Source organism: Mobula birostris, chromosome 3 (genome assembly GCF_030028105.1).
Source record: "Mobula birostris isolate sMobBir1 chromosome 3, sMobBir1.hap1, whole genome shotgun sequence".
NCBI classification, from domain to species: domain Eukaryota; kingdom Metazoa; phylum Chordata; class Chondrichthyes; order Myliobatiformes; family Myliobatidae; genus Mobula; species Mobula birostris.
In genome coordinates, this window is record NC_092372.1 from 92438595 (window position 1) to 92582773 (window position 144179).

A 144179-nucleotide genomic window follows, 5' to 3' on the forward strand; every position below is an offset into this window, starting at 1 on the left:
TGATATTTACTACTTTGCATATGATGGTTTTCTTCAGTTCTTTAACTACAGCAAGGTACACCTTTGTCTTGGGTAAGTTCTTTTTTTATGTCTCCAATCTGGCTGCTGACATCAGTGATTTAAGTTAAAAATACTGCTTAAAAATAAAATCTTCGAATAACATGTCCCTTTGATAACCATTAGGTTGAAGAAACAGTGTCTCATTCATAAAAAAAGATACCACAGTTCTGAAAGGAGTTTAAACAGGGTATCTATTTCTGCCATAAGATGGCTTCATTCACTGCCAAAACTTTTGCATTTAGTGTAGAATTGAGACTTTAAAAGGGCGTATGTATGAGAGATATATCAGCAAGGACCATGCAAAAGGAATAAAAATGGCTGTGAGGTCTGTTCACCAGTGCTCAAGGTCGGTCTCACACTAGGACCATCCAATTCCAAATGTTTTACAGCCCTGGCACAAATGTGGACAGAATACTTTCATATATGAGGGCAGACTGGCTAGCTTTGTCATCAAGGCAGTATTTGATTGAATGAGGAATCAAGGTGACTTAATAAAGATGAAGTCAATAGAAATAAAGAACAAAATGTTCATCTGGCTGAAGTTATAATTGGAACAACAGAAGATATTTATGGTACTGGTAAGACAATGTTCTAATTCAAATTCCTTAATATACATGGAATTCAGTAGCAATTGATTGTTGGTAAATAATGTTACTGCTAATCATGTGCTCTGCTTTGAATATTTTCAACAAGAGAGAGTCTAACCACTACCCTTTGACAGTTTATGAGGAACAACAGACCCCGAGGTTGAGACAGTGATGGGAGTTTATTCATAATAATTCCAAAAGAACATCGGTAACTTGACCAACTGACACTGCAAGAAGTAACATTCTCAAAACTATGACCATGCGGTTAATACTAATTGGGTGTCCACTAAAGTAATACAAATAACACGGAATCCTGGGCCTATCAAAATAAACTTAACAAGCTTAAACAGAAAGTATCAGGAGACTGCATCACAAAGAGCAAATCACTCGAGAAAGACACAAGAAACTCTAAACGATTAACGATTCTTGTTAAACAATAATTAACCAAGTCAGGTGCTCTATAAACTTTGGGGCCTCAGTGCTCTCTAGTGCCCCACACAAGCCCAAAGAACTCATTGCACAATTGTATTAGCATTGTATAACCTGACTGTGAACATCCCACTGACTAGAAATTTAATTGGACCACTACATAAATACTCTGGCTACAAGAGCAAATCAGAAACTGTGTATCCTCCAAAAATTAACTCATTCCTTGCTTCTCCTAAACCTTTGAAACATCTACAAGACACAATGCAATAAATCAGGACTGTAGTGGAAACCTTTCCACTTGACTTGATTAGTGCCCCTTCAGCAATGCTCAAGAAACCCGACACCATTCAGGAGGTAATAGCCTACTTAAATGTCTCCAAATCTACAGACAGAACATTAATAATCCTCCACCAACAGCACAACATGAGTACAATTTGCATAAATCTGTAAAATGCACTGTAACAGCTTGCCAAAACTTTTTCAAACTCACCATCAAAGAGCCTGACAACTCAGGTAGAGGAACTGAAGGTGTTGGATATTTGATATATGATTGGGGATTTTACGTGGTTGTTATCATGGAGATGTGTTACAACAGGGGCAGGACTAACAACATTGCAAGTATAGAATCTGCAGACATTACAAGGGATGTAACAGAGAATGAGGTATTACAGTTTTAGTCAATAAGTCCATTGATTAATACTGCAGTAAGGAGAGGATATCATTGAAGTTCCTTCAATTGAGCAGGAAAAAAGGGGACTAATCACATTGCTGGGACTGCACCTAAGATCTCCCAGTTCAGGAGACAGAGGAGCAGAAGTGTAGGTAACTCACAGAAAAAAATATAAAATAATAGATTATTAATGTTAGGGGATTTCACATTTCTCAATATTACTTTGGAGTCCTTAAGTGTGAAAGGATTGGGGAGAGTTTTTTGAGCCAGTATGTAGATAGTCCAATCCGAGATGGGTTAGTATTGGATCTAATAATTGACAGCATTTTGAAAGCAGGTAGTGGGAGAGTATAGTGGAGATAATTACCTTAACTTGAAGGTAGAAGACAGTTATGACAATTGACAAGACTGGACCAGAAATTAAGTACCTCCCTCTGCAACTGATACACAATTTCCTCATTGACAGATGTTAATCAGTGAAGATTGGTAAAAACAACTTCACTGATCATCAATACAGGTGTATTTCAAGGCTGTCTGCTTAGTTCTCCCACTCTGCTCTCTATATACACATGATTGTGGCTAAGCACAGCTCTCCTGGCATCTTTAAATTTGCTGATGACACCACAGTGGTTGGATGAATCATGGGTGGTGATGAGTCAGCTTATACAAATGAGATAGTATACTTGGCTAGTGATGGAATTGAGTTTGCTGACAACGAAGTTCTAAAGTCAAATGAAGGACTTAAGCCCTATCAGATATAAATAGCACAAGCACTCTCACTAAAGAAATATTATACTGTAACTACCTAAGCTTCAAAGACCAGTTCCCTGTATATTCTCCACAGGAAGTCAAACAGCCAATACTTACTATCTGTCCAGTGGCTCCCTCCTCCCTACAAAGAAGATACTCCCAGCTAACAGAGTATTTTAAAACACAGTTGATTTATTTTCAGCGATACACATTTAAATCCTATCAACATTCTTAAACCACTTTTTAAACTCACAATTGACTTCCAAGGCACAAACCATTTCCAAAACACATGAACAATTCCTATAAACTAAAAAAAAGACATATCGACAATGCAAATTGCCTGTTGCAAAAAAAAAATGAGGAATGCATTCCAGTTCACTTTTTGTTTCATCATGCTTTTTGATATTCTTCATCCCATTCCTAATAAGCTTGAACTGTTCCCTACATTTGTACAGTTTCTTTGCCACTTGGGCATGTCACACATATATGATATTTCCTCATATATCCTTTTCACACAAAAGGTCCAAAAGCTTTCTGGAGACACAGACCTCAGCTACCCATAATTAATGTTGTAAAGCTAACTTCTCTGAGTACATAAAACTCCAAACATTAATAGATTAGCAACTGATATGCTAAATGCTTGTTTCCATCTGGTCTGTAAGCTTCCTTGAACTAAACAACTTAGTTTATCCGTTTTAACATGAGTCAAATTAAATAACCCATTGTCTTATACTGCACATTTCGAGCAGTTAGCCTCGTGGTAGGAGCCAGCAAGTCAAAGCCTCTATACAGAGCTTGTTTGCAAGTTATGTTTTTAACTTCAATCTGATTATGCTTTCCATTTGCATTTTAAGCAAGCCTTGCAAGAAACCACGTGGCCAAGTGGTTAAGGCATTGGACTAGCGACCTGAAGGTCGTGAGTTCGAGCCCTAGCCGAGGAAACGTGTTGTGTCCTTGAGCAAGGCACTTAATCACACATTGCTCAGCGAAGACACTGGTGCCAAGTTGTATGGGTCCTAATGCCCTTCCCTTGGACAACATCGGTGTCATGGAGAGGGGAGACTTGCAGCATGGGTGACTGCTGGTCTTCCATACAACCTTGCCCAGGCCTGTGCCCTGGAGAGTGAAGACTTTCCAGGCACAAATCCATGGTCTCGCAAGACTAACGGATGCCTTTATGCAAGAAACCAAAAGGCCCACTGGCTGAGGAAGTAAGTATTCATCACAGGCTGAGTAGTGCCACAACAACAACTTCTCACTCAATATCAGCAATATCCAAAAGCTGATTGTTAACTTCAGAAAGGGGAAGGAGGGTGAACATGTTCACTTGGTGGTGGAGAAAGTCAGTAAATTTAAATTCCTGGATGTTAACATATGAATGACTTAACCTGGACCACCTGGACCAAGCACACAGATGTAACCATAAGTAAAGTCCACTAGTGTCTTTACCTTCCAAGAAGGTTAAAGTAGTTCAGCTTGCATCATGGTCCGACATAACAAGTCAAATGCACAGGAAAGTAAGAAGATGCAGAAGTTAGTGGCCTCTGCTCAGTACATCCAGGCACATCCCTTCCCAGCAGTGGTAGTATCTCCAGGAAGCAAAGCCTCAAAAAGACATCCATTAACAATCCCCACCATCTGAGCCATGCTACTACTTACTGGTACCATCAGACAAGAGGTACAGGAGCGTGAAGCTCCACACCACTAGGTTCAAGAATAGTTATTTTCCTTCAACCATTCAGTTCTTGAACCAACCAGCAAAACTCTAATCACTTCAGTTCAGCAACAAAAGTAGAAATGGCTAAATTAGCATCCTATATAATAAAAGTGTGGCAACCTGAATTGTGCAAATAGCAGTTATACCAAGACTCATTGCTAGAGTATGGGGAAACTAAAGTAGTATGAATAAGGAAAAGTTTTATTAATTTAGGTTGGAGTTTGGATCAACACAAATTATTTTTTTAAAGCTGCAAGTCCTGGAAAACAGAAAGTACTGAAAGCACTCATCAGCACGTACAGCATCTGCTGAAAGAGAATTGAAGTTATTTTTTTCAGTCTAAAGACATTTATTTCAGTTTCACAAAGTACTTTTGACCTGAAATTTTAAATTCGTTTCCCCTTCCTGGATGCAGCCTGACTAGCTCGGTGTTTCCAACATTATCTGCGACAGTATTAGATTAAAATGAATGATGCCTGCAAGAGCTGTTTCATCATTAATGTCACTTCCAAGTGTAGCAGCTACATGGATTAGAAATAACAGACTGGTCAGAAGAAGCTCAGGTATGTTTCTTCCCTTGCAAGGTAAGTGTTTCTTCAGGTTCCGAGAGCTCAGTATTGGCTAAGAAAGGAGAATAAAGAGGTCCAGTTGATCTTAACGAACCTACAACAGAGGTGGTTGCCAAGCTGGGTTTGAATCAGGGTTGTTATGGTGAAGGTCCATATCTTTAATCAGTGAACTACTAGAAGAGACTAGATTTAGATCAAGAGGGTCCTATTGCAAAGGAGACCAGGGATAAGGATGGAATTGAACAAAGAAAATTACTTGTGGTTTGGTTAGCAGAGAACACAGGCTAGGACTCCAGAATCACTGCACACAAAGCTGGGCAAAGATGAAAAAAGCAGAGGGAATTTAAATAAAGAAGCAAAACAAAAAACAGATGTACTGACAACTAAACCAAGACTCAGGTGAAAATAATCAACTAATAATAGGTAGGGGGGGAGCATTGGAACTTAGCGGACTCTGGCACCCCCAGGTGGTCAGAGTGAGGCATGACAGGACTCCCCCCTACCCTACTGCTGGCACCTGATGGCCCAGGGAAATTTAGGGTGGTGACAGTAGAAGTCTCCGATCAGGTCCTTTGTCCAGGATATCAAAGGAGAGAACCTATGACCTTTCCTCTGGGCTGTAACCCTCCAAATCCACCAAGTATTGGAGCCGGCTGACTGTTAAAGATGCGAGGAGCTGAGGCAATCTTGAGACAGGACCAGATGACTGCGCAGAACGGACCTTAAATGGGAGGTATGGCATGTGGCAACTGGAGATGGTAAGTAACTGAGTTGACCTAATAGAGAACCTTGTATGGTCTAATCCAGTGTGGCACCAGTTTCCAAGACAACCCAGAGAGGTGGAGAGCTTTGGTGGAAAGCTAGACCCTTTGAACAGGACAGTATGAAGATCCCAGCCACCTCCGATGGTTGGCTTGCCTCTGTTGTCGCAGAGGGGCTTTCGGCAGGGCAGTCCACACTTTCCTCCATTGCTGCTGGCAACGACAGACAGGGCTCCCACTCCTGCTCTGGAAACAGAAGGGGTGGATAACCAAACTGACACTTGAAGGGAAACGTACCTGTAGAAGAGTGGCACCAATTTGTTATGAACAAACTCGGCCCAGGGCAGGAGATCACTTGAGCTGCCTGACACAAGGTACCTCAGGGTCTTCTCCAGGACCTCTCTCTGCCCATTGGACTGGGGGTGAATTCCTGACGAGAGACTGACCATGGCTTCAATGAGCCAACAGGAAGCCTTCCAGAACTGGGAGATAAACTGAAGGCCTCAGTCAGAAACAATGTCTTGGGAAAAGTCAAGCACTCTGAACATGGGTTGCAGGATAAGATTGCCCACATACTGAGCTGAGAGAAGCTTGGGTAGGGACACAAAGGGGACAGGCCTTGGAGAACTGATCCACCACCATCACTGCAATGGTGGCAGACCAGAAATAAAATCCACTGAGATATGGGACCAGAGATAGGAAGGAATGGGCAATGGGTGCAGCAACCCCTGTGGACAGGATCTGGGCTCCTTGTTCTAGGCGCAGATAGGCTGCCACCTATAATTTTAAATCCCCATCTATGCCCAGTCACCAGAACCATCTCTTGATGAACTCCACAGTTGAAGCAGTTCCCAGATATTCTGTGATACATGATGCATGCCATCAATGTAACATATCTGAACAGGCAGAGTTAGGGTTGAAAGGTCCATTTACCTGCGTCAGTAGAGGCAGATACAATAGAGTCTTTTAAGAGACTCTTAAGATAGGTACATGGAGCTCAGAAAAATTTAGGACTATGCAGTAGGGAAATTCTAGGCAGCTTCTAGAGTACTTTACATGGCCGGCACAATATTGTGGGCTGAAGGGCCTGTAATGTGCGTAGTATGTCATATGTAGTGTGTGTAATATGTTCTATGAACTTACAGTAAAAATTTTCAAACCCCAGAAACCACTGGAGCTGCTTGATCATAGTGGACTACAGCCAATCCCTGATGAACTGGATCTTGCCAGCAACCATCTGCAGTTTCTCCTTTGAGTCAATACACCTGACAGGGAGACTGTGGAGACATGGAGCTCACCCTTCTCCAGCCTGATGAATAGTTGGTTCTGGAGTAAACATTGCCAGACATGATGGACATGTTCATGATAGGTCTTGGAGAAGATGAGTATATCATCAGAGAACATCATTCATAAGATCCTGGAAGACAGCACAGATGTTGACTAAACTCACGGTCAAACGTGCTATACATCCTTTTGGAAGGGTGGGGGGAGGATGAAGCTGGCAGCTGAAGAAGGCGGGCGGATGCCATATGTCTCCGAACAACTGTTCATGTGCAGTTCCTACAGCATAGTCTCAAATGTCAGTGGTAATGGCTAGTAAGAGGGAGCGCGTGCACCAGTAGGGTCGCGTTAGAAAGAGCTCATCTGGCACCATCAAATACCCTGGTCATGTCCACTGATCAGTCAAGCATTTCATTAGGGGTATTGCCTTTAAGCGCACTATACAGGGGAAGCATAAGTTCAGCTGCTCGCGGAATGAAGCAGTGATAGAAATTCACCATACCTAAAATCTTCTGTAGGTTTTTAGTAGTGCGGGGCAGTGGGAAATTCATAATACCAACTACTATTGATGCAAGGGACTTTTCACCTTCTGTGGAGATGCAGTGGCCGAGGAAGTCAATGGTTGACAACCCAAACTGGCATTTAGCAGGGTTAATTTTCAACCCATGTTGGCTTAAGTGCTCAAAAAGTTTACAGAGGTGGGATCTGTGCTTGGATTTGGAAGCATTGTTGACAAGCATGTCATTCAGGTAAATAAAATGAAAATCTAAGTCTTTTCATACAGAGTCAATCAGCCCTTGGAAAGTCTGTGCTGCATTTTTCAGCCCAAACGCCATACGCAGAAACTCAAAAAGGCCAAATGAGGTTATCACAGCTGTTTTGAGAATGTCCTCTGTGCACACAGGCATCTGATGGTAGCCCCTAACTAAATCAACTTTGGAAAAAGTTTACTTACTCTGGCTAAATATATTCAAAAGTCTTGGATGTGTAGGACTGGGTAACAATTGGGGGTGGTGGCCTCATTAAGGCATCGGTAATCATCACTTGGGTGGCAATCACCATCGGGCTTAGGGACCATATGGAGGGGTGAAGCCCAGGTGCTATTTGACCAGCGTACAATGCCAAGCCTTTCCATGTTGGCAAACTCAGCCTTCACGGTTGCTAGCTTTTCTAGGCCCAGTCTATGCACGTGGGCATAGACAGGTGGGCCAGTTGTGGAGAATGTGGGCTTGCTGAGGTTTTGGAATTTGCCCAGTAGTCGAGTAAGCTCACATGTGGTGGTGCCTACGCTTGACAGAGTCGTTGTAGTGAACCTACTGAGGAAGAAGGCTAACTACACAATCCTTGATATCCATAAGGCAACAGTTCTTATCAACCATCAGTCCTTGGGCACACAGGAATCTGCATCAAGCAGGTGTCTAGCCACTTTAGCCAAGATGAAATCCCATGTGTAACATCACCCACTGAAGCAGAGCATCATCTGTCGTGTCCCTTAAGTCTGGATCTTGCTGCCACTAGCGGACTCCAGCAAGGTTTCATAACTCTTTGCCTTCTCATCAATATGCAAGGCTGGCAGCATGCTCACTTGAGCACCCATGTCTCTCAAGAAGCGTCGCCCTGAATGGGTGTCTGTAATGAATAGTAGATGACCCTGGCAGCTGGAGACAACAGTGTTCACAGACCTCTGATGTCCCGATGTGCTGATATTGTTAAATCTGCAAGGTGGTCGGCACTTCCTAGCATTCCTACTAAAGCATGCATGGTAAAAGCACTGGCCCATCATTGTCCTGTTGGGAGCCTTGCTGACCAGGCTTATTGGGGTAGACAGAGGAGGAGGCCTGCGTGTAGACTATCAGCCATTTTAGTAAGCTCCCTATAGTCCTTCACTGGTGCATTACCGAGGGTTATGAGAACTTGATCAGATATTTGCTGCATGAAGAGTTCTTTAAAAATAAAACAAGGACAGTGATCTTCCAGGAGAGAGCATGTAGTCTATTAGCTCCAAAGGCTTACAATTGCTGTGGCTGGGCCAACTGTATGGTGCACTAGGCATTAGTTTAAAAGTCTGTAAGAGATTAGTATTCAGCAATTGGTATTTATCAAGTTCAGGCGGGTGTTCTAGTAGACTCACCACTCTCACAGTCGTGGAGTTGCTGAGCGATGCAACTACATAGAAATATTTGGTATTGTTGGTGGAGATTTCTCAAAGTGCAAATTGAGCCTCCGCTAGTACAAACCAAGTGAATGCACTTTGCTCCCAAAGCTCCAGCAGTTTCAAAGCAACTGCATCGGCTGACATATTCAATAACTCTAGAATCCTCCTCGAACATCAGGATCACCACTGTAGGTTTTAGCAAATAAAACAGCGGTATTTTATGTTTCAGAAACTTATTATACCAAAAAAACAGAACTCAAATCACACTAAAAACCCTTTACATAATTACATCATCACGTTTAGACCAGCCTTTTAAAATGAAACCCCAGCTCAATGTCAGTGGTTATGAATTACGCACATTTCCACCAACTACGTTACCCTACAGACCAGTCAGTTTGTGGGTTGTGGAGTACTAACCAGGGGTGTCTCTATATCAACGGGAACTCGAAGGAATGAATAAGGTGAAATTGGAGAGTCTCTGTATGCTGTTCTAAAAGTAGACAGATGGGGGCAGTGAGGCAACAGATCTTCCCAGAGCTGCAGCCATGACCATTTGGTCTAGACAGTCCAGGGGAACTTGAAGATGTTTTGCTAATTCGAGATCCACGAAAATTGCTTGCTGCGCCAGAATCCTTGAAGGCTCCAAGGTCATGTTTTTGTTCTCGTTCTCCCAGCAGATGGAGGTAGACAGCATGACCCCAATGTAGATGACCTGGTAGGAATGGTGGAACCCATCACAGATCTCCCTTCCCCGAATGGGTCTGGATGTTCCCAAACAACTCAGCAGAGGCAGAATGGCAACGGCCTGGCTCACCACAGTAGAGGCATCACTTTCCCTTCATTCTCTGGTCCAGCTCAGCTAGAGAAATTCAGACTCTGCCCAGTTGGTAGGCAGACATTTGATGTCAAATATATTTATTGTCTAGCCTTGGCCATCTTGCAGTAATGTCATGGTAATTGGTGAAATATACCCACTTATTTCTATTTAAACCATCAGTTATACGTTATAAAAGCTACATGCATTCAGACGACAAGCCTTTAGCATGCAGTTAAACGGCATCATTCCATTTTCCATTCTCAGGTTGTTGAAACCTTGATGCCTTTACACTGTCTGAATGATTTCTTCTGCAAAAATAGAAGCGTGGGAAGAGAGAATTGTTGAGAAAGGGAATCCATTGATTTGGAATGAACTTGGGCTTTGCTGTACTTCACTAAACTGAAATATGCTCTTTCACAGATGGCTCTACATAGGCACTGAGAACTTATGTAATTATAACTTCATTTATAAAGTTCATTTTATTGTAAGAACATTTCTAGTGGGCCATAACAGAAGAATATATTACATACCCATTTTACATACAAGGAATTTATAAGCAGTACTGAGAAACTTGCAAATAACTACAGGATATACAATATATTAAGGCAATTTATGAGAAGATCATGGGGGGGGTGTTATTGGAAGAGGTTTTCATTAAAAGAATGGTGAGGATGTGGAACATGTTATATGGAAGAGTAGTAACAGTAAACACCATTATCACATTTAAAATAAAGATATTCACAAGCACTAAATGCAGTAACCTACAGGGCTATGAATGAAAAATTAAGTGATTGAATGAGCAAAAATATCTGCTTTTAAACTAATGTGACACAACTAGCTGAGCAGCCTCCTCCCGTGCTGGAAATTTCTGCAATTTCCACCACCCTACACTTACATGTAGATTTACATATAGAAAGAATAGTTCAAAAAACTGTAATGAAGTGAAATTTAGCTTCAATGGACTGATTGGGGAGGCAGAAAATTACCAAATGGATTTCCACTTGAAGGGTGTAGTAATTGTGGTGACAAACCAAGTTATCAAAAGATTGATGCTAATGAGAGAGAGATAAGGGAGACAATGGAGAAACATTCAAAATGCTAATAAGAGAGAAGAGAGAGATTAACGAGAAAGAAACACATTTCAGATATTGACAGACCGATTGCTATGAACCTGAACTGTTTGAAGTTTGATGGACAGGCGATACCGCAGCAGGTGGATAAAAAGAACAGGTTCGCTAAGGCACGACACACACAAGATCACGAGATAACCAGACCCTGGAAGAGTGGTGTGCCCCCACAAGTTGGTGGGAGTTTAGAGGTCTGGTTCGAGGGAACTGACCATAGACTGACAGGGTGAAAAGGTACGATCGGCGGGAACCTGGTGTGTGTATCTGCCCTTGCCTGGATGCCGGGTTCACCGCGGAAGAACGGTCGTGTCCGGAATGGAGGGGTCACAGTCGGTGACCACAGAAGACATAAAAAGGGTCCGCCCGAAAGCCAACTGCGAAGAACATCAAAGGTCTGCTTGAATCAAAATTTGCATTCTCTCTCTCTCTCTCTCTCTCCCCAATGGCACAGCAACAATTACTGTGAACTGTACTAAGCTGAACTGAACTCTGTATCACTTAAGACTGATCATTTTACCCCTAGACTGCGATAGAGCTTGGTTGATTCCTATTACCTTAGTTCTGTGTACATGTGTGTTTTATCGTTGCTAACCTGTTGCATTTATATCCTTACGATTAGAGTACTGTGTTACTTATTTCTTTAATAAAACTTCATTAGTTTCTGTTAAACCAGATTCCAACTAGTGGTCCATTTCTGCTGGTTTGGCAACCCAGTTATGGGGTACGTAACATAATATACATGGAGAGGCAAACAAGCTGAGGGAAAGTATATTAAATCGTAGAAATCAAGGAAATGTGGAGGAGCAGAAGGATTTAGGTACATATGCTACACAGAAGAGCAGAAGACAGATGGTGTTTACCTTCACCACTGCTAGCTTATTGAAACATAGTCATGGTCACTGTAAACAAGCTCCCCAAAAATTAGATATTTCCAAAATACCAGATGCCTGAATGTGAAGGCAGTTTATTCATATATTTAGAATGCTTGGAAAATGGTAAATGCACTCAAGGACAAAGGAAGGGAATTCATGCATGGAGCCAGAAAGGGTGAGCAGGTCCATGAAGAGTAACTCACATCCGTATTTACCAAGGAAAAGAACATGGATGATGGTGAGATTATGAAGGGATGTGTTGATATGCTAGGGCAGTAGTTCCTAAAACTCTTTGGGTTACTGGAGCCCTGGTCCCCAGTGCCCCCCCCCCTTCTGACCATTACATAAAAACTATGAAGAATTTTGATTTATGATGCACAGGGAAGAAACTGCAAATTCAAAGCAGTGACAAATAATTACAAAAATTATTCAAATCTTTTTTAAAGCTACAAATTAAATTATTTATTTATTTGAATACAGTAAAAACAATTTTCATCAACAATTTTAGAGTGTACATTAGCAGTCCAACTACTCACTACTTCATAACTCCTTCACCCTTCAAAGAGATGGATGGGCTTGGTGCAGTGATATCAGTTTCTCAACATCAGGCTGACCGTCACTCAGAAGGAGTCTCAGATCCCCAGCATTCAGTAATTAGCAGTATGTTTCACTGCTTTGAAAGAAGTTGGGTGACTATACTGAAACCGCGCTCCACTGAATATGATATTGGAAAGGCAATAAAGAACATCTTCACCTTTTCCACAATACTGGATAGCACTCAGAGATTTCTTCCTGCAACTAATTATATTTTTTTTGAACTTCTGCTTCAACTCAAAGTCATTTTGAAGTGAGATCAGTTCTTCCTCCATCCTTCCTGATAATTCCTCATTATAAGTGTTCAGGAACGGATTTACTACCCAATATGGAATTTGGACCAGAGAAGATCCTGAAATCTCTCTGACATGTCGATATACAGCTCACCCAGGTGGGCACAGTACACTTGATGTTCATCATCTGGTTTTCTTTCTTTCACTTCCAACTTGGAGAGGCTTGGAAATTGTAACAGGTTACAATGGCCTATGTTGCACTTAAATAGGATAATCTTGGATAGAAATGTGGAAACATTTAATTTGACTTTGATAAGACTCACATCATTTCCTTGCAATTGAAAATTGATTACATTAAGCTTTGCAAATAATTATGACAAATAAGCAAAGTCTTGCCTAGTATTATTGAGTTTGATTACAGAATGTAGCTTTCAGGTCTTCAAAGAATTTTATCACAGTTTCAAAAAGCACATAGAAGTATCACAGGCTGTTTCCTTTGCGAGCCATCTGATTTCTATATGTGTAACAGCAAGCGTACAAACTGGTCATCATTCTCAATACAAAGCTCTCGAAATAGTTGAGAATTGAGAACATGGAACTTGATTTTATTTACCAACGTGATAACAATATTTAATGATTAGTGTAGCCGATCACTTAGGTATTTTTGTGCCAAGATGTTGCCTGTGAATTACAGAGTAAATGGTAAATATGTTAGGTACAACTACAGTATTTAAAGAAAATAATAACTCCAGTGTGGTGTCCTGTCACTGATGTTGCCCTATCTGTTGCACAAACAAGAATGTTGGTAGCGGAATGTCCCTCTTTTTTAAAAAATTGCTCAACAACCCAAAATATTAACTTCCCCTTTGTATCTGTTTCTAGTTTCTTTGCAAATAGCAACTCTTGAGCCATGCTTTCATCTTTTATGAAACAAACATAACCAAGAAGCAAAGATCTTTTGCCTAGCAAAGTCGATTCATCCAACAGCAGAGCAAATTCTGTTGTCCTAAGTACATTGCACAATGTGTCTTCCACACTCTCAGACCTTTCATCTAGTCAACTTTGAACAGGTTTGTTATTGAGAAGAATTGCTTTAATTCTTTGATCTGGTGTCTTAACCTCCCCTCCTGCTGGTAGATTCTCTAATTGTATGGGGCTTTCCGGATTTATCAATGAGCACCGAAAAGTTGTATGAAGCACACAAATCATCGCAGCTTTGTGGCGAGGTGCTGGAAAAAGTGTTTTGAAGTTTTTTCCTGTTTCTGGAAGTTTTCACAAAGTGACTGAAAATAAACCAAGTTCTTGTTTGCTTTATCAGAGTATATTCTCTTGAAGTGTTCAATGAGCCTGGACAGTTTTGTTGCCTCAATTGAAAAAGCTTTTTCATACAACAGACACATTGGCTGCTGTCGGTTGCTTACTGCTGAAATAAATCCATATTTCAGATACTCCACACGATACTGTCTACAATTCTTTTTCATTTGCTCTGCTTATGCCATTTTCATTATAGATTAATGACCATGGTCAATTACCTATTGTTTAAGTCCAAACTCAAGTACTGCACTCAATAAAGGGTAAAGTTACGATGTCGCCATAGCTCAGACAAAACCAGACTGTCTACCTGAAGGTACATAAAGCGGGGCAGTGATATCTCAGTTGGACCATGGGCTAGAGAAATTCCGTCAAGACTGTTCAAAAGGGCAGATTGTGAGCTGTACCTGATTGAATGCCAAATCGTAATTCACAAGAATTGCATCACTGTGTGATTAGACTGTGAGAATTTGCTAGCTAACACTGTGCTACAGTAGTGAATGGCTGAATAGTTATTTGTAAGTTTGCAAACAATATGAAAATTTGTTGATTCAGGATAGTGAGAAATGTTGCCAAAGGACAGAGCAGGATATACAGTAAATCAGTTGGAAATCTAGGTGGATTAATGGCAGATGGAATTTAATCCAGACAAGTGTGAGGTGCTGTCTTTCGAAAGGTCAAATGGAAAGGAAATTAGACAGCACGACAGAACACTTAGAAGCATTTTGTATACAGAAGAATCTCAAGGTGACGGTCAATAAAAGAGCTAGCACAGGTGGATAGGGGCTTAAAAAAGAGAATTGAGAGATTCCTCAGGTGCTGGAAATCTTGAGCAACATACACAAAAGCAACTAGCATAAATAATGACCACTTTTACCCTGGTTAATGTCTGTCATCCCCAGACAGAGGATACCACAGTATGAAAATGTGTACTATTAGGTTCAAGAACAGCTGCTGTTAATAAACCTCTTAAATGGATCCCTTGCAGATTAAGGGTGAACTCTAGGTCTTTCAACCTACCTTGCCGAGGCCTTGATTCCTTTCCTGAGGCAGTAGGACGTGTAGAGTCCAAGGAGGGGAGGCTGTTTTTTTTCTGTGATAGATTGGGCAGCATTCACAACTCTCCGGAGTTTCTTGCAGTCACGGGCAGAGCAGATGGCAGACTTTACAGTGATCCAAACAGATAAAATGCTTTCTGTGGTACATTTGTAAGTTGTGGTTAGGATCATCAGGGACATGCCGAACTTCCAATATACCTATGTATGGAATGATCTATCTGGATGGCATGCAAAACAGATCTTTTCACTATGTCTTGGTACACAGGACATTAATAAACAAATTATCAATGACCAAATTTTAAACAGCCTCTTCAGCTAAACTAGATACTGAACAGTCAAACCCTAAGCCTTTCTGGGGATGAACAACTTTGGTTATTTATAACTATAATAGGCCATTCATAAGTTTTTTTTAATCATAATCACATTGCATTCCTATACAGTTACAGACTCATATGAAAACAAGCCCTTCGGCCCATCAACCATGTCACCTATCTAGGAATGTAGGTAGAATAAAATCATTTTCACACTCATCCCATTTTATTCTATCTACATTCCCACCAACTATTCCCATTACCAAAACTTAAGGAACAGCTTTCCATAACCAATTAACTGACTAACTTACACATCTTTTGGAAACTGAAGGACCCAGAAGCAAACCACATCGTTCTAGGGAGAACATGCAAACTCCGAGGTCAGGTCACCTCATACACATCCAGCATAATTTACAAGAAAAGGCATAACACTCATACAATACACTCATATACAATTGCTTGAGCACTAGCAAGACATGCTAGCGTGTCAACTTTGCAAATAGTCAACTCATTCAGGCATAGTAATGTTTAGAAGTCCTAATCTCTCTCTATCAGGGTCCCATTGTCACAGCTGGTCTAATTTGGCTTAGCACATTGATATTTGGCATTTCTTTTTGGGGGGCTATATCTTACTCTTCTATGAGAGAGCTGATAACACTTCACAAGTAAAAAAAATTAACACAAATAGATGAGTAGAACTGGTCTGCTGCACTTTATGTGCAAAACTGTTTATTTCCATTTCATGCCTCATTAAGGGCCCCTGTTTGATGCAAAAATACTTCAAATGAACACCTGGCACGATTTTCCAGGATCGAGCCTGGGTTTTCTTTTTATTTCCTGTGCATTTGATTGAGATGAGAACTATAAACGGTATATGAATGACACAAGTCCCATGATGCCATGGAATGCTCTCTGCAATTTTTTTCTTCGCAGTGTTTATAGAGCCTTTTATTTTAGAGAAGTATAGTTTTTGGGCACATTTTTATGGAGTAATTTCTTAAGAGGCTGGCCCAAAATTTCATCAGGGTTATTTGTGCTACCATTCAGCTGGAGTTGGACACATATGTTTAACTCTTTGTCTACAAACTGATAAATTCGAATTTCTTTTCTCGTGACATCATTATGAGCAATTGATACTGCAGGAATTTTGGTGTGATAGTGGTGCAACCGTTTAGCTATCCTGCACAGTTCAGAAAGTGTGCTTACTGCAAGTTTTCACTCTCCTCTGTGACAGGGAGGAATAATATTAAAGGCTTTGCATATAACACATGGTCTATGTAACACAGACTGTTTGACCACTTGAGGAAGTTGGAGATTGATTTTTCATTCTCTTCCTCTTTGGTCAGCAGGCTTTTTAAAACTTCCATCTCCCAGGAAGTTTTGATTCATGTCTGGTCACAGGTTCTTTCATCTTTTCCCTGCTATTAAGGATGGATTTTGTCCATTTTAATTTTGTACGTTCTTAGTGGGTGATAAAAGCCAACGAAGCAACCTAAACTTCCCCAGAGAGGGCAGGATCAGGCTGATAGGGTGAATAGCTGTGAGGTGGTGCACTCCTTCTATCACTGAAGGAGGGCACTGAAGTGTGCTCCTAATGCATGGTTTCAAGGTTCTCAATATAACCCAAATGCTCCTTCTCTACTCTGGGTGGTCATGGATGTCCTAAGGTTGGTGAGGATCTTACTATTTCAATGAGGTTTTTGAGCATGTCTTTTAAGTGTTCTTCTGCTTGTCAGGTAATCTCTTCCTGTAACAGAGCTTGGGGCATGCAAGTGCTTTGGCCTCCCCAAGGGATCCAACCAAGTGTAAATTGGTTCTTGAAGAGGATACTCATGTTGCTTCACTGATTCTTTCAGTGAATTTTCTGGATTCTGCATTCAATGGTCAGCAACATCAAGTACACACTTTCAGGATGCTGTGGCTCAAGAGATTCTGCAAATCTTGAGCAATACACACAATATGCAGGAGGAACTCAGCAGGTCAGGCAGCATCTATGGAGGGAAATTAACTTTTGATATTTTGGGCCGAGATCCTTCATCTGGACTCAAAGGAAGGAGTTCAACCCATAACATTGACTGTTCATTTCCCTTTAAAGATGCTGCCTGACTGGCTGAGTTCCTCCCACATCTTGTAAATGCTCTGGCTCCCTCTCAGAAGCTATTTACTACAAGTCAATAGCTACCTTCATCCCATAATGAATATCCAAGGACCTCTCAAGCTCCAGGCCATCAAGGACACGATTAGGAGCATGCGGGCAAAATGCTGAATCAGGGGTAATAGGTTCCACAGATGAAATTAAGATGCTATATTACTGTAAATAAAAGAAAAATCTGTCTTTGTCTCATGTGCAGCTAACCTGTGTGTTTATGCATTTTTAGGACAATCTGTAAGAGACCACCCATTTTATGTGAACATTTTAATCTGCCAATCAAAAACCCACTGTTGGTTCCTGTGCTAAGGTGACTGGACAAAATAAAATGGATGTGCTATCAATTATAGTTGATCGGTCAATGAAGGTATTGTTATGAATCCGCTGTCTGAGAATTCCTTCAGTAATGAGTAAAGACAGAGACGGTATGCATCACATATCAAACAAATATCCTGCCTAACAGAGCCTCATTTGATACCTAGGCACCAACAGCTGCTCAGCTACCCTAAAAAAACTCTCAGTGTCTCTGCTCTCCAAGTGGAGAATCCGGGTTTCTCTTTTAATGTGCCCACCTCACCTGCCCTGACAGTACCCTTCCTACTGTTGTATACATCAGCTGTCACAGCCAGGAAATTGGCCTAGGGCATAGAAGTCAAGAAATGTCACCGGAGGTATCAGAGTGAATCTATAAATCGGGCGTAATTGTTTCACATTTCCCTCGGGGTTTCAAAACTGTAACAGGAAATATTAGACTCACATCAAGCATACAGTATAACTAATTGCACAATGATGACAGTAAATATTTAAATTATTTTCCCTAAAGTAGACATCGCCACTTTATAGCCAGGGTTATAAACTAAGAGCAACGACACTGGTACCTGTGAAACTGAAGGGATTTTTCACTTTGATAACTTTAGTTTGATCTCTACTTTAGTGTGAACAGTGAAGCTGAAGAATTTTCAGTGATATTTGTGTGTATTAAAATAGAATTTTCTGGTATAACTAACTTATATCCTGAACTTCTAGTTTGCAGCAGCAGATCTTAACCCCTTTCTACTATGAGCACTTTAAATGTGGCTAAATATAATTTGCTTATAACAGACCTACTGTTGATCTTTCGAACAAAGTGTTGCAAATTTATGAGGAGCTATATAGCAAATTATTGGGGAGGCTGGTCCTTAACTCTTAATTAGAATTAGCTATAGCCTTATTACTAACCCACCCCACAATGATCAGAACAAACGAGAGTTTAAACATTGAAAATCTTCAATTCCTTCTGATTCTGGAAAAGATATCCAACAGCATCTTTTGTAAAGTATAGATTCTCAGAGCATCATTATGACCTGCACACAGAGTTATTGCTGGTGGTCTCTGGTTCTAAAATGTTGGCCCAAACTGGGCATGTATCTATTGCAGTTTTTTCTCCTACATGATGAGGCGGTTTGCCAAAGGAGAAAAATCAGTCCTTTTATTTTATGGCCTAAATGTTGATTTGTGGCTGCAGGATGTTTGGTCCCAACACTTTTAAATGTGAAGGGAGGGATCAAAAAAATTCTCTGTAGCTAGAATCAGTAAATGAGATAAGTGAAGGTTTTTTTCCACTTAGTAATATGGGTTCCTTTCAGATCCTTTTATTTTGGATGTAAACTTATTTCTGCAGTAGAACTGAACCCCACGGTTCTTCCGAGTTCTCAAGCAGTGCATTTCTGCAAATCATCCCAGAATGACTTTAATGTACTAATAAGTTGCATTTTTAAAATGATTAAAGAAATTTGCACCAAAATGACATAAAGTAGAATCAAAACAGTAATTTTCACATTTAGTTCAACCCAGTGATGTCTCAGCATTAGAGAGCATTAGGAGGTTCAGTGCCTTTATTTATAACATGCCTCATAGTCAATAGGGTAATTTTGATTTTCCACTTTGGAGGTCAAGTTATTATTACAATTCCAAACTGTTGCATTCTTTCCCCACTATAGTTCCTGCTTTCCACAAGTACCTTTCATGACACTAAGTATCATTACCATCACTGGAATGCTAAGCAAGGAAGCCTTCCTCAAGTAATCTCTCATAGGAGCCATCAAGTAAGGTGCTGTGCCTTCCAGTGTTCTATTACTTTACTTGGACTCGCAGTATTTAATTTTTCACTTGATTTTATTTTTACCAGTTTTTCTTCCATTCTGAGACTTTAAAAAACTCTGAAGTATCCCCTTATAAATATTTTTGTTTCCTTCAATCCCTTCCAAAGCAAATTTTAAACATAAGTGATCCAATCACAAACAAGAGAAAATCTTCAGATGCTGGAAATCCAATCAACACACACAAAGTACTGGAGGAACTGGAAACACTCAGAGTTCCTCCAGAATTTTGTGTATGCTGTTTATACATAGGTGGCTGTATTCCTTCAGTGATCCTTCATCTCTTCTAATTTCTTCCTGTGCCAGGATCAAAGAGTGCAAAGAATGTATTTGTTTAAATTACCTTGATGTTATAAACTCAGTCAAAGTCACTTTATTAAACTGAGCATAATTGGTCCCATGCTTTGTAATTATTGCTTCCTACAATGAAAGGTTAGTTTCATGTCTCAGTAATGCTTTACTTCCACAGTTCAGATGTTTAAACACTTTTGGCCAAGTGTCAGAGGTACAGTAAGTTTCTTGCCAAAATGTACGGTTTTACCAGGATGACGTACTGCTAAAGCTGCTCAAGCCACACTGGAGATAATTAGACAGAGGTTCAACTATACCCAAAGTTGCCTTTTGTTAGTTTTTTCAAGGCGAGGTAGACTGATTGTTCCAGCTGTCAGAGAAATTAGAGTTGCTGAAGCACCTACCTAGCAGCACGGTCAGAGTGTCTTTGGTGTTCAAGTAGCTATCTCGCTACGACCTTTGCAACAGCAATTAGGGATTATAATAAATGTTGCCCTTGCCAATAATACCATATCCCATAAATAAAAGTAGATCCATATCTCAGCTATCCCTGTTCCATCCTTCTCAATGTGAACAAATCCAGCACATCCATTAACCGTGCTCCACTTGTTTGATGTCATTGAGAATGCGTTTGATTACCTGTCTTTAGTGCATTGATAGAGAGTTCAATTTTAGCTTTCTCCAATGTCAATCCAATAACAATAATACCTGATTTCAAGTTTCAGCTGTCAGGCCAAATCTGATATTTTTGAGTTCTCATCAGTTGTTTTACAATTTTAACTCATGAGGCGCTTTGTTACCTGGCAATTCTCTGCTTGGATGTACCCAATGAAAAACTGTTTTTGCAGGAGTTTTGATTGAAATATTATGAGCAAAATATTTTGGCGTTTCTGATCTATTCTTTTAATTTTGTCGTGGGAGTTTGCAAATCATTATATGGTTGTTAGTTTAAATCTTTAGTAGAGAGGGCCCAGGACTTAAGTACCTTTACAAAGAAGGCATGACAACTTCTTAGAAGTTAGCAAAGTTTCGGCATGTAATCTAAAATTTTGACAAGCCTCTAAAGATGTACAGTGAAGAATATTATGGTTGCATCATGGCCTGGTATGGAACCACTAATGACCTTGAAAGGAAAAGCCAACAAAAAGAAATGGATACAACTCAGTCTATCACAGGTAAAGCCACCATTGAGCCCACCTACAAGGATTGCTATTGCAGGAAAGCAGCATCAATCATTAAGGACCCTCATGATCCAGGCTGTGTTCTTTTCTCATGGTTGCGACCAAGAAAGAGGTACAGGAGCTTTAAATCTCACACCACCAGGTTCAGGAATAGTTATTACCCCTCAACCAGCAGGCTTCTGAACCAGAGTGGATAACTTCATTCACCCAATTACTGAACTGAGTCCACAACCTATGGACTCACTTTCAATGATTCTACAACTCATAATCTTAATAGTTATTACCTATTTTTGGTGTTTTTATTATTATGTTTTTTCCCATACTTATACAATTTGTTGTCTTTTGCACATTAGTTGCTTGTCCAACTTTGTGTGCAGTTCTTCATTTATTCTTTTGTGTTTCTTACCATTTACTGTGACTGTCCACAAGAAAATTAATCTCAGGGTAGAATATGTACATTGATAATAAATTTGATGAAGTGCAATATTTTAGCTTTGCTTAGCAAATGGACTACAAGATGCATACAAAGCAGTTGCAAATTGAGCTGATGTATTTATGTAAATGAAAGGTTGGCAAATCTCTCATGCTTTGAATTGGGCATTTTTGTTACAACCACAACTTTCTTTTAATTGATACAATATTTGAAGGCATTTCAAGAAGTCGCATTGGCACATATTTCACTTTGGCCATTGACAGAATTGAGTATTTGACAATGATAAAAATCATTAAGTGTTTTGTAGTTGGTCAGGTTCTCTCTTTCTGGAGGTTGTCAATGCTTGGCACTTCTGTGGCACAAATATTACTTGGCACTTTTCAGCACATGCCTAAATGCTGTCAAGATCCTGCTGCATGCAAGTATGGATTGTATCATTTGCTGAAGTACTGTGAATGTAATTGAATATTGTGCAATAATCACTGGACAGAATGTAATGAATAGGGGAAAGTATCCTTTGATCTACTTAGAAGTCAACAGTCCGTGATCTGGCACAAGTATGAAGGGAAACCTGTGTTTGGTAGACGTTTGCTGAGATATTATTAGAAGTTGTTCCATTTTTAACAAGAATTACCCAGTGGGGCTGATTGCTTAAAATAAATTATTATGATGCTGATTCAGCCTGAACAGTGTTAATGAGTATAGTTTTATTAGTCTCTGACAAATTTGTTTACAGCTATATATAAATTGCCGGGACCACCTCCTGCAGTTAAGTTGATGTTGTGTTATTCAGCTGTGAAGTAAAGTGGAAATTATTTTATGTGAACTCTAAAAAGTAGATTCGGGAAAATTGTGATAAGTGTTTTTTTTTCATTTTGTGGCACTTTTGAGTTTGCAGCATACAAATAATGTTGTTAAATATAAACAAATTTTAATCGAGAGAATTTGAGTCGGCTTCTCCAACATGCTTTAGAAATGTGTCTGCGCTAAACAACATGGATAATAGCTTCACAGCCAAAGGAAAACAGCTAATTACATTAGTCTCAGGGGTAATATTCTGACTCACACAGCAGGGAGCCTTAAGCACCAAGTACATTATTGGAAATGTGGGGCTATGCTGGCCAAGTTTTTCTAACTACAATCAACAAGATATCATGGGTCATGGGCATAAAGCTGATGGCTGACCCTCCTGTCAGAACTATCAGCTCAAAAAATTAGCCCCCCATTTTTGCATTCTTCATGAACTGTGAGATGTTGAAAATCCACATTTATAATTGACACATTATTATTTATTTGTGAATTGTTTGGAATTAAAATTCTTAAAATTGAGATGTATTGACTCAAACGTTAACCAATCACTTGCAGTGCACAAAGTTACATGAACACTTATCACTCCTAGAGATTATTAAAAAGTTGAGCCAAACATAAAATTCATTTTTACAAAACAATGGTACATTAAATTGCTGTTATTATAGTATTTTTATCATTTAAAATCATCCAGATAACTTTATGGAAAATATACTATATATCTACCCAGGAAACATAGACTGAAAGCACCTTGTAAAGAACACTGAGTTCTGTAGGACTTGCCACAAGATAATTGTATCCTAAACTCCGACCACATTGCCAGAAACACACGAAGCTGCTTTGTATATTATTCAAAATAGGAGAGAGAGTAAAGACATTGAGTTCCATCCCTATAAAATTTGAGAATGAGGCATATAATATTTATGTGACTCGGACTCCGGTGTAGATTGAACAACCAACGTTTATTCACCAAACTTCCATTTTTCCTGACGTCCTGACGTCATACGCACTCTGATGCTACGAATACTCACACAATACATTACAAGGCAGTTGTAATCATTGCAAGGGTATTACTGATCAATTCTGATATTTCAGTACATTTATTATCAAAGAATACATAAATTATACAACCTTGAGGTTTGTTTACTTACAGGCAGCCGCAAAGCAAGAAACCCAAAGGAACCCAATACTAAAAAATGAGGACCAACCCCCAATGTTTGCAGAGAAAGAAAGAAAAAACACAAATCATGCAAACAATAAGAGTGAGCAACAGCAGCATTATTCCAAACCAAATTGAGTCCTTAGATCCAAATCTCTGGAGCAGCCTGGAGAAGGCCCAAAGCCTCAGTACTCAGTTCATCATATTAGTGGGGTAAATCGCTGCAAAGTTCGCAGGCACAAAGCACTGTAGCTGGGGGCAGTCTCACAGCCTCAGCGTCGTGTAGAGAGGAGCCCCTAGTCTATTTGGGCCTGCAATGAAATTGCCCAACCAGCTGATATCCATTGTTACTCTAAATTATATTTGCCTCCACTGAAATGGTCTGTTAGTTGGGTATTGAATCACTGACCATGTGAGGAAAAAATCATTTAGATTAGACAAGAGGATAACTTTTTATGAGTGGAATTAATGGGCATATGACACAGAGGAATAGGATTGTTCTGGGAGCCAGCAAAGATTTTGTGCACCAAATGTTTCTTCTATGTTGTAAGGAAATATAATATGCCAAGTATCCATAATACAAAACATTTTTTTCAATATCTCTTCATATTGCCTTATAATCCTTTTAGTATTTACCATGCACGGCCATACCACAGTTTTGATTAATTGCTGGTACAGTTTACACCAAAGACATCCTTAAGAAGTTATAAGGAAAATTCCTTGCACTGGATGCTTGTTAGTGCATACAGCTTGTGCTGCAAGTTGGACACATCCCTACTCGCATAAATGCTCTGCAAATCTACAACCTCTTAGATTATTTATAGGTTGAAACAAAAGGATGTGGTATCCCAAAGCAGAAGTAGTCAGTAATTGCAACTTCCTAATTCCTTCACAATGCAATCCTTCCACAGTTCAAAAAAAATCTTCAAAACACAACAAAGAAGTTAACCAAGTATTGTTCCTCGTCATTAAATTCAGCGTCTGTTCCATAGTTTCACTAGCGTTCATTTTTGGCTACCATCCTTATTATACTCTCACACCAACCAGAGTAACTATCTGCTCAGTCTGCCCAAACAGGATCTTATCAATTTCCAATCATTAATACAGAATTTTTAATGTAATATTTGTCTCTTTGGAACTTTACAAAAATTTAATATATGAAAACAGTGGCAAGACTAAATATGTAGGCAGAGAGATGGAGTTTGAGATGGACCTTGAAGAGGAAGGAGTTGAAGAGGTTCATGTGGTAGAATAGACTTGACAGGTCTTTGGTCTAAATTGATTTACTACAATAGAGAGTTGGAGTTGATTTTAGCTGGAATGCGAATTACCTCATACAAAGCAATAAGAAAACTGCCAGTGAAATTTTCAGAATGAGATTTACCCATGATTGAGGGAAGAATTATTCTGAGAGCTTGATTGTGTTGGCATCACAATTTAACATGAGAATACTGTCCCATTAGCTTAAACAGCTGAGTGTACCATCAAAGGGCCAAACGGAATGAGGGAAGTAAAATTCCCGGATGTCGGATGGTTGAATAAGATTACTGGTTTAAGGAAGAGAATGGGAATGGAGGAAAATAATTCTAAAGTGTTCATAATATAGGCCTAAAATATAAATTGATGATAGCAGGGAACTGAATGCCAATCTAAGGCTACATCCACACTAGACCAGATAATTTTGAAAACGTCGGTTTCGAGTAAAAACGGCAGGCGTCCACACAAAGCGTTTTTCAAAATATCTCCGTCCACATTAGAATGGATATTTGGGCTAATCTCCTCCTACTGGGCACGCGCAGGACACACAGAAAACAAGCGAAGAGGAAACGATATACTTGGTGCGCGTTTGTCCAGTTACAGACTAGAAAAACTTTAAAGGAATTGATGTTGGCTCTCGCGCAGGAGGACTTAAAACTGAAAAATGACAAATACTGGAGCGTATGGAGGCAACCGACAGGGAGTTCACGGACAGTATGACCCAGCTGACGACGAACATTGAAAAACTGACCAACTCTGTTGCATTAATAAAGCACCTTGTTAAATGTCTAAAACATGTCTGCATCAGTGTTATCTTGGATTTTCATATGTTACATTAGGTTGTTGCACATCTATTGTCAGAGAAGTACTTGCATAAATGGGTAAACCACCTTCATACAAGCAAGGACAGAAAACAGGGCAAAGTGAGTTTGCTTATTTATTCAGTAAACTATGGGTCAAAGCATTTGGTGAGTACATTTCTAACTCTTCTGGCTTCAACCTCGTTGCCGTCTGTTCTGAAATTGTTAGGTGATTGCGTTCAAGAAAACAACGAAATGGCGCACTGCAGCCATCTGTTCCGGCACGTCATGACAGCGTTTTTAAATAGTCAAAGAAGCTCACTTTACAATTTAACTCTCACGCCATTCACACCGACTGCGCGTTATAACAGCCGTCCGGCAGTGCTTGCACAGTACCAAGCAGAAGCAGAAAAAGCATTGTTGTTGTGGTGTTGTCATGACAGCGTTTTAAAATATTTCCGTTACCCCGTCCACACTACAATGCACAACAATCGTTTTCAAATTTACACACTCTGGGGAGTGTTTTAGAGAAGCTCCGTTTTCGGGGGATGAAAACACCGTTTCAATGTGGACGAAGGGTCAAAACGAAGAGAAAAGGCTTTGTTTTCAAACTTATCCGGCATAGTGTGGACGTAGCCTAAGTTAATGGGTAAGTGTGATTTCATGTCAGATATGATACAGGCAGGAGAGTTCTGGATGAGCTTAAATTCAGGAAGTATGAAAAATAGTACGCCAACCTGAAGAGCACACCTATGTGAAATGATGCACATGAAAGGAACATTCCTCATTAAATTGAGACACTGTCACAATACACTCCTAACCCTCTCTGAACTGCCTAATTTCTGGGAACAGTTAATAAAACTCTCAATAATTAAGGTAATAGTATCAGAAAACTCAACCTCCTATCATGCTGATCTAATCTCATCCTGGAGATTTCAATGAACGTTTACCTATTTCTTTCTATGAGGTGATTCTCATTCCCAAAACTGAGTTGGTTGATTCTTATACATCAACACACTGAGAATGAATTATCATAATGGTGTACTATAATTGCTGTAATTAGTGAACTTCTGTTTTGATCTCACTAAGGGAGGGTGTCTTGGCTCTGAAATATGAACTGGTTCGTTTTCCGTGGAGGTTGGGTGCTTCCAGGATTTTCTGAGTCCTGATGAATGGTCTCAGCCTGAAACGTCCACTGTGTATTTTTTCCATAGATTTTGTCCAAGTTCCTTCAGAATTTTGTGTGCTGCTCAAGATTTCCAGCATCTGCAGATCTATTGAATCCAGCATTTTCTGTTTTTTTTCCCCAGAATACCTGTTTTTGTTTTAAATTTTCATTCAAAGTTTTAGTTCGATACTTTCATCAAGACAGATGTAATGTCAACACAGGTGGTCAGGCTCTCTCTCTCTGTGCTGACACTGCCTTGTCCCATTATGTTCTGAACCCCTATTATGAGATATCCTCATCAAAAGCATCCTCAGAGCACTTAGTGACACAACTCAGTAGTTCCTGAATCGTCAATAGTGATTTAGAAGTGAGGCTTTGTTTTCATAAGAATGACCACAATATATAATTGGAAAAAGCTTTGAGCTAAATGAATCTGCAAACCCACACACTCCCACAGCCGCTGCCGATATTCGGGTGATATATATATAAGTTTTATATATATAAAATTTGTATGGAAAATGGTTTATTCGCTGCACATGGGAATTTGCACTGATTAAGTGGAAACTGCATCCCATCTTGTTGCTAATCGGAGACAGAGGACTTCCTCTTTGACCAGGTAGCTGACAATGCAGGGCGACGGAAAGGTCGGTGTAAGGTCGATCAAGGACCCAGAAAACGAGCACTGTCCGGTTCTGTAGGCGTTCCACCGTTGTCCTTCCCCAATGCGGCTGCAAGGTTGAATTTGCAGGTGTCGACATGGCGCGCTGAGGCCATCCAGTGGCTGTTGTGCGAGCTAAGCAGTCTAATTTTCTGGAACGTTACTTAGTGTCTTATCAGCGGAACAGTAATAAATACCTTGACTCCATTCTATCCCCCTTGGTTCAGTCCCTTCCCATCCACATCCGCGACGCTTAACATGTTCTCGATTTCCTCAACAACTTTCAAATCCCTGGCCGTGACTGGCTTAGTTTCAACATGGATGTCCAGTATCTATATGCTTCTATCCTCCAGCAAGAAGGCCTTAGCTCTCCACTTCTTTCTTGACATAAGACCCAACCAGTTTCCTTCCACCATCCCCTTCTTCGGACTGGCGGAACTGGTCCTCATCCTCAATTCCTCCTTCTGTTCTTCCCACTTTCTTCAAATTCAAGTTATAGTCATGGGCATATGAGCCCCAGCTACGCCTGCCTTTTTGTTGGCTACGTTGAACTCTTTCTGAGCTACATTGACATTTGCATTGGTACCACTTCATCCATCCATGCTGAGCTAGTCAATTTTCATCAACTTTACCTCCAACTTCCACCCTGCCCTTAAATTAATTTGGTTCATTTCTGGAACTTCTCTCTCTGGAAACAAAGGATCTACCAATACCGATTCCCAGGGCTATCTTCACTATGTCTCTTCCCACTTTGTCTCCTGTAAAAAATGTCATTTCCTTTTCCCAGTTCCTTCTCTGCTGCATAGGTTGCCAGGGTAAGGGCTTCCTTTCCAGGACATCAGAGATGTCCTCCTTCTTCAAAGAATAGGCTTTCCCTTCCTGCGCTATTGATGCTGCCCTCACCCACATCTCCTCCATTTCATGGGCATCTGCGTTCACTCCATCTTCCCGATGGCTTAACAGGACCAGACTTCCTCTTGTCTTCACCTACCATCCCATGAGCCTCTGCATCCAACACACCATTCCCGGCAACTTCTCCCATCTTCAATGCAATCATACCATGAAACACATCTTTACCTCCACCACTCTCCACTGTCCGCAGGGATTGCTCCTTTCATGATTCCCTTGTCCATTCATCCCTCCCCACTGATGTCTCTCCTGGCATGTATCCCTGCAAGTGACAGGAATGCAACACCTCTTCTCTCACCTCCATTCAGGGCCCCAGACAGTCTTTAAAAGTGAGGCAACACTTCACCTGAGAATCTGCTGGGGTCATCTACTGTATCCGTTGCTCCTGATGCAGTGTCCTTTACATTGAAAGACCTGACATATATTGGGTGGCCACTTTGTTGATCACCTTCGTTCCATCTGCAAAGAATGGAATTTCCCTGTGGCCAACTAGTTTAATTCCTACCTCCATTCCCATTCCAACATGTCAGTCCATGGCCTCCTCTTTTGCCATAAAGGGGCCACTCTCAGGGTAGATGAACAACACCGCATAATCTTTCATAGTAGCCTCCAAACCAATGGCATGAACATTGATTTCTTCAACTTCCAGTAACTTCCACCTCCACCTTCCCTCTTGTTCAACTCCTCCACTCTGGCCTCTTAACTCTTCTCCTCTCACCTCCCCCTGGACCCTCTCATCCTTCCCCTTTCCACCATGCTGTACTCTCCTTCCTTCTTCTCCAGCCTTTTGCCTTGCCACCTGTCACCTGCCAGCTTCTTACTTCTTCCCCTCTTCCCCACCCACCTGACCATAACATCATCTTCTAGCTTGTCCTCCTTCCCCTCCACCCACCTTCTTATCTGGCATCTTCCCCCTTCCTTTCTAGTCCTGATGTTGGAAATCCAGAACAACCCAAGCAAGATGCTGGAGGAACTCAAATGTTTATTCATTTCCACAGATGATTCCTGATCAGCAGAGTTCCTCCAGCATCTTGTGTGTGTTGCTTTGGATTTCCAACATCTGCAAAATCTCTTGTGTTTACAGTAATAATGGCCATTTCAGAAGACCAGTTTACACAATTAAAGACCATAAGCTATGATTCCTAATTTTAACTCAACTGAAAACCACTGACTAAATTAATCACATTGCATTAATTTATATTTAAAACAAAATTTGACATACTTGGTCAACCATTTCTCCCATTTCTATTTTATCAATTACGACTTTAAAATGTAAAAGACAAAATCAAAATGGGATAAATGACTTTTTTAACTATTTTACACAAAAGGTTAATAAAATAGACACAACACTGACTCTGCTGAAGGACAAACTTCTAAATGTGGCATAATTGCAGATATAGTGAATTGGATAATGTAAAAAAGTTTATTAAAATGGTGCAAGGAATGGACATTAGTTTCAAAAAGTATAAGTTCAAAAATAGGTTGTGACTAAAATAAAACCTAATAGCTTTGAAGATAGTGTGCCAAAAACAGAGAAGTTCTGGCACAGTTAATATGTCTTTAAACAGCTGCAGATCAATCTCCACTCCTTATATGACAATCTTGGTTTAGGTAAGCTGGGGTCCATGCAAGTAACACTCATTTCAGCTGGTTGGATCCTCAGTGAATTATACCAGTGCAACTTTCAACTCCTTGGTTCTTCTTCCAGATTTGTTGTTTTTTCTCTCTTTTACATAATTTATTTCCAAAGAAACATCAAAACAGACTCTTAAACGGCTAAATACAGTACCAAACACTTGATACACCCAAGTCATAGTTGACCTTGATCCAAGGGCTGACAGGATTGTTACAAGTTCTTTAAATGGATAAAGATGCCAATAATGTCAAACAACATGGAGAATTTTGAGGAGGGAGATAAAAGACGTAATATTTCAGTTTGATGGGCTTTCAACAGAACTCTGTCCTGCCAAAGAGTTTCGGCCCGAAATGTCATCTGTACTCTTTTCCACAGCTGCTGCCTGGCCTGCTGATGTCCTCTAGCATTTTGTGTGTGTTCCTTGGATTTCCAGCACCTATAGATTTTCTCTTGTTTAACATTAACTCTGTTTCCCACCATACAGATGTTTCCCACCAAACAGATGGTGCCTGACCTGCTGAGTATTTCCAGCAATTTTGGGTTTTGTTTCAAACCTTTGGCATCCGCAGTTTTGCTTTGCTTCTGGAGGAAAAAATCCTTTTAACTGATTTGTTTATTGGATTTCCTTATAAAAATCATAGTAAGGATGTTTTATTTCTGACAAACTAGAACAATACACATTGATTGGCATGCCCATAGTGGGCTGAATGGCCTGCTTTCATGCTATTTGACACTGCAGCAGTACCTTTACTCTCCAATTGTTATTGGAATAGGGCAAGCCCCAAGAAAGTGCAGGAAGTCATGCAATACATTCACAAAATGATAATTACATTGTACCTAAGGTGAAGTAAGGTTTGGTGAACTGGAGGAAAAAGAAAGTGTGGTGGTTCCCTCGGAACATAAAAGTTAGGGACAGGTGTAGCCCAATGACGGTGCTCCATGAATGAATATGATCATGGCTGCTGTGGTCTTCAGTCTTAAAGCTTCTTTCTTCCTTAGTAATCAGAAGTCTTGATTCTCCTGGCATTCAAATAAGTCCTGACATTGCTTACTGACTCAGTAAACATAGTTCTCTGGGGTACAAATTTTCAAAGGTTCACAGCTGTCAAATATTCCTCATCTCAGTTTTATATGATCAGTAGACATACGAAATAGAAGTATTTTATCCCCTTGTACTTCATGCCATTCAGTGGGAAAATGGCTGATCCTTATCCCAGCACCATTTTCCTGCATTAACCCCATATCCTTAGTTCTCCTGGTATATAAAAATCTATTGATTTCTACTTGAATCAACTGAGTCTGCACACATCTTGGGTAGAGAATTTGAGATTCAGTGCCCCTTGGAAAAAAAAATATTTTTTTTTCTGTCCTGTATAGCTGATCCTTATTTTGAGATGGTGAATCCTGAGTCTTGGCACCCTATCTCCCTATCTATCCTATCAAGTTTCAATGAGATCACATCTCATTCTTCTAAACACATGGGAGTGCAAGTCTATTCTGTTTAATTTATCCTCACACAGCAAACCCACCAGCTCAGAGTTCAATATTTTTCTACTTTAACTGCATGTACGTCCTTTTTTGGGTAGGGTGACTGGATCTGTACAATCAGATTAGTTGCGATAATAAATGCGGAATAGACTTGAGGGCCAAGTGGCCAAATCATGCTCCCAGTTCCTATTTTCATAGAGATGAAAACAAATTCAGATCCAACCTCACCAGGACTTGACCTAATTGGAGTTAGATACGTCATATTAGCTTGTCCTGCTCTTACTTGCTGAATTTCCTTGTTAACTTTGAATGATTTACATACAAGTACATCCATTCCTTCGAAATTTTCTTCTAAACACAAGCACCATTCAATTTCTCATTTAAAAAAAATAGCATCCTTCTATTTTTCCATATTTTTCCTATTCCATATTCAAGATGCTATGTCCTTGTCCATTCATGAGCCCGTCTATATCCACCCATAGCTTTTGTGCATCCTCCTCACATCCCACACTGCCATCTACCTTGTATCATGAAAGCATTTGGATGTATGAGATTTGAATTAATGCTGCAAATTATAGATACGGATTGTGAACAGCTGAGGCGCAGTATGAATCTCTGCAGCATCCAAGCAGTCTCAACCAAAAGTGACCTATCCATGTTCTGTTTTCTGTCTCCTCTGTTCTCCAATATCATGCATCTCTTGGGCAGCACCCTGCTACAGCAAAGAGTGCTGCTTTGCGCAGAGCTCCAGCAGCCCAAATTCAATCCAGACCTCAGGTACTGCTGTCTGTGTAGAGTTGTACATTCTCCTACTGGCATTGTGGATATCCTCCAAGTGTTTCGGTTTCTTCTTGCATCCTTAAGGCATGCATGTGGGTAGGTTACTTAGATGCTGAAAATTACGCGAGGTGCGTAAGGAAGAAGTACAGTAGAATATGGAGGAATTGAAGGGTATTTAGGGAGAACATTTAAAATGGGATTCGTGTGGAATTAATGTAAGTGGGTGCTAGATGTTGATTCACAACCTTTTTTGTAATGTATGACTCAAGGACCTTCAGAAACTCATGAGCCTGAAGTTGCATCCCATCAGAGACAACATTCCCACAGCCTGTGGCTGTGAAGCTCCCCAAAAACTATTAAATGTTTTCCTCCTAATTTCCAGCTAACTTGCTTACAAAGGGGCCAAAGCATTGTTGAGGATGCCTACCACCCATCTCACAATCTCTACAATCCCACTACATTCCCACTACTTTCAGGAAGGTGTACAGGAGCATTAGGACTTGTACTGCCAGATTGGATAACAGCTTCTTCCCTCAGGCTATGACACTAACGAATAACTTGCCATCACCAAGGTCTGTCACTAGTACAGCAAGCAGTTTACTGTTTATTTTTTCTGTTTATCTGTACTGCACACTACATGCACTTTGAATTATATTTTGTTAACTATTTGTGGTAATATTTTGTGTTATGTGCTGTAGGCGACATATGTTTTGTGCCTGCACAATGATCCGGAGGAACATATTCCCATTTGATTGTAAGTATGTATGTATTGTACAGTCAGATGACAATAAACTTGAATGTAAAATCCATTCATCGCATAGCACCTTCCTCATTCATGGAAACATTACTTAACTGTATTGATTCTAAGTGACATATACAGTATATCCTTCTTCAAATAAAATTAACATTACACACAATATATCAGCTATGGTCCAACAGTCAGAGCGTGACTTCCTTCATTGTGCACTCTACTCCGTAGCAACAAAGATTTACAGTACTGTGCAAAGGTTTTTGGCACCCTAGCTACATATATGTGCCTGAGACTTTTGTACAGTATTAAATATACTCTGTGAATTATACATACTCTCTTAATTATTTGCTGTACCTGCATGCTACTTTTCTGTTTACAGTAAAACTCCAAAAATATACTGACTACAGTGACACTCTAATTGTTCACAGATAATGGTTTTTGCATTCCCCTGAAACTCACTGGGTTCCTGGTTGCTGTGTTCCTTTTAAAATTACTGAGACATCTACTTTCCCCTCAACCAATGTACTAGCTGCCCCAGCACTCTGGTTGCCATTACCTGCAGTTCTAGTTTAAATCCCCACAGCAGTATTAGGAAACCTTCCCACAAGGATATTGGTGCCACTCCAGGTCAAGTGCAAACCATCCTGTTTATATCGGTCCCACCTTCCCTGGAAGAGTAAGCAATGATCCAAAAATATGAAGCCCTCCTGTAATGTATTTAATATTTCAGGAATATTTGAGTAATGTTGTAAATATACTGTTCGGTTAAACATTCTTTTTGTTTACATTATTCATTCTGGGTTGTATGTATAAGTACACCAATGGCGTACGTCATTATGTCACCACATCATATGTGAGCACCTCAGTAAAGAAGGAAAACTAAGTACACAATCATCCCCAGCTCCTGTGTTTTTCATTCAATTAGTTTCTGGAGTTATGAAACAAAACAGTGGTGATGAGGAAGTTTTAAAATGAACCCAAGACCACTACCAACCTGTTGAAGCACGGCATGTTTTTTCTTTGGAAGGGAAGAGAAATGTTCAAGTTTTAAAAAAGGGAGAAAATGAATGAAATTCACAGGTTCGTAAACAATGAGTACCAAGTGATTATAGTAATAAATCAAAAAAGCAGAAATGGCTGGCCACATTGGAGAGATGAATGTGTTCCACTGCAGAACACATAACTGGATGAATTGAGCAGCATTTTGAAGCAAATGAAATAGTCAAAGAAAAGAGAGTGCCAGTGTTACTGTGTGCAATAGAAAGAAATAGATATAGTTTGCATGGAGGTTATCTCCTCCAACCAAAATAAGTGTTCCTGATATTATGAACATAATGCAGGAACATTTAGAAGCAAAAACATTGTTGATTGCAGAATGTTTTAGGTTTCATAAGCAGAATCAAAAGGAAGGGCAGTCCATTTCAGCTTTACCCGGCTGAATTGCGGAAGTTGTCTGAGCATTATCAATTCAGTGATGGGCTTAATGATGCACTGAGAGATTGTTTACTTTGTGGAATCATACAAGAAAGCATTCAAAAATGGCTGTTAACTGAAGGACGTCACATTTAAGTGAGCAGTGGAAATCACTGTATCAATGGAAACAACAGCCAGAGACAAAATTGACTTACTGCCAGGAATGGAGGTGAGCGTGAACAAAATTGCAACATCTAAGCAGAAACCTGCCTGGCTGAACAAATTGTGTTACCGTTGAGGCAGAGGTCACAATGCCAGTTTAAAGGTGAAACTTGCAGAAAATGCAACAAGATAGGACACATACAAGGACCATGTCCGGCAAACATAAAATAAATGGATTGCACAGGGAAGAGAAAAAGCTAAAGTGTCAAGTTAGTTTAAAAAGAGCACTAATTTGCGTGTGGTTGATTAAAAATCTTATAATGATGAGAGTGGCACAGGACTGAGTAGCCTTAAGATTTACAATGTAAAAACTAACAGGAGACAAGCAATCTGGCTTCCACTAGAAGTGCACGGCAAATTAATAAAAATGGAATTGGCCACTGGCTTAGCTGTTTCAGTCATTCCACAAAATGAGTTTGAACGGCATTTCTAAGATATGGAACTGAACCCTGCAGATATCCAGCTAAGAAATTATAGTAGAGAAAAGATAACACTTGTGGGAATAACATTTGTAATAGTGGAATACAACAACTAACAAGCCACATTGGGCAGGGAGGAGTGTAGTATATTTAATATTTCAGTAATATTGTTTGATGAAGAATTCCTCGTTTACATAATTTATTATATGCAAGAAGCACATGAATGTATACATCATTATGCTACCACATCACACGAGTGCCCACTAAAAAAAAAACTAAATATGCAAGTATTCCTGGTTCCTGTCTTTTTCTTTCAATTAGATTCTGGAGTTACAAAACATAACACCTCCCAGCTGCACCATCTTTATAGCCACATGTTAAACTGTATTATCTTCCTATTTCTAGCTTCATGAGCATGTGGCATGGGTAGCAATCCTAAGATCACTACCCTGGAGGTTCTGTTAACTTACCACCTACCTCCCTGAACTCACTTTGAAGGACCTTGGCCCCCTTCCTGCCTACGTCAATGGTACTGATATGGATGATGATCTCTGTCTGTTCACCTGCCCCCTTAAGAATGCTATGGAATCAATCCAAGATATCCTTGATATTGGCACCTGGAAGGCAACATACCATCCAGGAATTTTGATCTCATCCATCGAACTTCATGTCTGTTCTCCTAACCAATGAATCCTCTATCACTTTTGCTCACCTCTTCTTCCCCCTTCCCTCTGAGTCACAGAGCCAGATTCAATGCCAGAGATTTGACTGCTGTGGCATTCCCCTGCTAGGTCACCTACCCCTCCAATAGTATCCAAAACAATATACTTGTTATTGGGGGGAACAACACAGGGGTATCTTGCACTGGCTGCTCATCCCTTTTTCATCTCCTGATAGTTACCTAGCTATCTGTGTCCTGCACCTCAGGTGTAAATACCTCCTGTCAGGCAACCCCTCAGTTTCCTCAACGATCCAGAGTTCATTCAGGTCCAGCTCCAATTTCATACAGCTGCAGCTGTATGCACTTTTTACAGGTGTTGTTTTCAGCAATACTGGAGGCTCCCAGCCTTCCCAGCAAGGGGAGCACTCCACAGCTCTGACGATCAGTCCCACAGCACTGACGATCAGTCCCACTGCTCTGACCATCAGTCCCACTGCTCTGACCATCAGTCCCACTGCTCTGACCATCAGTCCCACTGCTCTAACCATCAGTCCCACTGCTCTGACCATCAGTCCCACTGCTCTAACTGTGCAATAAGAAAGAAGGAAAGAAACTTACCAGAATCTTGCCTTAGCCTCCACCTCTTCTTTCTGAAGCATCTCGAGCCCAAGCCTCTGCTCCCACTCTAACTCTGGCCCCCTCACACATGGCCACTACTACAAAGGCCATTCTGCTTAAACCTAAATTCTTTTTATCAGTCCTTGCCAAATGTCTAGTAACCCAAATGAGTTCAGGCTCTGCAGAAAGTCCTGGCAGGCCCCAATTGCTTTTTAAATCTCGTGCTTACTAGCAACAAGCAATGGCTTAGGTGTCTTTAAGAGCCTCAGACAGAGTTCTCTGGAATTTTGTTTTCATAATTCTCTAAAGAAAGATGTACTTAAGGTGTGTTGGAATATTTACAGCAATAACATCAAGTAATCCAGAAAATCTGCTAACCTTGAGTATGTTGGATTCTCAGAGTCTAACAGTATCTTGTATGATGATACCAGATTTCTCTAAACTACGGATCTGTAACCTCCATGTGATGCCTCCATGCAGCACCTAAACTATACCACCTACACCTGCTGGTGATAATCATGAGCTGCCCTTTCTAATCCCCTGCCCAAACTGTTTGCTGAGATTAATAAGGAACTATAAAATTTACAGATCACGCTAATTAACTCAATTAGTTAGAATATGACTCAACTCAGTGATGCAACCAACAGTCTCTTATGGTGACGATCTGAACTGAGTTATGCCAGACAAAACACCTTGTACATACGTTCACTACATCTTTCATTAAGTGAAACGGATTTCACAGACTGTTTTTTTTTAATATTCATAATATGGACAGATTGGCAGCCAAAATCTTTGAGAAAAGTGAACTTTTTAAGGTAGCTTCAAGGGAGGTTTAGAGATAATCTGATCTTTGGGCTCAAGACAACTGGCAGCATAACTGCTAGTGAGAAAGAGATGAAGTTAAATGGCTTACAAAGGAGACTTTCATGACAAGTATGAAAGATCAGGACACTTTAAGGGAGGCAATGCAAGTGTATGTGTTATTGCTTTTAATGATGCTTTAAGAAGAATGTACAAGTTTGGCAAAACCTGCAACTGTAATGATCATGTCTGACATAAGATGTAGGAGCAGAATTAGGCAGATTTATTATCCTTCTCAACCCTATTCTCCTGCCTTCTCCCCGTAACCATTGACGTCTTGACTAACCAAGAACCTGTCAACCACTGCTTTAAATATACTCAATGACTTGACCTCCACAGCCATCTGTGCCAATGAAATCAACAGATTCACCTCTCTCTGGCCAAAGAAATTCCTTCTCATCTCTGTTCTAAATGGACGCCCTCTATTCTTTCTTTCGTCTTTTTGCCGTGTGCGTGCATGCGTGTGCGATGTTCGCGGGTCGATGTCTTTTTTTCATGCCTTTACAAAGCGCGGGGCGAGAGAGACAGACTGTGTGGCACACCACCCCTCACACAGACATTTTGCAGTATTTTTTCCTTTACTTTACGAGGTCGAGTTGTGATCTCGAAACTCAACCCGGCATGGATGGAAAGCATACTCGGGAGCGGCTGGATTCCAACCCCAGAACCTTCGTTCCAGAGTCCGGCGCTGATGTCATTGCGCCACCAGCCGGCCCTGGATGCCCTCTATTCCAAGGCTGGGACCTCTAGTCCTGGACTCAGCCAGTATAGGAAATAACCTCACCACATCCACCCTATCTAGGCCTTTCAATATTCAATGGATTTCAATAAGGTTGTCCCTTATTCTCCTAAACTCCAGAAAATACAGGCTCAGAACCATCAAATGCTCCACATATATTAACCCTTTCACTCCCAGGATCCTGTTCTTGAAGTACCTCTGGACCCTCTTGGAAGCCAGCACATCTTTTCCTTGATACAGGGCACAAAACTGCTCATAATACTCCGAGTGTGGTCTGACCAATGCCTTATAAAGCCTTAGCATCATAATCTTGCTCTTATATTCTACTCTTCTTGAAATGAATGCCTACATTGCATTTGCTTTCCTTACCGCTGACTTAACCTGCAAGTTAACTTTCAAAGAATCCTGCACAAGGACTTCCAAGTCCCTTTGCACTTCTGATTTTCGAGCTTTATCCCCACTTAGAAAACAGTTTACGTCTTATTCCTTCTGCAAAAGTGCATGAACATACACTTCTCTGCCACTTCTTTGCCCATTATCCAAATCTGTCCAAGTCGTTCTGCAGACTCCCTGTTTCCTCAAAATTGCCTGCCCCCCTATTATCTTCATTTCATCTGAAAACTGGCCCCAAAGCCATCAATTCCATTATCCAAATAACTGACATACTGTATAACATGAAAAGAATAGGTCCCAATACTGACCTCTGCGGAACACCACTAGTCACCCTTTAGTCCGACTCTTTGCCTCCAACCAGTCAGTCAATACTCTATCCACGGGCTCTTATCCAGTTAAACAGCCTCATATACAGCACCTTGTCAAACGACTTCTGAAAATCCAAGTAAACAACATCCACTGACTCTCCTTTATCTATCCTGCTTGTTATTTCCTCAAAGAATTCTAACAGGTTTTTCAGACAAGACTTCCCCTTAAGGAAAGCATGCTGGCTCGGGCCTGTTTTATTATGTGCCTCAAGTACCCCCTGACCACATCCTTAATAATAGACTCCAACATCTGCCCAACAACTGAAGTCTGGCTACCTGGCCTATAATTTCCATTCTTCTGTCTCTCTCCTCACAGAGTGGAGTGATACTTGCAATTTTCCAGTGTTCTGGAACCATTCCAGAATCTAGTGATTCTTGAAAGATCATCATTAATGCCTCTTTTAAAACAATGGTCCATTTGGTCCTGGTGACATATCTACCTTCAGACCTTTCACCTTCCTAAGCACCTTCTCCTTAGCAATAGCAACTAACTTCTGGCCCCTGACACTCTCAAAATTCTGGCATACTGCTAGTGTCTTCCACAGCACGGATTGACACAAAATACTTAGTTTGTCCACCATTCCTTTGTCTCCTATATCTACCTCTCCAGCATCATTTTCTAGTGGTCCAATATCAACTCTCGCTTCTCTTTTACTCTTCAATTATCTGAAAAAATATATATCTTTGATATCATTGGCAAGCTTACCTACATATTTCATCTTTTCTCTCCTTAAGGCTTTTCTAAGTTGTCTTCTGTTGGTTTTTAAAAGCTTCCCAATCCACCAACTTCCTACTCAGTTTAGCTATATTATATGTTTTGCTTATATGCTGTCTTTGACTTTCTTTGTCAGCCATGGTTGCCTCATCCACTCTTTAGGATACTTCTTCATCTTTGGGATATATCTATCATGTGTGTTCTGAGTTGTCCCCAGAAACTCCAGCCATTTTTGTTCTGCCATTATCCCTGCTAGTCTCACCTTCCAGTCAACTTCAGCAAGCTCCTCTCTCATGTCTCTGGAATTCTTTTTACTCCACTGTAATACTGAAACATCTGATTTTATCTTCTCCCTCTCAACTGCGGGTGAATTCTATCATATTATGATTACTGTCTCCTAAGAGTTGCTTCACCTTAAGCTCCTTAATCAAATCTGGTTCATAACACAATACCCAATCTAGAATTGCCTTTCCACTAGACAAATTCCCTCTCTTGGGATCCAGCACCAACCTGTTTTCCCAATCTACCTGCATATTGAAATCCCCCTTGACTATCATAGCATTCCCCATTTTACATGCCTTCTCTATTTCCCATTAAAACTCTTGGCTGCTGTTTGGGGCCTATATATATAGTAACCCCTTTCAGGGTCTTTTTATCCTTAGTTTCTTAACTCTATCCACAAGGATTCTACATCTCCAGATCCTATGTCATCTCCTTCTAAGGATTTGATTTCAACAGAGCCCTCTCAACCTCTCTGCTTACCGGCCTGTCCTTTTGATACAAGGTGTATCCCTGGCTGTTCAGCTTCTGACAATAATCTTCCTCTGCCACGATTCAGCAATGCCCAAAATGTCATAGCTGCCAATCTCTAACTTAGCTACAAGATCAACTACCTCGTTCTGTACATTGCGTGCATTTGAACTATAACACCTTCAGTCCTGTATTCATCAACCTTTATGATTTTGTCCCCATGTTTTACTTCAACTCATCCCACTAACTGCAATTTTGCCCTGTTGTCTCCTGTTGTTCCTCACTACACACTGCATCGATGTATGGCAACTGCCCAATCCTCAGCCCTATCATTCCAGTCCCCATTCCCCTGCCAAATTATTTTAAACATTTAGAAAGTACAATAGGTACTTCAATTTGTTGAAACAAAAAAGGGTGTTGTGGATATGCTCCCATTCTGTGATTTTAATAATGTACAGATATTTTGAAAAAGAACATTATAAATGAATTGATTTTCAATCACTCTTCAGTGAAACTGACCAAGAATTTATGCTGCCATTAGCCTTTACCGATTCCAATCTATTTTTCATAGAATGTCATTCAGAAAAAAAAAAGAGTGACACACAAATGGCTATATAAATGATTCAAAGGCAGAACTCCTCTCAGACCACGTGGTTTGGGCAGAGCACCAGCTGGACTCACTCATCAGCATGCAGGAGGTAGGCAGTGTTACTGATAAGAGTTTCATGGGGTTCAGCCAGATAAATGGGTGACCATCAAGAGGGGAAGGCAGGTGGTGCAGAATTCCCTATGGCTGTTTTCCTCTCAAGCAAGTATACCACTTTTGGTACTATGAGGGCCAGCCTCTCAGTTGAAATGACAGTGGTACTCACCACAACTGTCTCAGATACGCAGCTGGAATAGATGTGGGCAGGGAGAGATACAGTGGTAAGAGATTTGACAATTGGGGAGTCAGGATATTCTGTGGCTCTGAATAAGACAAGCATGTTGCCTCCCAGGTGCCAAGTCAAGGACATCACTGAGCAGTTGCAGAGGAGGAGTGGGAGCAACCAGAAATCGTTGTACACAATGGTACCAATGACATGGGTAGAAAAGATGGATGAAGCCCTGCAGAATGAACAGAGGGGGTTTGGTAATAGTTTAAAAAAGCAGAACACGGAGAGGTATATGGGACGTTGATATTATAACTATTACAGAAGGAAGGATTGGCAGGAATAGACACTTAGTAATGCAGAGTACAGATGCCATAGGTGTGATAGAAATAGGGGGAAGCATGACAGCTGATTTTTTAATTAAGAGGTACACTGCAGCAATATTTAGGGAATCATTCAGTGAGGCTACATCAGTGGACACAGTGATCACTTTAGTGGGATTGTACTAACGTTGTCACCCGCACTCACACCCACCCTCATCCACCCGCAGTAGTCAGTGGGGAGCAAGTATGTAGGGAGATTGCAAATACTGCAGCTATAGTAACAATAGGGTTGTAAATAGTAGGTGATTTTAACTACTCTAATAGTGACTGGGACTACCCTAGTCCAAATGGCTTGAATGGGGTGCAATTTGTTGAGTGTATCTAAGAAAGTTTTCTCCAACAATATGTAGATGGGCAAGAAATGGCAAATGTAATTTTCCCTGGACAAGTGTGGTGTTGCATTTTGGCAAGTTAAACCTGGGCAGGTCTTGGCAGGGTCCTGAAGCACATAGTAGAACACCAAGACTGAGAGGTTAATGTGGGAGGTGAAAGATTTAAAGGAGATCCGAGAGGTGTCTTTTTTCATACATACAATGGTGAGTGTATGGAACAAGCTGCCAGAGGAAGTATCAACCGCAGGTAAAATTAAGATATTGAGAAAAGGAAATTTGGACAAAAACATAGGTTGGACAGGATTAGCCAGAGGTCAACCAAACACTGGCAAATGGGACTAGCTCAGGTAGGCAAATTGATCGGCATGGCAAGTTAGGCTAAAAGGCACATTTCCATGCTGTAAAATTATGTAACATTATTTGGATTACGTTCCACAAGAATCTGTATTTAAAATGCAAATATAAATTATCCCGAGCTCTAAGTTTGCTGTTTTGGAATCTATACTAAAGTTTGCTACTTTCACTAAGTTCAGAGCCGCATATTCAGTCCACCACTTCCCTGCCAATTCCTGAACATATGAATTGGGATGAGGAATAGGACACTCAAGCCAGCTTCACCATTTTATATGGTCATGGCTGATTTGGTTATGACCTCAGCTTTGCATTCCTGTCCACCCACGGTTACCTTTTACCAGCTTGCTTATTATGTATCTATTTACTTCTGATTTTAAAATATTCTAATGCACTGCTTCCACCACCCTTTGAGGAAGGGGGTCCCAAAGACTCACAATGCCCTGTGAGAAACAAGATAGTTAGTGTTGTTCCCCTGCAAATTTTCCTCTTTCATTCATTTCATGATACAATTAACTTCTGAAAATTACCATTGAAACTGCCTCTACTGCCCTTCCAGAGTGTGCATCTCAGATCATAATTATAATTTTCATACAAGTTCTTACATGACTCCTGCCAACAGGGTATAATTACTCTTTCTAAATTTGTGGAAATTGTGAAGCGGAAAGTGAAAGCCTTTAGAATGGTTTAGGTAAAATTTTAAATTCACTAGCAGTGGGTTACATTACATTGCTCTTTCATTATCAATGGGCATTGAAGAATGCAGTAGAACAGAGGGATCTAGGAATAATGGTGCATAGTTCCCTGAAGGTGGAATCGCATGTGAATAGGGTGGTGAAGAAAGCTTTTGGTTTGCTGGCCTTTATAAATCACACCATTGAGTATAGGAGTTGAGATGTAATGTTGAAATTGTACAAGGCATTGGTGAGGCCAAATTTGGAGTATTGTGTACAGTTTTGGGCACCGAATTATAGGAAAGATGTCAACAAAATAGAGAGAGTACAGAGAAGATTTACTAGAATGTTACCTGGGTTTCATCACCTAACTTACAGAGAAAGGTTGAATAAGTTGGGTCTTTATTCTTTGAAATGTAGAAGATTGAGGGGAGACTTGATAAAGGTATTTAAAATTATAAGGGGGTTGATAGAGTTGACGTGGATAGGCTTTTTAGATTGAGAGTGGGGGAGATTCAAACAAGAGGACATGAGTGGAGAGGTAAAGGGCAAAAGTTTAGGGATAACATGAGGGAGAACTTCTTTACTCAGAGAGTGCTAGCTGTATGGAACGAGCTTCCAGCAGAAGTGGTTGAGGCAGGTTCGATGTTGTCGTTTAAAGTTAAATTGGACAGCTATATGGACAGGAAAGGAATGGAGGGTTATGGGCTGAGAGCAGGTCAATGGGACTAGTTGAGAGTAAGAGTTCGGCATGGACTAGAAGGGCTGAGATGGCCTGTTTCTGTGCTGTAATTGTTATATGGTTATATGGTTATATATGAAAGCACAAGGAGGAAATGAATATGGTTCTAACTTACTCAAGAAACATGACTAATGGTGAGAATGAACAGTTATGTGTCAACAAGGTGGATAAGGAATGAAAGGAGTATGAGATATAAAAGCAGGATATGACATTGATAAGCTTGCTACCAATGATTCAGCTGCGGGCAAAGGGTTAGAAGCAATGTTTTGCCAATGCATCAGAGGATCTAAGGCCTTGACAACTGTGAGAAACCTGGTGGTTGTTGCATAGGTTTATTGGAGTGAGAGGATTTTCAGTTAAAATAGGGATTTTAATTTTAGTTTATAGAGAATCAACATAGGTCATTATGCAACTACAATCTTCTGCAACTAGCGGCACAGACTGTATTTATTTTACTATTGCTGAATCCAAACAAGGATATGACTCATTTCAATGTTTTCTTCATGATTATCATGTAATGTTCTTTTTTAAATCTTCCATACCACTGATCTATCTTAGTGGAATTCTGTCTAAGTCATACATTGTACGAGGGACGAGAAGTGAGGCTGAGGATGATACTTATAAGGAATCAAGATCTGGTCTGTAATGACAGGGATGTGGTGGTGCCTGGTACATATCAGCCAGTATATCAGCTCATGACCTGGGACTCAGGACACTGGTGTTTACAGGATTTCCTGTGAATGCGGAGTAGTGTATATCAATCAGACAGGGCACACGGTGGAAACCAGTATCAAGGAGCACAGGATGTACATCCATGTGGGTTACCCAGAGAAATCGGTGGTAGCAGAACACTGCATTCGCAATGGCCATAGGATTGACTTCAAAGGCACAAAACTACTGTGCCACACCAATGGCTTTTGTGACCACCTGGTGAAGGAAGCCATTGAAATAAATCTAGAGAAAACAAATTTTAGCAAAGATGAAGGTCTCACTCTAAGTAAGAACTGGAATTCAATTGTAAACAAGGTGGGACAGCAGAACTCACAACACGCTGGAGGAACTCAGCAGGTTGGGCAGCATCCGTGGAAACGATCAGTCAAAGTTTCGGGCCGGAACCCTTCGTCAGGACTGTAGAGGGAAGGGGCCGAGGCCCTATAAAGAAGGTGGGGGGAGGGTGGGAAGGAGAAGGCCGGTAGGTTCCAGGTGAAAAACCAGTAAGGGGAAAGATAAAGGGGTGGGGGAGGGGGAGCAGGGAGGTGATAGGCAGGAAAGGTGAAGAAAGAATAGGGGAAAACACAATGGTTAGTAGAAGGAGGCAGAACCATGAGGGAGGTGATAGGCAGCTGGGGGAGGGGGCAGAGTGAAATAGGGATAGAGGAAGGGAGGGAGAGGGAATTACCGGAAGTTGGAGAATTCTATGTTCATACCAAGGGGCTGGAGACTACCTGGACGGAATATGAGGTATTGCATACCAAGGGGCAGAAATCTGATTGGATGAGAACCAACCAATCAGAAGGGACAGATGAGGGGGGTATATATACCACCAGGCTGGACATGCCGAGGCATCATTCCTGATAAAGACAGCAGAGTTTGTCAATGAAACTTTGGTTAAAATCGATACCTGTACCTGCCTGGATGCCTGAGAAGAGTTTATTCATCATACACGCTAGGAAAGCACTAGATCTTTTCTCACATAATAGTCTGTTTGGGGTGAGTGATTAAAATGGTTGTGGTCCAGGTACATTTAAGTCTCTGCACTCAGAGTGTGGAAGCTGAGGCTGCAATGAAGAACAACTGAAGAGTGGGCTATGACAAGGTGAAGGCATCAAAAGGAAGTGCAAAGAGGCTGCTTCGTTTTATTGATATGCCTGGCAGTAGGGAGAGCATAAATGCTTCCCTGAGCCCCTAAAAATAAATTCTCCATACTGAGACCCAACTAGTCATATGCAATTGTCCCCATCTGGCTGCCCTCAATCTCTTACATTTGGTTCAACTTAATGTAGCAGCACACAAAAGGGAATAAGGACTTATGCTGATAAGAGTTTGATAAATAAAATGGACACTGTGACCAATCTGCATACTTTTTGTAGATACTGAACACTTAGGAGACCCTGATCATATTGTCTCATCTTTGTCCCTGGTCTGAACATCTGGAAAACATTGTGGGGGGTGAGGGGTGGGGGTGTAGTGAAAGTGCAAGTACTTTGGAGAAACTTCCGGTTTGGGACCCAGAAAAGGTACTTCTAAAAGTCACTGTGCTTTCTCACTCACTGAAACACCAGCAAATACAATGCTTAAATCCTTCCCATTGAAACACCAGCAAATGCAATGCTTAAATTCATCTCAGTCCATGAATCAGGATAGCCACAGCTCTTTAACTGCTAAATCCCTCACGCCCAATTGTAAACTGAAAACTCTACTAACGCAAACAACTCCTAAACCCACTCCTTCTTTTGATTTTTGTAAATAATCCCAAGCAAAATCACATATCCTATCTCATACTATATCCCACCACCAATCCATCACCCCCTCACCCCAATGCTCATCAAACTACACCACATTCTAAATAAAAATAGAAAATCCTGTAAACACTCAGCTGATCAGGCAGCATCTGTGGAAAGACAAACAGTTCCTGTTTCCGGTCCAGAGCTCTTCATTCTTTTTTCCACATTTTTTGTTTTTATTTCAGACTTGGCTCATGAGGCTTCAGTGAGCAAAGGCCCAAGTAGTGTTCCTTGAATTTCCTTTTCAGTCTTAGAGCATTTGGATGGTACTTAAGGCAGTGGTGTGCTCCTCCTCCAGAATGTGGGAGATTAGGGAGACTTCCAGTGTCACATAACAGCTATACTGACGGAAGAGGTGTCCAGTTGCATCTCCTGACTGACCATGTGTAGGAGCTGGGTGCACTCAGGATTATCTGAGATGCTGAGAGTATCATAGATAAGAGTTCTAGTGAGGTGGTCACAAACAAGGTACAGGAAATAAGATAGTTGGGTGACCAAGAGGAAAGGAAACAGCAGTAAGAACATACAGTTGAAGTCAGAAGTTTACATACGCCTTAGCCAAATACATTTAAACTCGGTTTTTCACAATTCCTGACCTTTAGTCCTAGAAAACATTCCCTGTCTTAGGTCAGTTAGGATCACTACTTTATTTTAAGAATGTGGAATGTCAGAATAATAGTAGAGAGAATGATTTATTTCAGCTTTTATTTCTTTCATCACTTTCCCAGTGGGTCAGAAGTTTACATACACTTTGTTAGTATTTGGTAGCATTGCCTTTAAATTGTTTAACTTGGTTCAAATGTTTCAGATAACCTTCCACAAGCTTCTCACAGTAAGTTGCTGGAATTTTGTTCCATTCCTCCAGACAGAACTGGTGTAACTGAGTCAGGTTTGTAGACCTCCTTGCTCACACACTCTTTTTCTGTTCTGCCCACAAATTTTCTATCGGATTGAGGTCAGAAAATGATGTCAAGTCTGGTTCATCCTTGGGAGCAATTTCCAAATGCCTGAAGGTACCACGTTCATCTGTACAAACAACAGTATGCAAGTATAAACACCATGGGACCACGCAGCTGTCATACCACTCAGGAAGGAGATGCATTCTGTCTCCTAGAGGTGAACGTACTTTGGTGCGAAAAGTGCAAATCTATTCCAGAACAAGAGCAAAGGACCTCGTGAAGATGCTGGAGGAAACAGGCAGACAAGTATCTATATCCACAGTAAAATGAGTCCTATATTGACATAACCTGAAAGGCTGCTCAGCAAGGAAGAAGCCACTGCTCCAAAATCATCATAAAAAAGCCAGACTACAGTTTGCAAGTGCACATGGGGACAAAAGATCTTACTTTTTGTGGAAATATCTTTTGGTCTGATGAAACAAAAATTGAACTGTCTGGCCACAATGACCATTATTATGTTTGGAGGACAAAGGGTGAGGCTTGCAAGCCAAAGAACACCATTCCAACCGTGAAGCATAGGGGTGGCAGCATCATTTTGTGGGGGTGCTTTACTGCTGGAGGGACTGGTACACTTCACAAAATAGATGGCATCATGAGGAAGGAAAATGATGTGGATATATTGAAGCAACATCTCAAGACATCAGCCAGGAAGTTAAAGCTCGGTCGCAAATGGGTCTTCCAAATGGACAATGACCCCAAGCGTACCTCCAAAGTTGCAGCAAAATTGCTTAAGGACAACAAAGTCAAGGTATTGGAGTGGCCATCACAAAGCCCTGACTTCAATCCAATAGAAAATTTGTGGGCAGAACTGAAAAAAGTGTGTGCGGGCAAGGAGGCCTACAAACCTGACTCAGTTACACCAGTTCTGTCTGGAAGAATGGAACAAAATTCCAGCAACTTACTGTGAGAAGCTTGTGGAAAGCTACCAAAACATTTGACCCAAGTTAAACAATTTAAAGGCAATGCTACCAAATACTAACGAAGTGTATGTAAACTTCTGACCCACTAGGAAAGTGGTGAAAGAAATAAAAGCTGAAATAAATCATTCTCTCTACTATTATTCTGATATTTCACATTCTTAAAATAGTGATCCTAACTGACCTAAGACAGGGAATGTTTTCTCCAATTAAATGTCAGGAATTATGAAAAACTGAGTTTAAATGTATTTGGCTAAGGTGTATGCAAACTTCTGACTTCAACTGTAAGACATAGGAGCAGAATTAGGCCATTCAGCCCATCGAATCCATTCCACCATGACTGATCCCAGATCCCACTCAACCCCATACACCTGCCCTCTCACTGTATTCTTTGATGCCCTGACCAATCAGGAATCTATCAACTTCCACTTTAAATATACCTGTGGAATTGGCCTCCACCAGAGTCTGTGGCAAAGCATTCCACAGATTCACCACTCTTGGCTTAAAAAAAAATTCCTCCTCATTTCTGTTCTGAAAGGTTGCCCCTCAATTTTGAGGCTGTGTCCTCTAGTTCTGGATACCCCATCGGAGGAAACATCCTCTCCACATCCACCTTATCCAGTCTTTTCAACATTTAGTAGGTTTCAATGAAATCCCCACAAATTCTTCTAAATTCCAGTAAGTACAGGCTCAAAGCTACCAGACATTCCTCGTATGTTATACTTTATTGTCGCCAAACAATTTATACTATAATGTACAATCATCACAGCGATAGTTGATTCTGTGCTTCCCGCTCCCTGGATTACAAATCGATAAATATTAAAAATTTAAATTATAAATCATAAATAGAAAATAGAAAAATGGGAAGTAAGATAGTGCAAAAAAACCGAGAGGCAGGTCCGGATATTTGGAGGGTACAGCCCAGATCCGGGTCAGGATCCATTCAGCAGTGTTATCACAGTTGGAAAGAAGCTGTTCCCAAATCTGACCATATGAGTCTTCAAGCTCCTGAGCCTTCTCCCGGAAGGAAGAGGGATAAAAAGTGTGTTGGCTGGGTGGGTCGTGTCCTTGATTATCCTGGCAGCACTGCTTCATTCATAACCCCTTCATTCCTGGAATCATCTTCATGAACCTCCTCTGGACTCTCTCCAATGACAATTCATTGTTTCTGAGATAAGGGACACAAAACTATTGACAATACTCCAAGTGCGGCCTGACTAGTGTCTTACAAAGGCTCAGCACTATCTCCATGCTTTTATATTCTATTTCCCTTTAAATATATGCCAACATTGCATTTGCTTTCTTTACCACAGACTCAACCTTCTGGGAGTCTTGCGCAAGGACTCCTAAGTCCCTTTGCACCTCTGATGTTTGAATTTTCTCCCCAGTTGGATAATAGTTTGCCCATTTAGATAATAATCAATACACAAGACTGCGTAGGAATCCCCTGTGGCCATTCCTCTCAAAATCAAGTATACAGTTCTGGATGCTGTTGGGTGGGATGACCTACCACCAGAATTACCGAGGCTCAGTGGGGAAAGGTGAAAGCAAACAGGATTCTAGTGATAGGGGATGTGCTAGTTAGGGGGGCAGACAGAAGATTCTGTGGCCACAAAAGGGGCTCCACAATGGTACGGTCCCTCTCTGGTGCCAGACTCCATGACATCATGACTACAAAATATTCTCAAGGAGCAAAGTGATCAGCCGGAAGTCATTGTGCCTATGGGCACAAATAACAATGGTAGGGAAAGGGCCGAGGTCCGGTGGAGTGAATATAGGGAGAGAGAGAAGAAAGTAAATAGCAGGCTCTTGAGGGTAGTAATCTATGGTTTACTTTCAGTATGACATGCTAGCGAGAATGAGAGGAAATCAGTAGCTGAAAAAATAGTGTGGGGGACAGAGATTCAGATTTTTAGACCATTGGAATCTATTCTGGGGCTGAGGTAACTTGTATAAGAGAGTCGAGTTACACCTGAAATGAAAGAGTTCCAGATTTGATAGTGCTTTTAGGGTAGATCTCAACTCGATTGTCAGTGGTGTGGGATCCCAAGCATAGGGAGGCAAATGAGAGGCTAGAAAGTGATGCAGAGATCAGTGACAGCAAGTTGAATAGGTATGACAGGCAGGAGAATGACAAGGAGTGAGGGAATTCTATTGGACTAAATTGCAATTATTTCTATATAAGAGATCTGACAGGTAAAGTGGATGAACTTGGGGCTTGGACAGCCATGTGTACCTGGGACATTTCAACCCAAAACTTTGACTGTTTGTTCCTTTCCGTGGATGTTGCCTGGCCTGCTGAGTTCCTCCGGTATTTTTTGTGTGTTGCTTAAGGGAGGGACAGGACTGGCAACTTAATGTCCTGTGCACGGGTACCTTAGGCATGATAGAGATGGAGTTATTGAGTCACAGAGCACGACAGGACAGAACCAGGTCCTTCAGCCCATCCAAACTGTTATTCTGTCTTGTCCTTCCAACCCACACCTGGACCAGAGCCCTCCATACCCCTCTCATCCATGTACTTATACAAACTTCTCTTAAGACTGGCAATCAAACCCTATCCACCATTTCAGCTGGTAGCTTGTTCTACACTCACACCACCCTCTGAATGAAGAGGTTCCCCCTTAGGTTCTCCTTAAATATTTCACCTTTCACTCTTAACCTATGACCTCTAATTCTAGTTTCACCCAACCTCGCTGGAAAAAGCCTCTTATATCTAGCCTATCTATAACTCTGATAAATTTGTATACCTCCGTCAAATCGCCCTCATTCTCCTGTGCTCCAGGGAATAAAGTCCAAACCTATTCCAATGTGCCAAAAGCTCTCTTTATGACCTTGTATACCTCTGACGCCACTTTCAAGGAATTTCCAGATCCCTCCGTTCTACTGCACTCCATAATGCTATAACGTTCACTGTATCAGTCCTACCCTTGTTTGTACCCCCCCAGCCCTAAAAGTACAACCCCTCACACTTGTCTTCATTAAATTCTATCTGCAGTTTACAGTCCATTTTTCCAGCTGATCCAAATCCCACTGCAAGCTTTGATCGCTTTCCTCGCTGTCCATTACAGCTCCAGTCTTGCTGTTATGTGCAAATTTAATCTCGTTGACCACATCATCATCCAGATTATTGATATGGACGTCAAACAACAATGGACCCAGCACCAGTCCCTGCAGTGAGCGCACCATCAGTCAGAGTGGCATCCATCTCCTACCATTCTCTGGCTTCTTCCACTAAGTCAACGTTGAATCCATTTTACTATTTCATGAGTGACTGAATCAAGTGAGTAAAACTCCTTGACTAGTCTCTCATGCCGGACGTTGTCAAAGGTTTTGCTGAAGTCCATATAGACAACATACACTGCCTTTCCTTCATCAAATTCCTGCTAACCTTTTCAAAAAACTCTGTAAGAGTGGTTAGATACCACAGGAAGAGAAAAGATGGGTGGGGGAGTTGCATTCTTGATGAAGGGAATGTTAAAGCAGCAGTCAGACATGAAATTACTGAAGATTATCCAGCGATGCAGCTGAGGAATAAGAAGGAGATGATCACATTGCTGGGATTGTAGCATTGGCACAAATAGTCAATGGCAATTAAAAGAACAAATATGAAGAGCTGTAAGAATAAATGGGTTGTCATGGTTGGGGACTTAAAGTTGCCTAACATAGACTGGGACTGTTAAGCACTTCCATGGGGTGGAATTTGTTAAGTGTATTCATGAAAGTAGAGGGGCCAACTATGGAGAGTGCAAAACACGACCTGTTCTTGGGTAATATGGTGGGGACAGGAGACGATAGGGAAGCACTTATAGACCTGTGTTCATATTTGTAGCTTTAAAATATTTGTGGAAGGGGACAGAACTGGTCCACAGTTTGAAGTTCTAAATAGGGCAAAGTGTATTTTGTTAGTATGGGACAGGAGCATGAAAGCTTAAGTGGAGCTGGTTGTTTATTGGCAAAAGGAACACAGGCACATGGGAAGGATAGTGAGAGCTCAAAGTCTGCATGCTCCTGTTAGAATGAAGAGCACTGTTGGTAAGAGTAGGAAACCTGGGTGACAGGGGTTATTGAGGCACTGGCCAGAAAAATGGAGGAGGCATGGGTCAGGTTTAGGCAGTGGGGATCAATCACATCCCTGTTGGAGCATTAGGGATGCAGAAGCGTACACAAGAAAGAAATTAGGAGGGCAGGAAGATAAATTTGGTAGAGAAGGTTAATTAAATTTTGAAGAACATTTGTAAGTATATGAAGGGAAACATAGTAACTAGAGAGAAAATAGGACCTTTCAAAGACCAAAGGGGACAACTCTGTAAGGAGCCACAGATGATAGAAACAAAGAAAACCTACAGCATAATACAGGCCCTTCAGCCCACAAAGCTGTGCCGAATATGTCCTTACCCTAGAAATTACCTCGGGTTACCCATAGCCCTCTATTTTTCTAAGCTCCATGTATCTATCCAGGAGTCTCTTAGAAGTCCCTATCCTATCCGCCTCCACTGTCGCCAGCAGCCCAATCCATGCACTCACCACTCTTTGAGGAAAAAAAACCTTACCACTGACATCTCTGTACCTACTTCCAAGCACCTTAAAACTGTGCCCTCTCGTGTTAGCCACTTCAGCCCTGGGAAAAAGCCTCCATACGATCAATGCCTCTCATTATCTTGTACGCCTCTATCAGGTCACCTCTCATCCTCCGTCGCTCCAAGGAGAAAAAGCCAAGTTCACTCAACCTATTCTCAGTAGGCATGCTCCCCAATCCAGGCAACATCCTTGTAAATCTCCTCTGCACCCTTTCTATAGTTTCCACATCCTTCCTGTAGTGAGGTGACCAAAACTGAGCACAGTACTCCAAGTGGGTCTGAGCAGGGTCCTATATATATATATACAACAACTTTAATAAATATTTATCATCTGTTTTTATAGTGAAGAAAGACATGAAGCCTAGGAAAAGTAAATATGGAAATCTTGTAGATAGTCTGCATTACAGTAAAGGAGATGCTGTACATCTTATAGGTATGAAGATAGACAAGTTTCCAGGGCCTGACCAGGTAGGTATACAAGATGATACAGAGACATAGAATGCCTTTCTCCCAGAGTGTATATAGCCAATTTGGGAGGGTATAATTTAAGATGATTGGAGGAAAGTATAGTGGGGATATCAGAGGTAGGTTTTTTTTTTACACAGAGTGGTAGGTGCATTAAATGCGCTGCCAGGGGTGGTGGTAGAGGCAGATACATTAGGGACTTTGAAAAGGCTTTTAGATAGGTCCATGGATGAAAAAACAGTGGTGGGCCATGTGTAAGGGAAGGGTTAGAATGATCTTGGAGTAGGTTAAAAGGTCAGTCCAACATTGTAGGCCAAAGGGCCAGTACTGTGATGTACTGTACCATGTTCTATATCTAAGAATGCTGTGAGAGGCTTAAAAAAAAGAAATTGTAAGAACCCTGGTGGAAATTTTGCATCATCATTAGCCACTGGTGTGGTTTCAGTAAACTGGAGGGCAGCAAATGTTGTGCCTTTATTTAAGAAGGGCAGCAAAGAAAACCTTGGGCATATAGGCCATTAACATCTGTTGTAGCTGAGTTACTGGACAGATTTCTAGAGACAAGATTCACATACATCTGTAAGGACAGGATAGATTAGGGGTAATTAGCTTGGATAAAAAAGGATTGGAAGGATATGGGCCAAAAGTTGCCGAATTGAACTAGCTTGGATGGATATTTTGGTTGTAAGACAAGTTGGGCTGAAGAACTAGTTTCTGTGCTGTATGATCCTATCGTCAGCACCTAGTTTTTAATATAGCAGAATCAAGTTTAATATCACTAGCATAAGTCATGAAATTTATTGTTTTACAGTAGCAGTGTATAGCAATACAGAATAATAAAAACCTATAAATTACAAAAAAATTATAAATATAGATATTTTAAAAAGTAGTGCAAAAGACAGCTGGGGATGGGAGGTGAGGTAATTACATGAGTTCAGTGTCCATTCAGGAATCTGATGGTGGTGGGGAATAAGCCGTTCATAAAACGTTGGGTCTCTCTCTTCAGGCTCTTGTACCTCCTCCTTGATGGTAACAATGAGAAGAGGAAATGTCCTGTATGATTGGGGTCCTTAACGATGGATGCGCCGTTCGAAAATGTCCTCAATGCTATTTTACCAAAACTTTGATGATAAAAGCTCTCGTCCAATGTCTAAGGAACACACACAAAATGCTGGAGGAACTCAGCAGGCAAGGCAGCATCTATAGAAAAGAGTACAGTCGACGTTTCGGGCCGAGATCCATCATCGGGGCTCCAGTCTAAAATTATGTTTATCCCCTGTAACCCTCTTTCTGCCTTTCAATCATCAACATTATACCTGTAGCTTGACGTATGGAATTTGCCTCATATGCCTACAGCAATCTGGGCCTTAACTTTATGTGACCGTTCTAGTGGCCTCACTGCCCCTCTCCATTATTCTCAAAATCCCTACCAGTTTATATCACGCACCTCAGGGTTTCCTTTTCAGTATAATCATATTCAGATGAAAACACCTTCTCAGAATTTACTACACTCAGCCGAGTCCCCACTGTTTAACGTCACTTGTAGGGGGGCTTGGAAAAGGTCTTCCACACGCCGGGCACGGGTGCAATGCCAAAGCTCCTCATTCCAGTGCACACCTTGGACCAGTGCGAGACGCCACGACCCGGGGCAGATGGTGATGTGGTCGGTCTCGGCCGGTAAGCGCAGCACAGGAAGCACGTACACCTGACCGCGGTGCGTGCTGACGTCAGCACTCGGACGATGGAGGAGGCGGAGGTTGGTGGTGAGGCTGCGGCGCCTCACAGCCAAGGCGAATCGAGCAGCTTTGACTATATATGGTCAAAGCGGCGAGGGAGCCGCCGAGCGCTTGTTTCCGGGTTTGGCGTGCGCTCGCTCCCCAGTCTACAAACTTGCGGGGAGGGAAGGCCGGCCGGCGGCGTGGAGTGGAGTGGTCGTTGCAGAGTAAAGGAGTGCGTTAGCGGCAGCTTGCGCTACTCTTTCCTTTCGCTGTGTTCCGGGCCGGCGAGCGGCTGATCTTGTGACGATGCCTTACGAGCTGAGTGAGTGTTTCCCGGGGGGGGAAGAGCAGGAGTACCGACTGAGGGAGGGAGCGAGCGGGCGGGCGGGCGGGCTCTGCTGCCCGTGACTCCAGAGCGGACAGTGTCCCTAGACCCCGTTAACTCCGGGCAGAGTGTGGGCAGCGTTGCCCTGACCCGGCCGTGCCAGTCTAGGGCCTGGCATTCGAGATGTGCAAAAAAAAAGGCCTCGCCCTTCCCTTTCGTGATTTGGTTCCCTTTCTTCTTCCTTTACCCCTCCCATTAAGCTGGTTCAAACTTGACAGTTACATTCTTGTCATTGCGTTGCCATGCCGCCAATTCCGCAGTAATAGTATTAAAAGGTATATTTTATCTAAAGGAGATTGGCCGGCAGATTTGGAGATCGATGTAATGGAATTAGGGAGTTAACAAGTGTCCTTTCCGTCATCTGTGTTTAACTCCAGAAGGACATGCCTTACGAAAATAGTTATATGTTTTAACGATTCATTCAATTAATTTGAGAGCTTTAAAACGCTCCAAGCGTTTTTTTTAACTTCGACATTGCAGAAGCATAGGAGTTACTTTGTTACTGTTTATGCTCATAATGTTACACATTGTGCCATTTTTCTGCTCTGCTTTGCTTCTTTGGCATACTTATCATAAGTGTATTGGATTTTATATTCAAGTGTATCACAATTACATGACACGATCTCAGCAATTAACTCTCTAATGATCCAAGATCAGTTCCCGCAGATTAAAACAGGACTGGGACCACAAGTTGTTTTAAACTGAGTTGTCTTTCTGTTCACTGGGGAGTTACTTTGTATCCCAATGTAGGTCCTTCTCTGGATTACTCTTAACAGCATTCTGCATGTATCTGTTAGTAGAATATGTTTACTACCTTAATTACCACACCAAATATAAAAATATATGAAATTAAAGGGAAATTATCATTTAAGGGTCTAATTAATAAAATTTTTGCAACGAATTTTCATAAATAATGGTATTCTTTTGTGAAAATTAGCACTTCCCTGTTTTCAGGAAATTACTACATATCTTAGCTCTATCTAAACAGAGACTCAGCAGAAATGCCCCAGCTTCAATATGTTATTTATTTTGTCATTATCCATAGATCAATAAGTAAAACGTGGCTTCTATAAAATAGGGTCTGACTAAACATTTTAACTCTAGTTATTCTCCAATTAATGACTTCATAGGGTAACTGCTGCAAATATAGGGGATGTTAAACAGCTGTCTTAAGTAGGGGTGTAGTCACTGTGCAGGATTAGTACATTATTGGAATGACAACTGTGGGAAGACGGAAATATAACATGATACCATGCCTTTTGAACTTGTCAACTAATTCTTTCCATTAAAGCTGCAATAATGCTGAGTTGGTTACCAAGCTTGCTTTGTGTATTTTGACAAGATCAAAGGTTTGTTTGCAATGACATTGTTTGGATGAAATGTATGTTCATCCATAATAAGCCTTGCTTGATCAAGGATTTATGTATTCTGTGATTCACTTAAATCTTGGGGGGGGGGTGCTACAGAATCTGCATTTATTTAATGACTGCAACTTTGTCATCACAGTAAGCTTAATAGCCAGTGGTCTGCTTTTGAATTGTGTTCACTGGTATAACAAATGAAAGCTTGCAAACTTAAGCATTGCAGATTCTTACAATTCACGCTGAAGAAAACAAGCAGCTATTTTTGGTTGTTAAAGGAGAGAATTTTTGAATAGTGCCTGAGATGAAGGGTGGGAAGATGATGCTTAAGTTAATACAGTATACTTGTTATTGTACAAGTGGTTGCATAAGCTCTGTGCTTTCTAAGATTGACCCTGAGCTCCCAGAGCTTTATGCTGAGCCAGAAGGTTTAAAAAATAAGTTAAGGGAAATGACCTTAAAATCGGAGCCTTTGTAATTCTATACTTTGAATTCAAATAAATAATGAATGAAGGAATCCATTTGTATAGCAGCAAGTATTGGTGTTCGAGTTATTTTTAGTGAGCCAAAAGCACTTTGTAGTATTGGCTACTTGTATTTATTTAGAGATGCAGCATGACCTAATGAGCTGCATCTCCCAGCAACCCACCTATTTAACCCCAGCCTAATCACAGGGCAATTTACAGTGAGCAATTGACCAACTAACTGGGATATCTTTGGAATGTGGAGGGAACTTGTAGTGCCTGGAGGGGACCCATGCATTCACAGGGAGGATCTGCAAACTCTTTACAGGCAGCGCTGGATTTGAACTTCAAGCTGTAATGCCCCACGCTGTAGTAGCATCGCGTTAACCGTCCCACTACCATGGCATCCAAATGAGGAATGTTGCCAAGGCCATCAGACAAGTGCTTCCTCACAATGAATTTTTAAAGAAAGTGTCTTATTTTTCTCATTGTATTGGAAGAAATTTGCCCGTGGCTGCCCTTATTTTTCCAATATGGTTACTTTCTGAAGTTGTTCGTAGAGTATTTGATATTTTGAACAAGCTGAATTTGAATACCAGATAGCTGAAAGAAATATGAAACATTATAGAATTTCAGAAAAGTGAGTGATTGCATTGGGTAGGGCATTCATATATCTTGGTAGCTGTAAAATTACTCAAAGTGACTGGTTTTCACCCTGACTTTGTAAGCACTCTTCATTTGATGAAGACCTTGATATCAAAGTAAAAATACTGTGGTTTGCAAACATGTTTGCCTGATTTATAGTTAATTTTCAGGACACATTCCTTATCTTCTAAAATGCTGATTTGAAAACTATACATTCTCCCTTTTAATCTCTTCCTTGATTTTCAACAGGTAAAGTGTTTGCATGTCTCCCTCAAGTGGAAAGAGGTGTTTCAAAAGTTATTGGAGGTGATCCGAAAGGAATCAACTTTCTTTACACCAACAACAAAAGTGTCATCATAAGGAACATCGAGGTAACAATACTTTATTTCACACATTTTGATTTGTTTACATATTTAAGAGGGATTGGAATATTTGTTAAAGACCATTTCTGTTTTCAGAATCCAGGAATTGCGGATATATATACTGAACATGCTCGTCAAGTTCAAGTTGCCCAGTATTCACCCAGTGGATATTACATTGCTTCAGGAGGTATGTCAAATAGACTTCAGTCTCCTGTGATTACCTTGCCCAACATGATTTTTCTTATTTTTGTATTTCTGGTGTTTGCTATCTTAAATACTGACTAGAATTTTTATAATGTGCTTTAAAGAAAAAAAACCATAGTACAGAAACATCATTAAACTACTTTTTGACCATTCTCTTCCTTGATGAGCATTAATTTGACCAGTTTGGAATATTTTTATGCCCTAGTGAAGGCCTCTATGTAGCAACACTGGAACTAGTTGGGGAGGTGGGAGAGTTAAACTTATCTATAAACACATGAAACTGCTCTTAATTGAGATATATTACAGAAATATTCTTGCTTAAGCTTGCATCTTAAATGAAAGTAGGTGACCCTTTCAATAAATGGGGCCATACTGGATATGTGAATAATATTAATGGGGCAATACAAACTATTTCTTTCCCATTAGCTAAGTGACTTGTGGTGTGCACACATCTAAAGCCATCCATGTTAAAATGTGTAGGCACTAAAATCCAGAGTGCATAGTTGTATACTTTATAGTTGATTAGTGATTCACTATGTACTTCGTACTTTAGTGCAATCTGGATTGTTGTTCACAGACAGCAGAACAGTTTGAATGTCTGATATAATTGTATCATTTTGTTGATAATGAATAACTTGCTTAACTATGTTTCCATGGGTCATGTAGCAAAATGTTGCATATTTCATTGAACTTTGGATTCAGGCCATAGCTGGTAGAGAAGTTGTACTGTACTAATCTGTTTCCTTTGCAAAGATTTTGGCAGCAGCATCTTGGGGGGGGGGGGGGGGGGACCTGAAAATCAAGTACTAATTTGGTACTCCAACTATGCCTTCTGCATCAAATTATAAATTGCTCCCTTTGCTCCAAGTTGGTTCCTACTGCTTTCCACTTACTATTTACATGTTTTTGAAAGACTTGGGTTTCTTTTGATGAAACAACCTTCTCTGTGCCTATCTTTATTTTTAGCCTTTTAGCCCACTGTGACCAACCTGGTTTTCTTTTATTCGTTTTAGTTCTATCATTTTTTCCAGGATGATTTTGTTCCCTTTGTGAAAATGCACTTGATTTGTCTGAAGTATCTCTTTAAATGTTGCTGTTTTACAATTTGTACAATGAAATTTGACTCCTCTATTCTGTCTAGGTTACTTCTCATCCCATTAAGTTCTACTTTACTAATCTGATTTTCCAGTTAAGTTAGATTTCAGATGTTTTCTCTGCTGCTTTACATTGTTAATCTAAACTTTTGTTTGATTTGTAGTTCCCACTTGGCTCAACTATTTCTCCTAAAGCACATTCACCCCTGTCGTCTTTATTAGGTTGACACCATATTGCAGAGATGTAAAATTCTGGAAGTGCACCTTTTCACACCATTCTGTAATTTCACTCAAATTTCTCATCTGGCTCTCCTATTTGATGGCCTACTTAACTTCCTGTACTTGTCACATGCACAAAATGCTGGAGGAACTCAACAAGTCCTGATGAAGGCTCTCAGTCCAAAACATCGACTCTATTCCTTTTTATAGATGCTGCCTGACGTGCTGAATTCCTTCAACATTTTGGATGTTACTTTGGATTTCCAGCATCTGTAGAATCTCTTGTGTTCCTGTACTTGTATCCTGTCTTCTCCAAGCAAAATATCTTTTTTTACGATAAACCCTTACTACATAAACTAGCTTCACTGAATATACACTTAAATACTAGCTTATAGAAATGGAACTGAAGGTTCTTGGAATTAAGTTTCCTAAGTGGATTCGTAAGCACAAGAAAGCATTGTATCATATTAAGTTCTCATAAAGCTATGCTTGATAGATCTCTATATTACACGATGTTTTTAGTTTGCTAAGAATCTTCTGAATAAATGAGAATGGCTATCTTCATGTCCAATTATTCTATGATTGAAAATGAATTTGAAATGTTGATCATGGGGCAGTTGGGTGGAAGAAAGGCCTGGCAATCTGCTTCCATATCTTGTCATGAATACCCTATGGTCCATGACATCACGAGGAGTCAGACACAGAAAATGCTGGAGGAATTCAGCACAATAATTCTTTCAACAATGCCCCCCCCCCACCCCTGCTGCTGAAGATTTTGGCATATGTTACAACATCTGTGGCCATGACAGTCTGTTGCTCCATTCTGTGTGGGGAAAACTCTTAATGCTATATAGAATTTTACTAATCTAATTTACTATTTTCTTTGAACATGCTCTGAATTAAATTTAAGATTGATATACATTTTACTGTTCAATTCCCTCAACTATCATGCTACATATTATAACTGCCATTCTAGTGCTCTTTTACATGCTAAAAAACAAAGGTTCATTTGGAGCTTAGCTTTTGAATGCCTGGAACCAAGATAATGACACTTTTCCATACTTTACAATCATTACTGATCAAGAAACAATATTCAAAGTGTGACAGCTAGAATCCTGACCTTATCATGGTCTGATGCAAGTTAAATGCTTTAGTATAGGTTTTATGACTGAGTATTGTTTTGGTTGAAAAATATTGAATAAGGGTCAATCCAATACTCATTTCTCTGCCTAAATTAAGGATTTTTTAAAATTGTGACAGATATTTCTGGAAAAGTTCGAGTTTGGGATACTACCCAGAAGGAACATTTGCTCAAAATCGAATACCAACCATTTGCCGGCCCAGTCAAAGATATATGTTGGTCTGCAGATAATCAAAAGGTTGCAATTGCTGGAGAAGGCAAGGAAATGTAAGTTTTCAATGGAGATGCTAAGACTGCCTTATTCCCCATTTATAAAGAGAAGAACAATCAGAATTGTTGACTGTACAATTTTCTGTTGCATTTTAGTGCCAGCATTGAATATAAAGAAGCATGTGTGTTATTTGTGTATGATTACCTATAGTAGTCAAAGAGCACTACAGAACAGAAACAAGCCTTTTGGCCCATCTAGTCCATGCCAAACTATTCTGCCTAGTCCCATCAACAGCACTGGACCATACCCCTCCATACCCATCCCATTCATGTACTTTCCAATTTGTCTTAAATGATGTGATCGAGCATGCATCCACCACTTCTGACAACTCATTCCACACTCGCACCACCCTCCGAGTGAAGGTGTCACTCAAATTCCCCTTAAGTATTTCACCTTTAACCTATGATCTTTAGCTCTAGTCTCTCCCACCTTCAGTGGGAAAAGCCTGCCTACATTCATCTTACCTATGTGGCACATAATTTTGTATGGAGTCTCCTCAACTTCTCCCATGCTTCAGGGAGAAAAATTCTAACATGTTTAACTTTGGGTCCTCAAGTCCATGTATATAAAAAAAATTGTAGGAATTTGTATTTTGCAAACTGACAATAGGATTTTATGCATGTTTTGATTATTAAGAGATGAAGTCTATCACTGACTAACATGAGGTTTTTGTGTTAAGAATTTGCTATCTTCAATTTCCAAAGAGGTTACAAAGCCTAGAAAAGGCCAGATATGTTCCCATGTGCAACTTGTGCTTGACTTATACAGTAGCTATAGGGAGCAAAATACTATGGAAGCTGTCCAAATGCAGGCAGAATGTTAAATATATATTCGGCAGGCTAGGCAACCACTCTGGAGTCAAATTACCAAGATTCTGGCATCTGGATTCCAGAGGTTACAGGTTAAGGGTGAAAGGTGCAAAATTTAAGGGAAATCTGAGGGGGGACATTCTCTCAGAGCATGGTGTGAGTCTGCAACAAGCTGTTAGTGGAAGAGGTTTGGTTACAACATTGCAGAGAAGTTTGGATATGTACATGGATGAGAGGGCTATGGAGGGCTGTGTTCTAGTGCTCTATAACTCATTATAATACCAGTTCATATTGTAACTTCAGTTTAATCTTCCTCAGAATTAGAGCTAATTCCTATAAGTGCCAACATGGAATTGAATTGTGTATTTTACCTCCTCTAAATCTGTCCAATCAAACATGCTTCTCAGAATTATTAAATTCAATACCTTGCTATTCTACAAAAGAATCATTCTGTAAATTTGCCATCTGTGACTTTATTACACAAAGTCCAGTTTTCTAAAAAGAACTGGATGAAAGTGCATCCCTGAGCTTCTGTGGCATAGGATCTAGTACCATTCACCTAGTTGATGTAGAAGTATGTAAAGAATACTTGTTTTTAAGATTACCTTCCATTGGGTAGGCCTACTTGCTTGTTATATAGAAAAAATAAATAATTGTTATATATAGTCAAGTCAGAATGATTGTTTCATAAAATTAATGTATAACAAGGATATAGTGAAACATTTTAGAAGTTGCTTAGATTTTATAAATGCAAAATAGTCAAACTTATCACTTGTTGATCAATGAAAGCTGGCATGAATATGTTGAAGTAACAATTTTGAGGACTGGCATATACTGAAAAGCATACTGTATTTGCTAAGGAGCTGCAAGATGGCTTGTGAGGAGTCTTGGCATCAAGGCAAAGAGATCTGGAATAAGAGGATGAAAAAATTGGTTAGATTAAAAGTAATTGAGCAATAATGAAAGGTCTAGAGAGAAATATATGGTGGTATTCAATAATGGTCAGTAAGACTGTTTTACTGATTAACAAGCTATTTATTATGTAAAGCTACAGTGCAGAATAGGCCCTTCTGGTGCTTCGAACCAATCTGGCATAACCTAATCTCGGGACAATTTACAATGACCAATTAACCTACTAACCAGTACGTCTCTGAACTGTGGGAGGAAACTGAAGCACACAGAAGAAACCCATGGGGAGGATGTACAAATTCTTTACAGAGGACGCTGGAACTGAACTTTGAACTCACTGACAGCCTGAGCTGCAATAGCTTCATGCTTACTGCTGTGCTATCGTGACTTGCGTGTATGACTTGCATCATTTCCAGATTTGCCAGTGGCAAAAATTGGCATGTGCAAATCTGGTACAAGAGTTGAAATACTCACTGAACCATAGACAGACTAATGCAATGATGGCTATTTTGCTGAGAAATGTAAATTGCTGCATTTTGGGAGAAAGATTGAGAAAGGATTGGAGATGGAGGATTGTCTGGTATGAAGCACTAAGAAAGAAGTAAAACAATTTGGAAAGGTAACTTAGACATTTTCCAAAATGATACTTTGGGGGGGGGGCGAAGAGAAGGGACTTGGATGAAAATGGAATAAGGAAATGAGGTTTAAATTAAAATAGATCAGGTTGCATGGGGATCTGATGGAGGTATAAATCGTGAAAGTTGTACAGATTGTAGATGGAGAAAAGCTTCCCAGAGGCTTCAAGGAGTAGCAGTCATGGAATGATGACAAAAAACTGGAAATAGATTTTACACACAGTGGGTGGTTGGAGTATACAGTTACTAATGGAGCAATAGTGAAGGCTGTCTTGGTTGTTAAATTCAGAGAGCCGGATCAGAAACTGAAGGGAAAGCAATTTATTGGGTTCAGTGGGATAAGCTGAACCGCTTTTGCATGAACTGGCAGAAACTTAATGGTTATAGTTATTCAGCCATTTGATTGATATGAAATTGGCCACTAAAGTACCTTAAGATAAGTTTAATTGTCTGAATGATGAACAATTGATTCTGTTGGAGATTCCTAATGACCTTCTGACAAATTGATTTTTAAATCTGTGACTCTTGGGGAAAATTAAAGTGAAAAGTTTATGAAACACTTGTTTGTGTCCAACATGAAATTGATGCAGAAATTGAAGATTACATTATCTGGGTACATGTTCATGTTATCTGCCTAAATGCTGCAGAGTGTAAATTTTAGTGTGAAAGCATTTCCTTGAGTTAATTGGTCCTAGGACGTGGTTGTCCTATATCTGTTAAGGTATAAAGTGTTTTTGTTTTTCTGAATTTTGTTGCATCTTTGTCAAACAGCATGATTATGGTGTCATCGCAATAAGGTTGAAGTGGGAAGAATGTGGTAACTTTCAATGACAAAGTATTTCGAAGTTTTTTTTGGAGATGGGAAACAAAATAATGAATAAAAGGAACTGGGTCATGCTGAAGACTGAATATTAGCAACATTTGGGGGGCGAAATCTATAGAGATGGGTATGAACGATGCAATGGAAGGTATTTCAGAATATGAGTGGGAGACTGCTAGAGGTTATCTCTTGGAAGGAATAATTCAGGAATCCAGAGTCAAGTCAGGATTGATATAAAATTCTTGCTAACAGCAGTTGTAGAGCCAAAGACCTTTTGTTTAAAATCAAACTGTATTTCAGTAGGAAGCAACTTAATGATAATATCAATATAGCTGTATCAAGGAAAAGGTAAATATTCTATCTGAAGGTGCAAAGCATAGTGATAAATGTGTCTGATTTACCATTCCCTCCTCAGGCTATGATGTAATGTAACCAAAACTAGAAATTACATAATCTAAAGTGCTTGACATTTGGAGAAAGATGGAGAAAATGGAAGAGTTTGATTTCCCCCTTTTTGCTTGTAAAGGGAAGGATCTTGTCCCAAAAATAAAGGCATGTAATTGGTTTATGTGGTGCTAATGAATGAAAATAAGCAGGAATCCCTTGGTGACAGGAAGAAATTATAATTTGGAGCAAAGGGGCCCAAAGAGTATTTGGCAAAAATGGGACAGTAATGATATAATAAGAATTAAGAGCTTAAAGGAGCTAATATTAGTACAGGAGAAGTATTGGGACTAAAGCCCTGAATTTTGAAATTTGGCTATTGTAATGGCTATATTGCATTTTAATTTGCTCGAATTTGTTAATGGCCTTTATCATTTGCAAGACAGTAAAGAGAGGAAACTGGGAACTGTAGGCCATAGAGAATAGGATCTGAAGCTTGGTTGAGACACTTCAGGATGTGAAAGCTCGTTTGAGTAAACTGCTAGGAGAAATTTTAAGGTAAAGCCAGGGTTTTTAGTGAAAACTGATCATATTGCCACAGTTCTTGCCAGTCCAGGGCTTGATAATCATAGTAGCTTGACGTCATGGTGCTCTAGATGGAAATGCCAACAGTAAACCATTAAAAGCTGACACTGCAAAAATAATGCTGCTAAGGAATAGTTTGTATGTAATGAGGGTTATGAGGTTTTATAATATCTTTTCTGATTGTTTGGAAAGATAGGACTGCTAGTCTAGGGCAATCGTGTGGAGAGTTGTGTGTTGTGTTTATATGGAATAAGAGATGTAATTATTTGTCTCATTCAAATTGATCATTGTGAATATTACAGGAATGCAGCAGTCATACAATACGATACAGGAACTTCAGTTGGGACTGTGACAGGACATAGCAAAGTCGTAAACAGCATATCTCTTAAACCAAGTCGCCCATTCCGCGTTGTGACTGGTAGTGATGATTATTCCTGTGTGTTCTATGAAGCCTATCCTGTGAAGTTCAAGTTTTCAATCAATGTAAGTAACCTATGCCAAATATCTCATTTGTAAGATGTGTTGCCAATAGGCCAATTACACGGAGATCATAATTTGTTGCATTTCAATTAGTCTTTGCCAGCAAAGAAACTTATCCAACATGATTACTTTTTAACTCTTTGTTGGTAAGGTAATATAGCAGCAATTACAGGCCAAATCAATTTAATCCTGTCAGTTACTTAAAACTGGTCCCTGGTTATTGAACTCTGCTAACAGAGATGCTGTATCAAAGTCATCAGCATTTTATATAAGCCTATTAATTGTACCCTTGCTCCTCAGTCTTACTTTGTAGCTAGAATTCACCGCTAAGCAGTATTCATTTGAATTTTCTCTGTGCTCTATGGTGCTATCAAATTCTACCTCTAATATGGTGTCCAAATTTCAGTACTCTTGGCTGAGGCCTGACTACCATTTTGTGCCACTTTACTTCTACCATAACTACATTTTTGATCTTGCCAAAGAATGTGTTCAATAGGCATTGCATTTCTAGTGGCTGTGATCATCTTGGTTGTAGGACCCGGAACCTGATTAAGAACTCTACCCTTTGCTGGGAGAGGAACTGTAGACTCTGTCAGTGGGAGAAGTGGGGCTGCAGGCTTGGAAAAATGGGGCCAGAGCCATTTGGGTAGGGCAGATAGAAGAATCAAACTAATGTAGGCTAAGGGTTATGGAAATGACCCAGAATTACAGTAATTACTGTGAAGTAATTCAGCAATGCTAACAATTATGCCCATCTACACAAATCTCACTAGACTTTATTTATTCCAGTTTATTCACTGCTCATTCAAGTACCTGTCAAGGTTCATTTTAAATTTCGTTACTGTTCCTGTCACAATCGCCTTCTCTGGCAACTCCTTCCAGATGCCAGTTAATCTTTGTCTAAAGCGTCTACTCCATGTATGACTTTAAACCTCCTCTTCATCTTGAACCTATGCCCTTTTGTTCTATTCACCCCAATCATGGTAAATGAACATTAATTTCCCCATGTATGCCTCTCTCAATTTTATATTTCTATCATGTCACATCTTGGTCTCCTTCACTCCAAGGGAAACAGACTTGGGTTAAGGTCAGGACTTTTGACTGCGTCATTCAAAAACATTTAATTTACTTAATTTAAAGCCACTCCATGGTGCTCTGGCAGTCAACGTTGTGCCATTGCCATGCTGAAAGATGAACTTCCTACCCACTTTAAGCTTTCTGTTGGAGGCTAGCAGGTATTTATGCACGATCTCACCGTATTTAGCATAAATTCTCAACACATTTCTAGTCCCTGCTGCCGAATGGCTTCCTCACAGCAAGATGTTACCTCCACTATACAGTAGGAATAGTGTGCACAGTATTAGATTTACGTCACAAGTACCATTTGGTGATGAGGCCATAAAGTTCCATTTTAGTCTCATCTGACCATAAGACCTTCCATAACTTTACAGTATCTTTTAAGTAACATTTTGCAAAGTCTTTACAGGCAATGATGTGCCTTTTTTTAGCCAGGACTTCTTCCCTGCCATTCTTCCATAAATACCTTTTTTGTCCAAGGCCTTCTGCAGCTCACTTGGTGACTGTTGGCGTCACAGTAGCCTGTCTTACAAGTGCCATTCTTCTCCCATGACTAAGTTTAGAGGGGTGTCCTAACCTAAGCATTGTGGTTTCATACTTTTTCCACTTTTTCACAGTGGGCTGCTCTAAGCTGTGAGATATGTTCAGTGCCTTTGAGATGGTTTTGTAGCCTTCCCCAGATTTGTGCTTCTCTATTATCATTTCCCTAAATTATCCTGAATACTCTTGACTTCATTTTGGTTTGGTCTGTTGGAAATCAACCATGCTGTTGGACCTTGCAGAAAGAGAGAGAATGTTTATTCTTATGAAATTATTGAAAACTAGTGATCTTCTAATTTTCTACCTCAACAAATTGGGTGAGTCGGTAAGGTGATATGTATACTGCACCTGAAGATAGTGTAGTGGTTACAAAGGGGATGAATTAATTTTCAGCCTCACAATTTTGTTTTTAAATTTTCAGTAAATTGTTGACTGGTTTTGGAATTTTTCTTTTAATTTAACATAATGCACATGATCGTTTTGTAGATTTGCTCAAAAAATTCTACTTCGATATATTTTTAAATTGGAAAGTGAGACAGTAAAATCTGAAAATAATTGTGAGAGCTAAATATTTTATCAAGGCACTGTATAATAGTTACTGTTTAACCACATCAGTTCCTGAGGTATTGCTGAGGTAAAGTTTAGGAGTGTTTGACACTGAGTGCTATTTGCTCAACACCAGCTCTTCACAGAATAGCAGCATGCAACATTAGAGAATGTTTGTGGGCAATTCTGCCAAAGTAGGCTAATTAGACTGCTGCTTCAGAAGCAGCTATAGATGCTTCCCATTTATTTTCAAGAGCATGCTATGTACTTTAAGTTGGAAGAAAGGGCACTTAAAAAGTTCAAAGTAAATTTATTATCAAGCTGCATATGTCACCATATATAATCCTAAGGTTTATTTTCTTGTAGGCATACTCAATAAATCGCTAGAATAATGACCATAACAGAATAAATGAAAAACTGCCCAATTTGGACATTCAACCAGAGTGCAGAAAGCAATAAACTGCAAATAAAATAATAATAATAATAATAAATTAAGCAATAAATAACAAGAAACCTGAGATGAAGGGTCCTTAAGTGAGTTCATAGATTGTGGGAACAGTTTAGTGATAGAGCAAGTGAAGTTGTGAAATTATCCCCTCTGGTACAGGAACCTGAATACTGAGGGGCAATAACTGTTCCTGAACCTGGTGCTGTGAGTCCTGAGACTCCAATACCACCTTCCTGATGGCAGCAGTGAGACAAAAGCATGACCTGTGTAGTGGAAGTCCCTGATGATGGATGCTGCTTTCCTCCAACAGTACTCCATGTTGATGTGCCAATGGTGGTGAGGGTTTTACCCATGATTGACTGTGCTGTATCCACTGCAACCTACGGGATTTTTTTGTTCAAGGACATTGGTGTTTCCATACCAGATTGCAATGCAGCCAGTCAATATCGTCTCCACTATACATTAATAGTGTACCTTCGTCCATCTGGCATTCAAATGTCAAAAGATATTTCCAACAGCAGTAGCTGTAAGCCAGGCAATAACACCTGCATAATCTCATGGATTTAGGCTTGCTTAGTTTATAGCTCAGAAGTAAGTAACACCCTTGTCCAAGAGAATTTAAGATGAAGCTGCTTTTTGCAATGATTTTAAAATTCTAGGTGTTTTGCATGCTGGCTGTCAACTGAACGTGGGGCGGGGGGGGGGGTCCACAATTTCTGAATCAACGACCCTGTTTAAGAAAGGCTCTAAAAATAAACCAAGAAATTATTGGCCAGGCAACCTGACGAGTGGGAAAGTTATTGGAAGGTTTTCCAAGGGAGAGGATATATAAGTATTTTGATAGACAGGAGGCTGATTAGGGATAACATGGCTTTGTCCGTGGCTGTTAGTGTCTAACCAATCCTATAGAGTTTTTCAAGGAAGTTACCAGGAAAGTTGATAGAGGCAAAGCAGTGGATGTTGTCTATATGAGCTTTAACAAGGCATTTGGCAAGGTCCCACATGGAAGTTGATCAGAACTAACACAGTGAACAGGAAGGCCCTGAAGAGTGTGGTAGAATGAAGGCATCTGGGATACAAGTCCATAATTCATTGAAAGTGGTGGCACAGGTAGGTAGGGTTGTAAAGAAAGCTTTTTGCACATTGGCCTTCATAAATCAAAGAACTGAGTACAGTAGGAGAGTTATTATATTGAAGTTGTATAAGACATTGGTGAGGCTTAGTGGAGTATTGTGTGCAGTTTTAGTCACCTAACTACAAGAAAGATATAAATAAGGTTGAAGGAATACGGAGAAAATTTATAAGGATGTTGCCGGGTTTGGAGGACTTCCGTTATAGGAAAGGGTTGAACAGATAAAGACCTTGGAACATAAAAGATTGGGGAGAGATTGGATAGTTACACATAATTATGAGGGATATACATAGGTTAAATGCAAGCAGGCTTTTTCCACTGAGTTTCAGTGGGACATCAACAAGATGACAGGTTAAGGGTGAAAGGTGAGAAATTTATGGGAAATGTGAAGGGAAACTTTTGCTCAGAGGGTGAAACATGCTCCTAGTACAAGTGGTGCATGAGAGCTCAATAGCTACATGGATAGGAGTGGTATAATATTCTGCAAAGTCCCAACCTATTCTTGCTCCAGCATTGCACTCCAACTTTTGAATGATATTAAATTGTTGCTGCCCAAACACCAAAAGAGGTCCTTTTTAAGATGTGAAAGAAATGTTTCTGCTTTGCTTTGTAGTTAGTCCTCTACTTCGTGGAGCATTCAACTTCGGATTATGAAATTAGCAGAGTGGTTGGTTTCGTTGTATAATGGCTAATAGAGTAGCAATGCCTGCATCCTACATCTCAAACATGGTCAGACTGAAGTGACGCTCAGGCCCTAATTCGTGGTCAGTAGCTTCTATCAGTTCCCAGTAAGTGAGCACAATTGACATTCGGCATACAAATAACATGGAGGTGTGGGTAATCCTGTTGTTACAAATTACTGTACCATTGGAGAACTTATTTACAAAAGCTACCCTCTGATCTTGGCGTCAGAAATCAGACATAGACTTAGGAAAACTTGGCATTCTTTGCTAGCCTCAGTGGATGATTAAACAGTTACAACAACAGACATGTTTTCTTTCTGCATTAAATAGAATATGTACACATAACTGTTACGTAGCTGGTCTTCGTATCTGTACATGATCAGAACATTTCCAGCAACAGACTGCAGTCTGTGTCATGGGTTTGAACGCTTTCTCAAGTTAATGCTAGACAACAACTATCACTTTTCCTTTGTGTATCCTGTTTGTTATTTCCTCAAATAATTCCAACATATTTGTCAGGCAAGATATTCCCTTAAGGGAACCATGTTGACTTTGGTCATTTTTATCATATGCCTCCAAGTACCCTGATCCTTAACAATCAACTTCAGCATCTTCCCAGCCACTGAGGTCAGGCTAAAGGGCCGATAATTTCCTTTCTTCTATCTCTTTCCCTTCTCAGAGTTGAGTGACATTTGCAGTTTTCCAGTCCTTTGGAACCATGTTGGGGTTTGGAGTTTCTTGACAGATCATTACTAATAGCTCCAAAATCTCTTCTGCCACCTCTTTCAGAACCCTGGGGTGTACACCATCTGGTCCAGGTGACTTGTCTACCTTCAGACTTTTCAGTTTCTCAAGAACCTTCCCTGTAGTAAAGGCAACCCAGTCGCTGCGACTCTCCCCAGTAGATTGTCCTCTTCAACAGTATCCAAAGCAGTATGCTTATTATTGAGGGGCATAGCCACAGAGGTACTCTGCACTGGCTGCCTGTTTCCTTTCCATCTCCTGAGAGTAAACCAGGTACCTGTCTCCTGCAACTTGGGTGATAAATAGGAACTACAGAGAGGTAGTCACCCCTGTTTTCCATATGAGCCGAAGGTCATCGAGCTGCAGCTTCGGTTCCTTAACATGGTCTCTAAGGAGCTGCACTTGGTACAGATGTGGTTATCCAGGAGCCTGGCGATCTCCCAGAGTTCCCACATCTCATGCAAAAAAAACATAACACAGCCCTTGAAGTCATTCTCACTGCACTAGCTGCTGAAGAAGAAGAAACTTGCCTTGCCCATGCCTGTTGAGCTAAAGCCTCTCCACTTGTTCCTGCCTTATTTTTATTTTCCCTTGCTAATGAAATGTGATAGTGTTGAATTGCAGGGTGTTGTACTTTTGGTCAATTATAGAGCTGCCCATTCAATCAGCTGGTTCACACTGGTGGATCTATCATGCGCTGAAGGCTTTGAATACTTTGAATTAAATTTGAATGGCTTTCCCAAATGTTGAGAGTTTAAACAAAACTCCATATGGTTTCGGCCCCATTCAAAGCATCAGAGTTCCATTGTAAGAAACCCCAGCAGGGATGATCAGTAATAGAAAAGTGAAAAAATTAGGGTTAAAATTGTGCCTGACAATTGTCAAAATTTGTATGATCAAACATTCTTTGCAAAATTTGAAATGAATGAAAAGTGCATGTGAATCATAATGCTAACCATGAACACACCAGAAGTGGAGAATGAATCTGTCTGGAATACATCTGTATTACAATTATCTTCTGAGCCAAAATAGATAGGTTAACAGTGGGCTGAGTCAGAAAGCCATATCATGTGCCTGACTGTAGTTCTTGAAGGTCTGAGTATTAGTACCTTTTTAAGAAGATTGTGGTAACAGAAACTGATACAAAGACTTGCAGTATTGAAAGGCTTGTCATATGAGGAGGCCTCTGGGCCTCTACTCACTGGTATTCAGAAGAATGAGGGATGACTTCATTGAATGTTGCACAGCCTCGATGGATTGGATGTGGAGAGGATGGTGTATGGTAGGGGAGCCTAAGATCAGAGGATACAGCTCAGAATAGAGGGGCATCTGTTTAAAACAGAGATGAGGAGGAACCTCTTTGGCCAGAGAGTGATGATTCTGTGGAACTCATTGCCAAAGATGGCTGTTGAGGCCAAGCCATTGGGTATATTTAAGGCAGAAGTTGATGGATTCTTGATTAGTCGTAAAGGTAAATGGGCAGAAGGCAGGAGATTGAGGCTGAGAGGGAAATTGGATCAGCCATGATATAGTGGAGCAGACTCGATGGGCCAAATGGCCTAATTCTGCTCTTGTATCTTATTCTCATAAAAGAGTTAACTATATTTGAGTACAAGTGACATATTATGATGTACTTCTGATCACTATGGTTCAGCTATGATCACTTTGTGTTAAAATATACTTTTGTTCCAAAAAAGATACTGTGCCTCTGCTGCTGCAAGTGGGGTTTTCATTGCACCTTTGCACAATGTACTCGTGCACATGAAAATAAACTCAACTTTAGTAAATAATATTCCATCTTTGATTAGCAAGGAGATAAGTATAGACTGGACTTGTCAGTACATTTAATAGTGTTCAACTACAACAGGCCTTTCCATAACTATGAGGAAATTCTTAGCTACTGGCATGGTGAATATGCAAGTAAAATTCAAGTTTAGTTCAAATTCTAGACCACTAATTAAAAGGCTACCCATTAGATAGATGTTTCTTGTCCTGCTTCCCAGTTTTTTTTCCCAAGCCAGCTTGGTTAGATTCCTTCAAATAAAACTGGAATTTCCTCTGGCAGCTGATTACCAGCTTTTGAAATTCATATTGGAGAAAGCCATCCTGTTTCCTTGGAACACACACAAAATGCTGGAGGAACTCAGCAGGCCAGGCAATATCTATGAAGAAAAAAGTACAGTCAATGTTTCGGGCTAAAACCCTTTGGCAGGACCACTTTGTGTGTGTGCTTGGATTTCAAATCCAAATTTTATCTGTTTGTTTCCTTGGATTTTTATTCTTGGATTATACAAAATCTTGGCTTTGAAACCCCAGTTGATAGAAATTGGCAAAAAAACGCCAGTTGACTGAGTCGAGGAGCTGTTCTACTGACATTGGCAGCTTTTGAAAATAAAAGAATGACCATTCAGGAAATGAAAAATTCTCCAAAAGCAATTTTCTAGGGAACTGAACCTCATTTGGCTATTGGCCTCATGACTCGCCCAAAACATATAGCAGCTAGTGTATCTTGAGTATTTGGCTAATTAAGCAGTTTTGTTTTTCTTTTGAGGCAAAGAACTTGTTGCTGGGGGGGGGGGCGGGGGGGGGAGTTAAACTCAGTATTTGTGGAGGTAAAATAGTTGTCAACATTTTGGGTTGAGGCCCTGTATCAGGACTATGAAATAGTCAGCTATGCTTTGTGTTAAAATGAGAGTTGGGTTTTTGATTATATAACTTTAAATGCTTTCACTGAAGTTTTTGTTTCGATGCATTAATAGCAAATTTGTGGGTATAGGCAGCATTACTAAGGCTTCGCTTATCTCTAGTTTCTGATGAAGTAGCCTATATTTGCTGCATTTCTCTGAAGTTGATGCTTGAGATGCTACTAAAAACTTTGGTCACTTAAATACTGCCTTGATCCCTTTCCTGATGGCCAAATGCAAACCAAAACACTTGACCTTTTGGACAGTCTGCTGCTGACTTCAATCTCTGTAAAATAACCAGTTCATTAGGCTAATTTGCCTTATTACCTGACCATCTTCAATTTTAACATTTTTATTCCATTAAGTTGCTCTGATCTGTCCCTTGTATCTAAAATAATGCAATTCCCTTTGTTTATAGTTTTGCACATCTGTGACTTTCATTACTTCAATTTTGGCCGTGCCCCATTTTTAATTTGGGGCACATATTCTGGGTTTCCCTTGTCTTCATGTATATTAATTAATCCACCAATCTGCATGTCTTTGGGACATGGGAGGAAACTGTAGCAACGAGAGTAAATCTGTGTGGTCACAGAACGTGCAGACTCAACTTGACTGCATTGGATGTCTGGATTTACAAACGTTTGTAATTCTCTCTTGAGCTGTGAAGCAGCAGCTCTACTGACTGGACCACCTCTGTGCTACTTGCTGTGTAGATTGTCTTACTGTCTGTTCTGTAATATTACAGAACATTTATTTGTCAATTTAATATCTTAAAACTTCATTTATAAAACAAGTGCTTTGTGTGTGCTAATTCTCTGGATTTTGATTCTGTTGTAGAGCCACTCAAAGTTCATAAACTGTGTGCGATACTCTCCTAAGGGAAAATTGTTTGCTTCTGCTGGTGCAGATGGGAAGGTCAGAGCCTTTATTTGTTAATTATCTGATTTGACTTTGTTTGTGACTTGCAACCTCTTTTTTCCAGGTTGAAATTTCAGTTTTGTGCTCCTTCATGTTCTGACTGCATGCTGAGGCAACTTGTGCTTGATGAAATTACACAGTCACTCAAGACTGTCAATATCTATTAGCAATTTTTGCTTTAAAAAAATCTTTATGAATTATATTCTAATTTATTTAAAGTTAAATTATTTAACTTTAGCCTCCTTTGCTAAGGAAAGTAAGTTGATCTTTTACTGTAATGAGAAGTGCTCCTTTAATTTGAATAAAGCTTGAGAGAAAGCTATATTAAATGTGAATTATTTGTCATTGACATCAAAGAAATGAGTTGTTTTATGGTGCAAAAAGCTTGAAAAATTTAAGTTTCGAAACTATCAAGTTAAATAGTCAGTATAACATCTGCACATATATGTTAACATTTATATTGCCATGCAGTTTTCCCAATGTTGGATATATGGTATTAAAAGTGGGTAGTGTTGTGATTACAAAATTTATCCTGTAACTGGTATCTTTGTCATTGTAGAGATAAAACTGCTTATGACTAGTAGATCAATGTAATATTAAGATCACAATTCCAATTTCAAAGCCTTATTTCAGATGTTGTGTTTTATTTTATTGGCTTATAAGCATTGATTCTAATAAGTGTTTAAAACATTATTTCAAAATTAAAATTAATAGGAAAATACAATAATTTTGTACACCTTGAAATCTAATCCAATCTAAAACCATAGCATAACTTTAAGTAATCACTTGTAGTTATGTTGTGTATTTTAGATCCATAAATTTTCTATGGCTGCTTATTTAAGTGTATATTCGCCATAAGGAATGCCATTGAATATGCTTGGCATCAGCTTCAAATTGGCACTTCATCAGTTTAAATATGCAAAAAGGCACCTGAAGCTTTTGCAAAATATGCTAGAAAATTAATCCATCTGAGCTCTGTATGGTTTTATCAGTTGGAAACTACTTGAGAAATGATAAGGAAAATAGTAGCGTGGATTCTGGTTAATTGGGGCAACTCTTAAAGAACAAAACCCTAATCAAGAAAATAGTCAGGATTCTCTTTACTTATTTTGGACACTATACCACATAATTGGGACATGAGTGTTGCTGTACAGTTTCTAACTAGCGCCAGTCCCATCACTACACTACACTGTGCTTTGAGCGAACAGTTTTTAAATGGTTATCTGGATGTGTTTGTGTTCAAAAAACAGTGTCACTAATAGTTGAGAAATAAGCAGTGAGACAATTGAGAACTGTTTTGCTCACTAGTGTTTTAAGCATTTGGGCTTGCAGATGCCAGAAACAGACTGGAGTGTAAATGAAACTGCTTCATTAATTCAACCAGTTAGAAGCTACAAAGAATTTGTAGGTGTCAACAATTATCTCGAATGTTACAATGAAAATGAAGATTTTGAGGATGCAATTGTAGAAAGCACAGTATGAAGGCAGTCCATTATCTGCACTAAGTGTCTGCACTGATTTTGTTTATTTAGTCAAAAGAATATGGCAGCATACACTGGATGAATTCTCTGATAACTATTAGGATTAATACACGATTTTATAGTACTGTTGTAGTATTGGTAATGTTCCAATTTGTTCTGTATTTCATTTGAATACATAACGATTGTTAAACTGAGTAACGCGTTTTCATTTTTTTAATACCTTTTTAAACTTTTTATGGACCAGCTGCTTGGAGTTAAAATATTGTGGTTCCAATGTATCCCAATTAACAAGAATCTATTGTACTAATTTTCTCACAACCTTAAGTTTCCAATTTTTTAAATTAAATTTGAAGGTACTCATAGCAGCATTTAGTGTGGAGCAAAGTCTGATACAAGTTTTGAAAAGATCATTGAATTTTAGGAACAGCCACATGCTTAACTTGTTGGAAAATAGACCAGGAGGTTTCGCAGGAAATGTAGCTTTCAGTCATCAACAATAAAAGGTTAAAGATGTAAGTTTTAAAGGAGTACCTCAAATATGAAAAATGGATGAGTAATAGAAAGATTGAAGAAAGGAATTCCCAAGCTTAGTCTTGGGAGCTGAATCATGGCTGCCAGAGATGCAACATTTGAATTCACAGTTAATCAACAGGCCAGAGCTTGGAGTGCAAAACATTCAGCAATTATTAGAGCTATCAAGGGAAAGGACTATTTAAGAAGTTGATATGGAAGCCAGTGCAGGTTGTCAAGCACTGGTAATGGTTCTGTTGGACATGAATGCAAGCTGGTATATGACTAGCGAATGTTAATTTCTACAGAATCTGTGAAGAGGCACTGTGCATTGGAACTGTCAATACTCATGGTAACAAAGATCTGAGTGAAGGTTCCGAATTCTAATAAACTGATGCGTGAGCTAAGTTGGGAGATACTTATTTTGTATTTTAGAATTAGCAATGCTGATAGTTGTAGTGTATGATCATCAAGTTTGTCTTTGCCAAATCTATGTCAGTGTTTCACACTGTCTAGTTCAGGTGTTGTTATTTATCAGGCAGGAGGAAGGAAGGTATCAGTAGCAAGCAAACATAGTTCCTTTGTGTATGGAAGATGGTTCTTCTACAATTTGCCATTATTTAATTGAATTAAATTTTTACTCTTTTTTTTGTCAGATCTGCATTTTTGACACTAGAAACTGAAAAGTGAGATTTGGTTTTTGGGTAAATTTGGCAATCATTTTCAAGCATTGGAAGTTGTCGATCAATAACAATGAGAAGCTAATGTTAAGGATGAAGAATAATACTTAAGTACACTAAAAACTATAGTATGGATATGGGAACTAGTGTAGACATTTTTTGATTATTTCTAATTATGACCAAAATGAAGCCAATATGTTGGGTCACAGCTGATTGGTAGTTGGAAATACATGAACTCGAGATTTTACAGATGCTGGAAATCCAGATCGATGCATACAAACTGAGACAGGAACTCAGAAGGTCAGGTAGCATTCTATGGAAATGAATAAGCAGTCAACAATTCAGGCCAGGACCCTTCATCAGAACTGGAAATGAAGGGGGAAGATGCTAGAATAAGGTGGGGTGTAGAGGGGTAGGAGGACAAGCCAGAAAGTGATAAGTGAAGCCAGGTGATGGGGGAGGCACTTGGAAGCTGGGAAGTGATAGGTGTGAAAGGTAAAGGGCTGGATAATAATGACCGTCATGACATTATTCTAGTTTTACAGGTGCTGCTCTTAGATAATGTCAGCTTTTTTGGGAATCTTCCTCAGGGCTAGAAACACTGTTCATTTCTGTAAAAGAGAGGATTTTTGGGGGTTTGTTTCTTTCACCATTATGTTTAAATGGTTCATTTGTTGTCTTTTGCTGCAGAGTCTTGTATTAAAGGAATCAGCATGTTATATTCTATTTTATGAAATAATTATTATCTGCCTGTAATTTCAAATAGATTTTTCTCTATGATGGGAAAGATGCAACTCAGTTAAGTTCTCTTGGACAAGATGAAGCCCACAGTGGAGGTATATATGCTGTAAGTATTTTCTTTTCATGGTAACATTGTTTTAACTTTTACTCGTTACATGAGAATATCCAGCTTTTGCTGATAGGCACATACCTCTACCTGGACTGAATTTTTTTTCTTAAAATCCAACTTTTATATATCCAACACAGACAGACAGACACACACACACACACACACACACACACTTTGTCATTTGGAAATGTCTTTTTTCCCATTTTTCTGTTTGTTACTTGGCATTTACAATACAGCAGCTACTTTATAAATTCACATAAATTTTCCAAAAAGTGCCAATGGCCGGATGATCAGTTTTTGTTGGCCAAGAGCATAAAGGTAGATCCACACAGTCTTCTACAGGAACTCAACAGGTGGAGGAGCATCAATGGGAGAAAATGATTGATGCTCTAGGTCTTGCACCACTCAGTCCATTGTTCAGTTCAGAATCCTTTCTTGTCACTGCCCTTTTCTCTATGCTGGCTATTTCTCCTCTCCGCTCTCAATCCTGGCAGCAGGATATAAACCTGAAATACTAACACTGGTTGGGTTGGCCACTAGTTCCTCCAGTAGACTGTGTTGATCCAGATACCAGTATCTAAAGTCTCTTGTGTCGTCAGAGATGGCTCTCCTGTCCCTTGGAATTGATACCATTGGATATTAAGAGTACATTGAAAGAGCAAACGGGACCTAGATGACAACACTTTCTTCATTCTCTATTTACAAGACCAGTCTAGGTTTTTAAGATGGACCATGAATTTCAAATTCATTGCCCCATAATGATGTTTTCACTTACTAAAGTATTCTGCAAGCTTGAACCATGCGGTAACTCGGTTTAGAAGTTACTGGAAAGCTATCAGTAAGTTGACATACTAACTCATTTATGTGCCATATTTTAATGTTTGTGTTTTATTGCAATCAACAGATTAGTTGGAGTGATGATGAAAGATATCTCCTTTCTGCCTCTGGTGATAAGACTGTTAAACTATGGGATGTTGAAACCAATACTGCAGTGACAACATTTAACATGGGATCTGATATACTGGACCAACAATTGGGCTGCTTGTGGCACCCAAAATATCTGCTGAGCATTTCACTTTCTGGATATATCAACTATCTGGATAAAGATAATCCCAACAAGCCTCTCCGTGTTATCAAGGTATTTGTGCATTGTCAATTTCATTCACGGATGCAGTGTTTTCGTGTCATACGTCAATCAGGAAGCAAGTTATCTAAAAAATAGTCTGTCATTCAAACTTTGACAAAATATAATTTGAAATTAAAGTTCAATCTGGATGTCATTAGAAAAATTACACTAAGGTGTGAAATACTAAAAAGATAGTTTTCTAAATTATCAGGTTTTCCATGTTAAAGGTCAATAATGTATGTTTTGGAAATATGGATTCCTAGTCCTCAAGAATCAGCAGTGACTGTCAGTGCCTCCTCGTGAAATTGCATACCTTACTAAGGATGGTGTTAATAAACATAACTGATAATTCATGAACTTGAGCGTAAAAAAGTAACGCTAGCTATATTCAGTTGCTGATGACCAACTTGGAAAACTGGGATGAAGTCAGATGGGAAAGTACCAATGCAGTAAGATTTTCTTAGAGGGGTGGAAATATTTATGAAATATAAAATATACTCTACCTTTCAATCTGAGTTATATACAAAAATGCTTTTGGCATAGTTTAAGAAAGTATAATCTTTTGTCTAAATAATGACATTTTATTGTTTTTTTTTCTTCCATCCTACTTTCTCTGTACTCCCTCTTTTAAAAGTTGACCCAACAACATAACGTTTTTGCTGCATTGTAATATTAGCTCTAGGGGTTCCACCTTCTCCACCACCCCCATCCCTAAACTGTGCAAACTGTTTCTCCCAATATTAACAGCAGAAAATTCTGGAAATATTCAGAAGATCACACTGCTTCTGTCAAGTGAAATGGACTTAATATGTTGAAAGTTCCCAGACCTAAAATTTTCTCCTTTTAACTAACTTGCTGAGTTTCCAGTGTTTTCTATTTTTATTCCAGATTTCCAGCAATATATTTTGATTTTCATTTTCCTACAATTTTATCTTTATAATGACAGTGCTGTGCACTGTTTTACCAGACAATCCCTGTTCCCAGCAGAGCTGTAGCAGCCATTGTACAAAGTGGACAGTTTGATCATTTTAATTGCATTGATCCCTCTGAGTACCAGTTCCTTGTTGACAGTTGTTTATCCTACATTTTGCATTAACATTGTCTTACCTAACTGTCTTGTAACTTCTACCATCCAGAGGAAGAATATTCTCAAAAGCTTGTTAGTTGTTGTAAATTAAAATGATGCCAAGCTCTGTGGAATCTGAAAGTGCAGTATCAGGGCAGCTTCTGCGAAAAGCTTTAGCATGTTGCTTATTTAAATGCGTATGTGATACTTCAAGTGGAAGAACAGCAAAAAAAAGGCAAAGGAATTATTCAGCTTTTTCTCTTCCTGTTTGATTTGGGTTTGCACTTTGCCTGTGCAATCTATGGTTTTAAGTTAGTAATGAGATAGCATTTTTTTGTTTTTGTTTTTAAAAGTGATTAAAAACAATGGTTGGCATTCTGCTTGTTTGTGCATTAAGCATTGTTTCCAAATTCTGGCTTGTTGAATTCAAATATGCCTGCAGTTCGTGTGTAGAATGGATCAGGCAGCAGTGGAAGTCAAAATGGGCTTTAATCTGAGTTTGGGACTTAGTAAGATGGTTATTTTCCTCTGGTTAGCATGCAGTCTATTTTATGTACAGATCAAATATTAAGAAATTCTAATCTAAGATTATCAAAACTCCAGATTATTTACATGTAATTTATGACATGCATGTCATTTTGTTTGCAAGTGATCTTCATGTGGCGGTTATGGTGGATTTTAACTAATTTTGTACTTTAGCTTGTCTTCTGTGAAATGATTTGTGCTTTAAATTATCTTCATGAAGAAACCCATCCTCTTAAGGTTCTGTTACTATTAATATGGTGAATATGATCAGAATTCTCTTGGGGTATAAAGATTGGAGAAACACTTAACCTTCAGCATAGGAATCATACCTCTAGTGCTAAAATAACTGTAATTGATATTGTTTCTTTATGTGCAGAAAGGCAAAATTTTCTGGATCTTATGAAAATGTTATTTACATTTTACTTTACATAAATCTACCAGAAGAGCACATGACATTTCATTTTATAGTAGTTGTAAGAGCCAATTATAAAGTTGAATTACAGTGGGATTAAATGTATGTCAGGTTTAGATACTTCATTAGCTCTGTCATTTGGTACGATTTTTTTTGTAGTTTGCCAATGTATCCTGAGAAACATGCTTGTGTGACCTTATCAATTGTAAAAAGTATCATGTACAGAGGTGCTTGAAACAATTTGAAAAGAGTTTATGCTGTAGGGGAAAATATGACTTTTAATGAGGGCACTAATAACAGGTTGCTATGTTGCACAATTAATAGCTTGATCCTCTCCACAGCGGGCTAAACTCCAAACACCTCTATAAACTGGCTAGGATATAAATATCTGGCTGGGGGTGTTGAATGAGGGCCATTAAAAATGTGCACATAACAAAAGAGGGAAGGGATAAGATTCATTTGTGTATGATGCGATCATGGGGTGATTTGTCTGTGCCAGGTTACTTTTATTTTGGTAGAATTACTATTCTCACGTTTAAAGTTTAATCTTTCATGGGTTTTCTCAATCTCTTATGGTATCAAAATGTCATTCTTTCTTGAGCTAAATTCACAAAAATGCACCTCCATATGAGTCCTCCCAGTTTACAAATGCATCTTATCTGCAGTGATAAATGGGGATAGAATTCCTGATTGTAGCACCTGGGTGGGAAAGGGGCATTTCTATGTTCCTTCTCTCCTCACCTGCACCACCCCTTGTGAGTGCAGCAATTTTTTTGGGGGGGGGGGGGAAATTGAGCCCAATAGAGCAGAAATGGGTTGCTCCCATACTGAGGCCAGCCAGTGGCTGCTTTACCCAGGCCCTGGTCACTCTCCCATCACAGCTGTTCATGTGATATTGGAGATCACACACTGGGTTTTCTTTTGTTCCAACCAGAACAGTTATCATGAATAGAAACCTGTTGTAACTAGGTGACTTCAATTATATTTCCAACATAGAGGAAACAATAAGTCTTAAAGTTTGTGACAGTATAGAATCAGACTAAAGAGGACTGTAATCCATGTGTGCAAACTTGAATATATTGCACCTAGAGTCCAAGTTGAAACTCAAACACAGTATACAAAAGCAAACTGAACAGACCAAGACTGTCCCATTGCACACAACATCTCAATTAGCTTTTTCTTGGCAAATAAATAATTGCTGATAACAAATAAGCCCATGATTTTTTTTGAGTAGAATTTCATAGTTTAAGGCACAAAAATTGTCTCTTTTATTAGAAGATTAGAATAGTTTGATTCAGTGATGTTTTCATATTTTTAGGGTTTAGATGTAGCGAAACAATTCCTTGATCCTTACAATTTCTGAAACTGTGCAGTGCCTGTGCTTGGTCTAAAATGCTGTCCTCCACAAAACTTGAATCATCACTGGAGCATTGACTTTGGTTTGGGTGCTTCAATAATATTTGTTTAACCTTTTAAAGACCATTGCCATGTTAGAAGTAGAAAATTCTTTGGAATTAATTAACCAGGGTATATGCGTTAACCTTTTGTGACAAGTTTGAAAGATTTTGTTGCGTTTGGCTTTTCTTTCATCTGTTTGACTTATCCTCAATTGTGTTGTTGGCCTGGGTTGCATACACAACCAGATTATTTTTGTATCTGCGCATCTGTATGTCCTAAGTTTTGATAATATTGTTTTATTTTATAGGGACACTCCAAGTCAATTCAGTCTTTGACTGTTCACACTGATGATGGGAAGCAATTTATTTACTCGGGCAGCCATGATGGTCATATAAATATCCTTTTATTTTGTTGTGGATATTTTGACTGGACTTCAGTCACATGCCAAAATATCTAACTGCATAGCTTAGAACATAGTGGATAAAAATAATTTGCCTATTTTATTTCATTCAATTCCATAAACTTTGTTTGGCTATAATGAATTAAGGTTTTTTTTGTAGATTCTCATTAAAGATTTTAATTTGTGTTATCCCCAAGTTGTTCTACCCAAATTTGCTGAGATTGAATTTGTTGTCGCTTATAAATATCATTTTGGTGATACTAGATTGTAGGAAGTGATTTTGATATTTAATAGTAATGAGAACCTATTTATTTAAGGAACTAGGTTTAAACAGTAATGTATTTGTTTCTGTCATCCTGTTTGGAATCATTTTCTTCATGCTGATATTTTCTGTAAAATGTGACTTGGGCAAAATATTTTATTTTCTTCGGTAACAATGCACTGTATTTTCAAATATGGCCATCTTAACTGCCTGAAATTGAAATATTGCTGCTTTATTTATGAAATGGAGTATATTTCATAAGAATTCTGCATGACCTCTTTTAAAGTATTTTATTTCATCAACCTTTTAAATCTCCTCTGATATAGGAACTTTAGGCCATTTTCAGCTTTGCTGTCAGTGAAGTAAGCTGTTATGTTTATTGCAAACATCTGTAAAACACTTCTATTAGTAAGTTGAATCAGAATGTTTTATTCAAGTTTCAAGTATTCATTATTTTGCTGTGTAAAGTCACTGATCATTCCTGAAACGTATTCAACAGGAGTAAAATCCAGCAGTCAATAGGACGTAATTGGAATTGGGTATTTAGTTACCATGCGTGTTTTCCTGTAGATTATTTAAAATAAATTTGATATTCATGCTACTTGTGATCATGAGCTATTTTGAAACCAATACAGAAATTATAAAGTATATTTAGTTAGGAAATTTAATGATATTGATTTGGTTAACAATTGACTCAATGCAACCATAAAAATTTGGGGCAAACATTTGGTTTGCACTGAGCCATGCACTAAAGCAGCAGTTGCCTTGTACAATTTTTCTCCGTGGGAATTTCCTGTAAAAACAGTCTTCTTCCCAACTTTTTGAAAGCAGCTTTTCAAAACTTGGCCATTAAACTTGGGTTGCAACCGATATTTATTTTCCATGAAGGGAAAGTTGAACAACAATGCAAAATATAATATTACTTTTTTGCACTTTTAGTTTTATGACTAATTCAAATCAAATAATTTAGTATTATTACAATGGGACCAGGTCAGAAACATTAGACCAAACTGGTCTTTCCTTGTTTAAAATGTGTGAAATAACAAAGGCTTTGAGTGTATTGGTGAAGTTTCTATTTTACCTTTCCTTGATTAATATGGTCTCACATTACTGGGATGCTCCATCTGGAGAGAATGATGGTTTTTCAGGGAAAGGCCATACCAATATGGTGTCATCTATGATGATCAATGATGCAGATGAACTTGTCAGTTGTGGTATGGATGATACTGTGCGTTACGCCAATTTGATCAAGAAAGAGCACAAGTAAGATATTTTCATTTCGTAATTCCATATTTTTCCTGGGGGAGCACAAACTGGCCTTTTGCAGTTATCTTGCACAAGATATCAACTTGTTGATAAGGACTAGATCCCACGTTGTGGGCTAGTCTAGACCTTTGACAACAACCAACATGGTAGGCAAGTCTGGAACATTAGATTACATGGAGTCCCAGGTGAGCTAGCCAAATGGTTACAAAATTGGCTTTGTGGGACTGGAAGGTTGTTTCTCAGATTGGAGGCCTGTGTACCACAGGAATCAGTGTTGGGTGCACCATTGTTCATCAGCTTTATTAATATATGAATGAATTGAATAAGAGTGTAGTTGGCATAGTAAGTTTGTGGAAGACACATTTGGTGGTAAGGTGGATAGTGATCTAAGATTACAACAGGATCTACATCAACTGGCATATTGGACCAAGGAGTATCATATGAAGCAACACACATCAAAGTTGCTGGTGAACGCAGCAGGCCAGGCAGCATCTGTAGGAAGAGGTGCAGTCGACGTTTCAGGCCGAGACCCTTCGTCAGGACTGCTGTGTTCACCAGCAACTTTGATGTGTGTTGCTTGAATTTCCAGCATCTGCAGAATTCCTGTTGTTAAAGTATTATATGAAATTTGGTTCAGATCTTGGCAAGATGCAAATTCAGTGAGTAAAATGAAGGCAGGGCTTGGATAGTAAATGGAGTTGCAGGTAAGTTGTTTCCTGAAAGTGATACCACAGGTGAACAGGATACCAAAGAAGATATTTCCTTGACATGCTTGTCTTCAGCCAGATCACTGAGCATAGGAGTTAAGATGTCATGTTGCAACTGTACAAACCAGTGATGAGATCATATTTGGATTAATGTGCAGTTTTGTCACCCAGCTTTTGGAAGGATGGTAATCAGTTGGAAAGGTGCAGAAATTTTTTTAAAAGGTTGTTACTGTCACTTGTTATAAGAAAAGTGTATATAGGCTAGACATTTTGTCCTGGAGCATACGTACTGTAGCAGGTTCAGAGGTGACCTTGGAAATATAGAAAATCATGAGGAGCATTGGTAAGATGAGTGTTTATTTTTATTGTATCCCATCTTCTTTTCTCCCCCCCCCCCACCCCCAGGGTAGGAGAGTTTAAAACTGAAGGACACAGGTTTAAAGTTCGAAGGGGAAGATTTTAAAGGAACCTGAGAGGGACCAGCTTTTTCAGAGGCTGATGGGTACATGGGATAAGCTGCCAGTAGAATCTATAGTGATGAGTATACTGTTGGGTTCAGGACAGACAACACTTGTGAACTTCTCAAATTTCAAAACAATCAACTTTTTGATAATTAAATCATAATGTAAAATTAATTAAACAATGTAAATGACCTTAATGTCCTTGAATAAATGAGCTAGATATCCCTGTGTTAGGTCTTGTGTGGTGTAGTTTAATGTCCTGATTCCACAACATAAATGAACCTCAAGTTCATTCTCTATGGAATTCCTTGATTATGTTACATAAAGAACAGGAAATAAATGTTAATCTTAGCAGGAAGTCTTGATTGTCCCTAAAAGATAGCCAAAATGCCAATAATCCACAGGTAGTTTGTGCCACCAGTAGAATTCCTGCTTAACAAATTGCACTTTAGTTTCAGTGTGTTGCTCATGTTCATTTAGTTGGGTTTAAAATCTATTCAAGACTCTGCTGGATGTAGAGTCCGATTGCATGGGCAGGATGGGTGGCAAGCATTGAAGTAGTAACTTGATATTTGTATGTAATGTTAACAGTTAGAAGCATGTAGCCCCTTCATGGGAAAAGAGATTGGATATTGTAAGTTATTTTGGGGAAAATGATGGAATAATGTGTAAGAACATGAATAACTTTCCTTTTGTTTTATTTAGTGCTCAAAATACAGTAAAGCTGGATGTCCAACCCAAGAAATTAGCAGTTGGTCCTGGTGACTATACAGTGGTTATTTGTATTAACCAGGTAACGTTAAGCCTTATGAATGATGTATAGTTTTGTGACTAAAAGCTAATACATGATACATTCACTTTAGGGGGTATTGTCCGATACATAAGTTCAGCTATTGTGGTAAACCATATATATATATATATATATATATATATATATATATATGTTGTAACTGGGTTAACTGTCTGGACACGCCCCTCTGCTGACTGCCCCTGTGGCTCCTCCCACAGAGTCCTGTTTAAAGGTGTTCACCTTGTCCCTCCCCCTCAGTCCAGGGGCAGACACTCACTGTGGAGGTCGTATTATACAGCGAATAAAAGCCTTTCAGTATTTTACCAAACCTCAGTCTTTTAGAGTTATTGAAGGTGCTTCAGCTATGGTCTCATTTAGCAGAACAGGCTTATGGCGGTGTAAATAAAATTATTCTGCTTCTGTTTTATTCTATTTCTCTTTTGGAGGGGGTGGAGGTTTTTATTCAGATTGATTCACATTATCTTATCTTGTGTTTATAATGTAATTGAATCTTGTTGGGCTTAAATAAAATATTTAATTTCACTTTTTTTTTGCTTTGTCAATTGTTCAACTGAGAAGGGCTACTGCAAATTTGGAAGAATTTTATTGTGTAGTTTCAAATGGGCAAATTAAGTTGTATCATTTAGCTTATGATTCTTTAAACTTGTTCAATCTACAACAAATAGCTTTTAAAATGAGGCTACTCAATGTATTTGTATGCTCAGATTGTACTTCTGAAGAACAAGAAGAAAGTTTTCACTGTTGAAAATCCTGGTTATGACCCAGAATCTGTGTCAATTCACCCTGGAGGAGTAACCGTGGCTGTGGGAGGAAATGTAAGATACTACCTTTTGTTCACTGCTTTTTAGGAACATTCTTGAAATTGAATGAAACTTTAACAGAACAAACTTAATCGAAGTTTGTAATTGATGTACATTTTAGCATGTAGTTCTACTGAATACGCAATTGCTTTAAAAACACTTAGATACTCCTTTACACCTTGAAATTAGGGTGGCACAAGGATGCAGCTGCTGCTTCATGGTGCTGACGTCTTGGCTTAGAAACATAGGAAACCTACAGCACAATACAGGCCCTTTGGCCCACAATGGTGTGCCGAACAGATACTTACTTTAGAAATTACCTAGGGTTACCCATAGCCCTCTATTTTTCTAAGCTCCATATACCTATCCAGGAGTCTCTTCAAAGACCCTGTCGCATCCGGCTCCACCACCGTCGCCGGCCGCCCATTCCACACGTTCACCACTCTCTGCGTTTTTTTTAAAAAAATCCCAAGCAAACTTACCCCTGACATCTCCTCTGTACCTACTTCCAAGCACCTTAAAACTGTGCCCTCTTGTGATGGCTGTTTTAGCCCTGGGAAAAAGCCTCTGACTATCCACGCGATCAATGCCTCTCATCATCTTATACACCTCTATCAGGTCACCTCCCACCCTCTGTCGCTCCAAGGAGAAAAGGCAGAGTTCACTCAACCTATTCTCATAAGGTATGCTCCCCAATCCAGGCAACATCCTTGTAAATCCCCTCTGCATCCTTTCTATAGTTTCCACATCCTTTCTGTAGTCAGGTGACCAGAACTGAGCACAGTACTCCGTGGGGTCTGACCAGAGTCCTATATAGCTGCAACATTACCTCTCAGCTCCTAAACTCAATCACACGGTTGATGAAGGCCAGTGCACTGTCTGCCTTCTTAACCACAGGCTTCTACCCTGACCTTTGCATATTCTCCCTGTGATCCTCTAGCGTATTTTTCATGTGCTCAGATCTCATCCTGTCTTTCAAAAGACATGGGGATTGGTAGGTTAAATTAGCACTGTAAATTATCTGTAGGTTCATGGTAAGTGGTGGAATCTAGAAAGAATTAAATTGGGGAAAATAAAACAAGGAATTAATTTAGGATTCGCGTAAATGGGTGGTTGATGGTCAGCGCAGACTTGGTGGGCCAGAAGGACTCGTTCTGTTCTGTATGCCTCTAACCCTATAATCAATAAAATCATAAAGACGACATTTTTTCTACATCTATCCTCCAGTATTTCATCTGTGGCCCTGCAGATGGTTCTTTTAAGTGCCCATCCTAACTTCTGTTTGAATGGGATGAGGGATTCTATTTGTACTAAACCTTTTAGGCAATGAGTTCCTGACATCGATTGAACTGTTTTGGGGGATGGGAGGGGGGGGAATCCCTCATAGAGTTTGTAGAAAAGTACAACACAGCCCAACTAGTCCATGATGAACCATTTAAACTGCCTACGCCTATCAAGCTGCACCGGGACCATAACCCTCCATTTCCCTACCATCCATGTACCTATCCAAACTTCTTTTAAACATTGAAATCAAGCTTGCATGCACCACTTGTGCTGGCAGCTCATTCCACACTCTCATGACCCTCTGAGTGAAGAAGTTTTCCCTCGTGTTCCCCTTAAACCTCACCTTTCACCCTTAACCCATGACCTCTGGTTTTAGTCCCACTCATCCCGGTTGGCATTTACCTTATCTGTACCCCTCATAATTTTGTCTCCTTCTATCAAATCTCTCAATCGTCTACATTCCAAAGAATAAAGTCCTAACCTATTCAATCTTTCCTCCACACCTGGCAACATCCTTGTAAATTTTCTCTGTATGCTTTCAACCTTATTTGCATCTTTCTTGTAGGTAGGTGACCAAAACTGCACACAATACTCCACATGAGGTCTCACCAATGTCTTGTACAACTTAAGCATAACACATCTCCTGCACTCAGTACTTTGGTTTATGAAGGCCAGTGTGCAGAAAGCTATCTTAACAACCCTATCTACCTGTGACGCCACTTTCAACAAATTATGGACCTGTATTCCCAAATCACTTTGTTCTACCACACTCCTCAGTGCCCTGCCGTGCACTATGTAAAACCTAGCCTGGTTTATCCTACCAAAGTGTCATCTCCCCTCTAATTCTTCTAGCAATAACTTCAGATCTGTGCCCTAGATCTTCCAAGGGGATTTGCTTTTTCTTATTTACTCTATGCTTCTTAATTCTGTGCTCTTCTGTCTCCATTCAGCTGTACATGTATGAAAGAAAACAATTGGAGCTTAACCAATCTTTCTTCAAAGTTTCTGAGCCTAGTTTGCCACTCTTCCTAGGATCTCAGAAGTTTACATTTTTTAAAAATTTATATTTCCATTTAGGACTTTGAATATTGTGCTTAAGATCCATGTAAACCACCAATTTCAATGCCTTCATCCAACCTCCTCAACTCAAAAAAGATAGACACAATCTTCCCTTAATAAATCCATGTTAACTGCCCTTGATTAATTTGTGCATTTTTAAACTTAACTTTGTAATGTAGTTAATCAGAGAGAAACAGCTCACCATTACTGCTTAATATTTTTATATCTTAGAGACTTGCTTTCAAATTTGCTCCCTTATGTCCCTTAGAGGGAGGCCTATAAGACAAACTCAATTTTAAAAAAAGTTGTTCATTACGTTCAACCCTTGATGATCCTTCATAATATATCATTACACCTATGCTTCTTTCTAAAATTTTGGTATTGTTTCTTCCTCCTTTGGTAATTTTTGTCTGTGTCATTTTGGTCAATTTCTTCAATTTTCCTTTAGAAGACCATAAAACAAGAACAGAATTGGGCCATTTGACCCACTGAATCTACTCCAATATTTGATCATGGCTGATTCATTGTTCCTTTCAACTTCATTCTCTTGCCTTCTCCACATTAAATATACCCAGTGACTTGGTCTCCACAGTTGTCTGTTGTGACAGATTCACCTCCCTCTGGCTGAAAAAAAAACTCCTTCTCATCTTAAAGGGACACCCTTCTATTCTGAAGCTGTATCTTCTGGTCTTAGTCGCTCCCACTATTTGGAACATCCTCACCACATTCACTCTATCTAGGTCTTTCAATATTCAGTATGTTTTAATGAAGTTCAGTCCCTCCCCCCCACCCCCCACCTCCAAACTCCAATGAGTACAGGGCTAAAGCTTATCAGATGCACCTCATATGTTAACCCTTTCAATCTGGGATCATTCTTGTAAACCCTTGACGTCTCTCCAATGCCAGCTCCATCCTTGAATATAGGGCCCAAAACTACCTTAGCATTACATTCTTGTTTTGATATTCTAGTCTCCTCGAAAGGAATGCTAACATTGCATTTTCCTTCCTTACTACAAACTCATCTACAAGCTCACCTTTAGGGAATTCTGCACTAGTAATTCCAAGTCCCTTTGTACCTCTGATTTCTGAATTAACTCCCTGTTTAGAAAATAGTCTGCACCTTTATTCTTTCTACCAAAGTGCATGACCATACACTTCCCAACACTGTATTCCTTCTGCCACTTCTGTGCCCCCATTCTCCTAATCTATCCAAGTCTTTGTGTTTACAGGATGTATTTCTCAACACTGCAGTACCTACCCTTCCACTTATCCTTGTATCATCTACAAACTAGGCCACAGAGCCATTCATTCTGCCATCCAAGTTATTAACATAACATAGCATGAAAGGCAGCAAAACAAATACCAATCGCTGACATCCAACCGGAAAAGGTGCCTTTTATTCCCACTCTTTGCCTTCTACCAGTCAGCCAATCTTTTGTCCATGCTAGTATCTTTCTTGTAATACCATGGGCTCCTAACTTGTTTTGCAGTCTCGTATGCAGTTCCTTCGGAAAATTCAAAGGAGAGTCACCTACTCTCCTTTGTCTATTCTGCTTGTTAATTCCTCAAAGGAAACCACATTGACTACAGTCTATCTTATTAGGTGCTTCCAAGTACTCCGAAACCTCATCTTCAATAGTGGATCCATCTTAATAACTACTGAAGTTAGGCTAAATGGCTTATAATTCCCTGTCTTTCGTCTCCCTCCCTTAAAGAGTGGAGTGATATTTGCAATTTTCCAGTCTTCCAGAACCATTCCAGAATTTAGTGGTTCTTGAAAGATCACTACTAATGCCTCCACAATCTCTTCAGTTGCTTCTTTCAAATATCTGGGGTCTAGTTCATTGTTCCAGTTCTATCATCAAACCTTTCAACTTCCCATGCACCATTTCCTTAAAAATAAAGACTACTTTTTGATGCTGTTGATTTTCTAGCATGCTACTGGTGTAGTTACACAGTTAAAGATGGACAAAAAAGCTTAGTTCATCTACTATTTTATTGTTTTCCCATTACTATTTCTCCAGTATTGTGTTCCAGTGGTCAAATGTCCACTCTTGCTCTTTATATATCTGGAGAAAAAAAATGCTGTCTCTTTTATATTATTGGCCACCTTTCTTTATTTCATTTTTTTTCTCTCCTTACTGCATTTTGAATTTTTTGCTATATTGTATTCCCACCCTTTTGCTTTTAGAGTATGCTGTCTTTGACTTCCCCTGTCATCCACGGTTGCCTCATCCTCCTTTTAGAATGTTGTTTCTTAGAGATGTATCTATCCTGCAACTTCACAATTGCTTTCACAAACTCCAGCCATTGCTGCTGTACCATCATCCCTGCTAGTGTCCCCATCAAATCAACTTTGGCCAGCTCCTCTCTCATGCTTCTCCCTTCAAACAGCAGGGTAAATTCTATAATATTATGTTCACTGCCTCTAAAGGGTTCCTTTATTTCTAATCCCAAAGCTGGTTCATTACACAGTACCAAACCCAGAATTGCCTTCTCTTGTGGACTTAACCACAAGCTGCTCTAAAAAGCCTTTTCATGGGCATTTTACAAATTCCTTCTCTTGGGATCCAGCACCAACCTAATTTTCTGTATATACCTGCATATTGAAATCCCTGTGCTCATCATAGCATTGTCTTTTTTATCTCCTGTTGTAATTTGTACCCCACATCCTCACTACTGATTAGAGGCTTGTATATATTTCCAATCAAGGTCTTTTTACCCTTGTAGTTTCTTAACTTTATTTGCAAAGATGCTGCATCTACTGATCATATACCACTTCATTCTAAAGATACAGTTTCATTTATTTACCAAAATAAAACCCTCGGCCCACCTGCTTATCTTTACATTAGAATGTCTATCCTTGGATTTTAGAGCTCCCAGCTGTGATCTTCTTTCAACTATGACTTTGTGATGCCCACAAACATCAGACCGGACAATTTCTAGCTGTGCTATAAGGTTTTCTACCTTACTTTTGTATACTGTGTGCATTTGAATATAACATACTCTATTCATTGCCTTTCTTCTCAATTTTGTCTCCATGTTTTCTGAAGTTAAATTCTTGTCCCTTTCTGGAGACTTCAGGAACTTCTCCTGGAATTTGTATTTTTTTTCCATTTTAAAGACCATATCAATGTTAAGTTTCATTGTGCAGGATTATTGTTTTGTTCTTGTGCTTCTAATTCTGTGTTTCTTACTTTGGTTTTCTTGTTAAATTAAATTATGGTATTTGCTTTTCTTTGAAGGATAGCAAAGTGTACCTATATTCTATTGAAGGAAACACATTGCAGAAAAATGAAAAAGTTTTGGATCTTGATAGCAGAGCACTTGTTACTGATCTATCTTATTCACGTGATGGTGCAACCCTTGCTGTCTGTTCTGCAAATAAAGCAACAACATTCACGGTTGGAGATGATTATAAGGTATTAAATTCTATTTCTGTAGGAGATTAAGAATTACTCTTTCCTTATGATAGCGGTAACAACTTAATTTGTCATAGTTCATCTTGTGTATAGCCTGATCAAATTATTGGATTAATTAAAGGAATTCAGCTCTTTCAATATAAGGTGTCTTCAATAAACGCTGTTGTCCTCTCCCACAGTCTGGTAACTCATCCACATCTGCTTTGTGTATAATTGGCTCTACAAAAATTTAGCATCATCCTTTGCTGCAAAATAAATTCATTTTAATTAAATAAACTTGGTCTTGAACTTGTTCTATAATTAAATGGAATGATGAACTTTACTATTTTTGTAACTTCAACGTCTTTTTTTCCCACATGTCGTACACATGCCATTCTAGGTGATAATTCTCCCCAAAAAAATTACTCTAGTTTAATAGGAAGCATGGCACAAAAATTCACAATTGGAAGATTTTTCAGTTCAAGCCATATTAACTGGTTGATTTTTTTTTTCCCCCCCTCTTGGATAGCAATAAGTGTGGCTAGACTTTCTGGGCTTGGAAGTGAAAGCACACCTGTGTATCTCAACACTAATATTGTCCAGCTTCTCTTGCAGGAAATTTTTAGTTGCCCATATCTGTTGCAAGTTCTTGCACTGCAAAGAGATGAGTAGATAGGTTCTTGCCATCTTCAGTAGCAGTAATATATACAGACTTGTTAACAGTGCTGTCATTCCATAAGGGATTTCAGCTGTGGATGCATGCCATAGTAATGTGCTTCTCTGTTACCATACAATTTTAATTCACTTGACCAATGCCAAGGCCAGACATTACTACTGTTTAGATATGATCGTAGTTTGAATGTTGTACTTGTGAATCTTGAATGTATTATGTCTAGCACGAATGAGTTTCTGCCCCTTTCTCCAAGTGAGAAATGTCCCCAAAGGGAGTTCATTCTACAAACTATAAATGGTGAGGTTTCCATGTAGTTTTGTGATGAATCTTTAAATGTACATATCTGATGTCAGGTATTGACAGATAAATTGTGGTATACCCATAAAGATCTGAGATTGTTGCAGTAAAACTGATCATGCTAACCAATTGTCCTAACCCCACATGAAATGATTGGTTACTGCCTAGGGCTTGCATGGTTGAAAATGTGCAGCCCAGACCTAAGGGTTGGCTGGGAAAGGTGGGGATATTTGAATGGTGAATCCATAAGCTAGTTTGATCTTCTGCATTTGTCTGGAAAAGGAGATACCCTGTGCTGTTATTATGGTGAATTGAGCACTTGTGGGCATTTTTAGAGTTCTGCATACTTTGGGAGAGTCGTTGCTTTGAAAATACAAGCTTGTGATGTGTTGAAGGATGAAGGGAGGAAAGGCTGAAAAATTGTGACTGACATCCAAGTAAGCAAGGGATTTGACCTTGAAATAAGGGGATTGAGTTTGAGAGAATGCAGTGGGTGCAGTGTTAGGAAGGCACCAGACAAAATTTAATGAAGGTAAAGGAAAGTTTGTTTGTTTGTTGTGCCAATCAAACATTGCAGTGACAAATCCTAGTTGTTCCTACAGTGACCAAAACACAAATTATATTGCAGCCACAAGCTGTCATTCACCTGAAAGTAACAGGCTGCTTACCAGATCACCACAGTACAACAGGAAATAATTTCACTTTGGTGGAAATTACTCTAAATTGCATAACTATGTTCAATTGATTTTCTTTTACACCAGTTCCTTGTATTTCCCACTAAAAGTTATTCTAATTCAACTTTAAAACTAGCTGCAAATGACAATGAAATGCATCTTTTTACTTTGTATTCCCTTTAAAATGTACAAAATGTTTCTCCAGATTTTAGCCTTCCACAGCAGGCAGAAACCTGAAGTTTAAATAGAGATTTGCTTAAATTTTATTCATTGAAATGTTTTGTGTTGACTGTTCTCAGAAGGGTCGACCATGAAAGATTATTTCACTCTCTTGTGAGAATACTTTTATATACTTGGCCATGTGGTTGGAGAAGTTGGTGGATTTTGAACTGTGCTAATTGTAACAATGTGTGTTTTTGAATAGCAAGCAAATGAATTCTATGGCCATCATGCTAAAATTATCTGTGTGGGATGGTCTCCCGACAATGAGCACTTTGCAACTGGTGGAATGGATGGATTGGTCTTTATTTGGAGTTTGGATGATTCAACTAAAAGAATCAAAATCCCAGGTATGTCAGAAATTTCCCCCCTTTTTAAATTCTTTTCATCTCGTTCCTGTCTCAGCTCTTCCTAAGCTTAAATTAGTCATGCTTTAAGAGGCATTTCCATATTGTCATTTAGTTGTGATTGACAGACTTGAAGTAGTGGTGTTTGTTTCTCTTTCCACAGCGGTTATCTGACCTGAATCTTAATACTTTTTGTTTCCGGTTTCCTCCATTTCCTGTCCTTTTCTTTTGTATCATAGTCTAATTGGTCATGTTTGAGCAGTATTTATGTTCCTTTTAGCATGCATGGACATTCTGGGTTGAGCCCTTGCATAATTTTTGGACTGATCTGAAATGCCAGCAAATCCATTGCGCCCCCCCCCCACCCAAACAGAAGCTGCTTGATCCTCTTGTGTTTCTCCATCAGTTTACTTTTTGTTCCTGAGGAGTTGCTTTTATTCATTTTATTCTTTAATTGGTGAATATACCATACAGATTTTTAGAAGGTGCGTGAGATGCTGCAGCAAAGAAAATTGCAGAAAATGGAACCTCATGGTGAGGGAAGTAACACTCACATATACAACCAGAAATTAGGAATGGTGTATATTTTACTGATTTAGACCTGTATACAGTAGTGGATATTTAAAGCTGAGGTGAATACATTGGAAGAAGTTTGGAGAAGATTTCTTACACTACTGGATTAGGCAACTTGTCTTGTGAGGAAAGGTTAGACAGATTGGACTGGAGTTGAGAAGTACGAGAGGGAACTTGTTTGAAACTTGGACGCTCTTGTCAGGGTGGATATGGAGGTAATGTATCCCTTTCTGGAGACGTATTTTCTTTTTCTCTCTTGGGAACTTCCTTAAAGAATGGTAAAGATGGTCTGAATATTTTTTTAAACCTGAAGTAGATGTGTCCTTGATAAAATGCAGGGTTACCACGGGTTGACAGGACTGGATAGTTGAGTGTAAAATAGTCAATAGTCTTTTTACATGGACCAGGCTTGTGGAATCAAGCCAAATTTGTATGTTCATGGCAATCCACTCTTGGGGATGTGTGAAAACAGCAACTTTTTAATCAGGGTGGTGATTGAGATTTTGAAGGCAGAGTTTTGCAGCAGTTTTTCTGATTTGAGAAGCAAGGAAGCAGCAGTGCATAAAGAGGGCTACCTTTCAGTCAGGTCCGCAGTCAAGATTTAGAAAGCAGAGCTGTAAACCAGTTTTCTTTGAGTTGGAAGATCCACACCAGGAGTGTGAGAAAAGAACTACTTTATAATCAGGGCAGCGATCAAGATTTTGATGACAGAGTTCTGTGGTAGTTTTTCTGAGTTGTAGAGTGACCAGTCAGCAGGAGGCATTCATTAGAAAGAGCCAATAAGATTAATTCAAGTGCATGTAGAGTGGCCATTCCTTAGTGTGCGACACACACACAAAAAATGCTGATGAACGCAGAGGGTCAGGCAGCATCTATAGGAAGAGATACAGTTGACGTTTCAGGCTGAAATATTTTCTCCAGGGCCTTGCAGAGACTTGTTTAACTGGTTCGTATGATGAAAACTGTCTGTTAAGTGGGCTAGTTTCTGTAGCCAATCTTCATCTTCAAAGCACTTAGCAAAATCAGGCCTACGATTTTCTTGACAGTACTCCTGTAATTCACCTTTCAGCTCAGACACTCTGTTGAGAACTCTTCCTCTACTAAGCCATCGGATTTCTGGATGTAGCAGGAGATTGGTATGCTTTGCCTAGGTTTTCACACAATTTTTTTTTTTAAAAACATTCTCGAGTGAATTGGTCTTAAAGCTACTAAATAATTTGCTTCCTGAGTCTTTTTACTGACTGCAACTTTATTTTCAAAATGTTTAATCTGTTTTCGGTTTGTTTTAAATAATCAGCACTTTTACGTGTTGTACGGCTGTGGTTTGTAGTTGAATGTCTTTTCAATTTTGCTAGAGCCATTGCTGCATTTGTAAATTGTTTGCCACAGACTAGGCACAGGAGAATAGGGCAACTTGGATCACCGGTCCACGTAAAACCCATTGATAAGTAGCTTTCATTGTAAAGAGATGGTACCGGCTGAGTACTTTAGTCCTGCCCGTTGCTTTCGTCTCCAGGACCCAGAAGTGGCTGGTGGACCTCTTCTGGGACAACAGGAGGCATTGGGTCTCTGCTGTGGTCCAATGAGCGGAGGGCGGTCAGTCATTGGTCTGTATGCGCACCCACCTTGGGACCCTGCAGAGATACCAGTATAGCGATCACCAATCTGAGACTGCATGTGCTGGTGACGTACTTCCTCCGCCGGAAACGTTACCTGCAGGAGGGCACAAGGCTTCCGGTGGACAGCAATAGCCACACAGCTTTGAGGGAACCACCTCACTTTTACCAAGAACTGTTGAGGGTATGGGGTCTAGTCTCATCCGGACAGGGTGCTCCAGCTGCGGGGTGGTGGGGGGGAGGGGAGGGAGGGATTGGTTCCCATCCCATAACAGTGGGTATTAAGGATGCTCAGGGAAATGGAGGGTGTTCCGGCTGCACCACCACCTGCTGGGACCCAGGCCTCAGAATACCATGCGGGAGAGGGTCCCATACAATTCCAGGTTTGAATGGCTTGCCATGTGAAAAGCATCTGATGGCTCTGGGCCTGTTTTCATTAGAATTTAGAAGAATAAGGGGTGATCTAATTGAAACCTATGAACCAGTGAAAGGCCTTAATAGAGTGGATGGGGGAAGCGAGTTTCCTCTGGGAGGAACATCTAAGACTAGAGGGGACAGCCTCAAATAGAGGGGTGTCCTTTTTTGAATGGTGATGAGGAATTTCTTCAGCTAAAGAGTGGTGAAACTGGAATTCTTTGCCACAGGCAGCTGTGAAGGCCAAGTCTTTACGTATATTTAAGGCAGAGGTTGATAGATTCTTGATTAATCAGGGTATGGAGGGATACAGGGAGAAGGTGGGAAATTGTGGCTAAGATGAAAAACGGATCAGCCATGATGAAATGGCAGAGCAATCTTGATGGGCAAAATGAACTAATTCTGCTCCTGTATCTTACGGTTTTGTGAATTCTATCACTCAGTAGACGCAAGCATTGTGGTATACTGCCATCTACAGGTTCTTCTCCAAGATGCATGCCATTCTCACCTGGAAAATTGTTGATAACTTTGTCAATTTTCTAGCTCCTGGACTCCCTATTCTAGTGCAATTTTGGAATACATTGAGAAAGTCCGGAACATTTATTCACCACCTTACCTTGCGATGGACAATTAATGCTGGCTGACAAAATGCATGCAAATCATGGAAAAAGAATAACAAATTAAGTCTACATCCACCATATCAATTACCTCTATCTCTGGCTGTTTGTGCAGCATTATAACTAGGTTATTTTGAGATTTGGTGTCACTTTTAGAAAACTGACAAGACAAAAGAAAAGAAATAGGAAACAAATCTTGAGATTCTGCATGTAGTTTCAGCTAACCACTGCAGTGAAACACTATTATAATTGGAGCAAAATTGTTAAGATACACACAGTAACCAATATATTGGGTACCTTCTGTACCTAATAAAATGGCCACTGAGTTTGTTTGAGGTCATCTGCTACCGTAACCCATCCAGTTCAAGGTTTGCCATGTATGTTTAGAAATGGTCTTCTGCACACCACTATTGTAACACATGGTTACTTGAGTTACTGTCACCTTCCTTTCAGCTTGAACTAGTCTGGGTGTTCTTCTCTGACCTCTCATTAATAGGTATTTTTGCTCACAGAAGCGCTACTCACGGGATGTCTCTGTAAACTCTAGAGACTTGTGTGTGAAAATCCCTGGAGAGCAGCAGTTTCTGAGATATTCAAACCATCCTATCTGGCACCAAGAATCATTCAAGTTTCAAATTTAATTATCCTTCAAATATAAAGGAATATAGCTGTGAATATGGAGTTCCTCTGGGACCAAGGTGCAAAACACATTACCAACAGCACACTACACGAGCACATAATGGCTAAGATTTTAAAAAAACACTTGCAGTCCCAAAGAGGAAAAATAATATGGGCCATTTCCTGGCCTTGTTTTTCCATCAAATAAACACTGGAGGCCAGCCCCAACCCAGTACGAAATCCAGTGGTACATAGCTATCTTCAACCATAGCTGCAAACGGGCAGCTCTAAGGAATATGAGCCTTTTCCGTACAACAACTAAGGCAATGCAGTCTTCCCCCACCCACTATCGGTCTTACGAGTGAACCGGGTTTGCAGTATTCTACATTACCAATGTCTGACAAAATCTTGTGATCAAACTAACGACGTCAACGACAATCACTTACTGTTTTTTGGACTGCATACAATCTCAGCACAACGTTATATAACAAACCGGGCAACAACACATCAGTGCGCAGTTTGTCCAGCTCCGTCACCATCAAGCAACTTGCTGATGGGATAGTCCTGCAGTATTTGATGTTCTTACTATGCAGCAGTGACTTCCAATCATAAGAGACATACAGGATGAACAAATAATTGGGCCCAGAGTGACCTCTGCATCCAAGTCCACTGCTATCTTACTGGATGTTCAGACACATGCATCATATTTCTTCCCCATTCTATTGTTTGGTCTGAGCAACAGCTGAAATTTGACCATATCTGTATGTTTTTTATGCACTGAGTTGCTGCCACGAGACTGGTTGAATAAAAGAGGAATTGTTTCAATTTAATAGAAATTCCAGATGGTGCATGGAAATCTTGACAATACATTGAAATTATTTTTTAGAGGTGGTTCAGATTAGATTTCATTCCCTTTCGTTGAGTTTTTGGGTTGTGATTTGAATATTGTATCCTCATGCAGAGATTTTGTGGATGAAATTGATCTACCCTGGTAGCTTCATTGGTGACATTATAACATGGTTTATTGGGTGCTGTTGTTTAAAATGAACTGCTTATGGTTAAGATGTTATCTTAAAGTGGACAACTTGCCAAAGCTTTGCACTTGTAGTAGTGTTTTAAGTGATAAATGAAGATTGTAAATTGTCCTAAATGCATGTGCTTCAGATCCTGAGTTTTGAACCTTTTTTTTTAACCACACAATCTAAGAAATGCAGATAAAATTAAAATCTAATAACAGCCAAGATGCAAACCAACACAATTCTGAAGGAAGTCGGTGGGTCTAGCAACATACCTTCAGGGAAATGAATTGTTAACATTTTGGGGTCACACCTTTCATTAGGGCTATGGATTGAATGCTTCCTTGCTATTTTTAATGACTTCAATTGTGGATTTTCATTATTTTTTTCTCCCCATAGATTCTCATCGATTATATCACATTGCCTGTGTTGCTTGGATGGATGAACATACTTTGGTGACAACATCCCATGATGCTTGTGTAAAGCAGTGGACCATTGCCTACAACTGAACAAACTGGTTTATTTTGGGAGGGTGCCTAGAATTTCAGGGACTAGGGTTGCTGCTGTAGAAACTTAGTGTCGAGCAAAATATTTCTTTGCCCAGTGGGCCCACATCACAATCCCAGTTCTAATATACTATGTTTGGAAAGCTTTAGCAGAAATAAATTTGCACGCGTAAAGCACTTGTTAACATAATCTCTGGAGTTTAGTCTTGTATGTTCAACATTCCAGAGGCAACAGCCTTATTTTTATTCCTATCATCCTTACTTGCAGCTTTTTTTTTGGTTGAAGACCAGATCCATGACGTATTGAATTAAATCGACAGTCTCAAACTACAACTGAAGAATATTTCTGTATAGTGGCAAGATAATTAATGTGTGATTGGAATTGATGCAAGTGCAGCTACTGTATATTGTACATGTTATTTCTTTTGCTTTTGAAATCTGTACTGCACATTTATTGCCTCAAATGTTCTCCAGATCAGAAAAATACCTAATAAACTTTTTAATGCTTTAAGAATTCAACAATTGGAGTGCTTGTTCCATTGGATGCAATTTATACTCATTGAACCATCTGAGATGTGATATTATTTGTGCTGTGTCAAAGTGATATATAGGGAAATTCTCATCATACTATTTCAGAAAAATGTGATTACTTTAAGAATGACTTTCCTAATTGCATAATAGGAAACATAGCAATCAAGCTGTTTGCAACATGTATATGTGGGCTTCTGTGGCAATAAAGATTTTAGAATAAATAGCCAATTGAATCTTGCATGATGACAGGTGTTTACTGGGTTCATGTTGCTTGACATTTACACCATGTTTGTTGTGTATATACAAATTTCTTTAGGTTTTCAAGCCTGGACAATTTTTTCCTGAAGCACTTTTTTTGCAGCCCGGTTTCCATCAAAGAAATAAAAATGCTTGAGTTGATCAGAATTTGTAAAAGTTAGTTTGTATTATATTTGAAAGGCAGAACTCTGATAGCTACTGCAGTGAGTTTTGACTTGCACATGGGGTAGAGGGAATGTGAAAAATTGAGTAGTCAACTAATCAATTAGATCATGTACTGTATGTGCATTTAATTGACTTTATTTCATATCCTTTGTATTGCCTAACAAAATTCTCTTTAGCTCAGTATTGAAAACTTCAGTTTGCATGGCATCTACATTTTAATAGTTATAGAGTTACCAGAGAAAATTTTAAGATTTCTAGTTCCCCTTGTGGCATAAGAACTTTCTGATTTTGCTTATGACTTCTTTCTGGATTTGCCTAGCAGAGATGAAGAATTTCCACCCTACCTACGTTTTTTTTCATAACCAACTTAATTTTCAATCAGATCACTCCTTAATCCTTGGGTATACAAGCTAACTTAGGCAAACCACCTTAGCTAATGTTTCTATTGTGTGTGCACCATCTCAAAATAAAATCCTTTCTGAAAGGCTGTGGAGATTTCCATGTACCATCCGGAATATATCAGTTTCTCTTAATTTTCCACTTATTCCAGTCCCATTGAGAATGAACAATGAGAATTTCCTTCGCTTTTAGCGCTTACCCAACAGTAATTAGTATTTTGTGTATGTGGTTATTAAAATCTTGTTGGCCTTCCATAATTCCTGCATACTTGCCATTTGGATAATCTACATTTTGAAGCTTAATGTAATTGACATTCACTGCCCCATATTGAGCATTATTGGACTTCTGCTTTGCTTACTTGTTTAATTTTACCCTTTTGTAAGTTCCTGCTCCTGTTTACATAGGTGCTTTTAGTGGCCTCCACAAAACAGGCCCATCTAGTCTGTGCTGACCTTGTCTTCTGCCCTTCCATCCACTTTTCTCAAATATTACAACTGAACCTGCATCTATCACTGCTGCTGCTAGATCTTTCTCCAATGAGCCACATTCTACATGAAGGTGCACCCCCACAGCTGCCCCTTCGAATTTCACCTTTTACCCTAAACCTATGACTTCATGTTGTAATCTGACCCAACTTGAAACAAAAGCTTGCATGCTTTCACCCTGTGAGGGTGAGGGCCACTGTCAGAGTTGACCAAGGGTATTGCATCCTAGCTGTCTAGATAATGTGAGGCTGAGCAGTACAATATGGAGAACAAGGTGATGCCCATGTAGCAAGCTCCTCCTCACCACACATCTGACAACCCCAAAAGGAATGGCAGAGACTGATACAGTTTGGTGCTAGCAACATTGCAGGAGCTGTCAGTCAATGTTGAACTCAATATAGGACTGCCTTAGGGACTCCAGCTCAATTTTTTTTTCCATTGGAGTTTACTCCCGAAGCCTTCTTCATGAGTAGGTATAGCTGCAAGGCAGTGTAGGTTTGATATCAGAATTTTCCTCCTAGGTGAAATGCCAGCCATGGCTGATGAGCCCTATCTGCCCGAAATGACTCGTCTTATGGTAGCAGTAACCTGCCTTTGCCCCTTCTCCTGTCAGTAGAAACTGATCTGCCAGACTTAGTAGCTAAGGCACATTTGAGGACCAGGAGCTGGACTTGGTTGTCAGAGGCTGTTTGAGGCACATGCCATTGGGAGCATTTAAATGGAAGTGGGAGCATGTCCCCATTATCCACCTCCAGCTATAACAAGAAACCATTTGCCCTATCTATACCCCTCATAATTTTGTATACATCTAAGATGTCCCCTCATCTCCTGCACTCTATGGAATAAAGACCTAATCTATTCAATGTTTTCCAGTAATTTGGATCCTTAAATCCTGTCAACATGCTTGCAAATTTTCTCTACAATCTCTTAAACTTATTGATAACTTCCCTATCGGTAGTGATCAGTATTTTCTTTATTTACATAGAGATACAGCGTTGAGCAGGTTCTTGTGACCCATCCTATTTAACATTAGCCTAATCACTGGACCATTTACAAAGACCAATTAACCTACCATCTGGTTCTTTTTTGGACTATGAGAGGAAACCTGAGCACCCAGAGGAAATCCAAATGGTCATGGGAAGAACTTACAAACTCTTCGCAATCAGCCTTGGAATTGAATTTCTGTGTTATACTAAATTTCGTAAAATGTTGGATAAAAATTTGAATAATTCCAAGCGACACTTTTAACTCTTTGTGAGCTCGCAGCATGTAAGATGTCTATACAAGTTAAGTGCTGTAGGTCTATTCATATAAAAGACCAAGTAGTTTGTCTGTCTTTGCATGTCTCTCTACGCTTGTGGAACTCCAATCAAAACCACGCTGAGTTAGTGGCATGAGAACAAAAGATTGGAAGTTGTCTCTGTGTGCGTCTTTAGTCTTTCTCTACCCTTTTGGAACTGCTGTTTATTGGGGCACCCTTCCCTCCTTTCTTGGGATTTCATCAAGACAGAGGAAATCATGATCAGCGCAGAGAACCCAGTGTGGTTTCACAAGTCGGAATGCGGAGATCTCCGACAACAGCGACAATCAATTGGTGACCAAGAATCCTGAGCCCCGAAATCTTTCTAACTTACTACTGCTTTTATTTTATGATAGTCAATTAGGCCTAAGTTACTTTGTTGTGCTTGTATGCTTATTATCAAACCTCTTGGCCACTCGATTTTTGGGGGGGTTTGATCAACCCAACCAGGTACACTTCGGCGCTGCGAGCAGGGTCCAGGAAAATGAGGTGGTGGACAAACAAGCCGAGCGATACCGTACCCGAGATTTATCAGGTCCACAGATGGACGGATTACCCTGAGGGTTTTGGATGCTGACTAATTTTCTGTGTAAATGGGGTCCTCCTAGACCTTGGGAGAAGGCACTTGCTGAATTGTCTGATGGTAAGCTTCTGTGTGTAACATCACGATGCCTTAACCATGCAGCTTTTCCCTCTAACCTATATGGTTCTCTGTCTCAAGTAGGGTGTATTTTTACGACCACGACAGTTAAATACTCAGAAAGGTCAGCTCTCTGAGGAAATTACGCGACTGCAGCATGAGTTGGTCTCTCTCAATTCTCAGAACACCACTTTAAATGAAACAGCACGCGAGGACGTTGTACACAAGCTGCACAGCGGTGGCGTGTAGATTAGCTACCATAACGCAGGCACAGCAGTTGCATGACGGCGGATCCTCTAAAAGTCGGATACATGGTCCTGCAGGAGGATTGGGATCCAGATACCCGGGTTGAGGATATCTGGTATGATGATGATTCGGATGGGGATCAGAACAATGTAATCGATGCGCGCCCCCTCTGACAAAAAGTAAAGAGGAATGCTGGAATGCTGATAAATAAAATCAAGTTCCAAGGGCTGTCCCTACTAGCACCGAGACCACAATCTGTAACTACACTACCACCACCACCCACCCTCCCCCCGCCCCCAGGCTCAGAACCAGAACTGCCACACCCAGGGGAGGATTACCAGCAGTACCTGAGCCCACAGAAGGTGGAAGACTTCACAAAGGCGGTGGGCTTGAAGGTTCAGGACTGCGAAGGTGAGGGCGGCGAGCAGCTGAAATTAAGAACTGTAAATGATGGCAGGCCTTAAACCGGCGTGCTTGAACGTGCGCAGTTTGAAGGGTACTGGGCGATGCGTTAGCGTGCTCCAGTACTTGGACACTGTAAAGGCCGACGTGACCTTCCTCCAGGAATGCGGACTACCACGCCTCCGCAACTATCGGAGCTGGTCACGGTGGTGGACCCAGGGTTTGTCTGTGTGGTCGGGGGGCAATGATTGTCGCGCCTCCGGCCTGGGGATTCTGCTACGGGGAGGTAACTTCTCAATCACCCAAGTTAAAGAGGTGGTTGCGGTGCGCCTCCTGGTAGCAGACGTCAAATACCGCACTCCGATCCGGCTAATCAACGTGTACGCCTCCCCCATGCGGAGCGAGCGGCTGGCCGTCTTCGAGAAGCTCCCACCGCTGCTGGTGCCGGCCCTGCCGGTCGTTCTGGCCGGAGACTTCAACTGCACCATTGATGCGGCTGGAAGATCCGGTAGTGCCGACAGCCGGCTGGACAGTACCTCCAGACTTCTGATGGAAACGGTAAAGACAGCCAAGCTGCGCGACGTCTTAGGCACCCCCACAGGTGGAGCACAGCCACAAGCCATCTGGACACGATCGGGCGGTTCAGCCCGCTCCCGGATCGACTTCCTCTTCCTCTCAGAGTCCCTCACGGTCAGGTCCACCGACATCACGCCGGTGTTCTTCTCTGACCACTGCCTTCTGCGAGCCACCTGTCACTTACGGGAGGACCAGAAGGCAGTCAGGGGGACATGGAAACTGAATGTAAAGCTGCTAACCCCAGAGAACATCGAGGAACTAGAGAAGGAGTACACAAGTTGGAGAACCTTGAAAGCCTTCTTTGATTTCCCTGATCATTGGTGGGAACCACCAAGGAGAACCTCAAGAGGTTCTTCATCCGCAAGTGTATCCAGAAAGCAAGGCAGGAGCAGAGTGAACTGCGTAAACTCCGGACAGAGTTGCAGCAACTTCTTCTGCAGTTGAAGGGGTGGATGTCAGGGAGGAATTGCGAGAGGTGAAGGGCCGGCAAGCCCAGCACCTCGCCGCCGAATCCTCCAAGATCATCTTCCGATCAAGGGTCCAAACCGTGGAGCAGGACGAGACGTGCTCACGCTTCTTCTTCCAAAAGGTACACAAGGGGAGCTCTGTGATCTACAACCTTAAGGAAGAGGACGGCTCAGTCGCGTCCGCGCAGACAGACATACTGAGGATCTGCAGGTCCTTCTATGCCGGTCTGTACGACGAAAGGGCTGCAGAATCCACTGCCTCCCGCAACTTCCTGTCGTCTGTCACGCAGGTCTTAGAGGACGGCAAACGAGAGAGTCTGGATCAGCCACTGACCCTGGACGAGCTGACAGGCTCCATCCGTTCCTTTGAGTCGAGTAAGATTCCCGGAAGCGACAGCTTACCAGCTGAGTTGTACTCGGCTCTGTGGAACGGGATGGGCCCAGACCTGCTGGAAGTGTACTACGCTATGCTTCTGGCCGGCTGCATGCCAGAGCCAATGAGGAAGGGCATCATCACCCTCATCTACAAGCAGAAGGGGGAAAGGGAGGACATTAGGAATTGGAGGCCAATCTCTCTCCTGAATGTGGATTGCAAGATCCTGTCCAAGGCTATCGCCAACAGCGTCAAGTCTGCTCTGGGACAGGTGATCCATCCGGACCAAACCTGTGCTGTACCGGGCAGGAAGATCTCAGACAGCCTCGCGCTGCTGAGGGACACCATCGCCTACGTGCAGGACAGGGGGGTGAACGCCTGCCTGGTCAGCTTGGACCAGGAGAAAGCCTTCGACAGGATATCGCACATGTACATGGTGGACGTGCTCTCCAAAATGGGATTTGGGGAGGAAATCCTGAATTGGATCAGACTGCTCTACACAAACATCTATAGTCCAGGTCAACGGGTGGGAAACAGACAGCTTCCCCATCAGGTCTGGAGTAGATAGATAGATAGATAGATAGATATACTTTATTGATCCCGGGGGATATTGGGTTTCGTTGCAGCCGCACCAACCAAGAATAGAGCATAAATATAGCAATACAAAAACTAAAAACAATCAAACAACAACATGCAAACTATGCCAGAGTCAGGCAGGGCTCGGCCTGAAACGTCGACTGCACCTCTTCCTAGAGATGCTGCCTGGCCTGCTGTGTTCACCAGCAACTTTGATGTGTGTTGCTGTCCCCTCTCCCCGTCTTGTTTTTGTGCTGCATTGAACCCTTTGCCGAAGCCATCAGGAGGGATGAGGGCATAAGAGGGGTGACACTGCCAGGCAGTGGAGGGACGCAAGTGAAAACCTCCCTGTACATGGACGATGTCACCATCTTCTGCTCTGATCCGAGGTCAGTTCGCAGGCTGATTGGCATCTGCGAGCAGTTTGAGTTAGCGTCGGGGGCTAGGATCAACCGCACGAAGAGCGAAGCCATGCTCTTCGACAACTGGCCCGACAGATCCAGTGTCCCCATCACCATCAGGTCTGATCACGTGAAGGTGTTGGGAATCTGGTTCGGAGGGGCTGAGGCGTGCAACAAGAACTGGCAGGAGCGGACTGCCAAGGTGAAATAGAAAGTGGGACTGTGGGGAGGGCACTCCCTGTCGATAACGGGCAAGAACCTGGTCATCAGGTGTGAGGTGCTCACAGGGCTGTTGTACTTGGTGCAGGTGTGGCCGTCCCCCGCTCCTACAGCTCGGAAATCACCCGAGCTGTCTTCAGATTCGTCTGGGGATCCAAGATGGATAGGGTCAGACGGACCGTCATGCACAAGTCCCTGGACCGTGGGGACAAGAACGTCCCCAATGTCGCCCTCACCCTGATGGCCAGCTTCGTGTGTGGCTGCATCAGGTTGTGTGTAGAACCCAGGTATGTGGGCACCAAGTACCACTATGTACCCAGGTTCTACCTGTCGCCCTGGCTACGAAGGATGGGTCTGGCCCCATTGCCGCGCAACGCCCCAGTCAGCTGGTCGTTGCCGCCATAACTGTCCTTCGTAGAAATGTTCTTCCAGGAGAACGCCTTTGACCACAGGGCCATCAGACAGTTGTCGGCACGTAATGTCCTGCAGGCACTGCAGGAGAAGGACGTGATGGACACAGTGGGGTGGTTCCCTGAGCAGACCGTCCAGTTCATCTGGCAAAATGCCTCATCGCCAGATCTCACCAGCAGGCATCAGGACCTCGCCTGGCTGGCGGTGAGAGGGATCCATCCTGTTCGCCCGGAACGTCGTCTCCACACCTCACTGCCCACGGGAGGACTGCAGTGAGGAGGAGTCTGTGACCCAATTCTTTGAGGCTGTGACACTGCTGAACCTCTCATCACAGCGCTAAGCAGTATTGCATCCGTATTGTACTGTTTCAGTACAATACATTTACGAGACCGAGTTGCTAGCTCGATTCTTAACCCAGCACGGATGGAAAGCGTGCAAGGGAGCCGGCTGGATTCGAACTCGGGAACCTTTGCTCTGAAGTCCAGCGCTGATGCCACTACGCCACCAGCTGACTACATATTTGTGTGTCGTAGCATTTTTTTTAAAAACTCGCAGTTATTTTGTAAATAACACTATTCTTTGCATTTCTGGTCAGATGCTAAATGCTTTTCATTAGCTTTCTATCTGTACTCGGCACAATGACAATAAAGTTGAATCTAATCTAACTTAATCTTTGCACACTGTCAGTTCGCAGAGAGGGTGTGAAGAAGGATGGACGGGCTAGTGTCACGTTTCATCCCCAGCAGCAGCGTAACAGAGGACTCTGTGATCTACGGGCTGTTCCCGGGGACGCACACGGAGACAAACATCCGGTGCTGCTGGCAGATCATCAACTCGATGAAAGACGCTCTTTGGTCGGCCCGAAACTTGATGATCTTCCAGCACATGGAGATGTCCGTGGGAGAATGCTGCCGACTGGCACATTCTCGGCTGCAGGAGTACGTGCTGAGGGACGCACTGAAACTTGGTGCAGCCACCGCAAGGGCCCGGTGGGGAAGGACCACGGTTTAGGGTTCTTCTCCCGCGGAAGTAGGAGGGGTCGGGTGGCGGGGAGTAATGGTGTGGTAAGGTAAACCAGCGGATTGCCACGTGGGTGGACAGAAGTATGGATCTGTAGAGACCACAAGGGAAATATATGTAAAGGCTTGAGAGTCATTGAATGGTTTATTGTATTTAATTTTATTTTTGAGTAAAGTATATTTTGAAATAAAAAAAACTGCACCACCACCCAGTGACAGGATTCTGCCCAAAGGCTGTGTCAGGAATCCTTGGCTAGCGGGATCACCCGCCTATGGACCTTAGGAAGCTCCCGACTGTTTATTTATTGTACCATGAATTGAGTTAGTAGACCCGACGCAGACTGGGAGACCGTTTCGCTGAACACCTACGCTCCGTCCGCCAGACAAAGCAGGATCTCCCAGTGGCCACACGTTTTAATTCCACATCCCATTCCCATTCTGATATGTCTATCCACGGCCTCCTCTACTGTAAAGATGAAACCACACTCAGGTTGGAGGAACAACACCTTATATTCCGTCCGGGTAGCCTCCAACCTGATGGCATGAACATTGACTTCTCTAACTTCCGTTAATGCCCCACCTCCCCCTCGTACCCCATCCGTTCTTTCTTTCTTTCTTTCTTTATTTATTTATATACACACATTCTTTTCCTCTCTCTCCTTTTTCTCCCTCTGTCCGTCTGACTATACCCCTTGCCCATCCTCTGGGTTTCCCCCCCTCCCCCTTTTCCTTCTTCCCGGACCTCCTGTCCCATGATCCTCTCATATCCCTTTTGCCAATCACCTGTCCAGCTCTTGGCTCCATCCCTCCCCCTCCCGTTTTCTCCTATCATTTCGGATCTCCCCTCTCCCTCCCACTTTCAAATCTCTTACTCACTCTTCCTTCAGTTAGCCCTGACGAAGGGTCTCGGCCTGAAACGTCGATTGTACCTCTTCCTAGAGATGCTGCCTGGCCTGCTGCGTTCACCAGCAACTTTTATGTGTGTTGCTTGAAATTCCAGCATCTGCAGATTTCCTCGTGTTTGAGTTAGTTAGGGTCATTAACATGGACTCATTGGTTTTGGCCGAATTCTCCCTGTGAGCAGTAATTATGCACGCTGTTTGTGTTTGCTACCCTGCCCCTTTGAATTGGGGTGCGTCTGCTTGTCCCTGGAACACCCCCCCCCACCACCCCCGGAAGCTATTTCGTGCCTTCGTAATATGGTAACGGCATCTGCCATTTATAATAATACCTTTAATGGACCTGAGGCTATCCCCTTGTCCCTTGGTATGCGCATCCGATTGATGGAAGAGGGATTCCCATGATGACATGGTGTCTTGCTGACTCTGTTGGGACCACCTGAGGGTTAGACTGTTGCAGAGACTAGCAGTCTATTGGCCCAACTTGAATGCAGACCGGGAACGGGTACAGGTTGCGGCTGCTTTTAAACCCTGGCAGCAGCAGGGGCAATCTGGGCGCATGATGAGTAGAACTAGCAATGTTGCAAACGGGCGGCGGATGTGCCTCAGCAGTCGGTATTAAAGAGCTCCTCTACCCGTTCCAGCAGATAGGAAATGTTTCTGTCCCTGCGAAAGGCAGGGCTGGGAAAGGGAAAAAAATAACAATGTACCGATTGATGTTTTTAATGTGTCATACTGTGAGTATTATGACCCGGGTGGGTTGCATTCGATACTCCAGACGAAGGGACTGGTCGCCCTTCATCGGACTGGAATGTTAATCCCAAAAAGCAGAACGTTCTCCGGTTATAACAGGGCCTGGGTGAATTGGACTCTGGCCGGCGGGTTGCTCAGCTCCTTCCCTAGGGGTATGGCCAGGGCTCTGGGACCGCAGTTGTTGCTATGACGACTCATATATCCGGCATCCCAGTGGGAGACCTGAGGCCATTTATACCTATCTCCCTCCCTTTGGTGGTTACACGATAATAAGCAGCAGCGAATTGCCCTGGTGAGCACTGGGGCTGAGATTACCTTATTACATGGGAATCCGGATCTAAAAGCAGGGGAGCGAGTGTGCATTCAGGGATATGGGAGTCGGTTACGAATGTTGTACGAATAAAAGTCTGCCTCGCTTTTGGTGAGGGACCTTCTCGGTCTGTCCCTGTGCTCATCTCCCAGGTACCTGAAACCATTTTGGGATTTGATTTATCAACGGGAACATCGATCACGATACCCTTTGCCAAATTTGCAAGAATGTTGAAATGGTTGAAATGGAAGAAGGTTGAAATGGCAAAGTTGGAACCTGTCTTTATACCCTTGCTATCGCAAACGGTATTTGCCAAAGCAATATTGTATCCCAGGAAGGCATAAAGAAATCGATCAGACAGTCCGGTCCCTTTTAAACCTGGGGATTCTTTGTCCTGCCTGATCCCCTCACGGCTCTCGTTTGCCCATCGGCAATCTGATGATTTATAGCACATGACCATTGATTATCTATCGCCTGTTAAATCGGTTTGCCCCTCCGCTGGCCACAGCTGTTCTGGACATTGTGACCCCGATCCAGGACCTTTCTAGTGGGACTGACAATTATTATGCTGTTATTTATTTGGCTAATGCTTTCCTCTCCATCCCTGTTGTTGAGCAGTCCCAGGGTCAGTTTGCATTTACATGGAATGGCCTTCAGTACACCTTTATACGGCTGCCATTGGGATATGGAACATAGAAAACCTACAGCACATTACAGGGTCTCGGGCCCACAATGTTGTGCCGATCATGTAACCTATTCTAGGAAGCTGCCTAGAATTTCCCTACCGCATAGTCCTCTATTTTTCTAAGCTCCATGTACCTATCTGAGAGTCTCTTAAAAGACCCTATTGTATTCGCCTCTGCTACCTTGGCTGGCAGTGTATTCCACACAAGCACTACTCTCTTATGTGAAAAACTTACCTCTGACATCCCCCTTTTACCTACTTCCAAGCACCTTAAGACTATGCCCCCCTCCATATGTCCGTAGTTCTACTATTTGGCATGGTGTGGCGGGTCAAGGTTTACGTGAATGTGCCTATCTCCCAGCAATGAAATAGCTCACGATACAATGTTCTATTGTGGGGATCCTCTGCAGGAGGAGGTTTCTGAGTCCTTTTACTTTGATTGATCACATGTGATCGAGGTGATGGGAAATTCTTCTTCTTCTTCGGTTGTCCATCAAAGTCCGATGATGACGTCCACTCCTTTAACGGTGAGATCTTTGATGACTATACAGTCCTATCCTGGACCCACAAGCTCTATTGCAGGTGGGACATGTATACGTGGTAGTGGTGGTGGTGGTGGTAACCATGGTTCCATTTCTCCTGGCTCTCTTCTGCTGTCTTCTGGTTGTTCTTTCCATCTCCAGAATACGAACCCTGTCCCTACACAGCTGTCGCCACGTGGTACGGTCAGCAGCAACCTCCTCCAGGTCCTCAGGTCTGATCTTGTGCTTCCTTAAAGCATTCTTCATCTGATCCTTCTAGCGCTTCTTCGACCTTCCAACTGAGCGTCGACCATGATGTAGCTGGCCGTATAACACTCTGCGGGGTAGCCGACATGGGGGCATCCTTATCACATGCCCCAGCCACTGCAGCTGACGCTGGGTGATCATGGCCTCAATACTCCTGCCGTTGGACTTTACAAGTATTTCAGTGTGAGGCACCAGCTCACGCCAGGTAATTCCCGGGACGCGCTGGAGGCAGCTTATGTGGAAGCGCTCCAAGGACCTGATGTGACGGCTGTAGGTTACCCAAGCTTCACAGCTATGAAGGAGGGTGGTGACATAGACCGCTTGGTATACGGCGACCTTTGTGGAGGGACGAAAGCTCCTGTTCTGAAAGACTCAACGTGGAAGTCTCCCAAAGGGAGCTGATGCCTGTTTAGCACAGCTCTCCATGTTGTCATCAATGCCGCTATCCTCAGAGAGAATGCTCCCGAGATATTTGAAAGATGGCACTACTGACAGCTTTTCATCACCAACAGTGAAGGCAGGTAGAGTGGGTGGGACACTGGTACTCCAGTGGCAAACCACTTCTGTCTTGGTGGTATTGACAGTCAGCCCCATCCTGCTGTACGCTCTCACCGCCACAGCAAGGACAGTCTGAAGATCCTCCGGAGTATGGGCCACAAGAACACAGTCGTCTGCATACTGCAGCTCCAGGACCCGCTCTCTACGGCGTTTGGTGGTTGCGTGGAGCCTCCTGATGTCAAAGAGTTTGTCATCTAATCTGACGTTCACTGCCACTTCGCCGCTGTCTTCAATCTCGTTGTGGAGAAGCTTGGTAACACACACGAGGAAGATGTTAAAGAGCACTGGCGCTAGCACACACCCCTGCCTCACCCCTGTGCGTACAAGGAAGGGCTCGGACTCTTGTCCTCCTATGGTCACCGGAGTAGGTGTGCTCTCACCCTTATGCTATCACCCTTAGTATTCCCAGAAAATCAACAGTCATAATGGGGCCCTGCATTTTAATCAGGGTTAATTTCCCATCACCTCCTATAGTCAGGTGATGGGAAATTAACCCTGATTAAAATGCAGGGCCCAATTATGACCGGTCATTTTCTGGGAATACTAAGGGTGATAGCATAATTACAAACAAGGTAAGAAATAAGTCCTAGACTTAGCACCCCCTAGGACAAAACAAGAAGCCTAACGCTTTGGTCTATTGGGATACTTGACGGCGTCACATCTCCATTTGACTATGCTCCTTAGAAACTTCTACATAGAAATATAGAAAACTTACAGCACAATACAAGCCCTTCGGCCCACAAAACTGTGCCAAACATGTTCTTACTTTAGAAATTACCTAGGGTTACCCATTATTTTTCTAAGCTCCATGTACCTATCCAGGAGTTTCTTAAAAGACCCTGTTGTATCCACCTCCACCATCGTTGCTGGCAGCCCATTCCATGCACTCACCACTCTCTGCATAAAAAAATTACCCCTGACATCTCCTCTGTACCTACTTCCAAGCACCTTAAAACTGTGCCCTCTTGTGATAGCCATTTCAGCCCTGCGAAAAAGCCTCTGACTATCCACATGATCAATGCCTCTCATCATCTTATACACATCTATCAGGTCATCTCTCATCCTCCATCGCTCCAAGGAGAAAAGGCCAAGTTCATTCAACCTATTCTCATAAGCCATGCTCCCCAATCCAGGCAACATTCTTGTAAATCTCCTCTGCATCCTTCCTATGGTTTCCACATCCTTCCTGTAGTGAGGCGAGCAGAACTGAGCACAATACTCCACGTGGGTTCTGACCAGGGTCCTATATAGCTACAACATTACCTCTTGACTCCTAAACTCAATCCCATGATTGATGAAGGCCATTGCACTGTATGCTCTCTTAACCACACAGTCAACCTGCGCAGCAGCTTTGAGTGTCATATGAACTCAGACCCCAAGGTCCCTCTGATCCTCCATACTGCCAAGAGTCACCATTAATACTATATTCTGCCATGATATTTGACCTATCAAAATGAACCACTTCACACTTATCTGGGTTGAACTCCATCTGTCACTTCTCAGCCCAGTTTTGCATCCTATCAATGTCCCGCTGTAACCTTTGACAGCCCTCCACACTGTCCACAACACCTCCAACCTTTGTGTCATCAGCAAACTTACTAACCCATCCCTTCACTTCCTCATCCAGGTCATTTATAAAAGTCACAAAGAGTCGGGGTCCCAGAACAGATCCCTGAGGCACAGCACTGGTCACCAACCTCCATGCAGAATATGACCCGTATATGACCACTCTTTGCCTTCTGTGGGCAAGCCAGTTCTGGATCCACAAAGCAATGTCCCCTTGGATCCCATGCCTCCTTATTTTCTCAATAAGCCTTGCATGGGGTATGCCTTGCTGAAATCCATATACACTACATCTACTGCTCTACCTTCATCAATGTGTTTAGTCACATCCCAAAAAAATTCAATCAGTCTTGTAAGGCACGACCTGCCTTTGACAAAGCCATACTGACTATTCCTAATCATACTATGCCTCTCCAAATGTTCATAAATCCTGCCTCTCAGGATCTTCACCATCAGCTTACCAACCACTGAAGGAAGACTCACTGGTCTATAATTTCCTGGGCTATCCCTACTCCCTTTCTTGAATAATGGAACAACATCCACAACCCTCCAATCCTCTGAAACTTCTCGCCAGAGGCTCAGCAATCTCCTCCCTCACCTCCCACAGTAGTCGGGGTACATCTCGTCCGGTCCTGGCGACTTATCCAACTTGATGCTTTCCAAAAGCTCCAGCACATCCTCTTCCTTAATATCTACATGCTCAAGCTTTTCAGTCCACTGTAAGTCATCCCTACAATCACCAAGGTCCTTTTCTGTAGTGAATACTGAAGCAAAGTATTCATTAAGTACCTCTGCTATCTCCTGCAGTTCCATACACACTTTTCCACTATCACACTTGATTGGTCCTATTTTCTTACGTCGTATCCTCTTGCTCTTCATATACTTGTAGAATGCCTTGGGATTCTCCTTAATCCTGTCCACCAAGGCCTTCTCCTGGCCTCTTCTGGCTCTCCTAGTTTCATTCTCAAGCTCCTTCCTGCTAGCTTTACAATCTTCGTATGACATGACCAGAAAGAAATTTAGATTGTATCGGGCTCCGAGCAACAATCAACTTTTGAGGCTGTAAAGGAAGCCGTTGCTGTGGCCCTGTTAAATCTTGTCGTTGGCGAATCACCTTTCAAGTGGGTGTTGACGTGGTAAACTGTAATGGTAACATGCGATGATCGGTTCCAAATGTCTCCTCTTTGAGAAGTCCTCCCGTTGGAACTGAAAGTTTCTGTTAACGATGATATGGCTGTCTGGAGCCTGTGTTTGAAGTTTGGAGGATAGAACATGCCTCTGAATTTCTGGTCCTGGAGGCTTCCTGATGATGCCACCAGATACACTGCATTTGAGAAGCAGCTATTGCCTGTTATTGGGCTTTAGCAGAAACTGAAACACAGAAAGGATATTCATGCCCTGGCCTTCCTGTTGTGGGACAGCTATTCTCTGACACACTTGACCACAAGGTAGGACGTACATAGCAGAGTTCAATCGTCAGCTGGAAGTGAGATATTTCTGAATGAGCATCAAAGGGGCCGGACAGAATTAGTAAAATACATGAACTGGTTGCTGAGTCCCCTCAGACTATGTCACCCATGCCTGAAGCTACTCCGGTCGAAGTCTCGTCTATGTTGCAGAGCATTCCGTTTGATCTTCTGACTCCTCCTCAGTAGCAGCAATCCTGGTTCACAGATGGCTCTGCAATATGGAAGAATGGTTGTCTTTGTTAGAAGGCTGCTGCCTTTAACTCTCTCCCCCCACAAGTCCTGAAGAAAGAAGGCTCTGATGGGTTGAGTAAATATGCGGAGCTTGTAGAGGTGTCCTTATGCATGAAACCAAATGAAGCTCATATTTATACTGATTCTTGGGCTGTTGCTAATGGATTTGCTGTCTGGTTGCCCCCAGTGGAATCGGCACTCTTATACTGTTATGTGATGTTTCTTATGGGGAGCAGAGTTATTTGGAACTGAACATCACATGTTACCATAACAGTTTACCATGTCAACACCCATTTGAAAGGTAATTTGTCAATGACAAGATTTAACAACATTGCTGAAAAATTTGCTTGTGTTGACACAGTACCATCTAGTCCCAAGCCTCAAATAAAATAATTGCCACTTGGTTGGTGGGCCCATGAATCTTCTGGACATTTGGGGGCATAGGGTACCATAGAGTGGTCCAGGCAGGTGAGATTATTCCTTTCCACTTATGTAGCTCATACAGTGGTAGAAATTGTGGGCTATGTTTGGAAATTAAAAACCAACACCTTTTAAAAAGACACTTGGCTTCCAGTTGACATGGGTGTGCTCCTGCTCAGATTTGGCAAATAGATTTTGTTGGTCCCCTTCCTTTGCAGAAGTGATTCCAGTATCTCCTCACTATGACAGACACTTATTCTAGTCTTTTGATGGAAATCCCTACTGTTAAAGCTAATTAGGATGATACGCTTTGAGGATTAAAACATCTTGTTTTTGCACACGGCGATCCCCTTGTAATTCAGTCCGATAATGATTCACACTTTATGAGTTCTAGGGTACAAGAGTGGGCCATCTCTAATAGTGTACGGTGGGTCTTCCTGTCCCCTATTATCCTCAGACCAGTGATCTGATTGATTGAACGAATGAATGGCCTATTAAAACAGCAAATTTGTTTACTTACTCCTGCCCATACCTGATCTGGATGGTTTCCTGTCTCTTCCCACGTGTTGTATAATTTCAACAACTGCCCCTTGAAAGAAGGTACTTGCTTTTTGTTAATAACAAGACATTCTGTTATTTTTGTTTCTGATGGCACAACTGAATGCACTGATAAAGAACCGATTCAGTTCTGCAAGGCGGGGTTGGGGAGAGTGAAGCGGTTGTGATATACCTGCCTTTCCCTCCATTGCAGGGTGAGATTATTGCCAACGGACAAGGAAATACATTCTGGGTGATGGTACGAGGACAGACCCATCCTATGTGTGTGGATAAGGGTAATTTGACCAAGAGGGAATGAAAGCATTGCTAATTATCTCTCTGCTGCTGGTTTTAAAGGTTCTGCTGAAATGGTGCCTTGTTCTGTACTAATGCTTATCCTGTGTTTTGTTGTATGTCGGGCGTCTGTTGAGACCGAACAAGACATTGAAAACCTTGCAATTATGTTGAAATATTATTGTTTTGTGAAAATGCACTTAATAATAATAATAATACTAACAATAATAATAATTATTATTATTATTTTGATCTTGTGGGAGATTATTTCATTACAGCAGCAACATTTAAAACATATTTAGCAATAATAATAAATAATAATAATGAATATAATAATATTAACTAATAATAAAGTACAGAGTAATAATAATTTGCCAATATACAATAATGTGCAATACTGTGCAATAATAATGTATGAAATAATAAAATAGAGTCTATTTACTATGACATGTGTTTTCCTGTAGCACAGAGATGAACTGTTTTATAGCTTCATTGCATTTGGTAGGAACGATTTTCTGTAATGACCCTTGTGATAGAGTAGCTGAAAGAACCTGATTGAAAGGATGCTCCGCTATTTATTCAGTAGGTCATGGAGAGGATGTGCCTGATTGTCCATGGTCAATAACAGTTTGTTTAGTGACCTCCTCTCCAGCAGTAACTCAAGAATCCGGGCTGTCGCCAAGGACGGACCCAGCCTCTCTGATGAGTTTATTTAGTCTTTTTGCATCACCAGCACCAATGCTGCTCCCCCAACATAAAGCAGCAAAAAAGACTGCACTCACTACAACAGACTGGTAAAAGATATCCATCATCCTTCTGCACACATTGAAGGATCTCACCTTGAGGTGAACACTCAAGTATTTGTACTCCTCCACCACCGCAACTTCTTCTCCCAGAATGTGTACAGGTATCATCACAGTCCTCTTCCTCCTAAAATCAATCACCATCTCCCTAGTTTTGGCCACATTCAGGAGCAGCTGATTCTTCCTGCACTACTCCACAAACTTAGCCACCAGTCCTCTGTACTCTGACTCCTGCCCATCTCTGATACACCTAACCACCACAGAGTCATCAGAGAACTTCTGCAAGTGATAAGACTCAGAGTTGTACTGAAAGTCTGAGGTGTACAGTGTGAACAGAAACAGAGACAGGACAGTCCCTCCAGGTGCTCCAGTGCCACTCACCACTGTTTCAGAAAGAGAACTACCCAAGCATACAAATTGGGGTTTGTCTGTCAGGTAGTCAGTAATCCAGGAGATAGTGGATTTGTCTACGCCCATCCTTTGCAGCTTCTGGCTCAGAAGAAATGGCTGGATTTATTGAAGGCACAGAGAAATCAAATTATGTCATATGTACTAATTGTGATAATTGGGGGGGGCCTACAGGTGTGAGAGTATGCTGTAAACCTAGAGTGACTGGCCCCATATGACTTTTTCCTGTGAAACAAGTAAAGTGCCAAATTGATTGTAATCTGCCTTTTGTATTCCCGATCTCAATATGGTGTTTGTAAATCTTACTCATTCTATTTTAATTGCCAACAATATGTTGTTAGTACCTCTTAAAGATGAGGATGTAAATTTTAATGCGTATGTTGAGGTTAGTAATTGGAACTGTGTAATTTTTCATATTTTAATCATTGTGATAATATCAGTTTCCAATCATCCAAGGGATATCCATATTTATTCTTTATTTTAAGCAGAAAGAAGAGTTCTATGTGTCCAGGCATTCAAAGAGGTGGAATGTGTTTTATTAAATGTTATAAAATGCTGCATGAAATTCTGAACACTTCCAAGTGACGAATTAATTGTTTGAGCAACACACATCAAAGTTGCTGGTGAACGCAGCAGGCCAAGCAGCATCTGTAGGAAGAGGTGCAGTCGACGTTTCAGGCCGAGACCCTTCGTCAGGACTAACTGAAGGAAGAGTGAGTAAGGGATTTGAAAGTTGGAGGGGGAGGGGTAGATCCAAAATGATAGGAGAAGACAGGAGGGGGAGGGATGGAGCCAAGAGCTGGACAGGTGATAGGCAAAAAGGGATACGACAGGATCATGGGACAGGAGGTCCGGGAAGAAAGACAAGGTTTGGGGGGGACCCAGAGGATGGGCAAGAGGTATATTCAGAGGGACAGAGGGAGAAAAAGGAGAGTGAGAGAAAGAATGTGTGCATAAAAATGAGTAACAGATGGGGTATGAGGGGGAGGTGGGGCCTTAGCAGAAGTTAGAGAAGTCGATGTTCATGCCATCAGGTTGGAGGCTACCCAGACGGGATATAAGGTGTTGTTCCTCCAACCTGAGTGTGGCTTCACCTTTACAGTAGAGGAGGCCGTGGATAGACATGTCAGAATGGGAATGGGATGTGGAATTAAAATGTGTGGCCACTGGGAGATCCTGCTTTCTCTGGCAGACAGAGCATAGATGTTCAGCAAAGCGGTCTCCCAGTCTGCGTCGGGTCTCGCCAATATATAAAAGGCCACATCGGGAGCACCGGATGCAGTATATCACCCCAGTCGACTCACAGGTGAAGTGTTGCCTCACCTGGAAGGACTGTTTGGGGCCCTGAATGGTGGTAAGGGAGGAAGTATAAGGGCATGTGTAGCACTTGTTTTGCTTACACGGATAAGTGCCAGGAGGGAGATCAGTGGGGAGGGATGGGGGGGGATGAATGGACAAGGGAGTTGTGTAGGGAGCGATCCCTGCGGAATGCAGAGAGAGGCGGGGAGGGAAAGATGTGCTTAGTGGTGGGATCCCGTTGGAGGTGGCGGAAGTTACGGAGAATAATATGTTGGACCCAGAGGCTGGTGGGGTGGTAGGTGAGGACCAGGGGAACCCTATTCCTAGTAGGGTGGCAGGAGGATGGAGTGAGAGCAGATGTACGTGAAATAGGGGAGATGCGTTTAAGAGCAGAGTTGATAGTGGAGGAAGGGAAGCCCCTTTCTTTAAAAAAGGAAGACATCTCCCTCATCCTAGAATGAAAAGCCTCATCCTGGGAGCAGATGCGGCAGAGATGGAGGAATTGCGAGAAGGGGATGGCATTTTTGCAAGAGATGGGGTGAGAAGAGGAATAATCCAGATAGCTGTGAGAGTCAGTAGGCTTATAGTAGACATCAGTGGATAAGCTGTCTCTGGAGACAGAGACAGAAAGATCTAGAAAGGGGAGGGATTAATTGTTTGTGAGGTTGCAGCATGTAAGGTGTCTGCATAAGTTAAGCACTGTATGTTTGTTAATGTCTAATGTTTGCTGATAGTGGCTGGATTCTTTCCTGGCCTCAGGCATCAACAGCATGAGGACAAAAGACCAAAGAGTTTATCTGTCTGTGTGTGTGTTTCATTCTCTCTCTCTCTATACGCTTGTGGAACGTCTATTTATTGGGGCACCTTTCCCTCAATTCTTGGGACTTCGCCTAGACTGAGGAACTCGCAATCAGTGCCTACGATCCAGTGTGGTTTCACAAGTTGAAATTCAGAGCACCCCCATCAGCAGGGATAACCAAATTGCTCGATAACAGTGACTATCAAGTGGTGACTAAGAATCGTGAGCCTTAAAATCTTTGTGGAGATCTTTGTAACTTACTACATAGTATTTTGAGTGGTTTATTTGTGCTTCCTATTTTATGATAATAAATTATGCCTAAGCTACTTTGTTGTGCTTGTACTCTTATTACCACATTTCCTGGACATACAAATTTTTTAGGTCTTTTGGGTCTGTGCAACCCAGCTCATTACAACACTGAACATTGATGTCCTGAACTGTAATAGCAGTGCACTAACTGCTACATCCCAATTGCTTGTAGTACTCCAAATGTGGCCTGATCAACATCTTTTACAACTTCAACATAACATCCCAACTCCTGGACACAATGCCCTGATTTATGAAGGCCAGTATGCCAAAACTTTTATGTGTGACCCTATCTACCTGTGTTGCCACTTAAAAGGAATTATTGAACTATATTACCAGGTCCCTTCATTCTACCACACACTTCAGAGCCCTACCATTTACTGTCTAAGTGAACCCTGGTTTGTCCTCCCAAACACCTCACACTCAACTGCATTTAATTCTATCTGCTATTTTTCAGCCCATTTTCCCAGCAGGTCCAGATCCCACTACAAGCTTTGATAGTCTTCCTCGCTGTCCAGTACACCCCCAGTATTAGTGTGTTTTGAAAATTTACTGCATTATCATCTAACTCACTAATACTGGTGATAAACACTGGACCCAGCACCGATCCCTGCGGCACATCACTAGTCACAGGCCTCTAGTCAGAGAAAATCATCTACTGCCACTCTGGCTTCTTTTGCTAAGTCAGTGTTGAATCTAACTGGCTGCTTCATTCTGAATGCCAAATAACTAACCTTCAGGACCAGCCTCCCATGTGCAAACTTAGACTGATACTTTGTTAATCCAAACAATCAAAGTGCACATTTCTGAGGAACAACTGACAATTTATTTGAATTAGAATCAAGTTTATTATTGCTGACACTATTAAGTTTATTGCTCTGTTGCTCCAGTGCAATGCAATGTTATTACAAGCAGTGCAAAAGGCAAATAATAACGTAGTATTCAGGAGTACATGGACCACTCTGAAATATGATGGAGAAGAAGAAGCTGTGCCTAAAAATTGAGTCCATATCTTCAGGTTCCTGTACTTCCTTCCCAATGGTAATGATGGAAAAAAGAGCAAGTCCTGAATGGTGAGGGACTTCAAGGCCATGGCCTTGAAGCACTAAGTCTTGAAGGTGTTGTTGATAGTGGGGAGGGTTGTGCCTGTGATGGAGTTTAAGGAGTCTACAACCTCTTGGGAACCTGTGCATCGGAGGCTTTGTTCCAGGCTGGGATGCAATCATTGCTCTCCATTCTACATTTGTAGAAACTTCTCTACCTCACTCCTCTGTGCTACTATGCCACTGTCTGAGAGTCTGCTAACAGTGGTGAATTTATAGGTAGCATTTCAGCTGTGCCTAGCCACATGGTTATGAATGTAGAAAGAGTAGAGTAGTGGGCTAATCATGCATCCCTGAGATGTTGATAGTCAGCAAGGGGGAGATGTTATTACTACTCCTAATAAGCATGTTGAAGATCCAATTGCATGAGCAAGATACAGAGATGGAGGATTTGAGGCTTTGTTGATTAATCATGAGGGGAATGACTGTGTGGAATGTCAAGTTGTAATCAATAAACAACAGCCTGACATAGGTATTGCTGTTGTTCAGCTGCTCCAAAGATAAGTGCAGAGCCAATGAGATCATGTCTGCTGTAGACTCATTGTGGCAATAAGCAAACTGCAGTGGGACTATGTCCTTGCTCAGGCAGGAGTTAATTCCAACCATGACCAAACTTTCAAAGCACTTTAACATATGAGTGCTACTGGACAATAGTCATTGAGGCAGTTCACCCTGGTCTTCTCGGGCACTGGTCTGATTAGTACCCTTTTAAAGCAAATGGGAATTACTGATTGCAGTACTGAGAGGTTAAAGATGCCCTTGAATACTCCAGCCAGTTGGTTGACACAGATTTTCGGTATCCTCCCCAGGAGGCTGTCAGTCCTGATGCCTTGCAAGGGCTTACCCTCTTGAAGGATTTTCTGACATCAACCTCTCAGACAGAGATTACAGTCACCAGATGCTGTGGGATTTGCACAGGCCTTATGTTGCTCTCCCTTTTAAAGCAAATAAAAGGCATTGAGCTCATGAGGAAGTGAATCATCACTACCATTTATGCAGTTAAGCTTCACGGTATGCAAACTCTGCCACAACTGTCAAGCATCTGATTTGTCTAACTTCACATAGACTTGCCCTTTTGCTCTCACGATGGCCTTCTCACCAGTCACTGCAGTCAGCACAGAATGTCCTACAGGCTGCGGAGGAAGGATTCGATGGACATAGTGGGGTGGTTTCCTGAGCAGACTGTCCAGCCCATCTGGCAGAATGCCTCATCACCAGACATCAGCAACAGGCTGGCTGGCTGTCAGTGAGAGGGGCCCTCCAAACCAGATCCGCCTTCCATACCCGGAGCATCACTCCCACTGCGCACTACCTGCAGGATGACTGTAATGGGGAAGAGACAGTAACTCACTTCTTTGCAGACTGTCACTTTGTCCAGAGGGTGTGGAGAAAGACGTAAGAACCTGTATCGCAATTCATCCTGGGCAGCCGCTCGACAAAGGAGTCCCCGATCTATGGGCTGTTCCCAGGGACACACATGGAGGTGAACATCAAGTGCTGCTGGTAGATCATCAACTCAATGAAAGACGCCCTTTGGTATGACTGAAAGTTGATTGTTAAACCAGCACATGGAGATGTCCATAGAGAAACGCTGCTGACTGGCACATTCCAGACTGCAGGAACACGTGCTGAGGGATGTACTGAAGTTTGGTGCGGCCACCACAAGGGCTCGGTGGGAAAGGAGCACGGTATAAGGTTCACCTGCTACTGGAGAGGGAGTTGTTGGGTTGAGTGAAGAAGCCCCTCAATTACTGTAGTAGTGTACCAACCCAGGGGGCTCCCCACACAGGCCTGAAGAGCACATTACAATACTCCCCCATCCCTATGGCCGCACCTGATGGTCCAAGGCGACCTGGAGAAATAGAGATCCAGGGATGAATCAAGACAGCCCTGGGGAACTTGAGAGGAGGTTGAACAGCAGCATTTTGACATTGGTCAGTTTTTGGTGAGGATGCCATCTATTCTCAGGTCCATGTTCTGAGTCTTCATTCCAAGTGTCTCTAGTCTACATTCAAGGCTTTTCCCTAGTTTTCCTAGATCTCCCTTGGCCCTCCATGTTTCTAAGGTTTATCCAATATTTCCAAGACATTTTCATTGTCTGCTAGGTTTATTCTATAGTCTCCTTGTGTTGAGTTCCCCAGGGCTATCTTGGGCTCCCCAGGTCGGTCCTGAGTTGTTCCTGGATTTCATATTCCCCAGGTCTCCCTGGGCTGTCTGGTGCCTGCCATAGGGCAGGGGAGTACTGTAATGTGCTCTTCAGGCCTGTGCGGGGAGCTAGAGAGTATTGGATGCTGAGATTTTTGGAACACCTGAATTAATTAATTGTTTGCTAATGAGAGTCATTAATCCCTGCTGCTTTCTGTTTAATTTTGTTAAATCTATTTCGACAGGCTTGGGCGTTCCATGTTACAGTATTGGTATTAATTAAGGGATGCCCAATTACTGTTTATTGCGGGGTGCTAGTTTTGAGAATGTTATACCTCATGGTGTCACTTGGCTGAACAACCGATGTTCTGTTGGAATTCCTATGAATAATCTCTGGTTGCTGTTTCTACATGGGAATCTGTCCTTCCTTCGCACTTGGGTTCTGTAGTGAGCACTTCAGGCTGTGTGGGGAGCCAGAGTATATTGAGCTTCATGGTTTTTAGAGTACTGAGAGTCATCAATCCCTGCTGCTTTCTGTTTAATCTTGTAAAGTTTACTTTGAATGCTTGGGCATTCCCTGTTACCAGTATTATTTTAGTAGAGCCTGATTAGTGCTTATTGCAGGGTCCTAGTTTTGAGAATGTTATGTCTCGTTGCTTGGCTGAGACACCAATGTTCTGCTGGTAATCTTATGAATAAACCCTAGTTGCCATCTTTACATGGGAATCTGTCTTTGCTCCACACTTGGGTTCTGTCTTGGTTTGCTAGTGCTCATTGTGACAGAAGGACCCAGCAATATAATGGATCCAGCAGAGGTTGAACAACGATGTTTTGACATTGCTCGGCATTTGGTGAGGATGACATCTATTCTCACGTCCGCATTCCGAATCCACATTCTGAGTTTCTCTAGTCTACATTCAATGCTTTTCCCAAGGTTTCCTAGGTCTTCCATGCCCCCCAATGTTTCTGAGTTTTTTTTGATTACGAGGACACAGTCCTCGTTTATTGTCATTTAGAAATGCATACATGCATTAAGAAATGACACAATGTTCCTCCAGAGTGATATCACACAAAAACAGGACAAACCAAAGACTAACACTGACAAAACCACATAATTATAACATATAGTTACAACAGTGCAAAACAATACCATAATTTTTTTTTGTAATATAATTTTTATTGAGTTTTCAAAAAGAATACATGAAAAGATAAAATCTACCCTCCCCCCCTCCCCTTAACCCTCCTCCCCCCCATATCTAGTCCTACCTAAAAAGAAAGAAAAGAGAAAAAAAAAAGAGCCGCCTGGCTATTGGAAGGTTTCCACATGCTCCATGGGATTCAAAATAAACTTGGTATAATTATTCGTTACTTTCCCCAAGGGACCAAGATCTTTATCAGAGCACTTAAATATGGCATCCTATCTTTTATAAATAAGGGCGCCAAATATTCAAAAATGTTACATATTTATCTCTTAAATTATAAGTAATTTTTTCGAGTGGAATAGAACTAGCCATTTCATTATTCCAACGATCCATACTTAAATACGAATCAGATTTCCAAGTAACTGCTACAGTCTTCTTAGCTACTGCCAATGCAATTTTTATAAATTCTTTCTACCCGATTAAATTCAAATCTATCCGATAAATGCTTTCGGTGTAATCAAGAAATTGGTACTGTTTTACATTCTACTTGGTCTTGTTTTAAAATTCAACCCTTTTGGATAAATTTAAGAGTCTTATTGGAACAAATTACTGGAACTCAACTTCCACATAACCCTGTATTATTTCTATTAGGTGATATTGAAGGGATTAAGCCGAAACTTAAATTGAATAAATATCAGAAACAATACCATAATTTGATAAAGAGCAGATCATGGGCACGGTAAAAAAAGAGTCTCAAGTCCCGATCAACTCCTATAGTCCCCGATAGCAGGCGGCAAAAAGGGAGAAACTCACCTGCCATAAACCTCCAGGCACTGACAACTGACAACCGTCGATGCATTGGAAGCACCCAACCACAGCCGATTGAATCAATCCAAAAACTTCGAGCCTCTGACCAGCCCCTCCGATACAGCCTCCCGAGCGCCTTCGACCCCGTCCCGGCCGCCAAAACAAGCAAAGCCAAGGACTCAGAGACCTACCCCTCCGGAGATTCCGGATCACACAGTAGCAGAGGCAGTGAAGCAGGCATTTCAGAAGTTTCTCCAAATGTTCCTCTGCGCTCTCACGTCTGTCTCCATCAAATCAGAATTGTGCACAGTACCCTCCTTAACAAATACAGATATCATTCCGGAGCAACCATGCGCGTTGCATCGCGTCGCCATCTTCTCCTCCTCCTCCTGATTTTTATTCTATAGAGTTTTATTTCTATAGAGTTCTATTCATAGAGTTTTATTCAACGTTCCAAGATTTATTCATTGCCTCCTCGGTTTATTCCATGTTATCCCTGCCTCGAGTTCCCCAGGCTTCTCTTGAGTTATCCCTGGATCATGAGTTCCCCAGGTCTCCCTAGGCTGTCTGCTGCCAGCCATGGTGGGTGGGTTCTATAATGAGCTCTTCAGGCCTGTGTGGGGAGCCAGAGAGCATTAGGCCATAATATTTTTAGGGCACCTGACTTAGTTAATTGTTGTTTAACGGGAGTCACTAGTCCCTGGTGCTTTCTGTTTAATTCTGTTTACTTTGACAAGCTCAGGCATTCCATGTTATTGGTATTATATAAGTGGACGCCTGATTAGCGTTTATCATTGGCTCCCAGTTTTGAGAATGTTATGTCTTACGATGTCGCTCGGCCGAGCCAGCAATGTTCTGTTGGAATTCTTATGGTCACCATCTCGACATTGGCATCTGTCTTTCCTGTGCATTCGGGTTCTGCCATTGCCAGTGCTCATCGTGACAGAGTGAACAGAACAGCATGGAAAGTATTGACTGAATGTAAAGAACGAAAAGGCATTGTACCATTTATTTTTGTAAATAGTTTTATTATGAATGAAGTTTAGTTTGACCATAAAAAGAACAGTTTGAGGACTGCTTTATCAAAATTATCAGACATTTGAGACTGCTTAATTAGCTGCAAGTTGCCCAGGGGTTAATTGAGTGAGGGTCATCACATTACTATTAATGTTGTATCAGTACATGTTTGTAAATTTTAATAACAGAATGATCAAATACCCTGTGTAATATCCAAATGTTAAACTGCCAGCTTCAAGTAGGATGTACAGTAGCTAAATGGACTGTGGAATATTTTAAAAATTGGATATCAGCAAACCCGGTGGCATGAAGATAAGATAGCATCAATAATTGTGCAAATAAATGAGAACTAAAACTGGTTTATTTACCAAATTAATCTGGTGGATGCTCATTTGGAATCTAAATGTGCTCTTAGATACTATTTCAATATTTGACCAAGGCCAATCTTGCTAACAGAACGTCTACCATATAATTGTATGTTCCAGGTATAACTTTTGGAAATGCATCTACTATCTAAACCTAAATGAAACCGATGGATTTCATAAATGCACTTCTGAAAGATGTAAGAGTGATTTTGAATGAGTGCAGATTTTAAAGATCTACTCAACCCAGCCGGAGCACCGGACACTACAATAGTTCAGATCAATAGTTCAATAGTTCCATTTAATATCAGAGAATGTACACAATATACAACTTGAAATTCTTGTTCTTCATATAATCCATGAAAACAGTAGTGTGCCCCAAAGACCGAGTGACAGTAAAAATATTAGAACTCCAAAGCCTCCTTCTTCCCCTCTCAAGCACGACCAGCTGCAAAGAAATGCCCTTCCTTCCCCCTTCACTAACCTCAGCAAAAAAAGCATCAGCACCCTCCACCCACCAATCCAGAAATACCAAAGCCCGCCAAGAGAAGCCATGATCTGCAGTGCAACTAATTGTCCATCCGACAAGTCAACATACCACAAGCGCTCCCTCTCTCTCTCTCTCTCTCTCTCCCTAATAAAGGGACAGAGAGGTGTCACACAGCGAGAGGGGAGAGCAACAAAAACAACTCCCTGATAAATGGTGTTAAAGTCTGCTGCATCACTTTTTTTTTGCCTGAGTTCTCCAACTTAAGAATTGGCAACAAACTTTCCCCATCAATGAGGAAAAGAGAGAGAGGCAATTTGAGTACAAACCCCTCTGACAGCTGATCCACTGTTTTCAATATTCCATTTTCTCTTGCAACACTTTGGTTGGTAGCACTGGCATAGAATTGGCTCATCCCCAGGAATGCAAAGCCTCAGAATCCCGAAGGCGCACTCATCTTCTAGGCTGCATCCTTAGGATTTTGAAAAATGGGCGTCAGTGAGACCCGAGAGCAGATCCCATCACCGCAAAGAACCAAAGTTTGAGTGCAGCTCCTGTCAGGGTCTTCAACAGAACCCCAGCCACCTTGAAAAGGGAAAAGAGAGATTTTAAAGGTAGAAATTAAGCTGTTTCAGCAGATGAGCTTGAAGATGTTAGTCATTCTTGCTCAGAGGCCAAAGTGTCCAGCTGCCATTTCAGATCTGTCATGAAATGGCAGTGGGACAACTTGGCTCAGGAGCCAAGGAGCACGCAGGCCCATGATCAGTATGGGAACCAAGGCAAGTTCTCATCTTCCATCAAATGAAAGCTCCATACTGCTCCAAGATACAAATGTGCAACTCATCTAGAAAGCTATTACTAATTATGAATCACCACCTCCATCTAATCAAAGTCTCCTCAACTCATTTTACCACTGCAATAATGCGTCACCTCACAGCTTCATGGTCAGCTTTTTAACCATTCCAAAAAGATTACACACTAACATACTGCTTTTTCCTCAAATGCACTTGATCACTAATAAACTTATGGCAGTAGCCACTATGTGTAAAAACTGTGGTCTGTTTTACCTTCTTCCTCATTTTGCTAAAAATTCATTCCCACAACTTTTCCTAGCTTGAAAATGCAAATAGTTCAAGGAAATCTTTCTTGCTTTCTGCCTACTCTCACTATACCTGTTCAATATATAATTGTTTCCCCTGGAACAGGGTATATTTCAGCTTGGTAGATTTTAGGTATGAATGGGTACACATATTGTTTTCCATCCCTCATCTGTGGAATCTGATTATTTGACATGCAATTGTTGTGCCTGTTCTAGCAGAGGTGGGTGGTGATTTCCACCCTACTTTGGGGTTGAGAGGATGTGAGGAGCAAGCAATTGAGAGGAATTTATTCTGTGACCCATGACAGGGATTTTACTTGTCTTTATTGGCCTCTAAGGAATAGCCTAATTGGAATTTAGGCACAATGCCTGCAATATACTGTAGGAAGTTTCCAATGTTCCTGAGTATGTGCATTCCCTGCACATTTTCTTCCTTTCAGCATTTTGTACGGAGACTTAGTGGGGTCTCTGAAATGCAGAGTGAATATCCTTTGTTATCTCATTAATCAGCAAGGAAAGTGTAAGGTTGTCCCTGATCCTGACAGTGAACATCTCTGGAGAGTAGCTGCCTGTAAGTCAGTAGCTCAGGAGATAAGGTGTTGATCCTGCAGGAGGTGACTTCACCATGACAGAGCTGTTACATTTTTCTGCTTGCTGTAAGGCAGAAAGCAGTTCTGAAAGAAATGGGATGCATCTCTTTATATTCCACAATGAGTAACAAGCCAGTGACACAACAAAATAGGCACTCTGTCCTGGTAAGCCCTTCAGCAGGGCTGCAAAACACTTATGCAATAACTACAGGTAATTTGTCAAAAGCCTTAAGATGGAGTGGTCTGGCACAGTTCAGAACTTCATTGCTGAAAACAACCTTACTGCCATCTTCTGGATTCACCAGCAGACTTCAAGACACACAAGGATTTTTCAGATAAGAAAACAGTCAGGATTGTAATAGATGTGATGTGAGAATAAGAGCTTAAAAACAACAGGGGAGAAATTCAGAAAAAGTAAAATATAATTCCTAGTAATAGGCCTTTAAATTGGTTATTGTCTGGATTTTTAGAAACTAAATAAATGAGAAATTAGCAAAAGTGCCTGATCTGAAGATATTGATTTAGTAGGGAATTAACGGTGGGTTCAACATCTTCATGGCTCTAATATGATGCCAGCTACTGTTTTCATGCAGGGCTGGCTGAGGTGTGGGAGGGCTAGATCTTATAAGAGGCTAAATGCCATCAGTCTTTCCAAAGAGAGGTTTTGAAATAACAGAACAATAAGTTAACAAATCTGCAACATGATTTTAGAACTATGAAGTAGAAACAGCAAAAAACACTTGTACATCATAGAGAGCTGAATTATGCTGGACTGGGCTCTCAGTCCTGGAGCTGGGTTGCAAGGGTGATGAAGAATTGCTTACACTGGTTATGCCCCATTCTTAAAAGTGAGAGTTTTTAGAAGTCTCTGATATTCAGGATCATTCAGACATTACTAGAAATGTTTAAATAGTCAAATCATAAAAATTGATTAATTGAACACTTGTATACTAAGTATTTTTCCTTTCATAACTTTTTAAATTCATTATGCAGAGTAGCAAAACTAAGTATCAGGAACAGTTTAGAATTTGGCATTGGAAGACGAAGGAATTACTAAGAAGAGGATAAGAGTATGAGAGTAAATTTGCAGAGAACATAAAATTTGACTGTAAAAACTAAAAGATCTATGAAGAGAAAAAGAGGAAGAAGAAGCTTTGTGAAGACAAACATAAGTTCCTTACAGTCAAAAATAGGGGAACATATAATGGTGAACTAAGAGATAACAAACCTCTTGTTTTCAAAAAGGATACAAATAACATGCCATGAAAGTTGGGAACACAGGATATAGTCAGAGGGAAACTTAATGAGTATGGAGATTGTATTGTGGGAATTGAAAGAATTAAAGACCAAAATATCCCTAGGTAGTTTGATGCATGAGAAGATGAGAACACTTACTAGAAAAGGTACATGGGAGGTGACAGATAAAAAGCTTAATATGCCATAAAGTCACTGAAACAGGCTCCTACCATCCAGGTACCTAACCAAACTTCTCTTAAACATTAAAATAGAGCTTGCATGCACAACTTGTGCTGGCAGCTTAATCCATACTCTCATGGTCTTTTAAGTGAAGAGGTTTTCCCTCATGTTCTAATTAAACATTTTACCTTTCACCATTAACCCATGACCTTTGGTTTGTGACAGGATCCTGAAGTACCCCTATTAACTGTGCTTTTGAAAAGAGAGAGAGAGAGAGTTATTTAACACCAACAACTTGTTTTTAAAAGACAGAGAGAGATGAAGACTAACAGTGGGACTGTCACTTTAAGGAACGAGAAAGAACTGGTTAACTGTTGGATTTCTGCTGAAGTAGAGATAGCACCAAGCAGCTCGTAAGTTGCTATGGTAACCGAGGGCGTTATTAAATGGACAATTGATGTTATGATTTTCAGCAGGTTGTTGATACTTCTTCAAGGACTTTTGCCTGCTCACATTTCTTTCACAGATAGGGGAAGGAGGAGTTATGTGAGTGACAGTTGATGCTCAGCACGGGAAGATAAAACAGGAGGTCAGGTGATAGACCTCAGACACATGTTTAGACACAGAATGAGCATTGTTGTGCCCACAGGAAAAGTGGGTTTTGGAGGATCGATCAGGCAGATTGATCAGTTGCTCTTGCAGTGGAAAGAAGAAAGGGGTTGACTGGTGGGGAGTTGTCCATTTGTCCACTCTCGCCTGGGGGATAGCTCCACTACAGAAAACTGGTCCCCTTTGTTAAAGTCACAGTCGGTGACTTTTAAAGGATTTTGAAGGACAACAAGAAGATCAACGGCGTCAGCTCACCTGAAGACTCAAATCTGTCCCTCTCTCTCTCTCCATCACTACTCAACTCAATACCACAAACTGAACTGAGCTGAACTTTACTCATCATCGTAAGACTGTGTCTTTTTACCCCTAGTCTTAAAGAAGCTTGGTTTTTCATACATATATTTCCACACTTACTGATTTACTTACTTATATTTATAATCATTGCTAACCTGTTTGTTTTATCTACATTTATATGACTGTATTGCGTAGTTACTAATAAATATTATTAGTTTATAGCAATACTGGACTCCAAAGTGTTTTGCATCTCTACTGGTTCTTTATTCCCATCACGGGGTTCGTGACAGGTTGCAGTCCCACCCAACCTCAGTGGAAAATGCCTGTTTGCATTTACTCTATCTATACCCTTATAATTTTGTATGCCTCTATCAAATCTCTTCTCAATATTCCATGTTCCAAGGAATAAAGTCCTAACCTATTCAATCTATTCAAACTTCAATGTAATGTCCCAACTCCTGTACTCATTACTTTGATTTATTAAGGCCCATGTGTCAAAAGCTTTATTTATGATTCTGTCTACCTGTCTGTGATGCCACTCAATGAATTATGGACCTGTATTCCCAAATGCCTTTGTTCTGCCACACAGCTCAGTGCTCTGCTGTTCACCATGTAAGATCTACCGTGGTAGGCCCTAACAAAGTGCAACACCTTGCACTTGCCTGCATTAAATTTCATCTGCCATTTATCAGCCCGTTTTTCCAGATGGTCCAGATCCTTCTGGACCACAAGATAGCCTTCCTCGCTGTCCACTACACCTCCCATCTAGTCATCTACAAATGTGTTGCTGCAGTTAACCATATTATCATCCACATTACTGACATAGATGACAAACAGCAATGGACCCAGCACTGATCCCTGTGGCAATCCACTAGTCACAGGCCTCTAATCAGAGAGGCAACCATCTACTACCACTCTCTGGCTTCTTACACAAAGCCAATATCTAATCCAGTCCACTACCTCATCTTGAATGCAGGGCGGCTGAACCTTCTTGACCAACCTCCCATGCAGGACCTTGTCAAGTGCTTTCCTAAAGTCCATGTAAACAACATTCACTGCATTGCCTTCATACACTTTCCTGGTAACTTCCCTGAAAATCTATAAATAACATGACCTACCACACACAAAGCCATGCTGACTATTCTTAAACAGTCCATATCTATCCAAATACTTATATATATGGTCCCTTAGAATACTTTCCAATAACTTTCCCATTACTGATGTCAGCCTCACCAGCCTATAATTTCCTGGTTTACTTTTAGTGCCTTTCTTAAACAGTGGAACAATATGGGCTATCCTCCAATCCTCTGTTAACTCACCTGCTGCTAAGGATGATACAAACATCTCTGCCAGGGCCCCAGCAATTTCTACACTTGTCTCCCACAGGGTCTGAAGGAACATTTGGTCAGGTCCTGGAGATTTATCCATCCAAATTTGCCTCAGAACAGCAATCATCTCCTCCTCAGTAATCTGTATAGGGTCCATGAAGTTGATGCCACTTTGCCTCACTTCTCTAGGCTCTGTATCCATCTCCTGATTAAATACAGAGTCAAAAATTGATTTAAGATCTCCACCATCTCTCTTGGCTCCACACATGGATTACCATTCTGGTCTTCCAGAGGACCAATTTTGTCCCTTGAAATCCTTTTGTTCTTAACATAACCGTAGAATCCCTTGGGATTATCCTTCACCTTGTCTATAAGAGCAACATCATGCCTTTGTTTAGTCCTCCCGATTTCTTTCTTAAATTTCCTCTTGCATTTCTTATACTCCATAAGCACCTCATTTGTTCCTGCCTGCCATACCCGCTATGCACCTCTTTTTTTTTCTTAACCAGGGCATCAATATCTCTTGAAAACCAAGGTTTCTTAATCCTGTTAATTTAATCTTTTATTCTGACAGACATATACAAATTTTGTAATCTCATAATTTCACTTTTGAAGGCCTCCCACTTACCAAGTACACCTTTGCCAGAAAACAGCCTGTCCCAATCAATACTTGTCAGATCCTGTCTGATAGCATTAAAATTGGCCTTTCTCCAATATAGAATCTCAACCCATGGACCAAACCTATCTTTTTTGCATCATTACTCTGAAATTAACGGCATTGTGATCACTAGATGCAAAGTATTCCCTACACAAACTTTGTCACTGCTCTGAATCATTCCCTAATAATAGATCAAGTATCGCACACTCTCTCACTTGGACTTCTACATACTGTTATGGAAACTTTCCTGAACACATTTGACAAACTCTATCCCATCTAGTTCTTTTACTGTATGGGAACCCCAGTTAATATTTGGAAAGTTAAAACCATCTACTATAACAAACTTATGTTTTTTTTTTGCAACAGTCAAAGATTTGTTCCTCTAAATCTCTAGGATTGTTGGGTGATCTGTAATATAGCCCTATTAACGTGGTCATACCTTTCTTATTTTTCAGTTCCACCCATAACACCTCATTAGATGACTTTTCCAAAGTTTTAAAGGTTCAAATGTTCACTTTATTGTCAAAGTATGCACGTACAATACAACTCTGATAGTTGACTTCTCCAGATAGCCATGAATACTGAAAGACCACACATCAACTCCCCCCTTCATGAAAAAGAAAAAGAAACAAAAGTCACAGACCCCAAAGTGCCCGCTCCTTCCCTACAGAAAAAAACGGCGACAATAGCAACAAATCTCGACCCCTCTCCTGCAGAAAAAATACAGTAAGAATAATAACCCATGACCCTCCTCACTCACAGAAACAAAACAGCGACAGCACAATTGCAGAGAAAAATACAACAGTGATTCCCGGTGTGTCTTGACAGAGCACTGCAATGACATTTTCCCTGTCAAGTAATGCCACACCTCCTCCTTTAATCCCTCCCACTCTGTCGTATCTAAAACAACAGAACCCCAGAATATTTAGCTGCCAGTCCTGTTCCTCCTGCAACCAAGTCTCATTAATGGCTACAAAATCATAATTCTAGGTGATGTTCCATGCCTTGAGCTCAGCTGCCTTTCCTACGATGATACTTGCATTGTAATATGGGCAGCTCAGGACACTAGTCACACCATGCTCAGTCTTTTGATTCCTGACTTTGTCTGAGGTCTTACTGACATCTGTCTCCTCAATCCCTCCACTAGCTCTTCTGGCACTCTCATTCTCATCCCTTTGCAACTGTACCTTAAACTCCACTGTGCAATACTAGTAAACCTTCCTTCTAGGATATTAGTCCACTCTGGGTTGGCTGCAAACTATCTCTTCTGTAGACTTGATTTATCCTTGAAATCATTCCAATGAATATTATCAGCATTTTAGCTAATTTGCAAAAACTACCAGCCATGGGTACCACTAAACCAATTTTTGCTCACCTAATTTGGTTCTCAGTTCTAAGACTTGAAGTTCATACTGAATAAATGCAATCTCATACCTGGAGCCATTTATCAGTTCACGCCACATACAATCTTACATATTTCAAATCTGAACAGATGAGAAAATGGAATACACACAGGAGTGAGCTATATAATCACCTGAGTTTGCTCTACCTTTCAAAAAGATCACATCTCATTTCAACTTGATCTCAGATCTATTTCCTTTCCAATTCTCTTTAACCCCACGCTCTGATGAAAGATTTATCTCACTCTTGAATAGATTTAATGACCCAACCTTTCACAGCTCTCTGCGTAAAAATAAAGCCTGACATCACAAAACAATATTGACTTTGCTTTTGAGTTAAAAAATGCACGCGGACTACGATGTTAACTGTCCTGTGCTATCACCAGTGGGATCATCAGTTGATCTGCCACCTGTCTTCAGGAGTTTCGGCCCGCTTATGATCAAGACTCCCTCAAGGTGGTGGGCCAGCAGTGCTAAAGTACCACCTCCTACTGGTGAGCTTAAAAACTTGGCATCTGCCTCTATCAGAGTTGTTGGTCGCTTCCATCCAAAAGATAGTCTGCTCTTCAGGTGTCTATGCAACTACTGAAGGGTTTGCAAGATATGTATACACTGTCTGACTATCTGCCCCTCTGGACATACTTGGTCCACACCCATGCTGATCCTTTCTCTGCTGCCTCAGCTACAGCCCTGCTGGTTGACTTGATCTCTCTTCTAGTGAAGCCAAGGTCACGCAGCCACTTCTGGAAAGTGAACGCAATAAATCCACGGCAGCCTACTTTGAGTGGATAGCATGAGACCTTCCACCCTCTGTCTCTGCACTCTGATCTTAATTCTGCATATTTGGTTAACTTGCGCTCATGGGCTTCATCGATGTTGTCTTCCCAGGGGACTGTGAGTTCACCAATAACCACTTTTCTACTGGTGTCAGACCATATGATTATATCTGGACGCAATGTGGTGAAAGCTATTTGCTCCGGGAAACTGCCTTTCCCGTCCAGGTTGGCCTTGACACACCAATCATTGGCTGAAGAAAGTATGCTTGATCGTGAGCCTGCGCTGTACATCCTTGACTTGGAGCCTTCTTTCACATATGATATGCGATGTTCTGTGCAGCATGGGGCATGAGATAAGTTGTGCTGCAGTACTCTCTGCTCAACCGCTTCTGTTACAACTTTGAGAACATTGTTATGTCTCCAAGTGTACATGCTGCTGGAAAGATTGGCTCTGCATGCACTCAAAATATGTTGAAGTGTTCCCTTCTCGCCACAAGCAGCACACCTGTCCGTCTTATCTTCATACCAGGTGCTGAGGTTGGCAGGTGTTGGGAGCAGATCGTACGCTGCTCTGCATAGAAAAGAAATGCAGAGCAATTCCATCTGCCACAGAAAATTTCAAGATAGATGTCATTATTCAACACTTTCCCACCAGGTCCAAGCCCCTTGTTTGGCCAGGCCAACTGTTTTAGCTAACCTCTTCTCCGCGTCTACCTCTCGTATTTCTTGTGTTACAAGCTCACGGCACTCCTTACCTGTAGGAGATGACCACCACTTGTGGGTTGTCCATCCAAGTCCCTGGTGGCCTAGCTGGATAGCCCCAACCGTCTCCTTGTGCTTCAGTTTAGACTCTGCCTCATCAACTGCTACATGGGCTGACCACTTCCTGCCTGATCTCACATCCAGCTGGGTGTTCCTGATGACAGGGTTTTTTGAGTCTCGAAGCATCAAGAATGATCTTACCTTGGCTACCTTGACCTCTTCAACAAGGGATTGCACCGGGATGGTAAGCTTTGTCTGGCTGCTGTAAATTGCAACATTGGTGAGGCTGCTTGGTACTCCAAGTCACTTCTTCACATACTTGTTGATCTTCCATTCCATTGCCTCAACATGGGACATTGCCACTTCATAGACAGTTAGTGGCCACGTTATCCATGGCATCAGTCCGTACTGCAAGCACCACAACTTCAACTTGCCAGGCAATCCACACTTGTCAACAGACATCAGACCTCTACTGATCTGTTCTCCTGTCTCTTGAACCCTCTTGGTGTCTCTCAGCTCCTCTGTGTACCATCGCCTGAGGCTCTTAACTGGTTGGTCCTGAATGGATGGAATCTCCTCACCACAAAGGGTGAAATGAAAGTCAACCAGCTTTCCTCTCCTAAGAACAAGGCTCCTTGCCTTCTTGGTCTTGAACTTCATTCTTCCCCAATCCATTAGCTCCTCGAGTCTAGATAGTACATTTTCCACTGCCTCTGTGCTGGGACCCAAAAGGGTGAGATCGTCCATGGACGCTCGTATTGGTGGTAACTCCACTCCGCCATCAAGTGCGACACCCGGTCCCACTAATTCTGCAGCCCTCACAATGACCTCCATGGCTAACACAAAAAGGATGGGTGAAATTGCACATCCCATTGAGATTCCAACATCCAAGCTCTGCCACCTAGTTGTAAACTGCTGAGTGGAAAACCTCATCCAGAAACCGTTGTAGTACTGCATAACAAAGTTCCTCACCTTAGCAGGAATCCATAGGAATTCCATCACACACTCAATCAGGACATGGGGAACAGAACCATACACATTCGCCAGATCAAGCCAAACTACAGCCAGATTTCTTCTCAAACTTTTTGACTCCTGGATGGTATGCCATATCATACTAGAATGTTCAAGGCATCCTGGAAAGCCTGGTATTCCTGCCTTCTGCACAGATGTACTTACTAATCCATTCTCTATCACAAATGAAGATATTCTTTCTGCCAGAATGCCAAACATAATCTTCCCCTCTACATTCAGGAGTGAAATTGGTCGGAACTGATTCAATGTAGAAGAATTCTCTTCCTTCGGGATGTATACTCCTTCAGCCTCACTCCATGACAAAGGAACAACACCTTGTCTCCGCACCAACTTTAACAATCTCCACAAGTATTTTCTCAGCTGTTCACACTTCTTGAACACCTTATACGGCACTCCATTAGGTCCTGGCACTGAGCCTGACCTTGCCTTTCTGATGAACCATTTGACTTCTGCCAGCTTGGGTTCTGACAGATCGAACTTCACTCCTGGCTTGGTAGGCTTCACAAGCCCTGAAATGTCAGGCAAAGGAGCCTCCCGCTGTTCGTTAGAGTAAGTGCTTGCCAGGTGATCCTCAAGTTCTTGTTGAGAGATGTTGAGCTGCCCGCTCTTACTTTGTTCAAACGGTTTCTTTGTGAACTCATGAGGGTTCTCAAAGAACGACTTTCTTGCCTTCTCTCTCTTCCTTCTCTTTTTACGTTGTGACTCTGCACGACGGAGTGATGCTAACTTTATTCGAAAATGCTCTCAGAGATCAGCAAGCCCTGGCTTGTCACCCTCACTTGTTACCTTCCACCTCTGTCTCAACGATCTGAGCTCTCTCCTCAACCTACTAATCTCCTTCTGGCACCTTCTTGGTTGCTGTGTAGGCTTTGCTTTCTTCAACTCAACCAAACGAAACCTGTACTTTCCAACATCGTAAATCATATCACCCATCATTTCCAACTTTCTCTTTGATGTTCCCCTGAGAGTGTTTCCAACATCATACTGATATCCTCATCAAACACACGCCAAGCCTTCTCATCTGCCATTGCTGGCCACTTGACCTTCCTCTTCTTCTCTACCTCCTCACCACCACCATCATGCGAAGGATCTACCTGGGTACTGTGGTCTGAAACCTGACCTGGATTATCTCTCATCTGACCTGGAGTGTGATGACTCTCTCCAGAGCAAATCATTGTGGTTTGTGAATCAGTGGTTGAAAAGACCACATCATCTGTGCTTGGTGAAGTAATCTCATCTTCATCAACTTTGTTTGGTGGACTCGTAAACCCTTAATGCTGGAAAACACTCCAGAAAAAGCTCTCCCACACCAACACACTGGACACTCAGAGCCTCTTATCCTAGCTGTTGGTCGTAGTCGTTCCCTGTAATTAACTGTATCCGTCCGATTGGGTCCTTCGTTCTCCCTCCCTCTCAGAGGATCCTGAGGGTATGGTATCTCCATGTAAACTAGAAGCTTCAAGAGGTGGGTGCTCTTCTGAGCTGGTGCCCAGAATGCCAATCCCAACATCCCCGGTGCAAGTCTTTCCTGGCTGTCCGCTGTCTCTCCACGCTGTCACTGGACTATTCCCAGTTGCCAACCAGACTATTCCTGGTAGTCACTGGTGTCCAGAACAAAAGAGTTACAAAATACACATGGACTAAGATGTTAACTGTCCTGTGCTATCACCAGTGGGATCATCAGTTGATCTGCCACCTGTATTCAGGAGTTTTGGCTTTTTGTTTTGTCTTCCTTTTTGAATGAAGGAGTTATGTTCACAAAAAGGAGCAATGTTCCAATTTAATAGAAACATTCCCAAATCTAGTGGACTTTGGGAAATTAGTACCAATACCATTACATCACTAGCCATACTTTATGACCTTTGGATAAACCCAACAGGACCTTGGAACCTTTTGGCCTGCAGCCACAGCGAGTTATTAAGTAATGACAATTTTGCTGAGTTCCTCCCTTCCTCTCATTTCCAGTTTTCAGCAACTTTGATGAGGCTGCTAATGTTCTTTATAATGAATTAATAATACAAAATAGCTGTTCAATTCACCTGCCACCTCAGGCGCAATTTCCACAGGACCAACATTCAGTTTGTCATTCCTCATTCTTAATTGTCCATGGAAACTGAGGTGCTTAAAATATTTATCTTACAGAAGTCAATAAAGGCCTGGAATTCTCTATCCCATTGGTTATTGCAACTTGATGGAGGTAATTAAAAAAAATATATATATATATATTTGGGAAAGATTGAGGAATTGAGCACTGTGGGGAATTGGTTCAAAAAGAGGAGCTGAAGCCTGTGGCTGATCAGCAAAGATCATATCGAAGGTAGAACATACTTGAGAGACCAGGCAACCTGCTTCTGCTTCTTTATTCATATTTATTATTTCTTTATATATTTCTAGCTTGATTCATACTTTAATTGTCCTTGTTCAGATATTCTTTGCTTTCTTGAAATTTTATCTGCCATCTATCTACGTGAAATTATGTGCCTTTTCTTTAAATTTAATGATTAGTTCAGCACAGAAAGAATGTCAGTCTTTGGAAGTTTTCCTTTGTGTTAGAATACATCTGTCCTATGCAATTCAGAACACCCTTGAGTGTTTGCATCTTTAAATCTAATTGTCATTTCATTTTAGCTGATTTATTTCCATCCTCTTATACTCATAAATAGATACAGCACAGTAATGGGCCTTTTAGGCCACAAGTCCATAATGTCAAGCAGCTAGTTACACTAGTTCTACAGTTTTAATTCTCCCCTTGTTATCAGCAACTCCCCACAGATTCTACCACCCATCTCCATATGAGGGACAATCTATAATAGCCATATTGTTTTAGCCCTCCTAATTTCCCTCTCCTCAAGTACCTAGTCTTTTTCCTTTCTGGTTATAACTGTCATGCACATTCTTCTTCTTAACTAAGCCCTCAATATCTCTTAGACCATAAGATATAGGAGCAGAATTAGGCCATTTGGCCCATCAAGTCTCCTCTGCCATTTCATAATGACAGATCCATTTTTCCTGTCAACCCAATCCCCTGCCTTCTCCCCATATACCTTCATGACCAGACCAGTCAGGAACCTATCCACCTCTGTCTTAAATATATGTAAAGATTTGGCCTCCACAGCTGCCTGTGGCAAAGAATTCCATAGATTCACCACTCTCTGGCTGAAGAAATTCCTCTTCATCTCTATTCTAAAAGGACAACACTCTGTTCTGAGGCTGTGTCCTCTGGTCTTAGACTCTCCCACCAAAGGAAGCACCCTCTCCACATCCACTCTATGAAGGCCTTTCACTATTCAATAGGTTTCAATGAGGTCACCCCTCATTCTTCTGAATTACAGTAAATATAGGCCCAGGGACATAAAATGCTCTTCATACGACAAGTCACTCAATCCTGGGATCATTTTTGTGAACCTCCTTTGAACCCTCTCGAGATTCAGTACATCCTTTCTCAGCTAAGGGGCACAAAACTGCTCACAATCTCACCAGTGTTTATTAAAGTCTCAGCATTACATCCTTGCTTTTATATTCTAGATCTCTTGAAATGAGTGCTAACCGCATTTACCTTCCTCACCACAGAATAAACTTGCAAATTAATTTTTCAGGAATCCTGCACAACACCTCCTAAGTCCCTTTGCACCTCATTTTTTTGTAGTTTCTCTTCGTTTAGAAAATAATCAACCCTTTCATTTCTTCTACCAAAGTGCACGAACATACACTTCCCAACATTGTATTCCATCTGCCACTTCTTTGCCCATTCTCCTAATTTGTCTAAGTCCTTCTGTAGCTTTTCTACTTCCTGCACCTCCACCTATCTTCATATTGTCTGCAGACTTTGCAACAAAGCTATCAATTCCATCATCCAAATCCAAACACAAGATGTCCCAACACAGACCCAGGTGAAAAACCATAAGTCACCGGTAGCCAACCTGAAAATGCTCCCTTTATTCCCACTCTTTGCCTCCTGCCAATCAGCTACTGCTTTATCCATGCTAGAATCTTTCCTGTAATACCATGACCTTGTAGCTTGTTAAGCAGTCTCTTTAGCTAGAGAGTGATGAATCTGTGGAACTCTTTACCATAGGCAGCTGTGGAGGTGAAATCTTTATGTATATTTAAGGCAGTGGTTGATAGATTCTTGACTGATCAAAGCATGAAGGGATATGGTGAAAAGGCAGGAGGTTGGGGCTGGGAGAAAAATTGGATCAACATGATGAAATAGTGGGGCAGACTTAATGGACCAAAGAGCATAATTCTGTTCCTATATCTTATAGGTGGCACTTTGTGAATGACCTTCTGAAAATCTAGGTACACAACATCAACTGATTCTCCTTTGTCTATCCTGCTCACTATTTCTTCAAAGAATTCCAACAGATTTGCAAGGCAAGATTTTTCCTTGTTGACACCAATCTGACTATGGTCTGTTTTATTATGATCCAGCAAGGACCCCCAAAACTCATCCTTAACAATTGACTCCAACATTTGTCCAACCTCTGCATTCAGATTAACGGGCCTATAAATTCCTTTCATCTGCCTCTCTCTCTTTTTGAAGAGTGGAATGATATTTGCAATTTTCCAGTCGTCTGGAGCCATTCCAGAATCTAGTGATTCTTGAAAGATCATTACTAATGCCTCCACAATCTCTTCAGCCACTTACTTCAGAACTGTGGGGCGTAGACCATCTGATGCAGGTGACTTCAAACCTTTCAATTTCCCATGATCCTTCTCCATAGAAATGGAGAAATGGTAACTTCAGATACGTTATGTCCCCGACACCTGGAACTTGCACCTTACTGCAAGTGTCTTTCTCAGTGAAGACTGATGCAAAATATTTATTCAGTTTGTACACTATTTCCTTGTCCCCCATTATTACCCCTCCAGAATCATTTTCCAGTGTTCCAACATCCACTCTTGCCTCTTTTGCACTTCATCCGAAGAAACATTTGGTATCCTCATTTCCATATGGCATAATTTACATATTATTATTTAATTATTTATGGTTTTATATTGCTATATTTATACTCTATTCTTGGTTGGTGCAACTGTAACGAAACCCAATTTCCCTCGGGATCAATAAAGTATGTCTATCTATCTACCTATCTATTATTGGCTAGGTTGCTTTTGTATTTCATCTTTACCTTCTTAAAAAACAACTTTCTGGTGGTTTTTAAAAGCGCCCCAGTCCTCGAACGTCCCAATAATTTTTGCTCTATTATATACCCTCTCTTTGGCATTTATGTTGGCTTTGACTTTCCTTGTTAGCCACAGTTGTGTCAGCTTTCCTTTTGAATTCTTCTTCCTCTGTGGGATGTACATATACCCTGTGCATTCCAAATTGCTTCCAAAATTCCATCTATTGCTACTCTGCTGTCATCTGTGCCAATGTTCTTTTCTAATCAATTCTGGCTAAGTGCTCTCTCATGCCTCTGTAATTTCCTTTACTCTATTGTAATATTGATACATCTGACTTTAGCTTCTCCTCAGATTTCTGGATGAATTGGCTCATATTTTGATCTCTTCTCCCCTAAGGGTTCTTTTACCTTAAGCTCGCTAATCAATTCTGGTTCGTTATACAACACCCAAACCGGCACAGCTGATCTCCTAGTGGGCTCAACCACAAGCTGCTCTAAAAAGCCTTCTCATTCGCATTCTAGAAATTTCCCCTCTTGAATCCAATACCAACCTGATTTTCCCAATCTACCTGCTTATAGAAATCCCCCATGACTATTGTAACATTGCCCTTTTGGCATGCATTTTCGATCTCCCATTGTAATTTGTAGACCACACCATTATTACTGATTTGGGGTCTGTATTGAACTCTCATCAGGATCTTTTTATCATTGCAGTTTCTTAGCGCTACCAACAATAATTCAACACCTTGCGACCCCATGCCACCTCTTTCCAATGAATTACTTTCATTTTTTCCCAGCAGAGCAATACCAACCCCTCTACCTTCTTAGCTGTCCTTTTTTATACGGTGTGTATCTTTGGCCATTAAGCTCCCAACTATAATCTTCTTTCAGCCAGTTTTCAGAGATTCCTGCTACATCATACATGCCAATCTGTTACTGTGCTACTGTTCATCTAGCTTATTCCATATACTGCACGCATTCAAATATAACACCTTCAGTCCTGTATTCGCCCATTTCAATTCTTCCACCTTTTACGTTGCAACTCATCCTGTTGACTGCTAGTAGTCTCAATACACATTGCCTCTGTTTGTAAGCCCCATCTCCCTGCCAAATTACTTTAAACTTGTACCTTCCCCAGAAGACATCCTAATGATCCATAAATCCGATCTCCTGCCCCCTGCACCACTTCCTCACCCACACATTAACCTACCAGATCTTTCTATTCTTACCCTCACTGGCTTGTAGCACAAGCAGCAATCCAGAGATT

At 41.0% G+C, this 144179-nt stretch overlaps 1 protein-coding gene across 1 annotated transcript; it reads left to right on the plus strand.

Moving 5' to 3' along the window:
- Positions 1-54652: 54652 nt before the first annotated feature.
- On the plus strand, positions 54653-100926 carry wdr1 (WD repeat domain 1). The gene is made up of 15 exons (XM_072253030.1): positions 54653-54885; positions 57668-57789; positions 57877-57967; positions 60558-60705; positions 65154-65334; positions 74023-74100; positions 77541-77621; positions 78529-78762; positions 82459-82551; positions 83925-84076; positions 85953-86040; positions 86763-86873; positions 92447-92623; positions 94671-94815; positions 100066-100926. The coding sequence occupies exons 1-15, from the start codon at positions 54870-54872 to the stop codon at positions 100173-100175; spliced, it is 1827 nt and encodes a 608-aa protein (XP_072109131.1). The 5' UTR covers positions 54653-54869; the 3' UTR covers positions 100176-100926.
- Positions 100927-144179: the final 43253 nt, after the last annotated feature.

Excerpts from the sequence above, each read along its gene's own strand:
- wdr1 (XM_072253030.1), top strand. Across the intron at positions 57,790-57,876 it reads TCATCATAAGGAACATCGAG|AATCCAGGAATTGCGGATAT; the intron begins GTAACAATACTT and ends TTCTGTTTTCAG. Across the intron at positions 57,968-60,557 it reads ATATTACATTGCTTCAGGAG|ATATTTCTGGAAAAGTTCGA; the intron begins GTATGTCAAATA and ends AAATTGTGACAG.